The sequence below is a fragment of the Mobula hypostoma genome, chromosome 4 (assembly GCF_963921235.1).
Source record: "Mobula hypostoma chromosome 4, sMobHyp1.1, whole genome shotgun sequence".
NCBI classification, from domain to species: domain Eukaryota; kingdom Metazoa; phylum Chordata; class Chondrichthyes; order Myliobatiformes; family Myliobatidae; genus Mobula; species Mobula hypostoma.
Genome location: NC_086100.1, coordinates 147,676,422 through 147,820,600, shown reverse-complemented (window position 1 = coordinate 147,820,600; position 144,179 = coordinate 147,676,422). Strand labels below are relative to the sequence as shown.

The 144,179-nt window shown below is 41.2% G+C and overlaps 1 protein-coding gene across 2 annotated transcripts; it reads left to right on the top strand.

The window, feature by feature from the left end:
* The first annotated feature begins 41,647 nt into the window (after positions 1-41,647).
* LOC134345657 (TBC1 domain family member 14-like) lies at positions 41,648-117,658 on the top strand. 2 transcript variants are annotated; one of them, XM_063046675.1, is made up of 14 exons: positions 41,648-41,925; positions 46,591-47,320; positions 70,887-71,010; positions 93,982-94,100; positions 95,801-95,883; positions 98,074-98,191; positions 100,085-100,191; positions 101,467-101,547; positions 102,364-102,458; positions 103,102-103,173; positions 106,297-106,425; positions 108,234-108,343; positions 111,202-111,460; positions 115,685-117,658. In XM_063046675.1, the coding sequence occupies exons 1-14, from the start codon at positions 41,766-41,768 to the stop codon at positions 115,748-115,750; spliced, it is 2,253 nt and encodes a 750-aa protein (XP_062902745.1). In that variant the 5' UTR covers positions 41,648-41,765; the 3' UTR covers positions 115,751-117,658. The 2 variants fall into 2 exon arrangements, with proteins under 2 accessions (XP_062902745.1, XP_062902747.1); XM_063046677.1 differs by lacking the exons at positions 41,648-41,925; positions 46,591-47,320; positions 70,887-71,010 and adding an exon at positions 80,857-81,369.
* Positions 117,659-144,179: the final 26,521 nt, after the last annotated feature.

Below are 144,179 nucleotides of genomic sequence, written 5' to 3'. Positions count from 1 at the left end.
ATTCCTTCTTTCTTATTTTGATATAATTTATGTAAAATTTATGTTTCTCTTGTGAATGTTGTGTCTCTGATACTATGTGCCTGTGATAGTGCTGCAAGTAATTTTTTCATTGCATCTACCTACATGTACTTGTATGACAATAAACTCAACTTTGACATTTACAGTTACAGATAAAGTGCAGTGCAAGGAGATAGATAAGGCGCAAGCACCATAACAAGGTAGATGGAAAGGTCAGGAATTCATCTTTATATCAAGAGGTCTTACAGCAGCTGGATAGAAGCTATCCTTGAGTCAGGTGGTTTGGTGCATTGTTCAAGTTTTTGTATCTACTGGCCTAAGGAAGAGGAGAGAAGAGAGAATGACTCCAGTGGGAGGCAGTGACTAATTGCTAGTTATTTCCTAATGAACAGATCTCAGTATAGTGGTTACTTAAAAACCAAAACCTCTGGGAGACAGGAGTTCACACTGTACAACACTTCCAAGTAACTCAGTTCCAAGTCAAAAAAAAGTATGTTCAATCCTTTATTACATGTGGCGCGTGGCCAAGTGGTTAGGGTGTTGGACTAGCGATCGTGAGTTCGAGCCTCAGCTGGGGCAGCGTGTGTGTCCTTGAGCAAGGCACTTAACCACACAATGCTCCAGTCTACCCTGCTGAGAATGGGTACCGGCAAAAATGCTGGGGGTTAGCCTCGTGATAGACTGGCTTCCTACCTGGGGGTGGGGGGGGGGGGGAGTCTCATACTCTCAGTTGCTTCACGTCACGGAAACTGGCATAAGCACCGGCCTGATGGGCCACAAGGGCTCGTGACAGACTTTTAATCCTTTATTTCAAAACCAGCAAAGATGAACAATCATAGTGATAAAAACTAACAATTAAATTACCATATAGAGAAATAAGAATAATTAGCATTTAAATTAACATAATTAAGCATAATTAGCATAGGCATAAAATAGCATAATAAGCAAAATAAGCATTCATTCCCTGGTTGCCTCTAAATCTCAACAAGATTAAAACCAACTAACTAAAACAAAGCGTGAATATACAACTATACTCATTCACTTCTACTACACCCTTATCCATGTGACAAATTACCCATACTATATGCACAACACAGAATACAATCAGACAGAAAATAGATGCATGGCTCCTATGTTCAGACAGTGAGGATGCATAACCACTCGTCCCTTCCCATCAACACGGGTGTCCCCCTGGGCTCTGTGCTGAGCCCATTGCTGTACAATCTGCTCACACATGATTGCATGGGCCAAATACCCAAGCAAATGTATCATCAAGTTTGCCAATCACTCAACAGTAGTGGGGTTCATCAAATAAGACAGTCTACAGAGAAGAGGTGAAAGAGCTCAAGGCCTGGTACCAGGCAAATAATCTCTACTATAATGTCAACAAGACAAAGGAGATGGTTATCGACTTCAGGAGAACTTGCACCACTCACATCCCCCTTTACTCTGGCGGCACAGCAGTGGAGACTGCAAGCAGTTTCATTCAAACTCCTGGGAGTGCATATCTCACACAACTTTTCACGGTCCCAGAACATATGCTATGAAGTCAAGAAAGCTCACCAATACTTTCTGACGAGGCTGAAGACGGCTGGACTTTGACCCACTTTTCCAGCACCTTTCTATATGTACGTCCTTGATGGTGGGTAGGCTGGTGCTGGTGATGTGTTGGATAGTTTTGACTAACTATTGTAGAGCCTTCCTATCCACTGCAGTCCAGATTCCCTGCCAGGCAGTGAAGCAACTTGTTAGGATGCTCTTTACTGTGCATCTATAGAATGATGTATGTACAGATGAGCCAAGTCCAGTTCTCTTCACACTCCGCAGAAAGTAGAGGCGTTGGTGAGCTTTCCTCATTTTGTAAAGTGCGTTCTGAGGCCATGAGAGGTTGTGTGAGATGTGCACTCCCAGGAGTCTAAAATTACTTGCAGTTTCCACTGCGGTGCTGCTGATGTAACGAGGGGTGTGAGTGGTGTGCATTCTCTTCAAGCCGATAACCATCTCCTTTGTCTTGCTGACATTGAGGAAGAGGTTATTTGCCTGGCACCAGGCCTTGAGCTCTTCTGCCTCCTCTTTGTAGTTCGTCTCATCGCTGATGAGCCCCACCACAGCTGTGTCTTTGGTGAACCTGACAATATGATTATTCAGGTGACTGCCTGTGCAGTCACGTGTCAGCAGATTGTACATCAATGGGCTCAGCAAACAGCCCTGGGGGAACCTACTTTGAGGATGATGGGGAAAGAGGAGCAGTTGTGCATCCTAACTGTCTGAGGTCTGTTGGTTAGGAAGTCCAACACCCAGTTGCATAGTGGTGTATTTGGGATTAAGAGTTCACCTAGGTCTGTGGGAAAATGGTGTTGATGCCAAGATGAAATCCGGAAACAGCACTCGGACGTAAGTGTCCTTGCTTCGCAGGTGAGTCAGGGCCCAGTGCATGACAGAAGCAACAGCATCTGCCATAGAATGCTTCTGTTAGTAAGCATATTGGTGAATGTCCAATGTGCTAGGAATCTACCTATCCTTCCTCACAGTCTCACTACACATTGCATCTACTTTTATATCAAATGCCCCATCCTCATCCTTTCCACTCCATTTCCCACCCCCCTGCCAAATTAGTTGAAACCCTCGCCAAAAGCTTTAGCAAATCTGCCCACAAGGATACTGGTGCCTCTTTAATTCAGATGTAACCCATCCTTTTTGCACAGTTCATACTCTCCCCAGAAGAGATCCCAATGATCCAGAAATCTGAAACCCTGCTTGCTGCACCAATTCCTCAGCTATGCATTCATCTCATTCTTCCCCTCACTGACATGTGGCACAGGCGTCAATCCAAAGATTATTATTCTGGAGGTCCTGATTTTCAGCCTTCTACCTTGTAGCGATCATTTTAAAACAAACCAAAACAGCTGAAAGACGAGGCCAGGAGATCGACACTCGATGATGCACATTTGAATAATGTAGTTCCAAAGTCAAAAAAGGTTTATTCGATCCTTTATTACAAAACCAGCAAAGACGAATAATCTTGTAGTGATAAAAAACTAACAAAACTCTATTAGTGATATAGCGTTCAACTCAGTGAAGTAACAAATATAGTGGTTGACTAATGTATTTAAGTGAATATAGTTATCTAGTTAGCATTCCACTAACATCCCAATTGGTGTAACCGAGCAGTTGAACTAAATTAGTGTTCTAATTAATGTAATTAGCGATAAAATAGTGTATTTAAATGATATCAGAATTAATGTTATATATGTACTTAACTGGTCTAATAACGTTCTAGTTAGCGTAAATAAGCAAACTAGCTAGTGTTCTCAATGGTACCAAATGTACTATTAGCAGTCAACAAAAAAAATACATCATTCTCCATGGCTCAATCCCTCTCCACTTGACTGAATTAAACAACTAATGAAACACAAATGCATAACTATAGACATTTGCTTCTACCACGCCCCAATCCATGTGACAGATGGCTCCTGCATCCCTGAACCTTAATTATTACGCTATAATAATTACAACTATATACTTCTAAAAATAGGAGACATGAAATCTACAAGGGCAAATATCTCAACTTTAATACAAATAATTCTCTTTCTTCTTCCAGTCAAGTCATGTAACAGTCACCTAGGCCAGAGGTTTCTAGCACTTAACCCAGAACAGAATGATCTTTGCCACCACTCTCTGTCAAGTCAGTAAATCAAGTCAAAGTCATGAAGCTTCACGAGCTATAGCTCCTCAGACCTCTGTCTCCTTGGTTATAGGCCTGTTTAGACAGCTGGTCTTGGTCTTGATGCATACATGCCACACAAACCCTCTTCTGTCTGGAAATAACTCTTCCAATGATCCATGAGTTTTGAGGCACTGTGTCATCAACTGTAAGCACATTTCCTGTGTGGAAATGGCATTTTATACCTGACCATTTCTGATGTTACTGGATGTGGTAAGTACTCCTTGACCCAACGTTTCCAAAACAAGTTTGGCATGTATTTGACATGCTTCCATCTACGATGAGCACAAAATCTTCCTTTTGGAACTTCCCTGATGGTAAGGATGGTGAAGTCTTCAGAAGCAACAAATGGCTGGGTGTTTGCACTTCCAAATCATTGGGATCGGAGGATGATTTAGTAATTGCACACCCATTGATAACAGACTCTACTTCATGTGAAAACCCTCTTTATCATGATTTAGTATCTTCATGATGGAATTGAGCACCTTTCACATTCACCTGACCAATCTCTCCCATGTTCCTCATGATGTGAATTAACCGAGGTTTAAAAATCTACCTGTGAAATCTCTACAAGATCTTTTTAAAAATTCAATGTCTTTGCTTGGCCCTCAGGTAATCTCAGCTTTTGAGACAATCTGGTTCTTCACTTTGTACCATAATGTCTGATGGTCTCTTAGGCGAGTTGCCACAGAATTAGAAATGACTGGGTCTGGCTGCTTTTTCAGTGACTCCTAAATTTCATTCATGGATGTCAAATTGGACTGAATATTTGGAAATTCATCCACAAATGTCATATAATTATCCAATTGTGACTACTTCCTCAGTCTCAACTCTTCTCATATCCAGTACATGCAACTCAGCTTTAACACCATCTAAGTCACATTTACAGTTAAGCATTTGCTGTGCAAAACATATGGGTTTCTGGAATAGCTGGAATTTTGTTGATTCTTCTCAAAGTTTCCTCTGAAGCAAATTCAAATGAGTGCCACCTCAAGAATGGGGCCTGTTATCTACTAATGTAAGGCTTCCCACATTATCCTCAATTCTTTCAAGCTGGTTTCATGGGCAACGATATCTCTCGGAATTTTCTGAGCTTTTTGTGGTATCTGCAAGGCATCTGTGTGATCTGTCAGATATAAAGTTAATTCCTTAACCAGTTGTCCAAAGGATTCCTGCAGGTACTACATTTGCTGTTCATTTTCTTGGAACATTTGTAAACACTGCTCAAGAAAATCTGCTTTCTCACAGCCTAGTGATTGAGCTCTTCATATTGAGCACTGAATACCTGTAGCTTTTCACCCATGAGCTCAACCAAAATTCCACCATTAATCAATGTTTGGTCTAGTTCCCGGTTCTGTGTTTAGTTATCTGCAGGATGGTTTAGCAAAGGCTCAAGGGCATTTTTAACAGCTTTGGTGTTGTCTAAGTTGAGTTCTGTTCATTTGGACTATTAAATATTTAGTTGGCATGTGTCTTTGCTGTTTGGATGTTAACAGCGGTAGCAAAGGATGGTTTCCAATTATAGGACACCGCCAGCACTTGATGAGAGCAAGCTGGAAAAATGAAATTAGAATATGGACGTGTTATGGAACTGGAGAAAATGAAGCAAGCCTTGGCTGTTGCATTGTTGCTTTTGGGAACAGTGAGAGGGACCGCGATGGGAGTTTTGATGGAAGATTTGAACAAAGACGGTGGTATGAATACGCTAATAAATACACTTGACTCTGTTTTTTTGAAGGAAGAAAAGGATCAGTTTTATGAGTCATATTCAGACTTTGACAATATTTACAGAGACAATTCTAAAAATATGGTGATTATATTATTGATTTTGAACAAAAGCACAGTCACATGTGTAAATACAAAATGGAACTTCCTGACCCTGTATTAGCTTTTAAATTGTTGGAAACTGTGTGTCTAGACATAAAGCACAGACAACTAGCGTTAACTGCATGTACAGAATTTACATTTGCATCTATGAAATCAGCACTGAAGAAAACTTTTGGAGAAAAGGCCACTAAAATAACAGCTGGAATTAGCTTGAGTCAGGAAATGGCATACTTCACTGAGCAGAAACACAAGTATAACAAGTGTAGATCCCAGATTGGCACAAACCCAATAAACAAGCATGGTAGGAGAACAAAATGTGCAGTATGTCAAAGTGTTTACCACTGGGCAACAAACTGTCTGCACAGAACCGAACAAGTTAGGCTAACTGAAGAAAATAACAAATCTAAAGATGTAGAAGAGTGCCAGATCACATTGTTTGCAAAGGAATCACTTACTGATGCAGAGACATTTTGATGCTAGAATCGCTAGGATTTGCTATTATTATTACAGTGTGTGGAGAGAAATGGCTTGAAAGCTGTGTCGGTGAACTAAACAGGAATGAAGTGCAGAAACTGGTGAACACAGATGTTCCTAGTAATAAAGCATTCAAAATTTGGAGACGGAAAGATTATACCTTTCAACAAAAGAGTGAAAATTCCCGCAAAAATAGGGCAGACAAAATGTTACATTTAAACAGAGATGGTACCAGTGAACTTTCTATTACTCTTGAGTAAAACTTCTCTAAAGAAAGCAGAAGCAGTACTGCATATGGAGAATGACCAAGCAATGATGTTTCAACAGCCAGTGTCTCTTGAGTTCATCAGCTCTGGACATTACTGTGTGAACATTCTAGATAAAGACATTACTAATAATCAATGTGAGAATGAATTACTAACTGTCACACAACACATGACCATAGATGAGAAATGCAAAATGTTGCTCAAACTTCACAAGCATTTTGGACATGCTTCAACTGATAGACTTCAGAAACTGCTCAGGAGTTCAGGAAACAAAGATGCAGATTATTTTTCCATTCTAAAGCAGATAATTGACAGAGGTGAGATATGCCTAAAGTCTGGAAAGCCCAAGCCCAAGCCTGTAGTTGGTCTGGCACTAGCATCTGAATACAATGAAACAGTAGTCTTAGACCTACGTGAACTGGAGCAAGGAGTGTGGTATCTCTGCATCATTGATGAGTTCACATGTTTCAGTGCTGGTAGCACCAGAAATACAAAGAGACCCTCAGGAATAGTAAAAAACTTCATCCATTCCTGGATAAGTGTATATGGCCCACCTCATATAGTATTCAGTGATAATGGTGATGAATTTAATAATGATAAATTCAGAGATATGGCAGAGAACTTTAACATTGAAATAAAGACACACATCCAGTATTCGCCGTACGGTAGTCATCAATGACCCGGGCGGGTGGAAGAGGTTCAGCAGGAGGGCACAAAGGGCTGACAGACACGGGCTTCAGTTGGGAGATGTGGAACATGGGATGAATGTGCATGGATCTGGGCAGTCCGAGTTTGACCACCGAGGGGTTGATGATGCTCTCAACTTTGAATGGTTCGAGGTAACGAGGGGCGAGTTTCTTGGGTTCATTCTTTATGGGGATGTCTTTTGAAGAGAGCCAAACCTTCTGACCAGGCCGGTAGTTGGGTGCAGGAATTCGATGGCGATCAGCCATCCTCCAGTTGCAGTCAGCTGAATGGAGCAGGGCTGCGCGTGCATCCTTCCAGACCTTGCGGCCCCAGCGGAGATGGGCATGAACTGAAGGCACAGCAATGTCGTCTTCATGGGCAGGAAACAGAGGGGGTTGATAACTGAGGGAGCATTCGATGGGAGACATTCCGGTGGCGGTGCTGACCAGGGAGTTGTGGGCGTACTCCACCCAGGTGAGATGGGTGCTGCAGGATGACGGGTTGTTGGCGGATATGCAGCGCAGTGCTGCTTCCAAATCCTGGTTTGCTCATTCTGTTTGACCACTAGTCTGTGGATGGAAACCAGAAGAAAGACTAACTGAGGCTCCAGGGACTTGACAGAAGGATCTCCAGACTTGAGAGATGAATTGGGGGCCCCGGTCGGAAACAATGTCAGAGGGCATTCCATGAAGGCAGAAGACGTGATGGACAAGAAGGTCGGCTGTTTCACGGGGCTGTAGGGAGTTTGGGAAGGGCTATGAAGTACACGGCTTTGGAGAAATGGTCCACCACGGTGAGTACAGCAGTGTTATCATGTGAAGGGAGTAGCCCAGTAGCAAAATCCAGAGCAATGTGGGACCAAGGGCGGCCAGGGACAGGTAGAAGACGAAGCAACCCAGCAGGAGGCGGATGGGAGGCTCTTCCGCGGGCACACACAGAACAGGCAGAGACAAAGGAATGAGTATCAGCGTCCATGGAGGGCCACCAGAAATGTCACTTCAGAAGGAACAGAGTTCAATCGATTCCGGGATGGCAGGCGAAACGAGAGGTATGCCCCCACTGGAGAACCTGAGACCGGACAGAGTCAGGCACGAAGAGGCGATTGGCGGGGGCGGGGGGGTCCATTGCCTGGGTTAGGTTGAGTTTGTTGAGCCTCTTTGGCTATGGATTCGACCTCCCAAGTGAGGGCAGCCACAACATAGGATGGTCTCGGGGTTGGGAAGGCCCTCCTTGGAGACGTATTGACGAGAGAAAGCATCTGGCTTCCCGTTCTTGGAACCAGACGATAAGTGAGGGTGAATTTGAAATGGTCAAAAAATAATGCCCAATGGGCTTGGCGGGAATTAAGGTATTTAGCGGTTTGGATGTATGCCAGGTTCTTATGGTCCGCCCAGACGATGAATGGATGTTCAGTTCCCTCCAGCCAGTGCCTGCACTCCTCCAAGGCGAGTTTGACAGCCAGCAACTCCCAGTTCCCAACATCGTAGTTCCGTTCAGCGGGGGATAGACGGCGAGAGAAGGCGGCGCAGGGATGGAGCTTTTGGTCTGGGATGGAACATTGGGAGAAGACCGCTTCCACCCCAGAGTGGGAGGCGTCGACTTCCACAATGAATTGGCGAGAGAGGTCAGGTTGGACGAGGATGGGAGTGGAGGTGAAACACCTCTTCAGCTCCGAGAAGGCTGAGTCCACTTCAGGGGTCCAGCGAAAAGGGGTTGCAGGAGATGTGAGCTGAGTAAGGGGCGCTGCCACCTGGCTGTAATCCCTGATGAAGTGACGGTAGAAGTTTGCGAACCCCAGAAATCGCTGGAGTTGTTTGAACGTCATGGGTTTTGTCCACTCTACCACCGCCCGGCTCTTTTCAGGATCCGCCCTCACTTGCCCGATCTCAATGATGTACCCCAGGAAACTGACAGAACAGGCATGGAACTCGCACTTCTCTGCCTTAACGAATAGCTTGTTCTCCAAAAGCCTCTGAAGAACCTGACGGACATGGTGGGTGTGCTCCTGAAGACTATGGGAGAAGATTAGGATGTCGTCCAAATAAACAAAAACGAAACAATTAATAAGGTCCCTAAGGGTGTCATTTACCAGGGCTTGGAAGACGGCAGGGGCATTGGTGAGACCGAATGGCGATACCAGATATTCAAAATGACCGAGGGGGTGTTAAAAGCTGTTTTCCATTCATCTCCCTCCCTTATCCTGACCAGGTGACTGGCATTCTGCAGGTCCAGCTTAGAGAAAATTGTGGCTCCGTGAAGGGGTTCGAAAGCAGAGTTGATAAGGCGCAGGGGATACTTATTCTTTATGGTGATGCTGTTCAGGCCACGGTAGTCAATGCAGGGGCACAGTGAGCCGTCTTTCTTCCCAACAAAGAAGAAACCTGCGCCTATAAGGGAAGATGAGAGTCAGATAATGCCAGCTGCGAGACAGTCATTTAGGTAAGCCTCCATTGCTTCCCTTTCTGGTCGGGACAGGTCGTACAGCCGACTGGTGGGTAATGAGGCTCCGGGGAGAAGGCCAATTGTGCAACCGTAAGGGTGATGTGGAGGCAGGGAAAGAGCCCGTTGCTTGCTAAACACTTCTCCCAGATCGTGATACTCTACTGGAACCTTGGATAAGTTGGGGGGGGTTCAGAGGCGGATGAGTTCACGGTGACCTCCACTGGGGAAAGGGCTGATTGTAGACGAGTGGAATGGCAGAACGAATTCCAGCTGACTATCTTCCTGGTGGACCAGCTGATGTGGAGGTTATGACGGCTTAACCAGGGGTAACCAAGAACTATAGGGGCTTGAGGAGAGGAAATTAAATGGAATCATACCTGTTCCCAATGGTTTCTGGAGAGAAGGAGAGGCAGGGGTTCTGTGCAGTGTATGACTAGGGCCAGTAGTCTACCATCCAGTGCCCGGGCTTCCATGGGGGGTACTCAATGGCTCACGAGGAATTCCAGCTTGGAAGGCTAAGTTTTCATCCAAAAAGTTTTCCTCTGCGCCGGAGTCCACTAGTGCTAACAGAGGCAGCGACTGTTGGTTGTAATACAAAGTGGCTTGAAGCTGCGTCCGGGGTCGGAGTACAGAAGGGAATGTTGTCTGACTCACCAGGGTCCTCCCTGCTACTGGTGAGCCTTCCCTTTTTGGCCGAAGGGGGCAGGTGGCAAAGAAGTGACCAGACTGGCTGCAATATAGACATTCACCCGCTCTCAATCTCCAGAGTTCTTCAGCAGGAGAAAGGTGGTTCCATCCCAGCTGCATGGGTTCCTCTCCTGGGGCGGTGGAAATGACAGGGCTGGGAGCTACTCGGGGTGCAGGAGGAGGAGAGAGGCTTGTTCTGGTGAGAGACGGTAATGAGTGCCGAGGAGTGGCCAAAGATGGTGGACGACCAGTTCTGTCTCTATGCGTTCTCAGAGGCGATTGTCCAGCCTGGTGGCTAGGGAGATCAGGGAATCCAGGCTGTCGGTGTCGTCTCTTGCCGCCAACTCATCTTCCACCATGTCGCTGAGACCATTCTGAAATATCCCTTGGAGTGCCTCATCGTTCCACCCCAAGATGGCCGATAACGTCAGGAACTCCACGGAATATTTGGCAACACTGCGTGAGCCCAGGCAGAGAGTGCCTAGATGCTTGGTGGTGTCTTTACCATGAACGGGGTGGTTAAAGAGCTTTCTTATTTCTGCAATAAAGGTGGCGAAGGAAGAGCAGATATCCGGTTGGTTATCCCAAACAGCTGTGGCCCACGCTAATGTACTTCCCCCGCAACAACCCCATGATATAAGCAACCTTTGACTTATCCGTGGAGTACGTGGATGACTGCTGATCGAACACCAAGGAGCACTGAAGAAGGAAGGCCTGGCACTTCTCCAAATCCCCAGCGTAGTGCTCCGGTTCAGGTACGTGAGGCTGTCTTGGCGGGGGTGTTGCTGACACGTAGGGGGGGTGCCGCTACAGGCTGCCTGGGCTGGTTAGACAGGGTTCCAGGAGTGGGTTGAGTAAAATGAGTGGATACATGGTCCACCTGGTCACCAATCTGCGTGACGTGAGTAGACAGGGAATGGAGGTTCTCCATGACCTCCCAGAGAAGTTGGTCGGGCTGTCCCACGAGGAAATCCTGGCTGGCGAGGGCTTATTAGAAACATAGAAACATAGAAAATAGGTGCAGGAGTAGGCCATTCGGCCCTTCGAGCCTGCACCGCCATTTATTATGATCATGGCTGATCATCCAACTCAGAACCCAGCCTTCCCTCCATACCCCCTGACCCCTGTAGCCACAAGGGCCATATCTAACTTCCTTTTAAACATAGCTAATGAACTGGCCTCAACAGTTTGCTGTGGCAGAGAATTCCACAGATTCACCACTCTCTGTGTGAAGAAGTTTTTCCTAACCTCGGTCCTAAAAGGCTTCCCCTCTATCCTCAAACTGTGACCCCTCGTTCTAGACCTCCCCAACATCGGGAACAATCTTCCTGCATCTAGCCTGTCCAATCCCTTTAGGATCTTATACGTTTCAATCAGATCCCCCCTCAATCTTCTAAATTCCAACGAGTACAAGCCCAGTTCATCCAGTCTTTCTTCATATGAAAGACCTGCCATCCCAGGAATCAATCTGGTGAACCTTCTTTGTACTCCCTCTATGGCAAAGATGTCTTTCCTCAGATTAGGGGACCAAAACTGCACACAATACTCCAGGTGTGGTCTCACCAAGGCCTTGTACAACTGCAGTAGTACCTCCCTGCTCCTGTACTCGAATCCTCTCGCTATAAATGCCAGCATACCGTTCGCCTTTTTCACCGCCTGCTGTACCTGCATGCCCACTTTCAATGACTGGTGTATAATGACACCCAGGTCTCGTTGCACCTCCCCTTTTCCTAATCGGCCACCATTCAGATAATAATCTGTTTTCCTATTTTTGCCACCAAAGTGGATAACTTCACATTTATCCACATTAAATTGCATCTGCCATGAGTTTGCCCACTCACCCAACCTATCCAAGTCACCCTGCATCCTCTTAGCATCCTCCTCACTGCTAACACTGCCACCCAGCTTCGTGTCATCCGCAAACTTGGAGATGCTGCATTTAATTCCCTCATCCAAGTCATTAATATATATTGTAAACAACTGGGGTCCCAGCACTGAGCCTTGCGGTACCCCACTAGTCACCGCCTGCCATTCCGAAAAGGTCCCGTTTATTCCCACTCTTTGCTTCCTGTCTGCTAACCAATTCTCCACCCACACCAATACCTTACCCCCAATACCGTGTGCTTTAAGTTTGCACACTAATCTCCTATGTGGGACCTTGTCAAAAGCCTTTTGAAAATCCAAATATACCACATCCACTGGTTCTCCCCTATCCACTCTACTAGTTACATCCTCAAAAAATTCTATGAGATTCGTCAGACATGATTTTCCTTTCACAAATCCATGCTGACTTTGTCCGATCATTTCACCGCTTTCCAAATGTGCTGTTATCACATCCTTGATAACTGACTCCAGCAGTTTCCCCACCACCGACGTTAGGCTAACCGGCCTATAATTCCCCGGTTTCTCTCTCCCTCCTTTTTTAAAAAGTGGGGTTACATTAGCCACCCTCCAATCCTCAGGAACTAGTCCAGAATCTAACGAGTTTTGAAAAATTATCACTAATGCATCCACTATTTCTTGGGCCACTTCCTTAAGCACTCTGGGATGCAGACCATCTGGCCCTGGGGATTTATCTGCCTTCAATCCCTTCAATTTACCTAACACCACTTCCCTACTAACATGTATTTCGCTCAGTTCCTCCATCTCACTGGACCCTCTGTCCCTTACTATTTCTGGAAGATTATTTATGTCCTCCTTAGTGAAGACAGAACCAAAGTAATTATTCAATTGGTCTGCCATGTCCTTGCTCCCCATAATCAATTCACCTGTTTCTGTTTGCAGGGGACCTACATTTGTCTTTATCAGTCTTTTCCTTTTTACATATCTATAAAAGCTTTTACAGTCCGTTTTTATGTTCTCTGCCAGTTTTCTCTCATAATCTTTTTTCCCCTTCCTAATTAAGCCCTTTGTCCTCCTCTGCTGAACTCTGAATTTCTCCCAGTCCTCAGGTGAGCCACTTTCTCTGGCTAATTTGTATGCTACTTCTTTGGAATTGATGCTATCCCTAATTTCTCTTGTCAGCCACGGGTGCACTACCTTCCTTGATTTATTCTTTTGCCAAACTGGGATGAACAATTGTTGTAGTTCATCCATGCAACCTTTAAATGCCTGCCATTGCATATCCAAGGGTATTGAAGGGTATTCGTGTCCGCTGGGTCCATGGTGGCCAGATACTTCTATTGCAACGAACAAAGCAAACCCAAATGCAGGACACAGGCATGGAAATTGAGTTAGGATGCAGATGCGGGCATGAGCGTTGAACGGCAAACAGGAAGGAGTACAGGAAAGCAGGAGGCAGGCAGAACTTATCGTGACATGGAGCGTAGAAGGGTAAAAGGCAGACAAAACTTTTCTTAGCATGGAGAGACAGAGTTATCCAGGTAAACCTCGGTGCTGAAGTAAAACTTAGAATACTTATCTTGACACGGAGAGACTGAGTTTCACAGGTAAATCTCAGTACTGAAGCAAAGCTTAGAACACAGAATCCTAAGTGGCCGGGAAACGTTAATTACCACACTGGCAAAACCAATGATCTGGCAACTAGTGGGTGCAAAGCCGGGGTCCTTATGCTGCAGGTCATGATGAAAACCAGGTGTGCCGCCATCAAAGGAAATTAGGAGAAAATGGGAATTAACGGCCGGAACTGTGGCACAATCAAAGGGAATTAGGAGAAAATGGGGAATTAACGGTTGGGACCATGACAGAAAAGACTCACAAATACGTGCATCAGAGTCTCTCCGGCTACTTCTCTCAGTGATATGTCAAAAGCATTGGCAACCCCATTGCATGGACATAAAATTCACATTCTTACAGGGAATGGAGCTGTTACATGACATTTACACTAAACCCCTGCCTGAAGCTAGAATCCATGGAACACTGTAGAAACTCAGAAAGTGTGTGTATGGTCTAACAGATGCATCACTCTACTGGTATATAAAGGTCAAGGAAATAATGTTGAAAACAGGTGGAAAGATGTCACAAGTGGATCCAGCTGTTTTTTACTGGCAAGATTCAGGATATCATGTGATTGGTATACTTAGCTGTCACGTAGCTGACTTCATATGAAAAGGCTCACAAATCTTTGCCACAACAGTCATCTCCAGCTAAAGTCAGCCTTCCAGATTGGGTGTGAGGAGCATGACACTGATACTGCTATGTAGGGATAGATATCTTTGCCGTTGACGGAACAGTACAACTGCACCAAAAAAGCCACATCAGGAATCTTTAGACAATCCACATGGAATCCTCACGTGCCACACAACAGATGTACCCCTCGGAGAAGCTGAAGCTGAACAACAGGTCAAAGACAGGTCAGATTCTATGGGTGGCAAGGCAGAGCAGACCTGACATCAAGTTTGATGCCCGAACTTGGCATCCAGCACAAAAAATACCACAATACAAATTTTACATGAAGCAAACAAGATAGTGCACAGAATTCAGTGTGAAAAAGTTATCTTGAAGTTTCAACAGCTTGGAAAAGATAGCTCACTGAGGCTTGGTGTCTTCAGTGATGCCTCACTTGGAAATCTTCCTGATGGAGGTGCTCAAGGAGGGCATTTTATTGTACTGATGGGAGAAGAGGGAAAATTTTCCCCTCTCTACTGGCAATGACAAAGGATCCAAAGAGTTGTATGGAGTTCACTGGCAGGAGAAACCCTTGCAATGTCTGAAGGTATTGACAATGCTGTTTTTCTGGTCACATTCTATTCTGAGTTTTTCCATGGTGACTCAAAGAAAAACAGTCTACAAATAACTTGTGTCACAGACAGCTACTCTTTGGTTGATGCCATCAAATCCACCAAGTCAGTTATAGAGAAGAGGCTTTGTCTGGAGATAGGCAGCATCAAAGAACTATTCCAACAACAGAAAATTCATCACGTGCTGTGGTCAACTACAAAGGAACAACTAGCTGACTGACTCACAAAGAAGGGAGCTCCAGCTTCTGCGCTGTTAAAAGCACTTAGTGAAGGCATTTGATACCTTAAAAATTGTATTAACATCAAGGGTCAGAACTAATTCTCATATCTTAATGGACATTGAATTTCTTTAAATAATTTTTTAAATATATACATAAAAATAAGATAGGAGATTGTTGAGTTCTGTTCATTTGGACTATTTAAGTATTTAGTAGGCATGCGAACTTTCCCCGCTATGTGCATGCAGGCCAGAGGAAAAAGGGGGGATCGTGGGGTGAAAAGGTGGCCGCCCTCAAGGATTGAACTGAGACGTTGAAAGTAAAGTTGTTTAAACAAAAGAAAAATGTGTCTTTGTTGTTTGGGCATTAACAGTCTGAAACATTTTCTACAGTTTTCAACTTCTCCTCCAGATTATGAAACCCCTTTTTACCAGCTGTTTCTAATGATGTGGCTCGTTAGCCCCTCGCTAACAGCCACTGGACTCAGCAGTGTGAAAACCACCTTTCCCAGGCTCCGTACGTCCAGGGTCGATATGACTTGGGTCCCACCAAACCCAGGAAGTTGGAATGACTCGCCCACCTGAACCCTGGTCTGTGTGAATACTGTGTTATTATTGCTCCTATGCAATCGCCAGTCGGCAAGAAATAACAGACCATACACAGCATACAGTTATGAAAGAAGTATATTTATGAATGTTAACTTAGCCAAACCATTATTAAAAAAAGAAAGATAAAAAAGAAAAAAACAAAAAGGCCCATCATAATTTAAAACAGTACAGAGGTTGGAGCTCAAATTGTCCAAAATCTGATGTGTCCAATGTATTCATGGCACCAACTTCAATTCACTGATCACTGGTAACTCCATCAAATCGCGCATTCCTGTCGGATCGAATCCTACATCTGGTTCTCTCGAGCTTCTTCTTTCTCCATTTCCTGCCGAAAAGACCTCGACCCACCCCAGTGTGCGTCACAATAACGTCTCCACCCAGCGTTCCCTAGAACCTTCTCCCAATTCTACCATCCTGATTGGATGACACGGCATTCCTAAGCTGAACATCACAACCCCTTATCTTTAATGGTAACCTAAACACTACCAGCAGAACATATTGCTTCTACAGAAAACCATTAACTGAAATACCCTACAATATTAGCAGTAAAATCCTAACCAGGGTATTACAATTATTTAACCAATTGTTTTCCAAGTCATAGAAATGAAGCAATAAAGTTAAGTACTTTCTTTCAATCCGATCTCGGAGCCTCTTGTAGTTCTCTAAAACAGCATGAAGGTCCCTATTCATCAAGTCCTCATCGGCAGGTAACATTCTCTTAACAATGGTGTTTATATTATCTTTCAGTATCTTAACTCGCACTTCCTTTTGCACCACTTCTTCCTTTGCTCGGTTTATTTCCTCCAGAGCATTCTCCAATTCCCCCAGTAATCCTCTTCTGCATGTATTATCCATTCTGTGAGTCAAAAGCTGCCTTTAGCACAAATCGATACAAGGTCATGATAGAAAGACACCATTTCTTCCTCAGAGAACACTGACACAAGGCAGTCACCAATATAGAAGATGCAAAACCTTATCCAACATCTCATGGCTAAGCTGTGGTTCATTGTCTTCTGCGCATTTCCTAAGAGTGAAGTTGGCACAACTTAAGAACATAAACAGGAGCAGAAGTAGTCCATCCGGCCCATCTAGCCTGCTCTGCGATTCAATGAGATCATGGTTGATCTGACCATGGACTCATCTCCACCTAACTGCCTTTTCCCCATAACCTGGCAAAAAAATCCTCCTCCTCCCCTCTTCTTCTAGTCCCACTCTGGCCCCTTACCTCTTCTCACCTGCCTATCACCTTCCACTGGTTCCCTTCTTCTTCCCCTTCTCTTATTTTCCACTCTCCTCTCCTCTCAGATCTCTTCTACTCCAGCCCTTTACCATTCCTACTCAGCTGGCTTCATCTATCACCTTCTAACTATCTCCCATCCCCTTCCCCAATCTTTCTATTCTGTTGCCTTCCCCTCTTCCTTTCCAGCCCTGAAGAAGGGACTTGGCCCAAATGTCAACTGTTTTTGATTTGCATAGATGCTGCCTGACCTGCTGAGTTCCTCCAGCATTTTTTGTGTTGCTATGGATAGGAGTAATTTTTTTTCTGTAGAAGGAGTATCAAAAGCAATAGGGCACAGAGGTGAGGTGAGAAGAAGCAGTTTTAAGGACCTGAGAGGAAAGTTTTCTTACACAGAGAGTGGTTGATATCTGGAAGTAACTGCCAGAGGATGTGATGGAATCAGATACAATCACTGTGTTAAAGAGACATTTAGACATGCACAAGGGTAGGAGAGGGATTGAAGGATGCCAATCTAATGCAGGCAAAATACTGTATATACTTGGTGACGAAGTTGTCCATTCTAAAGTCCACCATATCTTGGCTGAGGTCACCATCAGACCACCAGAGAAACCTCAGCAGATCTGCATCTTCTGCTGGTACTTTACTGTGATGAAACGTTAATTCAATATCTGCCATGATCACCACTAGTTTTGTTCTGAAACTGGTTAAGACTCCAATCAGTGAGCTGTAAGATCCGGTCCCTGTTAAAGCAGAGTGTTAAGTGATATTCCCTGAAAAGTCACTCCATCGTCACAACACGGTTTCCCTTTTCTGGGGTGGTAAACACCATGATGTGGAATATATCAGACTTCCCATTGCTGCACTCCTGATCTTCTGCTGGCACACTTTCAGCATAACCTTTGGAGATGACGTCCTTCATGAAAACTGTGTAGTCAGTGTGAAATGACAAATCATTCTTTAACCTGTTCCTTAATTTTAGAGCATGCTGTTCAGCAATCTTCCTATTATTTGGCATGTTAACCTCCTCCTTTCTCAAAGGTAAACTAATCTGGTAGTGGCCATCTCTGTGACTGCATTCAGAGAAGACTGCCTTAAACTGCAGCTGTCAAAGCTCATCCAAGTTCAAAACTGAGATCCTGCTAACTGTCAGCTCTGGCTCTGCACCGTCTCACCCATCGCCATTTTCTCCTTTCAGTGATCCACTCACAGCCCAACCCAACATTGTTCTAATTGCATAGAATCCATCATTAACACTGCAATGGCTCCAATATTTTAGGCACATTTGTCCCTATAGCCAGCTCAGTTTCTAAATCAATCTCTGGCAAATGAACATGTTTGAGGTGAGACCATCCCTGGAGATCCCTCTATCGTGGAATGTCCCCTTTGTGGAAAGGCATACTTTACTGCGTATAGATGTTAGGTAGATCACAATAGTTTGCACAATCTAAGCCAGCTACTTCCAATCCCAAAACAGTGTAGCTACCTACGACCTTCTCTTAACCCACAGTGCATAAGAGAATACGTGTCCTTTTTCCTGTGAGGTTGAGCTTGTTCATGAAGCCCACCGTACAGACACTGCTGTACTTCCGTGATCTAGGAAAGCATAAGTAACCACTGTCTTGTTACCCTTCTTGGACTTCACTTGTACTGGAACTATGGGGAATTTACAACCATAATCACCTGTCCCTGTAAGGCTATGGCACTACTCACGGCTGTTCCTGATTCTTTCACGATTTGTTTTGATTCAGCACCCTTTTTGTTAGAGTGAATATGAAGTATGCATGGGTTCTTGTCACTGTATACCTCACATGAAAGATGCTTCCTTCAATCCTCGCTGATGTGTCCTGTACATAAACAGCCAAAGCCGACACCATTTCTGTTAAGAAGGCAACCTTCTCACTATGAGCCCTTTTCTCTAGCTGAGAAAGTCCAATGCATGTTCGCCCTCACAGAACAAACACTTTTAGCTGATAAGACCATTTCCCTGCCATGAGTTCCAGGTTCAGTTCTCACAGTGGCCACAGCAGTGGCAAGGCTGCTTCCTTTAACCTTAGAACAAAATTGAGACTTGGTTTTATTTCCACCTTTGCTTATTGCTGGTGACATAGCATCCTGTATATTCCCAAACACTGGGTGCGTAGCAATCTTTACTTGCCTTTCAATAAAATCAGTAAAAGTAATCTTATGGTTGTGCAGTTCACAGATCACCATTCTCCATTTATCCCCAAGAGGGCAATTTATTTATAACAATCGACATATTGTCATGAAGAAATTGCATGTCCAGCCCACGCATGTACCGCATTTCTTCCATGACATTACGACAGCCTCTAAGAAAAAGGCTGTGATATTGAAGAGCTTTCATGTCTTCAGATTTGATAGGTACCTGTGACAGATTGTGTCTGCCACAAGTAATTTCTTCTCCCCATCCTCCACCCCCCCCCCCGCCCAGTAGACCCGTATTCTCATTCTCCCTGTTTAGCAGTGGTATGCCAGGTGCACATGCCAGGCTAATGTGCAGCAGGGCCACTTTTGTTTGTACTTGCACACTCCAGGACTGTCCTGTTTGTTGTTGCATCCAGTTTCAGGGAGGGGTGTCTTACCCGCTCTATCACAGTACCCTAGAAAAAGCCTTTTGCATGTAGGGGGATGCAATTTTCTGTTCCTAACCAAAATGTTCCTGTAGTAAAGCCTTAGCTTTTAGATGTCCTTTCTTAGGGTCAACATGCTGGCAATTTCTGACAAGTTTGCTTGGGTGACCTCTAATGTACTGTTCAAAGAGATAGAAGCAGTCACTATAGCTGTCAGTCTTGCTTTCAAAAGCCCTCATGATGAATGATACTGCAACATGTCTCCATTGAATATTTGAATCTCTTCTGTCTGTATCTTGTTTTACAGTGGTTGGCATCCAGCTTAATGGTACATTACCGCCAAATTTGAATCTCTTTCTTAGGCAAAGATGAAATGTGTTCCTGTTGTACCAATAAGGTTGTTATTTCACTTTGCTTCCTCTTTATATCAATAGTACTGTCTTGACATCTATCATCTGAAGAAAGAATGTTCCCCTGCAGTAAGTGAATGTCCACATAAGTACTTTGAGCTGTTGGAGATGACATAGGTTAAGAATGCCTCAATAATGCAGGCTGGGTAACCACCCTGAACTTCATATTCCACAGGCACTTGAGGAACAAAGAAATCACCATTGAGATTGGGTGTTTTTGTTTTTCCTTGTGCCTTTTCAATATGGGAACTCACACCATAGGACTGTCCTGCTGGAGCACTTTGAGTATTCACTACACTTGAAGCCCTTAGCACATTAACTTCGGCCACATGTATAGCAATTTCTTCCTCTAACTTAAACTGTTTCTTCCTTTGCCGTAGCCATTACAAGAGGAAAATGATGCAGAGGAGGTAGTAGATACAGAAGGATTTCTTCCTGCAACAGAACCTCAAGTGCTGACGTTAGACATATTTCATTCAGTTTCACATCATCATGTGGGTCACCTGCTCTATATGTAGTCAAAACTTGCCATTGAAAAACAATATCTGATGGAAGCTGAGACACATATTCACTTGTTACTGCAACATGACCTTCAATGGAATGTGCTTGGTTCAATCATTGTTTCACATTCCCTATGAATGTACTACAATAGCTACGGTATCAATATCTGAAAAACACCTATTTTGTCTTTCCTGCTCAAGCTTGGGAGGTAATAAGATTAGCATATGACGTTGCTTAGCAACAGCTTCACAGATATTAATAAATCCTCAAGACAAGATTGCACTGTGAGGCATTTTCTTTAATTTTCGTAATACCATTTATTGATAGCATTAAACCTTTAATTTTGTTCACATTGTTTCATATTCCTTTGGAAGACTTTTGACTGAATTGACCTTAGCTTTAGCTTTAATTTCTCTTTTGCGAGTTCCAACTGCAGAGTCATTGGTGCCAATTCCATGCTTCGATACACTTATGTTACTTTATCTGGTGGTGCAACTCGCAAATAACTCTTTGTTTGCCAACAGCACTAGTGATATTCAATTCAATAAACATAGTCAACAAACTGTCAATGCATCTACAGTGCCCAAACCAGACCGAACAAACAGCCTTCAATTCAAATATTGGCAACCAGAATATTTCAGTGCTTCAATAAAAGAAAGCGATGAACCCTTAAACAAACATCACATGATTGAGCAATTCAAAACTGTGTTCAAACCACAAACACACACCATGACCAACAAAATGGTCGTTTTCTTGCTGCAAGCTGCTCAGTGTTGTGATTCTAATTTCATCATGAGGTCCGAGGCAATACTTTGCCGTAGACTGGTGTTCGTTTGGTACAACTAATTTTTGTTGACAAAATATAGTGTTTACTTTAAAACAAACCAAAACCGTGGAGAGACCGAGCCAGGAGATCAACACTGTATGACGTGCTTTGAAAAAACAAAGTTCCAAAGCCAAAAAGAGGCCATTCCTAGCATTGAACTAACATGTTTAAGCAAAGTTAGTGATCTAATTAGCCTTCCAATTAGCATAACTAAGTGGTCAAACTAAATTAGCATTCCAATTAACATAATTAATAATCCAATAGTATATTTAAATGATATCAGAAGTAAAATTCTGCAGGTATGTAAGCGGTTTAATAATGATCCAATTAAGGTAATTAAACAAGCAAATTGATTTGGTGCTCTCAATGGTACTAAGTGTTCTAATAGCAGTCAATAAAAAAATATATAATTGTCTGTAACTCAATCACTCTCCACTAGACTGAACTAAACAACTAATGAAATAAGAATACATAACTATACTCATTGCTTCTAACACACCCCAACCCATGTGACAGAAAATAGATATATGGCTCCAAAGAACAGAAAATAGATACATGGCTCCTACGTATTTTCTCTTCAGTGCCTCATCCTTTTCCTACCTATGTCGTTGGTACCAATATGTACTATGACTTCCAGCTGTTCATCTTTAGAACGTTGTGGACCCGATCCAAGACATCCCTGACCATGGCACCTGGGAGGCAACATATCATCCAGGTATCTCTTTCACATCTGCAGAATATCCTCTATGCTCTTCTAACTATGGAATCTCCCTATCACGAGAGCACTCCTCTTCTCCCCTCTTGCCTTCTGAGACACAGAGCCAGACTCAGTACCAGAGATACAGTTGCTGCGGCTTCTCCCAGTCGGTCATCCCTCCCAACAGTAACAAAAGTGGTACGCTTGTTATTGAGGGGAACAGCCCCAAGGATACTTTGTAATGGCTGCCTATTTCCTTTCCCTCTCCTGACAATTATCCAGTTACCTGCTTCCTGCAACTTAGAAGTGTCTACTTCCTATAGCGTCTATCTATCACCTCCTCATTCTCCCATATGAGCCATAGGTCATCCAGCTGCAGCTCCAGTTCCTTAACATGGTCTCTAAGGTGCTGCAGCTCAATGCACTTCATGCAGATGTAGGTATCAAGGAGACTGGAGCTCTCCCCGAGTTCCCATATCTCACACGAAGAAACATACCACTAAACAAAAAAGATCTAGTCTAGATTTCCCAACCATTCTCCTCTATTGTAAATTAAATGTTTGAATGGTTGCCTCCCGTGCCTGAACATTTTAATATGATGGAACTGGACAGCAGCCTTGGACATGGCATTCACCGGAAACTCACTCACATGGACTTATACCACATGCCTCCCAATGTAGAGTGGTTCTTTCTACTTTGATGAACCGTGCAAAAACTACTTCGGACCCGGAGAGTCTCCCCAAGAAAATAAGACAATTACACTTGATGTTCTGACAGAATGGCCACAAGGTGAAGGAACTCAATCGAATCCTTAAAATGGCCAATGGAAGAACCAAGAAACCTAACAACAAGAAGGAACCTGTCATTACCACCAGTCTTCCCAATATTTCCACAGTTTCTGGAAGGATCACCAGGATCCTGAAAAAATACTGGATGAATACCATCCACAAACCCATAAGGAAGCTCAAATCACAGCTTATCTGGGTCAAAGATGACTTGGGACTTGGGTCGGCTGGCGTTTACAGGATTCCCTGTGAATATGGAGCAGTGTATATCAGCAGACAGGATGCATAGTGGAAACCTGTATCAAGGAGCACAGGACGTGTTTCTGGTTGGGTTACCCAGAGAAATTGGCGTTAGCAGAATATTATATTTGAAATGGCCATAGGATTGACTTCCATGGCATAAAACTACTGTGTCTTGCCAATGGCTTTTGGGACCACCTGGTAAAGGAAGCCATTGAAATAAAACTAGAAGAAAAGAATTTTAGACAAAGATGAAGGTCCGCTCTAAGTAAGAACTGGACTTCGATTGTAAACAAGATGGGAGAGCAGAAACCTGACTGGATGAGATCTAACCAATGAGGATGGATGGACTATGGGGGTCGAAATACCACTGGACTAGGCTATGTCCAGGCTTCATCCCTGATGAAGATAGTGGAGTTTGTCATCCAAATGTTGGTTATAATCAATACCTGTACCCATCTGGAAGCCCGAGATGAGCTTAGGCATTAAACATACCACTAACTTTGGATCCATTCTCAACACACTATCTATGTTCTAATGGAAAAAGAAAGAGAAACAAACAATTTGCTAGAAACTTATTTAGAGACTCTGCCTGTTCTCGCCAAAGCCTGTTGAGTCAAATGTCAGGTGTACCAAGATATAGTGAAAAGCTAGTTTGCATACTGTTCATACAGATCAAGCCATAACATAGTGCATTCAGGTAAAACAAGATAAATCAATAATGCAGAATAAAATGTAAAAGCCACAGAGAAAGTGTGGTACAGATAAACAATAAAGTGCAAAATCATAACAAGGTAGATTGTGAGGTCAAGAGTCTATCCTATTGTAAAAGAAGTCCTTTTATTAGTCTGACTCAAGGATAGAAGCTGTTCTTGAGTCTGGTGGTACATGTTTTCAGGCTTTTGTATCTTCTGCTGGATTAGAGAGGAGAGAAGAGAAAATGTCCAGGTTGCTGGGGTTTTTGATTATGCTGGCTGCATTACTGAGGCAACAGGAACTATAAACAGAGTCTAAAAAAGGGAACCTAGTTTACACGACGTGCTGAGCTGAATCCACAACTCTCTGCAGTTTCTTGCGATCACACATAGAGCAACTGTACCAAGCTTTTATGCATGCAAATAGGAAACTTCCTATGGTGCATCAATAAAGATTGGTAAGGGTCAAAGGGGACATGCCAAAATTCTTTTGCCTCCTGAGAAAGTAGAAACACTGGTGAACCTTCTTGGTGTCTATGTGATTTGGCCAGGTCAAGCTATTGGTGATGTTAACAGCTAGGAACTTGAAGCTCTCAACCCTTTCAACCTCAATACCATTTATGTAGACAGGGCATGTGCACCACCCTCCCCCTTTACTGAAGTCAATGACCAGCTTTTTGTTTTGTTAATACTGAGAGGATGGTTGTCATGACACCATGTCACTAAAGTCTCTATTTCCTTCCTGTACACCATGATTGTTTGAGATATAGCCCACTATGGTGACATCATCTGCAACTTGTAGATGGGGTTAAAATGGAATCTGGCCACGCAATCATGAGTGTTCAGGGAGTAGAGTAGGGGGCTGAGGGCACAACCTTGTAGAGCACCAGCTATCTAGAATAATCATGCCAGAGGTGTTGCTAACAATTCCTTCTGTTGGTCAGAAAGGCAAGAATTCAGCTGCAAAGGGAGGCGTTGACTTCCAGGGTCTGGAGTTTGGTGATGAGGAATTATAGTGTTGAAGGCAGAGCTGTGTCCCATAAATTGTCTGACGTAGGTGTCTTTACAATGCAGATGCTCCAGAGATGAATGTAGGGCCAGAGAGTAGCAGCAGTACTCTCAATGGATATAATTAAATATTCCTGTTTCAGACTGATACAACTGCTTCCACAATCAGTACTGTCAACAAAGGTGTCTTACTGCGTTTAAACAATCTATCGCTGATTAAAGCAGACAGAAACAACACCAATTGTGGTCGGAACTGCCCACGTAGGACACCTCAGAGGAAGCACGGGTATAGAGCGGGGTTACAAGTGTGTTTAAGGAAACGGGGTTTTAAACTCCCGATACTGACTATCTTGCTGGTGAACATGTGGTCTCTGGTGAACAAAATTGATGATCTCAGAGCTAGGGTGCTGAATCAGAGAGACATTAGGATCGCGTGTATCCTTTGTTTCACGGAATCCTGGTTAACCCCTTCCCTACTGGATGCAGCAATTCAGATCGACGGGTTTACTATACACTGTCAGGATAGATCTATAGAGACTCTGAAAATCAGAGGTGGAGGAGTATGCCTCATGATCAACTCTTCTTGGTGCACAAATATACTGTCCCAGTTCTGCTCACCAGACCTGGAATATCTAGCAATTAAGTGCCATCCTTTTTACCTACCATGAGAGTTTTCTGGGGTCATTTTGGTAGCAGTTCACATTCCACCTCAGGTCAATGTCAATCAGGCTTTAGATGATCTGAGCAATGGGATCAACATGCACGAAACAACACACCCTAACACCTTCACCATCACCATCGTTTTGGGAGATTTTAACCAGGCCAGTCTGAAAAAAATCACTAAACAATTACCATCAACAGATCACTTGCAATACCAGAGGAAACAACACACTGGACCATTGCTACACCACCATCAAGAATGCCTACCCTGCCATTCCACGCCCTCACTTCGGGAAGTCTGATCACCTGGCTGTGCTTCTACTCCCTGAGTATAAGCAGCGACTGGAGACCGCAGCACCAGTAGTAAGGAACACAAAGGTATGGACAAGGAAGCACAGGAGCACCTACAGGACTGCTTTGAATCGGTGGACTGGACTGTATTCAGGGATTCATCTTCAAACCTGGATCAGTACGCTGCAGTTGTTACCGACTTCATTAAAACCTGTGTGGAGGAGAGTGTGCCTACAAAGACTTACTGTATATTCCCAAACCAAAAGTTGTGGATGAACCAGGAGGTACGTCGTCTACTGAAGGCTAGATCTGCGGCATTCAAGTCTGGTGACCCAGGCCTGTACCAGAAAACCAGGAATAATTTGCGGAGGGCTATTTCAAGGGCAAAGAGACAAATTTGAACAAGGTTGGAGGCGACATTGGATGCACGGCAACTCTGGCAGGGCCTGCACGACATTACTTCCTACAAAGCGTAACTCAGTAGCATGAATGGCAGTGACGCTTCACTAACAGATGAACTCAACGCCTTCTATGCCCGCTTTAAAGATCCCTGCTGCACCTGATGATCCTGTGATCTCTGTCTCAGAGGCTGATGTTAGGCTGTCTTTAAAGACAGTAAACCCTCGAAAGGCAGAATGTCCTGATAGAGTACCTGGTAAGGTTCTGAAAACCTGTGCCAACCAACTAACGGGAGGATTCAAGGACATTTTCAACCTCTCACTGCTAAGGGCAGAATTTCTCACTTGCTTCAAAAAGGCAACAATTATACCATTGCATAAGAAGAATAATGTGGGCAACCTTAATGACTATTGCCTGGTAGCACTCACATTGACAGTGATGATTTACAGGTGTCCCCCGCTTTTTGAACGTCCTCTTTACGAAACCTCACTGTTACGAAAGACCTACATTAGTACCCTGTTTTCACTTTCAGAAGGTGTTTTCACTGTTACGAAGAAAGGCTGCACGTGATAAAAGGCAGCGCACACCCCGAGCAGTCGCTCTGCCCCGGATTCGGAACGGCATTGCTTAAACACGTTGCATTGAGCAGCCGTTAGCAAGATGAGTTCTAAGGTGTCAGAAAAGCCTGAAAGAATAAGGGTGTTACACTTAGTGTAAAACTAGACATAATTAAGCATTTCGATTGTGGTGGACAAAGCAAGGACAAAGTGAGTTTGGCTTGTGGAAGGTGACGAAGATGATGTTGAGGTTTTGGCATCCCATGACCAAGAACTGATAGATGAAGAGCTGATGCAATTGGAAGAGGAAAGGATAACAATCGAAACCAAATGCAACCGAATGCAGAAAGTGAAGCAACTGCGTGAGATTTTCGCTGCAATGATAAAGTACAACTTTAATTTTGAAAGGGTACGTAGGTTTAGGGGATATTTGCAGGATGGTTTGAGTGCTTACAAACAACTGTATGATAGAAAAGTGCGCCAGGCTCAGCAGTCAAGCAAGCCTTCCATATCAGCCACAGCAGACGACGAACCTCGACCTTCGACATCAAGGCAGGCAGTCATAGGAGAAGATGAGCTGCCTGCCCTAATTGACGATGAGATGACACCCCCATGTCCCACCACCCCAACACCCGGGCTCCAGACAGATACTGTACTGATTCGCAAAGAATGCAGCGGTAGCCGGGAAGCACACAGCACATCTTTAAGAAAAAAGCCGAAATAAATATGCTAATTAATTAGGTGCTGCCTAGCACGTAATTGTTGGCCCAGATCAGAGGCAATGCAATCGGCAATCGCCTCTGATCTGCGCTGACATTTACTTGCCGGGCAGCACCTAATTAATTAGCATGTTTATTTCGGCTTTTCTTTTAACGATGTGCTGTGTGCCTCCCTGCTACCGTTGCATTTTTTGCGGCAATGTATCGGGTCGGCGGACCGGATGGTGGGGGCCACTGCATCACCCAGCCTGCAACGACTCAGTCTAACACACCATCATCAGTGTGCTCCACGCTGTTTTCCCAATTCCGGTAAGTGATACTACTCTGTACATACATTATTTCTACTTTATATAGGCTGTGTATTTTTACCTGTTATTTGGTAGATTTGGCAGCTTCATAGTTTAAAGGTTACTGGAGAGCGCATTTATGCCAACAGCGCTTGCGTGAGATTTTCTGTCAAGAGCGCTTGTGTGAGATTTTCACTACGGAGATCTGTGCAGGCAATCGTTGAAGAGAAGTATTTCTACTTTATATAGGCTGTGTATTTATCATATCATTCCTGCTTTTACTATATGTTACTGTTATTTTAGGTTTTATGTGTTATTTGGCATGATTTGGTAGGTTATTTTTAGGTCTGCGAACGCTCACAAAATTTTTCCATATAAATAAATGGTAATTGCTTCTTTGCTTTACGACGTTTCGGCTTACGAACCGTTTCATAGGAATGCTGTACCTTCGGATGGTGGGAGAAACCTGCACAAATGGAAAGACGATCGAGAATGCTCTACTCTCTATATAACCATGACTGGGTGGCTAGGCATTGCTCAAGTACCATCTATAAATTTGCTGATGATTGACCCATTGTTGATAGAATCTCAGATGGAGACGAGAGGGTGTACAGGAGTGAGATATGCCAACTAGTGAAGTGCTGCCACAGCAACAACCTGGCACTCAACGTCAGTAAGACGAAAGAGATGATTATAGACTTCCGGAAGGGGAAGACGAAAGAACACATACCAATCCTCAAAGAGGGATCAGAAGTGGAGAGAGTAAGCAGTTTCAAGTTCCTGGGTGTCAAGACCTCCGAGGATCTAACCTGGTCCCAACATATCGATGCAGGTATAAAGAAGGCAAGACAGCGGCTATACTTCATTAGGAGTTTGAAGAGATTTGGCATGTCAACAAATAAGCTCAAAAACTTCTATAGATGTACTGTGGAGAGCATTCTGACAGGCTGCATCACTGTCTGTTATGGGGTGGGGGTAGGGCTACTGCACAGGACTGAAAGAATCTGCAGAGGATTGTAAATCTAGTCAGCTCCATCTTGGGTACTAGCCTCCAAAGTACTCAGGACATCTTCAAGGAGTGGTGTCTCAGAAAGGCAGCGTCCATTATTAATGACCTCCAGCACCCAGGGCATGCCCTTTTCTCACTTTTACCATCAGGTAGGAGGTACAGAAGCCTGAAGGCACACATTCAGCAATTCAGGAACAGCTTCTTCCCCTCTGCCATCTGATTCCTAAATGGACATTGAACCTTTGGACACTAACTCACTTTTTTAAAAATATACAATATTCCTGTTTTTTGCATGTTTTTAAAATGTATTAAATATACGTATACTGTAATTGATTTACTTGTTTGTTTATTATTTTTCTTCTCTTCTTGTCTATGTATCGCATTGAACTGCTGCTGCTAAGTTAACAAATTTCACGCCACGTGCCGGTGATAGTAAACCTGATTCTGACTCTGAGACCCCATCCACCTGTTTCATGGGAGGCAAATTGCAGCGGGTTGAGATTGGAAGGTTTGAGTTGATGCATGTCATGACCGCCTCTCGAAACACGACATGATGGTAGATGAAAGGGCCACTGGGTGGTAGTCGTTAAGGCATGCTATCTTGTTTTTCTTGGATAACACTGGTCCTCTTAGCACAGGAGGATACCATGGTCTGAAGCAGGGAAAGGTTAAAAATGCTTGCAAATAACCCTTCCAGTTAATCAGCAAAGGATTTCAGGAACCCACCAGGCATCCTAGCTTAATGCTTTCCATGAGTTCACCCTCTAGAAGACAGATTTTACACCCAAAAGGGTCATTGTATATTCAGGTGCACTGCAGACTGTCAGGTGGGTGCTGACATACACATTCCCTTTTGTTCAAAATGTGCACAGAATGTGTTAGGATAGGATTGCAAGCACATAGGATACATATTGGGCAGAGTTCACTGCTCCCAGCAGCTTCTTATGTTCCTGCATATTTAAATTTAAGTATCAGACCATAATTACTACACTTGTTTAATGACATGCTGAACCTTCAACGAAACGTGAAGATTCTGGCGTTCCTTCCTTATATTGCTTCAGTGTATTGGGCCCAAGCTAAATTAACCAATATGTTAACACCCATGAGTTTAACACTGTATTTTGTAATCTGAACTGCCTCAATGTACATGTTTTGGAATGATCTTTATGGATGGTGTGCAAAACAAAGTTTTCACTGTATCGCTATACATGTGATGAGAATAAACCAATTACCAACATTCTGCTTGGAGATGCTCAGTTTGGGTGCTGCCAAGATCAGTAAATTTTTGACCATCAAGACCATGGTCAAACAAGGATCAAAAAAAGTTTAATTCCAGAGGCAATCTTGCAGAGACTAACTTTGACATTAAGCTCTATTTTACAGACAGTAAACTGAAGTCATTCAGAATTAAGAGGATGGTACCTCACTGGCCCAGGCAGGACAAGGTGTCTGGCGAAAGTCCATCATCACAGTAATAGGATATTGCTCCAAGTGCTCCAACAATCTTTAGTTCCTTCAGTAATGACCTTCCCTCAATCATAACATCAGAAGTGAGGATATTTGTTGACTCTGTTCAGTCCTGTCTGCATCTCCTATGATAATGAAGTGAATACGTACTGATAGGTGGTAAGTAACATTCATGCCACTAGTGTACATGATTATAAAAAAGTCATCCCCCTTGGAAGTTTTCATATTTTATTGTTTTACAACCCTGAATCACAGTGGATTTAATTTGGCTTTTTTTGACATCGATAAACAGAAAAAAGCTCTTTTGTGTCAAAGTGAAAACAGATCTTTACAAAGTGATCTAAATTAATTACAAATATAAAACACAAAATAATTGATAGCATAAGTGTTCACCCCCTTCAAGTCAGTATTTAGTATACGTACTTTTGGCAGCAATTACAGCCTTAAGTCTGTGTGGATAGGTCTCTATCAATTTTGCACATCCAGACACTGCAATTTTCTCCCATTCTTCTATACAAAAATGTTCAGACTCTGTCAGATTGCACGGGGATCATGAGTGAACAGCCTTTTTCAAGTCCAGCCACAAATTCTCAATTGGATTGAGGTCTGGACTCTGACTTGGCCACTCCAAAACATTAACTTTGTTGTTTTTAAGCTACGCCTGTGTAGCATTGGCTTTATGCTTGGGATCCTTGTCTTGCTGGAAAGCTAATCTTCTCCCAAGTCACAGTTCTCTTGCAGACTGTATCAGGTTTTCCTCCTGGACTTCCTTGTATTCTGCTGCATTAATTTTACCCTCTACCTTCACAAGCCTTCCAGGGCCTGCTGCAGTGAAGCATCCTCACAGTATGATGCTGCCACCACCATGCTTCATGGTAGGGATGGTATGTTTTTGATGATGTGCAGTGATTGGCTTACACTAAACATAGTGTTTAATCTGATGGCCAAAAAGCTTAATTTTGGTTTCATCAGACCATAGAACCTTCTTCCAGCTGTCGTCAGAGTTTCCCACATGCCTTCTGGCAAACTCTAGCTGAGAGTTAATGTGAGTTTTTTCAACAGTGGCTTTCTCTTTGTTACTCTCCCATAAAGCTGAGACTGGTGAAACACCCAGGCCACAGTTGTATGCACAGTCTCTCCCGTCTCAGCCACTGAAGCTTGTAACTCCTCCAGGGTTGTCATAGGTCTCTTGGTGGCCTCCCACACCCTTCCCCTTCTTGCACAGTCACTCAGGTTTTGAGGACAGCCTGCTCTAGGCAGATTTACAGCTGTGTCATATTCTTTCCATTTTTTGATGATTGACTTAACTGTACTCCAAGGGATATTCAGTAATGGCAATTTTCTTGTGCTTTTCATCTCCTGACTTGTGCTTTTCAATAACCTTTTTGTGGAGTTGCTTGGCGTGTTCTTTTGTCTTCATGATGTAATTTTTTCCACGATACTGACTCACCAGCATTTGGATCTTCCAAATACAGGTGTATTTTTACTACAATCAATTGAAACACCTTGACTGCACATGGTGATCTCCATATAACAAATTCTTTGATTTCTGAAACCAAATGGCTACACCAGTGATGATTTTGTGTGTCATATTAAAGGGGGAGAGGGAGAACACTTATGCAATCAATTAATTTGTGTTCTATATTTGTAATTAATTTAGATCACTTTGTAGATATCTGTTTTCACTTTGACAGGACAAAGTCTTTTTCTGTTGATCAGTGTCAAAAATAAAGCCAACTTAAATCCACCGTGATTCAGTGTTGTAAAACAATAAAACATCAAAACTTTTTGTTGGCACTGTGGCAGGTGCTGACCAGGTCTAACCACCTACCCTCAACATTCATAGCATTCTGTCTGTAGAAATGTGACTTAAATGTCTCATGCCAAGCATTCTTTCTCAATTTTTACCCTTTTCACCTTTCTTTCCTTAACTGTCTTTGATGCAGAGGCATCCGTCCATTTTGCACTACTGTAACTTCAAGTCCATGTAGAGATAATAACAATGTAAAAATACTACTTTCATATGTTATAATTTCTGTGAATTGGCGTATCAGTGATCTTATTACTTGAACTAATTTTAGTGTCACTTCTTGAAATTCTTCCGAGAACCTCTCTGTATCTTTTCTAATTAAATCTCTGAGAAATGTCACCATTTTCAATGAATAAAGAAGGAACTTACTCAGAGACTGAATGGCCCCTCAAATACTGGATCCCTGCCACATCTGATTCTTTACAAAGTCTTTAGCTGATGACACAACGTCCAGCTAGATAAACCATTTTTCTAAAAAGGCATTCCTTTATCTACCCCTACTTCACACTCACTGCACCTTAGAAGAAATATTTCAAAATATTTTGTTATCATTTTGTATTGCTTCTTCCATCTTCTCTCTAAAATTCATGGCTATATATTCATCAGGAATGACTTCTATTCTCAGCAACTTTTTGTTACCAACTTGCATATTTTCCTTTTGAAGACTTCTGGCATGGGTAAAGGCAGACATTTTGAGCAGAACCTTCCAAAGGGTCCATAGAAAGACACTGAACATAATGGCTATTCATCTAAAATCATGTGCCAAAATTCCTTTCAATTTTCTAAAATCATAGAAATGTAGGTATGTAACATCTTCCAACACTGGCAGGGCTGATGGTCTATTTTTAATAGATTTACTCAAGCCTTTAGCAATGAAGCATAAATACAATGATTTCTTTATCTTAAAGATGATGAACATTGAATTGATACAAGCAGTCAATGTTGCTGCTGAAAGTCGAATATTTTGTTTCATTTGGTTATCCCACATTTATTTCAGATTATCTGTTGAAACCACAGACACACACCAAGCTGTATGCAGCACCAGATCAGCTGAAAAACACTGGCTCAAGCATTCATGAAACCTGATTAAGTAGTCAATTTCTATCACCAAGCATGTGAAGATATCACTAAATGGAATTTCCTTATTCTGTGGTGGAAAACCTTTAATTGAGGTTGAAACATTATAATTTAATTGTTACAGTTGTGGCAGTGATATTTTTGTTGTTCTCTCTAGCCTATTCTATGAGTTAAACTTGTGTACGCTCAAAACTATCCTTTTGGTTGGTGGCGGGGTGGTCAATTTGCCAATGTTCCAATGAGACATGAAATTTGGTGACTGACCATGTACTTCTTTTCCTTGAATACAATTATGGCTGAGAGCTCTTTATTTTAATTTAAAACTCCAACAGCCATAAATAATTGAAATTGGAGCTTCCTCTTTAACCCCCTAAGTTTCACACTACCCTTCCGCTGCTAGCTGAACAAACAATGCTCAGTCCACTTCCTCCCTTCTGTTTGGGGAAGCTGCAATTGCAATTATCTAATCAGTTGCTTGTTGCAGTTTTCAAGTCATAATGTCACAATTCAGCATTACTTTCAAGCTGGTCAAACACAATTTCCATTATTACACCGGTGTTCACTTTAGTTCAATCAAGTTTTAACTAGAAACACAGTCTGAAAGGAACTATACATTTGCAATGGAGTAGATTGTAGGTGAAGAAATAAAAACCTTAAAAATTCCCCGGTGCTTGTTCTCCATTCAAACACACAGCTCCCATTGATCTATTTTTTTGTTTGTTTGCTTAGCAAAATGCTTTTTGAAGGCTTTTTTTTCATATCTCCCAATTCATTAAGACTATTTGGAACCTATTTTTAACATGTTGGGAAGCAGTTCGTGCTTTATGAATACATCTACAGAAGCCATAGTGGTGTAAACAAATCAAAATAAAAATCCTAAAGATACTTGAAATGATGTGAGAATATGGTGCTGAGGTAGAGGGTCAGCCGTGATATACTGAATTGTCGAGTGGCTTTTGGTGGCAAATATTCTACACCTACTCATATTCATTTCAGTAACCTCTCCCCCCAACCCTTTTCCCTCTCCTCCTGATTTACCCAATTTCTTCCTGCAGCCTCGGGAAAGCAGCTAATACAATCAAACACCCCCAGATACCGGACATTCTCTCTTCTCCTTTTTCCCATCAAGTAGGAGATACAAGAGGCTGAAAGTATGCACCATCAGGCTCAAGGACAGCTTGTATCCTGCTGTTAGAAAATTGTTGAATGGTCCCCTACAACGATAAGATGAATTCTTGGGCTCACAACCCACCTAACTGTGGCCTTGCACATTATTGACTGCCTGCACTGCACTTTCTCTGTTACTGTTAAACTTTATTCTATATTGTGTTATTGCTTTTCTCTTGCAGAACAGGCCCTTCAAACTGTGCTGTTCAGCAACCCCCATTCAACTCGAGCCTAATCATGGGACAATTTAGAATGACCGATTAACCTACCAACCAACTTGCCTTTAGATTATGGGAGGAAACTGGAGCACCCAGAGGAAGCCCACGTGGTCATGGGGAGAGCATATCAACCTCTTACAGCCAGCGGCAGGAATTGAACCCCGGTCACAAGTGCTGTAAAGCATTGTGCTAATCACTTTGCTGCCATGCTGCGCCTCCCCCCCTCACCCCACAATGACTGATGTGATTACAAAGGATATACTTGTGATAGGAATGTAACAAAAGGACACCAGATTCATTCCTAGGATGGGAAAATTGCCCTATGAAGGTGAATTAAGCAGACCAGCCTTCGGTACTTTGAAGAAAGTGAGTTGATCTCATTGAAGTATACTTAATTCTGATTGAACATGACAGGTATCTGGAACTAGATATTGCCATCTGACATTAGGACTAGATAAAATTCCTTCATCCAGGGGGCAAAGAATCTTTGGTATTCTCTTCCCAAGACAGCTTGAGAGATTCAAGATGGAAATCAACAGATTTTATGGGCATCGAAGCTTGTGCAGGAAAGTAAAGCATGATCTTACTGGATGGTGATGCACAAGTGGCTGAAAATTCTACACCTTCTATTTCCAATGTTCTCAATTAATTTTAAAAAATGTTTGCCTCAGAAATAGAAGCCCCAATGATCAATTCTCTACAAAGAAGACAATGTTGTCAGCAGATGAGCACAAGATACTAATGAGTAGGATTTTCTCAGCTTTACGAGTGAACAGTGAAGAATTAAGCTTTCCCTGATAGCTTTAAATTCTACTGGCAATGACATGTGCTGTACACCATGGAATGTTATTAAACAAAAAACAAAAACACACTGCAGATATTGGAAATCTGAAAGAAAAACAAGAAATACTGGAAATTTCCAGCATCTGTAGGGAGAAGTAGAATGCTTCTAATCAATGACTTCATCAAAATTAAGAAATATTAATGGAGTGTATTAAGGAATTAATAATATTTGAGTAATATCCTAAATATACATACTGTTTGATAAAGCATTCTTTGTTTGTTTATATAATTCATTATGGGTTATATTTAAAAAGAACGTGACTGGCCTATGTCATTATGCCATCACATCATATATGAATGCCTCATTAAAAAAAAGGAAAGAAAAACTATGTAGACAAGTATCCTGGCTCCTTTATTTTTCTTTCAAATAGTCTCTGGAGTTACAAAACATAACAGTGGCAATGACCAAGTTTTAAAACAAACCCAAGCTGACGACCTGTTGAAGCACAGGTTTTTTTTTTCCGAAGGGAGAGCGACGTTCAAGTTAAATAAAAGGCAGAAAACAGGTGAAGTTAACAAGCAATGAGTATGGCCACAGTTTCATAAACAGTGAGTACAGGGAGATAATAATAATAAATAAAAAAAGCAGAAATAGCTTGCTTCATCAGAAAGACAGATGCATTTGATTGCACAACAGATAACTGGCTAATGTATGCTGAATGAATTGAGATGTATTTGAAGCAAATGAGTGCAATGGGTGGAAAAGCATAAAGTTTGCTTAGAAGTTTAACTGCTCCAAACAAACCGCTGAAATGAGCTTGCTGAACTGTGAACATAATGCAGGAACATTTAGAACTAAAACTGTCGTTGACTGCAGAATTCTTTAGGTTTCACAAGTGGAATCAAAAAGAAGGGGAGTCCATTTTAGCTTATGTGGCTGAACTGAAGAAATTGTCTGAGCATTATCAGTTCTGTGATAGGCTTAATGACATACTGAAAGTTGGTTTAGTTCATTGAATCTTACAAGAAAGCATTCAGAAACGGCTCCAAACTGAAGTGCAACTCACATTTAAAAGAGCAATTGAAATCACTGTATAAATGGAAACAGCAGCCAGGGATGAAACTGAGCTGCAGTCAGGATTGAAAGGTAGCATAAACAAAATCGCAATGTCTAAACAGGAACCTGCCTGGCCAAACAAATTGTGTTACTGTTGCGGCATGGGATCACATACACCAGACTAATGCAGGTTTGAAGGTGAAACTTGCAAAAAGTAGGATATATATTAAGAGAATGTCAGGCAGACAAAAATAAATGGACTGCACCAGGAGGAGATAAAGATAAAAAGTTAATTTGTCAATTCAAAAAAAATCACTCATTTGCTAACTGTTGATGAAAAATCTGATAATGATAAGTGTGATATAGAACTGGTTAGACTTGAGATTTACTATGTGAAGACCAACAAGAGACAAGCAATATGGCTTACACCAGAAGTGAACGGCAAATTAATTTAAATGGAATTGGATATTGGTTTGAAAGGCATATCAAAGATAATAAAGTGAAACCTGTAGATATCCAACTAAGAACTGGAGAAAAGATAACTCGTGGGAATGACACTCATAACAGTGAAATACAACAACCAACAAGCTAGATTGGGCTTGTATGTGGTAAAAACAGGAGGGCTAGCATTGTGGGACCATGACTGGCTGAGACAACTACAACTTGATTGGAGATCCATCCACTAGTTGGATACCACATCCCCTGCAATAGAGTCATCTGAATGATGCCACAGCAGTGTTCGAGGATGGCACTGGAAAACTCAAACATATTAAGGGTAAGATAGTGTTAAATAGTGGCACACCCAAGTTTTCTAAAACCTGTTTGCTTCCTTATACCAACCATGATAAAAACAGCCAGTAAACTAGATTGCATAGGGACTGAAGGAATTCTTACTAAGGTTGAGTGAAGCCCATTAGCAATGCTAGTGGTCCCAGGAGCCATGAAGAATGGGTCTTAATGATCTGTGGTGATTTAAGGGCACAAATCACCATCAACCCCGTACTGAATGTAGATCAATACCCTCTATCCAGGATCAAGGATAGCTTTGCAAACCTTTCCAGAGGGTAACATTTCAGCAAAGTGGACTTGCCTACAAACAGATGGAAATGGAAGAAGAGTCCGAAGTCCATAAAAACTCACAAAGTGCAAATTATTGTCTTTTTTTTTTGAGTAGCATCAGCACCTGCACTCTGGCAGAAAGTTATGAACCAGGTGCTGCAAGGCTGTCCAAGCACACTGTGTTACCTAGGTGGCATCATTGTTACCAGTGAGGATGATAAGGAACATCTCCAAAACCACAGGACAATATTCTGAAGTGTTGGAAGAGCTGCATGTGGGTCATCTGGGTGTGGTCAAAATGAAAGTGCTGACTCGAAGCTTTGGCTAGTAGCCTGGGATAGATTAGCAGATTGAGCAGCTTGCCTTGTACTATACAAGATGCCAATACACCTCTCCATCCCTGAGGATTGCCTGCATTGACCTGGCAGAGGATTCATGTAGATTTTGCCAGACCATTCAAACGTGAAAGTTCAAAGTAAGTTTATATCAAAGAATATATATGAAAACATATACAACCCTGAGATTCATTGTCTTGCGGTATACTCAATAAATCCATATTATAGAATCAATGAAAGACTACACCAATTTGGGCTTCAACCAGTGTGCAAAAGACAACAAACTGTACAAATACAAAAAATAAGAAATAATAATAACAGATAAATAAACAATAAATATTGAGAACATGAGATGAAGAGTCCTTGAAAGTGAATCCTAGATTGTGGGAACATTACAATGATGGGCCAAGTGAAATTGAGTGAAGTTATTCCCTTTGGTTGAAGAGCCTGATGGTTGAGGGGTAATAATTGTTCCTGAACCTGGTGGCGTGAATCCCGAGGCTGATGCGCCTTCTTCCTGATGGCAGCAGTGAGAAGAGAGCATGTTCTAGGCGGTAGGGGTCTCTGATGATGGATGCCATTTTCCTGTGACAACGTTTCGGGTAGGTATGCTCAATGATGGGGAGGGCTTCTGAAATTTTCTTAAACCCACTCTCAGACAGAGATGTAGGACGAACAACTGAGACAATCTGAGGGTTCCTCAAAGAAGGATATTCAATGTTTCACTCCTGGACGAGCAGTCCTGGTGAGGGACTACAAAGATGATCAGAAGTGGGTACTCGGAAAGATGAAGGACAGAACTGGACCATTGCTCTACACAGTAGAGATTGTGTCTAATATCACTGGAGATCAGTTGAGGACAGCAGTCATTTGTCAGAAGCACATCCTGCTGTCCTAGAGTCAAATCCTCCAGCCACGATGAAGGAGGTCCTAGAACCTGAGATTGTTTCACAGCAGCAAGTCTCACTTGCCAAGCAGTGTGACCCACCTCCTTGTCAGGAAAGAGTCATCCCACAAGAGTAAGAAGTCATCCACAACAATTAAATCTTTAGGCCTGAATGGGACAATTTAACATTTACTATGCTGTAGATGTCTATATACTTGTATACAGTATACAGTTTATAAGATGACTAGAGAGCAATATGTTACATATTTGAGGAGATGCATTCTATATTGAGTTGGAGTTTATAGCTAAAAAGGGAGATGTGTAGTTTATTTAATATTTGAGTAATATTATAAATATAGTGCTTGATTAAGCATCATACACAAAATGCTGGAGGAACTCAGCAGGTCCGGCAGCATCTATGGAAAAGAGTAAACAATTGACATTTCGGGCTGAGATCCTTCATCAGGTCTGGAGAAAAAAAAGATGAGAAGTTATTGTAAGAAGGTGGCGGGGGGTGGGGGTTAGGAAGAAATACAAGGTAACAGGTGATAGGTGAAACCTAGGAGAGGTGGAGTGAAGAATTGGGAAGTCAGTTGGTGAAAGAGATAAAGGGCTGGAAAAGGGGAAGGGAGGAAGGACCAGAGGGAGGTGATGGGCAGGTAAAGGTAAGGAGATAAGGTGAGAGAGGAAATGGGAATGGGGAATGCTGAAGGAGTCAGGGGTGGGGGGCATCACCAAATGTTAGACAAATCAACGTTCATGAGATCAGGTTGGAGGCTACTCATACAAAATAGAAGGTGTTGCTCCTCCATCCTGAGTGTGGCCTCATTGTGGCAGTATAGGAGGACATGGACTGACATATTGGAATGGGGATGGGAAGTAGAATTAAAATGGGTAGCCACTGGGAAATCATTCAATGTCGTAAAAACAAAGGAGTAGGTTGTGGACTACAGGAGGAATGGAGACAGGCTAACCCTATCGACATCAATGGACCTGGGGTTGAGAGGGTGAACAGCTTTAAGTTCCTCAGCATACACAACACTGGGGATCTCATGTGATCTGTAGATACTGGCTGTGTGGTGAAAAAAGCACAACAGCGCCTCTTTCACCTCAGACGGTTAAAAAAGTTTGGCATGAGACCCCATATCCTAAGGGCTTTCTACAAGGGCACAATTGAGAGCATCCTGACTGGCTGCATCACTGCCTGGTATGGGAACTGTACTTTCTTCAGTCATAGGTCTCCATAGAGAGCGGTGCGGACAGCCCAGTGCATCTGTAGATGTGAACTTTCCATTATCCAGGAAATTTACAGGGACAGGTGTGTAAAAAGGCCCGCAGGATCAATGGGGACCTGAGTCATCCCAACCACAAACTGTTATAGCTGCTGCCATCTGAGAAGTGGTACCGCAGCATAAAAGCCAGGGCCAACAGGCTCCAGGATGGCTTCACCTGCCAGATCATCAGACTGATTAATTCATGCTAACACAACTGTATTTCTATGTTACATTGACTGTACTGTTGTACATAGTATTTATTACAAATTACTATAAATTACACATTTAGATGGCGACGTAACGTAAAGATTTTTACTCCTCACGTATGTGAAGGATGTAAGAAATAAAACAATTCCATTCAATTCAAGTTTTCTGGTGCTCAGCGAAATGGTCTTTCAATCTACGTCAGGTCTTACCAATGTACAAGAGGCCACACTGGGAACACCGAATACAGTAGATGACCCCAAAAGACTCACAGGTGAAGTGCTGCCTCACCTGGAAGGACTGTTTGGGGCCATGAATGTTGGTGAGGGAGGAGGTGCAGGGGCAGGTGTGGCACATGTTCCGCTGCAAGGATAAGTGCCAGGAGGAAGAGCAGTGGGGAGGGACGAATGGACAAGGGAGTTGCATAGGAAGCAGCCCCTGTGGAAAGCAGAAAGTGGGGGTGGGGGCTGAGGGAAAAATGTGCTTGGTGGTGGGATCCCATTGTAGACGGCAGAATTTACAGAGAATTATGTGCTGGATGCGGAGTCTGGTGGGGTGGTAGGGTAGGACAAGAGGAACCCTATCCCTGGTGGGGTGGCAGGAGGATGTGGGTGAGGGCAGCATTGATGGTAGAGGAAGGGAAGCCCCTTTCTTTGATGGAGGACATTTCCTTAGTTATGGAATAAAAAGCTTCATCCTGAGAGCAGATGTGGTGGAGAAGGAGGAATTGAGAGAAGGTTATGGCATTTTCACAAATAAGAAGGTAGGAAGAAGCATAGTCCAGGTAGCAGTGAAAATCAGTGGGTTTATAAATGACATCAGTCGATAAGCTGTCTCCAGAGACAGACAGATCGAGAAAGGAGAGGGTGGGGTCAGAAATGGCCCAGGTAAGTTTGAGATCAGGGTGAAAGCATTCTTTGTTTACATAATTCATTCTGGGTTATATGCAAGAAGTATGTGAATGGCGTACGTCATTACAGCACCATGTCATATGTGAGTGCTTCACTAAACAAAAACAAAACAAATACTAAATAGATAAATTTCCCAGTTCCCCTGTTTTTCTTTCAATTAGTTTTTGGAGTTACAAAACTTAACTGTTAGATATCAAAGATTTGACAGAGGAGGGAAAGAGATGGATAGATGAAGATCTGGATAAACTGCGTGACACAGATGGTGTTTGTGCTCGCTGACAGGTCAAAGTCAAAAGTCAAACTCGAATTCATTGTCATATGCACATTTACAATGAGCAGCATCACAGGCACACAGCACCAAATACATGAAAATGGCCATAGTGTTGCTATCCTGAGTTAGTGATTATAGTTGTGCAGGCTGGATCTAGAATCGTATGATTTAAGGGAAGTAGCTGTTTCTGAACCTGGTGGTATGGAATATCAGCCCCATGGTAGCTACATGCAGATGGCACGGTCCGGATCATGTCTGTTTGAAGGAGAAGTAATTAGAAAGGGATAGATGATGACTGAGATACAAAACACTGGTGTACCTGGAAACTTGAAACAACAGCGAATACTGGAACTATTCACTAGCAAGGCTACAGCTGTGACGAGTGAAAATGCTGAGTTAACTATCGGTTACCTCTGATAACAAACTGGCAATGTTTGGTAGCTTACATTACTCAACATTGTCCAAATTGACGTCATGAGCAGCTCCTTGCCCTGACGGGTACCAAGGGCACATGCGCAGAGCTCTCCACTTGACGCTCTCGGTTGCTTTGGTCTGAAAGGATTGATCAAGCTGGACTGATCGTGCTTTATGTGACATCATTATATTTCAAAATGGCGGCGCTGAAGCTGCGATACTTCCGCAATATGGTTCGGGGCTGAGCGCCGGCCGCCGGACCGCAGCTGATGGAACGTCGCTCCCAGGCCCAAGCTAAAGCCGACGAAGTCAGAGATGGGGCCGCGCCACCTGTAGTTCAACTAAATGGCGAGCAGAGCGATGCGCACGGTTCCGTTCAGGGTCCGTCCCCCTCCCAGAGGGTCCGCGTCCTCGCCAGGGCCAGAGCCGGTGAGTCCGGAGTCGTTGGTTGGGGAGGGAGCCGCCCGGCCTTCGTCTTTTGGTCGATGGTGCTGTACAGGCTATGTGCGCACCGTTCACACCTTCTGCCGCTGGTCGGCGCCGCCCCATAGCTCCTACTTTCCAACCCCCTTCCCGGAGTCAACTTATCTTCTCCTGTTCTCTCCCCCCCCCCCCCAACCCAAGCCTCCCTCAGGGGTGACTTTCTTTCCCTCTCCTCTCCCCGGAATCTTTCTTTCTCTTTTCACCTTCTTCCCTCCCCATCCAGCACCAAACCATCACCCCAACAGATATGCCTCTTCAGCTGTGTGTAAAGCACTCGGAAACTTTTGTCCGTGGCTGTATCATTCGGGTTAGTGAAGGAAGGGTTAAAACTGATTGGGATAAGAAGTCAGAGGCGAAAGGCAATCTTAAGGAAAGATCTAAGCGTCCTGATGAGGATACAAGGAGGGATTTTAATTATTTTGATATAATTTCTAAGGTGGTGTGGGTGTCACTAACAAGGGCAGTATTTGTTTCTGATCCCTACTTGGCTTGAAGGTGGTGGTGAGGTGCTGCCTTGAACCACTGAAGTCCTTCTGGTGTGGGCACTCCTGCAGAATATTGGGGGTTCCAACACTGTTCGTTAAGTTAGGCATTTTCAAAGGCCCATAACAAATGGCTGTGTGGAAAGAAAGTTGAATAATATTTACAAGTCAGGATAGTGCACAACTTAGAAGAAATCTGCAGCTGATGACATTCCCATGTGTCTATTGCTGTTTGGTCGTTGAAGTTATGAATTTGGAAGGTACAGTTGGAATAACTGGTTAGTGACTTCACTTTGTAAGTGGCATGCACTGCAGATGCAATGCACTGATAGTGGAAGGAATAGTGTTTCGGGTGGTTGAGTGAATTCCAATCAAGTTGGCTGCTTTGTCCTGGAGGGCATCAAGCTGCTTGAATAATGATGGAGCTACACTCGTTAGATAAGTGGCAACTATGTTATTGTGCTGCTGATTTGTGCCTTGTTGAAAGGTTTTGGGGTGTTAGAAGATGAGTCTCTTGCCACAAAATAGATAACCTGCTCTGATCAGCAAAATATTTATATGGCTGGTCTGCTTGTATTCTAATCAGTAGCAAACCACCACTGTGCAGACTGAATGGTGATACCATTGAATGTCGATAGAATTTTTGTAAGCTTTAACTTGAAGGAAGTAAATAAATCACGGGACTAAGTTCCTCATTGCCACAGAAATAGAGGAAGTATTTTGCAATCGAGGCCCACCGGTGGTTGGGGTTGTTCATGAATGTTGTGTCCTAGCTGATACACAAGCCAGAACAGCATGATACAGAGAGCACTCTTTGCCCATGCACAGACTCCCCTGCTCCACATAGTTGCTGAATGCAAAGGAACTGCAGAGACTGAAACACTTTGGCACAAGCTGTGTTGCAGAAGTTCCCAGTCAGCGATGAACTCAACATAGGCAACACGCACAAAATGCTGGTGGAACACAGTAGGTCAGGCAGCATCTATAGGAAGAAGTACAGTCGACGTTTCGGGCCGAGACCCTTCGTCAGGACTAACGGAAAAGAGAGATAGTAAGGGATTTGAAAGGGGGAGGGGGAGACCCGAAATGATAGGAGAAGACAGGAGGGCGAGGGATGAAGCCAAGGGCTGGAAAGTTGATTGGCAAAAGGGATGCAAGGCTGGAGAAGAGAGAGTATCATGGGACGGAAGATCTTGGAAGAAAGAAGGGGGGAGGGGAGCACCAGAGGAAGATGGAGTACAGGCAAGGAGTTATTGTGAGAGGGAAAGAGAGGGAAAAAAAAATAAATTAGGGATGGGGTAAGAAGCAGAGGAGCTACCTGGACTATTCCTCTTCCCTCCCTGTTACTTGTAAAAATGCCATCCCCTTCTCTCAATTCCTCCGTCTCCGCCGCATCTGCTCTCAGAATGAGGCTTTTCATTCCAGGACGAAGGAGATGTCCTTTTTTAAAGAAAAGGGCCTCCTTTCCTCCACCATCAGCTCTGCCCTCAAATGCATCTCTCCCATTTCATGCACATCTGCTCTCACCCCAACCTCCCGTTACTCCACTAGGGATAGGGTTCCTCTTGTCCTCACCTACCACCCCACCAGCCTCCGTGTCCAACATATAATTCTCCATAACTTATGCCATCTCCAATGGGATCCCACTGCCAAGCATATCTTTCCCTCTCCCCACCCCCCACGTTCTGCTTTCCGCAGGGATCGCTCCCTGTGCGACTCCCTTGTCCATTCGTTCCCCCCCCCATCCCTTCCCACTGATCTCCCTCCCGGCACTTATCCTTGTAAGCGGAACAAGTGCTACACCTGTCCTTACACTTCCTTCCTCAGCACCATTCAGGGCCCCAGACAGTCCTTCCAGGTGAGGCGACACTTCAGCTGTGAGTCTGCTGGTGTGATATACTGCGTCTGGTGCTCCCAGTGTGGCCTTCTGTATATTGGTGAGACTGGACACAGATTGGAAGACCACTTCACTGAACACCTACGCTCTGTCCGCCAGAGGAAGCAAGATCTCCCAGTGGCCACACATTTTAATTCCATGTCCCATTCCCATTCCGATACATCAATCCATGGCATCCTCTACTGTCGAGATGAAGCCACAGTTGGAGGAACAACACCTTATATTCCGTCTGGATAGCCTCCAACCTGATGGCGTGAACATTGACTTCTCTAACTTCCGTTAATGCCCCTCCTCCCCTTCTTACCCTATCCTACTTTACTTATTTATTTATTTATTTCTCTTTCCTTCTCACAATAACTCCTTGCCTGTCCTCCACCTTCCTCTGGTGCTCCCCTCCCCCTTTCTTTCTTCCAAGATATTCCGTCCCATGATACTCTCCCTTCTCCAGCCTTGTATCCCTTTTGCCAATCAACTTTCCAGCTCTTGGCTTCATCCCTCTCCCTCCTGTCTTCTCCTATCATTTCGGGTCTCCCCTTCCCACTGTCAAATCTCTTACTATCTCTTTTTTCTGTTAGTCCTGACGAAGGGTCTCGACCCAAAACGTCGACTGTACTTCTTCCTGTAGATGCTACTTGGCCTACTGCATTCCACCAGCATTTTGTGTGTGTTGCTTGAATTTCCAGCATCTGCAGACTTTCATGTGTTTGCGAACTCAACATAGGACTGCCTTAGGGACTTCAGCTCCAGATTTTTCCTTCGGTGGGGGAGGGGGGGGTTTGCTTTGAGGTATAGCTACAAGTAGTAGAGGTTTGAGATGAGAGTTTTTCTTCTCTGCTTTGCAATCAAAATCTTTAATATTGTACAGGTAAAGTTCAGAGTGGCAAAAAAAGTTTAGTTCTTTAAAGTAAAATGAATTCAAATACTGGGTCAACAGAAGGGCAAAAGTTGATGCTCTGACTTTTCAGTGCTTCTGATGAACAGAAGTTCGTTATATTTGGCATCAAACTGTGTGGTTGATTCTTTAAAAAATGCTTTTAGTAGATAATAATGTTCAGTGTCGGGGTATAGAACATTGACTGGCAAATCGGATCCAAGGTTTCTTATTGGCTTTGGTTTAACTGGGCACACTGGTATCCATCAGGTGTGATCTTTTTAAATTTATTGATTCAGAATTGCTTGTGAGCAGTGATCCGCTGTTGTTCTTCATTTACCTATGCACAAATTCAATAATCATTTTTAGTAGATTCCTTATGTCAACGTGTTTTCAAGATTGTTTGACCCTTAATAGTGAAGCCTTATGTGATGGTAGAACCTTGTGTTCTTGAATGTTGTTAGCTGAGCATAAACTTCAATATTACAGCATAATAAAATTCATTTAAACACGCGCAATGTTGAGAGACACTTCAAAACCTTTAAGCATGCCAGAACAATTTTAATGGTGTAAGCCAACTAAAGCTTGCCTTTGTCCCTTGTAGCCAACTCTATCCATCTATAGAAATGGCAATGCGATTATCAGTTGCAGCACAGTCTGAGTGAAATTTGCAGCTTAGTTGCTGGCCACAAATTTGCTCTGCTGTTGTACTCCACAAGGAGCTTCTGGTATTTTTCATTGACTACAAGCAACTGACAGCAGCTTTTGAGGGATCCATGTTTGCATGTTAATCTCCAAGCTACTGCCAGTTAGATAAGTAAATAAACTTAGTTATCTGGGACAGGTGACATTTTGAGTTTTAAAATTTCTACACTGATCTTTGTCATCCCTTAAAGTTTGATTATTTTGTACCAAGATGACTGTAGTGAGATATTTCCTCCTTGTGTAACATAATCTTGTTTTGATCATGTCTAATAATGGTGTCTCATTAGTCTGGGTTAATATGCTTTGCTTGTGTTTTTTTTCTCCTGATAAAACATTTTAGTAACTTTATAAACCATCTGTGCTTAATATTGTTAGTCATCATTGGACTCCCATACTGAACTACAAAAGATAATTAGAAATGCTCTCAGTTTTGGCTCCAAGCCAGGGCAAATTTATTTTCTGAAAGTATAAGGTTGACTCCATTTAACAGTTTGACTTAATGGTTTTCTTATCATTCTTGTGCTTTTTCAATTTGGTCTGAAAACCTGTTTTTACAATCCTGGTTTTTCTATGTTTAATGTTTTTTATCATAGCTTTTAGTCCTCAGATTTTTGTTTTGTGGCCAAAATTCAATGTTATTTTTACTTTTTTTTAAGGTACATACAGCAGCACACCTAAGATATTGGAGGACAAAGTTTGGACCGACTTCACAACTCCTGCTGGACAGTGTGTTGGAAATTCTGAAGTTGTGAATTTTCAAAACTGTGAAGTAAAAACAAGGTGGTCTTTGTCTGTTCCAACATATAAGCACAATTTGCACTGTTCTAGGTATGAAGACAGTAATAGCCTTAATTCTGAGGACTCGGGTATTCCTACACTAGAAGTTGGAAATCCAGAACCCATCCATTGTGGTGTGTTAAATGTCAGAACGAACAACGTTGATCCATCCCAGTGTGCTGGATTTTCAAATGACAAACTCGGACAAGGTTCAGGTAGTCTCCCACCTGGCATGTGCTCACCAGCTATACGACTGGAAAATGACAACGCAATACGAAAATCCTCCACATTCCCTCGTTCTGGTTATGACAATGTGAAGCTCTACAGTCCATCTGCTAGAGGAGTAAACAAAGCTGATGAGATATCTGTAAGCAGTATTTCAAGCCTGAGCACAGAACTCTCCACAACCCTGTCTGTTAGCAATGAGGATATATTAGATAGTCTGGTGACCAGTGATTCGAGTGCAATTGTAACTCTGGAAACTGATGAGGCACAGTTCACTGACATCAGTCTAAATTCTTCCAGAGACACATACTTCCAAGCAGACAGTTCATCGGAACAAGAGACCAAATACAAAAGGTTGGGTACCCTTGCCAGCTTTTTTGCCAGGTATAATATAATTTTTAAAACATTTCTCTTCTATTAGAGAGTGAGTGGTGTGAATGTTTCTAATTTGTGTTCGCATGGTGGTTGTATTCTTGGGCCACTGCATTCTGTTTAGTGACTTGTTAAAATGGTAAAATTGAAAGTGCAATATGAAAATCCTTGCAGCATTTGCCACAAGGCAAATTAATGGCACAAATAAAGAGTAATGATCTAGTTATCATTATGGAAACAAGGCTGAATGGTGACCACAGCTGGGACCTAAATATTCATGAGAATTTGACATTTGGGAAGATCAGGAAAAATCAAGGTGCTTCTGTTTTGATGAAGGAGGTCAGTGCAGTGATAAGAAATGATCTTAGTTTGGTAGATCATTACATGGAATTAAAATTAATTTGGATTTGCAGAAAATAAAGGGTGCAAGTCAATTACAGGCCTCCATAATTGTATTATTAGCTTAGTAACTAGATATAAAAACAATGGATGACCTCAAGACGGAATATGTTAAATTAATTGTAATAAGATAATGGGAATGGTCATTGAATGTAGATGAGCTGATTATCTGATCAATATATCATTGAGGATAAGGCTATTTTAAAGTTTATTTTGTGTAGTGAGGTGGTGTTAATTAATGAGCTGACATGAATGTAATGGACTGAATGTCCTTTTTCTGTGGTGTCATAATTCTGATTTTTATCTCATTGTTCAGTGCCCTTTATGAAAGGCTTTCCATATCAAATACGTCATTAAGATAAAAATGGGTGCATCTTAATCTGAAACTGCTGTTCTAAATGTAAACAGTAAACTATGAATGTGTGCGTAGTAAGTTGGTCAGAATAGGTTTGGGTGATTCATTGATCGACATGATGGTGGTGAGGCAGTGGCTAACAATGAATGTAGTATTGCAATAGTTTTTCATTCCTTTCTGGCATAAAAAACTAAAATAAGAGCAACCCATCGGTGGCTAATAAAATAAAGTGAATGATGTATTGCTGCCTAAAGCCTGATGGTTGAGAAGTTAAATTCCACAAAAAGACTTGGAGATTGAGGGCAAATATGGTATATCGCAATGAGATTGCAAGCAACACAATCAGACTGTAAAAGCTTCTACACTTCGGCAAGATTAGTAAAAACAAATTTAAGTCTCTTGCAGTCAAAAGTAGGAGAATTTATAACGAAACCGAAATAGCAGATCATTTAGAAAAATATATTCTTTCCTGACAGAAGGCAATATGAATAATTCCATGGAAATGGAAAGGAACCAAGAGCCTGATGAAAAGGAGGAATTGAAGTAAATTATTATTCATCAAAAAAGGTGCTAAGAAAATTAATGGGACAAAAAACTAATAAATACCCAGGGTCTGGTAATCTGCATCACAGAGCACTGAAAGAGATGGTCATGGAAATGGTGGATTGTAGCGGTGTGCTACACACAGCACTAGAATAACAACACGTAGTGGGTGAGTTGAAGTTGCGATAAAAGAGATTTATTCAAACTTTGCGGCCTCCTTTAAAGCCTTCCCATTCCCGCCCTCCTGGGGCGGGACTGCTGTGGGGAATGCATATTCTCAGACCCTTTCTGCGCGCGGGATTTTCCCCCTGCTGGTGAAGATGGCCTGGTGCCCTTTCTGGGGCCGGCCCTCTGCCTGCGCGCGCTGTTGTGAGCTGGTTCGTGGGTGCTAGAAAGTGGGTGGCCACATAACTCCCCCCCCCCCCCCAAGAACCGGTGATACATTCCCCAATGTCCACAGTCTGGATCGGCCTATCGGCCTCTGTTTGGGAGGTCTGCCCCTGCGCCGCGGTGCCTGAGCCTGGACCGGCTGCGCCAAGTCCACATGGGCCGGTTTGAGTCGGTCCACTGTGAAAATCTCCTCTCTCCCCCCAATGTCCAGCACGAACGTGGACCCGTTGTTCCTGATCACCTTAAATGACCCCTCATAGGGCTGCTGTAGCGGTGCCCGGTGTCCGCCCCGTTGTACAAAAAGTACAATTCTGCAGGTCTTTGGGTACGCAGGTCGGGCTCTGTCCATGCTGTGAAGTGGGTATGGGGGCCAGGTTACCGAGCCTCTCATGTAGTCTGTCCAGGACTGCTGCAGGTTCTTCCTCTTGCCCCCTTGGGGCCAGTATGAGCTCTCCTGGGACGACCAGGGGTGCGCCGTACACCAGCTCGGCTGACGAGGTGTGCAGATCCTCTTTGGGCGCTGTACGGATTCCGAGCAGGACCCAGGGAGTTCGTTCACCCAGTTAGGCCCTTCCAGGCGGGCCATGAGGGCCGACTTCAGGTGATGGTGGAAACACTCCACTAGTCCGTTGGACTGTGGGTGGTAGGCAGTTGTGTGATGTAGCTGTGTTCCTAACAGGCTGGCCATAGCTGACCACGGGCTGGAGGTGAACTGGGCGCCTCTGTTGGAGGTAATGTGGGCTGGTATCCCGAAGTGTGCTACCCAGGTTGCAATCAGTGCTCGGGCGCAGGATTCGGAGGTGGTGTCGGTGAGCGGGACCGCCTCTGTCCATCTGGTGAACCGGTCTATCATAGTTAGGAGGTACCGCGCTCCTCGTGACACTGCCAGGGGCCCCACGATATCCATATGAATGTGGTCAAACCTCCGGTGGGTGGGTTTGAACTTCTGCGTCGGAGCCTTGATGTGCGACTGTACCTTGGCCGTTTGGCACTGCATGCACGTTTTGGCCCATTCACTGACCTGTTTACGCAGTCCATGCCACACGAACCTGTTGGCGACCAGCCGGACGGTTGTCCTGATGGAGGGGTGCGCTAAGTTGTGAATAGAGTTGAAAACGCACTGCCGCCAGGCTGCCGGGACGATGGGGCAAGGTTGGCCGGTAGCTACATCACACAGTAGGGTCCTCTCACCTGGGCCTACGGGGAGGTCTTGGAGCTGTAAACCGGAGACTGCAGTCCTGTAACTGGGGATCTCAGCGTCTGCCTGCTGTGCCTCTGCCAGCGCTGCATAGTGTACCCCCGGGACGGGGCCTGTATAGTAGGTCTGGATAGTGCGTCCGCCCCGACGTTGTCCTTTCCCGAGACATGCCGGATGTTCGTCGTGTACTCGGAGATGTAGGACAGATGTCACTGCTGGCGGGACGACTAGGGGTCGGACACCTTAGTGAATGCAAAGGTAAGCGGTTTGTGGTCCGTGAACGCGGTGAAGGGCCTACCTTCTAAGAAGTAACTGAAATGCCGGATTGCCAAGTATAGTGCCAATAGCTCCCGGTCGAGAGCACTATATTTGAGTTCGGATGGTCGTAGGTGTTTGCTGAAGAACGCCAGGGGTTGCCAGCGACCCTCGATGAGTTGTTCCAGCACTCCACTGACTGCTGTGTTGGATGCGTCCACCGTGAGGGCAGTAGGAACGTCCGTTCTGGAATGCACGTGCATCGCGGCGTTTGCCAAGGCTTCTTTGCTTTTAACGAAAGCGGCTGCGGCCTCTTCATCCCAGGTAATGTCTTTGCCGTTACCCGACATCAGGGTGAACAGGGGGCGCATGATTCGGGCTGCTGAGGGGAGGAAACGGTGGTAGAAATTCACCATATCCACGAATTCCTGCAGGCCTTTGGTTGTGTTGGGTCAGGGGAAGTGGCGGACCGCGTCTACCTTGGCGGGCAGAGGGGTTGCCCCGTCTTTAGTAATCCTGTGGCCCAGGAAGTTGATGGTGTCGAGTTCGAACTGGCATTTGGCTGGGTTGATTGTAAGGCCGAATTCGCTCACTCGGGTATAGAGTTAATGGAGGTGGGACAGATGCTCCTGACGACTACTGCTGGCTATGAGGATGTCGTCCAAATAGATGAATGCAAAGCCCAGGTCGCGTCCCACTGCGTCCATTAGCCGCTGGAACGTCTGTGCGGCATTCTTTAGGCCGAGCGGCATTTGGAGGAATTCGAAAAGGCCGAACAGGGTGATGAGTGCTGGTTTGGGGATGTCGTCCGCATGTACCGGGATTTGATGGTATCCCCGGACGAGGTCTACCTTGGAAAAGATCCTTGCGCCATGTAGGTTCGCTGCAAAGTCTTGAATGTGCGGCACAGGGTAGCGGTCTGGCGTAGTACCCTTGTTCAGCCTGCGGTAGTTGCCGCATGGTCTCCAGCCCCCCATTGCCTTGGGCACCATGTGCAGGGGGGAGGTCCATGGGCTGTCGGACCGTCGTATGATCCCCAATTCCTCCATCTTCTTGAACTCCTCCTTCGCCAGTCGGAGCTTGTCCGGGGGGAGCCTTCGAGCATGGGCGTGGAGGGGTGGTCCCTGGTTCGGGATGTGGTGCTGTACTCCATGTCTGGGCATGGCTACCGTGAACTGCGGTGTCAGAACTGATGGGAAATCCGCCAGGACCCTGGTGAATTCGTCGTCGGACAGCGTAATGGAGTCCAGGTGTGGGGCTGGCAACTTGGCTTCACCCAGGGAGAATGTTTGAAAAGTCTTGGCGTGGACTAGTCGCTTCCCTTGCAGGTCGACCAGCAGGCTGTGGGCTCGCAGAAAATCTGCCCCCAGGAGTGGTTGGGCCACGGTGGCCAGTGTGAAGTCCCACGTGAACTGGCTGGAGCTGAACTGTAGCGGCACCGTGCGGGTGCCGTAGGTCCGTATTGTGCTGCCATTTGCGGCCCTCAGGGTGGGTCCCAGTTCTCTGGTGCGGGTGTCGTAACCCGTTGAAGGTAAAATGCTGATCTCTGCTCCGGTGTCGACCAAAAAGCGGCGTCCCGACTGCTTGTCCCAGACGTACAGGAGGCTGTCCTGATGGCCAGCCGCCGTAGCCATCAACGGCGGCTGGTCCTGGTGTTTCCTGGAATTTGCAGGGCGGTCTACAGCGGCAGGCTTCTGTGCCCCACCACTGGTGGTAGAAGCACCATTGGTCGTTGGGCTCCTCACTCCCGTCGCCGGGTTTTGTAGGCTCTGCTGCCGGGCCTGGTCTGGTCTGTCGTTGGGCACGCGGCTCGGTGATCTGTGCGACGGATGCCCCTCTCTCCTTCTTGACATTCCACAGCACATCTGCCCAGGCCGCCACCTCCCAGGGGTCGCTGAAATCTGCGTCGGACAACAACAGGCATATGTCCTCGGGCAGTTGCTCTAGGAACGCCTGCTCGAACATGAGGCAGGGTTTGTGTCCTTCAGCCAGGGCCAGCATTTCGTTCATTAATGCCAATGGCGGCCTGTCTCGCAAACCATCCAGGTGCAGTAAGGGGGCATGCTCGTTCGCGCCGTGAGAGTCCGACAGTCCTTATGAGCAGGGCTTTGAATGTTGTGTATTTGCCATCCTTCGGGGGCGACTGTGCAAACTCCTCAACTTGTGCAGCTGTCTCCTGGTCGAGGGAGCTCACCACGTAGTAGTAACGAGTGGAATCGGAGGTTATCTGCTGAATGTGGAATTGGGCTTCTGCTTGTTCGAACCATAGGTGGCGTCGCAACGTCCAGAAGCTTGGCAGTTTTAAGGAAACTGCATGAACAGATGTGGCGTCGGTCATCTCTGGTCCAAATATCATTTGGGCCGTCGGGGTCACCAATTGTAGCAGCATGCTACACACAGCGCTAGAATAACGACGCGTAGTCGGTGAGTTGGAGTTGCGATAAAAGAGATTTATTCAAACTTCGTGGCCTCCTTTAAAGCCTTTCCGTTCCCGCCCTCCCCGGGTGGGACTGCTGTGTGGAATGCATATTCGCAGGCCCTTTCCACTGGCGGGATTTTCCCCCTGCTGGTGAAGATGGCCTGAGCCGGTTCGTGTGTGCTGGAAAGTGGGTCGCCACAGGATGCATTTTGTCATCTTTCATTATGTTGTGAGTTTATTCCTGCAGATTGGAGAATAGTAAATGTAATTCTATTTAAACAAAGGAAAGACTGTGAAGCATAGACAGGTTTGCCTACATCAGGGGTAGGCAACCTACAGCCCGCAAGCAAATATTGGGATACTATGCTTATCCAGCCCACGAGTGATTTTTTTCCTTATTCTGAGTGTTTCACGTGACCATACTGATGGACATCTTGTTTCACTGGCCCCAGGTTCTGTTTTGTTCTAAACCAAACACTGGTATATACGAATGACGGGAAGACAGACTACCTTATTAATATGTATTAGATACTCTCTGTGCACACACAGGTTTTCAGATGGGATCGTTCAAATTTGTAAACAGAAACAGCATCACTGTGTTTTAACAAGAAATCCACATTAAATATCCAGATATTTACATGTGCTATGATACTTGTTGAATAACTCGTGTTTTGAAATAAAATTGAAGAAAAAAATTCCAATGGCAATGAATGCAAAACACAGGAAGGTAGACACTGAGTGCCGAAATTTCCAAGACACTTGGACACTAGATTACTTCTTCATCGAGCAAGCTGGGAAACCAGTTTGTTTCATTTGCCTAGAAAATGTTGCTGTGAAGAAGGTGGCAAATATCAGGCGACATTACGAGGCCCGCTATAGAAAGCTGCAATTGTGGGAGTACCAGCTCCAAAAAGGAAATTGTACACATTTTCCCACTTTTCAAAAAAGTAAAGCACAAGATCCAGGCCTTTTTGTGAATATGGTCCAAGAATTGAGAAAAGTGTTTTCATCTCGTTTTGCTGATTTTCGCTTGCGTGCAAATGAGTTCAAGCTGTTTGCTGCTCCATTTGATGTGGAAGTGGACACTGCATCAGAAATTTTTCAAATGGAATTGATTGAGATGCAGTGTGACGATATATTGAGATCAAAATTTCATTCTGAAGATGTCAGTACTTGACTTCTATAGAAAATATATTCAACCATTTGGGAAGTATCCTAACTTAGAGGGCCATGCAAAAAAGATGGCATCATTGTTTGGCAGCACTTATCTGTGTGAGCAATTATTTTCAAAAATGAAGCACACCAAGAACCATTTGAGAACAAGATTGACTGATGCCCATCTGGATAATGTCTTTGCTCTTGGCAACAGGTCTGACTCCCAATATTGAGAAGCTTTCAAGTAACAAACAGCATCAAGTTTCACATTGATTTATCAACTGTTTGCATTAAAATTTTCTTCTTTATTATACTTAATTTACCACCATTCAATGCATCATGTTCATACGTTTTATGTTTAAAATTCATTGTGTCCTTTTAATAGATTCAAAAGATGCCTTGATTAAAATAAATTGCCACTAAACTGAGTTCTTTGATTACTAATTGGCATCCTTGGTTAAGCACAAATGATCTCTAGCATGTGTTATTCATTCATTTCAGGCAAAACATAACTAGATGTATTTAAATGGATAATTCCCATATTTCAAGTTTTTATGGCATTTATCTGGCCATTAATACATCCGGCCCACAGAGGCAAAAAGATTGCCGACCCCTGGCCTACATCAATGGCAGGGAAATACAAGAGTTAGATGAGAAGAAATTTGTTCACTCAGATGATTAAGCTGTGAAGGCCAGTTGGCACAATCTTTTTAAAGTGATGGATGTCTGAATACAATGTATCAAGAAGTATAAGGAGAAATTGTGAATGTTCAGAAAGGGGTTCAACCTCAATCAAAGCGTAGTGAGTCGAATGATGTATTCCTGTTTCTCTGAAAGAATAGCTGCTGTATGGTAAAGCTGCATGGCACTCGGAGCAAACGGGGCATTTAGATAATTGAATGAATTGCCAGCAGACTCCAGTGCTCAAATATTGCTGCGGGTCTGTCCATTCATCTAACTGTTGAGAGTACTTTGTTACACTTCTGATGCTTTGTAGCTGCTGGAGAATTGAGAGGAGACTTAATAGTTAATATGACTTTGCTTTAGCAACTTTAATTATTTGTATCCAGGACATTTGTGAGGGAGATACAATGACTGCAGTATGATATGCTTGGGACTCTCTGTGAGGATTAATGACATACTTGGGATTCCTTGTGAGGATGAATAACTTTACTTTGAAGCTCAATTCTTCAACAGATCTTCATTTTTGAACTTGTATTGGAAAGAAGTTCATTGCAACTGAAGGTGGTAGGGCTGAGAGTGTTGCCCTGATGACCATCCTCACCATTGTCCTGACATTGAAACGTTTGATCTCTGACAATTGTGAATAAAATCTTGTCATTTGTGGGGCATTTTACCCAGATATTATTCACTTTAGACATGTTGTGCAACATTCTGTCAAATATTCTCTGGATCTCAAAGACTGACATTTAGCTCAAGGTTAATTACTTTCACTTAGCCCCTGTGTTCATTTTGTACATTCGCATTTAGAACAAGGCCATAACAGTGACGACAGTGGACTTGTCCTAGTGGAACTCAACTGTTCACTTGACAAGGTTATTATTAAATAAATGTTACTTGATTGTGTTAATCTCTCTCCAGTAGTGTTTTGATAATGAGTTGATTAAGCATACGTTAACCGATGGGGTTGAATTTTCTGTTCTTTCCGGACAGTGGAGTGGCTTTGATGGTGTATTTTTGATTTTTAACATGCTTCGTAGCTCTGTACATCATAAAGTGAAGTTTACAAGGAATTAGTTTGGATTATCATTGAGAATGCAAACAATAGTGACAGTAGGTCATGTGGGCCTGGAGGTGAATCTATACAGTCATTGTGTTACCCTTGGGATCAAATTGTATTTCTTTTTAGGCAACAATATTGCACATTTTGTATAACTCTTATTTAACTGAATTGACATATCGCCGTCGTGCAAGCTTGGTATGTTTGTTAGACTAACTTGTTTTGTTATTTTCGAGTCATATTTCACAGAATTTGGGCACCGCACATGCCTATTTTGTACTGAGATAACAGCTCTTCCTGTAAATATAGCAAATGTAAATATAGTAATATTTAGATCTGAAGTATATCTGTTGGATGTTCGTAAAGTAGTGCTTGTAACTATTTCTCTAGATTTTCCTACCTTCCTACTCTAGGTTCTACAACAAATTTCTTTATTTCATTTAAGTTAAATTTAAAGCTGTAGTCCATTTTTTTTTTGTTTTAATCTCTTGATTTCTACAGTACAATCCCAGACAAAAGCATGGCTTACTTTTGCCACATACTATTTCTTATTATGGTGCTTATGCAACATGTAATTGTTAGATATAGTGCTTTCTAACTCCAGAGAGAGATGGCAGAATTGTTTGTTCACTTGAAATTTGTGGCAGGAATGGTGTTTGTGCTGCTTCTGCACATTATCGTTCTCAATCATCTTCTACTTCATTGGATCACTTTGATTTAAACCAAAATCTTGTAAAATAAAGGTATCTATAGTCATCTAATTCAAATTAAACATTAGTTGGCCACAGAATTATGAAACATTGGTTAGGGTCAGCCTAAAGAAAATTAGATCTGCTATAAAGATAATGAATATGAAAATTGTAGCAATTATGAAAGTAATGAAAAAAATATTTACATGAAAAGCCAGAGAACTGTACTCTGCTAATGTATTCACTTGTTTAAACTTGTAGGCACATATCCAAGGAGATTTTGTGTGGTTTCTCAGTGTTCAATTCTGAGAATTCCTCGATATTGTTGATAGCCTGTTTTGTGAACAAAATTCATCGTGTTTTGTTTGTGAAGTTGCCTAGATAGCGAGACAAAACCAATAAATAATATCAGATGCTTTTTAAAAACAATCCACCTACTGCATAAGTGACTTCTACAAAATAGCTGATTGATTTTGATGCTCATTCAGATTTTCTACACTCAGTAAATTTATTAGGTACACCTAAACACCTTGTTAATGCAAATATCTAATCAGCCAATCGTATGACAGCAACTCAGTGTTAAAAAAGCATGCAGATGAGGTCAAGAGGTTCATTTGTTATTTAGATCAAACATCAGAATGGGGAAGAAATGTGGTCTATGTGACTTTGACAGTGGAATGATTTTTGGTGCCAGATGGGATGGTCGGAATTTCAAAGAAACTGCTGACTTCCTGGGATTTTCACACACAATAGTCTCTAGAATTTAGAGTATGATGTGAAAAACAGAAAACATTCGGTCAGTGTCAGTTCTGTGACCAAAAACACCTTGTTAATGAGAGAGGTCAGAGCAGACTGGTTTGAGCCAACAAGGCAGCAATAACTCATAATCTTGGGATACAGTGTTGTGCAGAAGAGCATCTCTAAACGCACAACATGTCCAACCTTGAAGTGGATGGGCTACAGCAACAGACTACCACACAGGATTCCACTCCTATACCTTAAAAAAAAAAGTAGTCACTGAGTGTACGTCTTCCTGAATGGTTTAAATTTCAACAGTGCAGCTATTGGAGAAGAACTATGTGAAATATTAAATTTATAACATGAAATTATTAAATATATATCCTGTTTCCCTCTCAACAAAGCCCCATCAAAGGAGGTGTTCAACAAAGTTAAGCCAACACGACTTACTGAATTAAAATACTGAAATGGTCTTTCAACTACTATTGTAGAGGCTTCATTAGTGTAATAACTGTAAGAGTTTTGAGAAAACTCCCTGCATCACAGTAGATTTGTGGCTTGACAACATGTGCATAGCTGGTGGGTAAATGTGAGTGAGTACTGAATACCTTCAGGAAAGTTTTATCTTTCATCTTTGAAACTTTCTGCATCATTCTCTTTGTGCATTATTTAACATTGTGCCATATAGCATTATTTTTATAGACCTTTCTTTCAGAAAGCCATCAAAGTCAAATTTGAGAATTATTTGTACTTGGTGTCAAGCTAAGTGTGTTTGATTAGAATCAGAATTAGGTTTATTGTTACCAGCATGGGTTGTGAAATTTTGTTAACTCAGCAGCAGCAGTTCTATGCAATACATAAGATAGAAGAAAAAGAAATTGAGTAGATAAAAAAATCGTGCAGAAACAGAAATAATGTATATTAAAAAAATGAGATAGAGTTCACAAATTCAATGTCCATTTCGGGATCAGCTGGCAGAGGGGAAGAAGCTATTTCTGAATCGCTGATGTATGACTTCAAGCTTCTGTACCTTCTACCTGATGATAACAGTGAGCAAAGAGCACGCTGTGGGTGCTGGATGTTCTTAATAATGGACACTGTCTTTCTGAGACACTGCTCCCTGAAGATGTCCTGAGTACTTAGTAGGCTAGTACCCAAGATGGAGCTGGCTATATTTATGACCCTCTGCAGCTTCTTTCGGTCCTGCGCAGTAGCTTCCCCCCCCCCCGCCCCCCATCCCAGACAGTGATGTAGCCTGTCAGAATGCTCTCCACAGTGCATCTATAGAAGTTTTTGACTGTTTTTGTTGACATAGCAAATATCTTCAAATTCCTAATGAAGTATAGTCGCTGCCTTGCCTTCTTTATAGCTGCATCAATATGTTGGGACCAGGTTAGGTCCTCAGATTGTGAAACTGCTCCCTCTCTCCACTTTGGATCCCTCTGAGGATTGGTATGTGTTCCTTTGTCTTACCCTTCCTGAAGTCCACAATCAGCCCTTTTGTATTACTGACATTGACCGCAAGGTTGTTGTTGCAACACCACTCCACTAGTTGGCATATCTCGCTCCTGTACGCGCTCTCGTCTCCATCTGAGATCCTACCAGCAATGGTTGTTTCATCAACAAATTTGTAGATGGTATTTGAGCTATGCCTAGCCACACAGTCATGGGTATAGAGAGAGTAGAGCAGTGGGCTAAGCACACACCTTTGAGGTGCACAGAGTTGATTGTCAGCGAGGAGGAGGTGTTATTACCAATCCGCACAGATTGTGGTCTTCTGGTGGGGAAGTTGAGGATCCAATTGCAGAGGGAGGTACAGCGCCCCAGGTTCTGCAACTTCTCAATCAGGATTGTGGGAATTAAGATGTTTAATACTGAGCTATAGTTGATGAACAGCATTCTGACATGGATGTTTGTATTGTCTAGGTGGTCTAAGGCCGTGTGAAGAGCCATCAAGATTGCGTTTGCCGTTGATCTGTTATGGCGATAGGCAAATTGCAGTCGGTCCGGGTCCTTGCTGAGGCAGGAGTTCAGTCTAGTCATGACCAACCTCGCAAAGCATTTCATCACTGTAGATGTGAGTGCTACAGGGCGATAGTCATTAGGGCAGCTTACATTATTCTTCTTGAGCACTGGTGTAATTGTTGCTCTTTTGAAGCAAGTGGGAATTTATAACCGTAGTAGTCAGAGATTGAAAATATCCTTGAATACTCCTTCCAGTTAGTTAGCACAAGTTTTCAGAGCCTTACCAGGTGGTGCGTCGGAATCTTCCACCTTGCGAGGGTTCACCATCTTTGAAGGTGGCCCAACATTGGCCTCCGAGACAGAGATCACAGGGTCACCAGGTGCAGCAGTTTCTTCTTACTTTTGTAAACAATATGCATAATAAAAATAATCCCAGAACTTTGTTTCAGTCTATGTGGAGCAAGAAGATAGCCAGAGGAAAAAGTGGATGCCTGAATGAATTAGGAGTAATCTATATGTGGATCTAGGTGATGGTACCTAGATGTATATTTCTAGTCAGTATTCACAAAGAAGAAGCATATGATGAGTTCAGGGAAGGATACATAGATAATCTGGAGTGGGTCAGTATTAACAAGGCTTTGAATGTCATGGGACGTGTAAGAGTTTTTTGGGGCCAGTTGAAATCTATCCTACATTGCCATGGAAAGCAAGGGAGAAGATAACTGGGGCCCTGATAGATTTTCTGCATGTTTGTTTACCATGGGTGATGTACCAGAAGATTGGAAGTTAGCAGTTGTTATTCCTATATTTTTAAAAACCAGGAAACTGCAGGTTGGTATGTCTTGGGTAAGAAGTTGGGAAACTAATGGAGAATATCCTAAAAATAGGATTTGTGTACAGTTGGAAAGTCCGGAAATGACCTGGAATAGGCACCATGACCTTTGGGGAAATCCTGCTTCTATTAAGGATATGACTAGGAAGACTGGTGGCAGGATGGTAGACACTCTGTGTGGACTTCAGTAAGGCATCTGAGAAGGTTGCATGTAGTAGGCTAGCCCACAATGTTAAGGTGCATGGGATCAAAGGTGAACCAGCTGATTGGATTCAAAATTGATTTGATAGAAGGTAGGTGGAAGAACACCTTTTTGATTGGAAGTTTGTGACCAGTGGTGGATTGATCCTGTGACCTTTGTTGTCTGTGATGTATGTTAATGACTTGGATGTGAATGTCAGAGGCATGATAATGCTGGTGGTATTCTGGATAGCAAGGAAAGTTGTTTCATTTTATAGCAGGATACAGGTCAGATGGAAAGCTGGGCTAATTGTTTGCAGATAGAATTTAAAGTGCAAGACGCAACACTTAAAATGCTGGAGGAACTCAGCAGGTCAGGCAGCATATGTGAAAATGAATAAATCTGTGAAAACATTTTGGGCTGAGACCGTTCACCAGGTCTGGAAAGAAAGGGGAGGACACCAGAATAAAAGTTGGGGGGGGGGTGCGAGGAGAACAATGACAAGCTAAGAAGGTGATAAAGTCAGGAGTCGAAGGAATCTGATAGGAGAGGAGAGTGGACAATGGGAGAAAGGGAAGAAAGAGAAATCGATGTTCATGCCATCAGGTTGGAAGCTACCTAGATGGAATATGAGGTGTTGCTCTTCCACCCTGAGAGTGTCCTAATTGTGGCACAAGAGGAAGGCATGGGCGGATATGTCAGAATGGGTGTGGGATTGGAGTGATCCCTGCAGAAAGCAGAGAGTGCAATATGCATTTTGGGAAGGTAAATAGGGAAAAGACATGTTCAGCAAATGACATTGCACTGTGGAATGTTGATGAATCCATGGTCTTTGTGGCTCTAATACGTAGTTCCCTGAAAGTGGTGACAGTATAGATCGGGTGGTGTAGAAGACATATATAGCATGTTTGCCTTCATACATCTTGGCAAAGAATATAAAAGTTAGGGATTATGTTGCAACTTTACAAAGTACTAGTTAGACTATTCGAATTATTGTGGACATTTCTGGTTGCCAGATGGTAGGAAAAGTGTGGTTCCATTGGATAGAGTGAGTAGGAGATTCATCAGATTGTTGCTTGGATGAGAGATCTTTTATTATAGAGAGAGATTTGATTGGATAAACGAGGTTTTTCCTGAAACAAAGGAGGCTGAGGCATGACTTGATACAGGTGCACAGATATAGATGGTCAGATTCTTTTCTCCCATGGAAGATCCATCTAAAGTGAGAGTGCAGGTTTAGGGTGAAAGGAAGGAGTTTGAGGGGATCCAAGGGAACTTTTTACACAGTGGTTGATACCTGAAACTCGTTGCCAGAGGATGTATTGGAATTCGATACAATCACTATATTTAATCAACAATTAGACACTTCAATGAGCAAGGCATAGAAAAATACATAAATAATCAGTTCACTTAAATAGCTTATCTGCTATTAAAAATGTAACTTGTACCTTAATTCAAAGTTAGAATTAAATCCCTCAAATATTGCTGAAATATTTTTTGACATAAAGAAACATTAAACCGCCACAAGATGGTGCAGAAGTACCTCCAGGTGGCTCACTGACATTTTAAGAGGCCTGATGCAGAGTTAAAATATGGCCCAACTATAGCCAATCCAAAAGAGTCTCACATGTAAGTATTTTAAATTATTTTCTATGCAATAATCACTGCAGTAAAAATAGTAATGCAGACTTACTATTGATCTGTATGAGGATGAAATACTAATATTGATTGAGGATAGAGGCACATACAGTGTACTGGACAAACAATCCAAATCTTTATGAAAGTACTGTGATCAGATCTAGCCAATGCTGGCTAGGCTAAACTTGTAAAGTTTATCAGATAAATATCGAACCCAAATCTGGTGCATTCAGGCTTCAGTGGGTTCAATTTGGAACAGACGAGAGTACAGATGCTGGAATCTGGAGCAACAGGAACCCAGCAGGTTCAGTGGTATTGGTGGGGGCTGGGGTACAGTGGATCGTAGACATTTTGGGTTGAAGTGTTGACGATTATCTCCCTCACCAGACAGCTGCTGCTTAAACTGTTGAGTTCCTCCAGCAGATTTTGTTGTGGTTTGATTGTCCCTGTTTCCTTCAACATTTTTTTTCTGAACTTTCTCTTTTAACTGCACAATATATAATCAAAATCCTGAATAGTGAGCTTGTGTGCTACGAATGAAAACTGATTTAAATTATTAAATTTTTGTTTTCTGCCAGCCATTTCTTTCAGATAATTTTGAGTAACTTGCCTTTCTGATAGCCTTGGGGGTATTCATAATTACTGATGATCAACCTCTATTCTAACATTATACATCATTCAAAAAAATAAATTTAACAGTTACTAGTAGTTTTTAAATGTGTGGATAAAATTGAGGATGTCTTTGCTTTGACTGAGGAACTGCATATTTAAAGAATATGGAAACTAGTTAAGCAACACACATCAAAGTTGCTGGTGAATGCAGCAGGCCAGGCAGCATTTCTAAGAAGAGATACAGTCGACATTTCGGGCTGAGACCCTTCGTCAGGACTAACTGAAAGAAGAGCTAGTAAGAGATTTGAAAGTGGGAGGGGGAGCAGGAGATCCAAAATGATAGAAGACAGGAGGGGGAGGGGGAGGGAATACAACACCTTATATTCCGTCTGGGTAGCCTCCAACCTGATGGCATGAACATTGATTTCTCTAACTTCCGCTAATGCCCTGGCCTGCTGCGTTCACCAGCAACTTTGATGTGTGTTGCTTGAATTTCCAGCATCTGCGGAATTCCTCGTGTTTGCGTTGGAAACTAGTTAAGAAGACCTGTTGGAGAACGACAACTTTCTTTGCATTGGGACCTTCATCTAAAACAAGATGGCATGTTATTAATAGATCATTTTTTTATTTGATTTAGGATTAAATAAGCTTCTTCATAAGTCTTGGGAATATTTGAACAGGTGGTATGAAACAGAATTTCCAGTAATTTTAAATGAAATCTCAACATCTCATATTCCCTCTGGGTGGCCTTCAAGCTGATGGCATAAACATCGATTTCTCTAACTTCTGATAATTTTCCTCCTTCTGTTCTTGCTTTTTCCAGTTCCCATTTTGCTTTCCTTCTCTCACCCCTTCTCTTCTCACCTGCCCATCACTTCCCTCCCCCTTCCTTTACTTAAATGGTCCTCCCCTATCGGACTCCTTCATCCTAGTCTTCTTCCACTTATCACATCCCAACTTCTCAATTCAACCACCGCCCCCCCCCCACCTGGCTTCACGTATCACCTGCCAGCTTGTACTCCTTCCCCACTTCCTACCTTCTTTTTCTGAATTCTTCCCTCTTTCCAGGTCTTGGCCCAAAATGTTGACTCTTTATTCCCCTCCATAGAAGCTGCCTGAGTTCCTCAGTATTTTGTGTATGCTGCTCATTCTTTTAGAGGGATAGCTAGTGGTTCTGCTGCTCCCAACCTAAAGCTTGGGATCACTTAATTCTTTTTGGTTGAAGTAATTTGAATATTGCATTAGACATAGAATAAAAAATAGAAGCAGGGCATTCAGTCTGTTGGGATTTGTCCAAAACTGAATTAATGGGTGTAACCTGAATTGTCTACTTTACCATTTCATTTTTCTGTCATCATTAATATTTTGTGGTATTGGTTTTTTATCACATGGAAAAAGTGTGAGAGACTTAGTTTTGTACGCATCCTTACAGATTATTTAAAACTTAACTACATCAAGATGGTACTAAGGAAAAGCTGAATATAGTGTTATAATACAAAGAAAGTGGAGTCAGGTAGACAATAAGGTGCAAAGGGCCATAATGAGGTAAATTGTGAGGATGAGTTCATCTTTGAAGTGCAAGAGGTCAACGTAGAGTCCTAACAGTGGAATGGAAGCTGTCCTTGAGTCTGGTGCTGTGCATTTTCAAGCTTTTCCTTTTCCTGCATGATGGGGGGGGGGGAGTGGGCAGAGAATGTCCAGGGCAGGAGGGTATTTTGGTTATGGTTGCTTTTCTGAGGCAGCAAGATGTGTAGAAATCCATGGAGGCCAGGCTAGTGTTCGTAATGGACTGACCCGTGTTCAAGGCTGTCTGCAATTTCTTACAGTCTTGGGCAGAGTAGTTGTCCTACTTTGGTGCAACGGGATAGGATGCTTTCAATCTATAAATATTGGTGATGGTCAGTGGAGATGCTGAATTTCTGAGCTTTAGTGTGATTTCTGTAGTGTGATTTCTACACCATAGTCATTATGGCATAGTGTCTACCTCATTAGGCCAGCTCAAGCTGTTGGTGATATTTACACCTGAACTTGAAGCTCTCAAGCACCATTGATAAATATGGGATAACATTAAGACTGCCTAAGCTTTTCTTCATTCACTAAACATTGAAATGAATTTCACAGCCTCAAGTCTTTATGAAGTCTTTCTTGCCCTTTGGTTTTAGTGATAACATTTAGTTAAGGTGGTGGTGTAGTGGTGAATTAATTGGGTTAATAAGCCTTGACTCTATACCTGCTGCTTTCCTTTCCTTCCTCTATCTGTGCATTCATCGAACTATTGGGGATTATTAATGTTTTTCTTTTTTCTCTCTCTCCTGTATTTGTCTTGTGCATTTTAGTTTGTACTTTTTCAGCATATAATTTGAGAATTTAAGCTCCCTTCTTGACCACTGTTGCAATTTAAGTTTGGTTCATAATTTGGAATTTTGTAGAGAAGGTTGAAGGTATTAAGTGGAATTGACTTTATTACTTCCATTCTTCATATACATGAGGAGTCTCTGTCTGAATACGCAATGTGCAATTTATAGAAATTTATAATAAATAGTATGTGCAACAGGACAGTCAATATGACATGAGAATACAGTTGCATCAGCATGAATTAAGTAGTCATTACCTTGTGGAAGAAGCTGTCCCTGAGCCTGTCGGCCCTGGCTTTTATGCTGCAGTACCGTTTCCCAGATGGTAGCAACTGGAACAGTTTGTGGTTGGGGTGACTCGGGGCCCCAGTGATCCTTCAGGCCCTTTTTACACACCTGTCTTTGTAGATGTCCTGAATAGTGGGAAGTTCACATCTACAGATGCACTGGGCTGTCCACACTACACTCTGCAGAGTCCTGCAATTGAGGGAAGTACAGTTCCCATACCAGGCAGTGATGCAGCCAGTCAGGATGCTCTCAATTGTGCCCCTCTTGAAAGTTCACAGAATTTGAGGGCCCATACCAAACTTCTTCAACCGTCTGAGGTGAAAGAGGCGTTGCTGTGCCTTTTTCACCACACAGCCAGTACGTACAGACCACGTGAGATCCTCAGTGATGTTTATGCTGAGGAATTTGAAGCTGTTCACCCTCTCAACTCCAGATCCATTGATGTCGTACATTTATTCTTGTGTGTCAGATTTTTGTGTTTGAATCTTGTGATCATGACTTGACATTCTGGACCCTTAAACTATATTCACAATGTAATAATCTTAATTCCCATTTAGAAATAAAATGTATTTAAAATCTGCTGGAGCCCGGGGTTCAATTCCAGCACCATCTGTAAGGAATTTGTATATTTTCCCCAAGACAGTGTGTGTTTCTTCCCGCAGTCCAAAGATGTATCAGTTAGTAGGTTAATTGGTTATTGTACATTGTCCTGTGATTAGGCTAGTGTGAAATAGGTGATTTGCTGGGCAATGTGGCTCATTGGCCAGAGGGCCTGTTCCACACCATATCTCTAAATAAAAATAAATAAAATAAAATGCTTCTGTTGAGTAAGCAGAATTGTTGGAAGAAAAATTAACTATTCAAATCATCTCTGCAGTATCACTTAAGAATTGTTTATGTATAAATATGCTTAAAATAAATGTACTGTAATACCGTTATCAGAAACAGAAAACAAAGATGGAATTATAGTAACTCCATCAGAATTGATACAGCAACCCACAGTTTGTTAGACAATTTTCAGTACTGCTGTATGGCAGTGTGATCAGAACATTGACATGCCTTTATGAATGGGCCACTGTTCACTCTAGTAAATAAAATGACCTGCTTATGTGCCTTTAGATTAGCTGCCTTTTAGTTGACAGCACTTGTTGTTTGTAAAACTGTAGTGTTAAGATAGAGTTCTTGCAGGAAATTAATTTAATATGCAGCTTCCTTCTCTGAAAGTGCATGGTTTGTGTTGGCAGCTGTTATTAAGCTTGGCTTTTATTGCTAGCTTTTACATTTAGGCATTGGTAAATCCAGTCTCCTCGATTTAGAGAATTGATACATCCTAGAAAGCCTCCAGTCTCCCAGTATTTGAGATTTATGGTAAAGAACTAATGATAATTTTAGAATTTTAGCTTGTAATTTAATAATTGTGAATTGCTTTTACTCTTTTAAAAAAAAAAATTGTGTGAAGATTTGACTGCAATCCGTCCCTCCTTGAGCTTGTCCACTGTACTATTACTGTTTGCTGGCAAGGCAAGATGTAGATGATTACTTCAGGTCTAACTGTCCCGTGTTTAATATTTTTGACCAGGAATATTTTGTAAATGCATAGTGCACGTTTCCCCATTAAATTCTGATAGAAGAACCAGTGGGATTTTTGTTGGTCAGGAAATATTAACTGAGAATGCATATATTGTAGTTGAACTGCTTCAACCTAATTTTCTTCTATCTGCCGTTCCATTGCTGGGAAGATCTTAAAATATGTTAAGGCAGTCTTGGAGTAAAATTGAGATACATTTTTAAGCTTTAAAGGCACATTTAAGTTGTTTAATTGGACAGGGGAATCTTTCACAGATAGGATTGAAATAAATAATTGGATAGTATTAAATGCTAACTTCATTCAATTTGGAACTTTATGTCCAGTTATGTTGTACATGACTGAATACTGTTTTCATACTCACTATGGGGCTTTTCATAAAAGCTAGAAGTAAATTATAAATTGTATTTCCTGAAGGTTTTTAATAAAATTATATTCAGTGATTCCTGGGCTGAAATCTGCTGCTTTGAATCTAAGTCTGTTATTGGTTTGTTTCACACAGATGGTTTTATAATGTCATGTGACATTGTGCCTACACTCAAAATATAGTTTGTATTTCCTCCTGTTGAAACATAGTTGAAGGGATTATAAGGATATACTTTTAACTTACAAATATTGCAGTTTGAAATTTGTTCTTAATTTGAATGAGCCAATTGAATGCAACAGAAAATTAGAATATACTGTATGGCAGTGAGGAGCACTGTGGGGGAGAAGAGATATTTTGACTGCAGTCATGTGCAAAGATCTTTGACTGAGGCATAATATGGAGGTCTACATCCAATGACTGTTCAAAGAAGAATGTGGGCATTTCTCTCGTCTTGTATTGCAGTGATAATAAAGTTGAAATTATCAACATTCATTAACATTATCATTAGTTTGTGCAATTCACAGAATTTGGGAGATCTTATTTCATGCTTAGAACAATATTTTAGGAGGCTGCTCTGCCCATCTGGTCCAGCAGGCTGTTAAGGTACCAATCCTATTAAATTAATTCCTGTCACCCTCATTTCTCAGAATCCTCGCAACTCGCGCACAAGTCCATTCTTTTTTTTTTCTGCCTATAGCCAACACTACTGGGTAACTTACCAGCATGTCTTTATGAGATCTAGTTGCAGTGTAAACTCCACACAAGAATAGAATTGAACCCTTCTCCCTGGAGGTAGCAGGTGGCAACGTTAATTGCTGCACCAACATGTCACATGAATACAAAAATCCCAAATCTCTTCAGTGCTCATCGCATACAGACTGCACTGTTGCTAACATTCTCCACTGTGGCCAAGGGAAATTTAGCTGAATTGATCTGCATTTATGCATAGCTTCCTCTTCCAAATATGCTGGAAATCTTTTTAATTGCTTGACGTCTATATCAACTTTAGTGCCATATTAAACTGTCATGACTGGTCAGCAAACATTTCGGACGTAAAACTCAATACTCACATTTTATCATTTTAGAATAAGGCATGATATTTGAAAACATTAATGTTTTAGTCTGTATATTTAACAGATTTTCCAATCCAAAAAACATTGTGTCATGTTTAAAACCTCAGTTTCCTTGGGTGCTGTGTGTACTCAAAAATACGGTTGATTAGCCGACTGGGTGAGTTTGCCCATCAGAAGTACTTTTTGAACTTGTACCAAGCCGTGTTTATTGTCTCACAAGGCTGAGGGCAGTAGGTAGTTGTGTGGTATAGAAACAGGCCTTTGACCCTATTGTCTATGTTGACCATGATGCCTGCCTGTACTAATCTCACTTGTCTGCATAAATTTAATAGTCCTTTGTGACCTGATCATCAAGTTTGTGTCCAGGGCCCCTTATTGCCACTGTTCTTGTTTCCACCATCATCTTTGGCCGTTCATTCCAGATACCTCTACCCCACAGAACTTCTGAGCTTTCTCCCTCACTCCTTAATCCAATGCCTTCTAGATTTAGAACTGGAAAACCATGGGCAACAGACATTTGCTGCCTTCCCTGTCTATATCCCTCTTAATTTTATCAAGTCACTTCTCAACCTTCTTTGCACAGTTGCACTTCCTTGAACCCAATCTATCCATTCTCTCCTGGTAACTCAAGCTCCCCAATCCAGCCAACATCCCTGTGAATTTTTTTTTCTGCAAGCTATATCTTAAATACATCTTTCCAGTCATGGGGCAACCAGATGCATGCACACAGTATTTTGCATAGCTACAACATGACGTACCAGCTCTGTACTTAGTACCTCAACTGGCAAAGGCAAGCATGTCATAAGTGTTCCTCGTCAACCTGTTTACCTGTGTTTTGAGTTTTCAAGATCCGTTTTTCAGATTTGTTTGAAATTTTCTTTTAAGACTGATGAAGTATGCTCTTGTTTCAGCACGAAATGCAAATTCTGGATAATATTTCTCTCAACCAACAGTGTATACTTGTATCTGATCATGTTGTTTGTGACATCTTATTGTGTGCTAATTGTGTGCTACTTTTCTTATATAACAACACCAAAATAAGTTGAATTGAACTCTCATGTGATTCCATAAGTATATAAATGCTAGTTGTAGCTATTATTGAATGTTGGTTTATAGATCTGCTCTTTGTTTTTTTTAAAAAAAAGTACTTCTACATCTCGTATGTACTGCCAAGAATACCTGGTGTCCTGCCTTAGGAAACTATTCTCAAAATAGTTTATAAATATGGCAATAGATTAACAAAACAATACATTTGAGATAACAGTACAAGGTAACAGAGTAATGGATTTGTTTATGGTTTTCATTGGTCAACAGTATAATCCAATGTATTTGTAATTTTAGTTCCTTTATCAATATTTATTTAAAAGCATTCTTTTAATGGTGGAATGATTCAAGATATGAGATAATGTTCCTGTTTCCATTGATTTTTCTAGTGGTAATCTACATCATTGTTCGAGTAATTGGCATGCACTGATAGTCATCAAATCACATTCACAAAGTTTTCTAGTAAAGAACAGAAAATTTCACTACAATGTGAAGCTATTTCAATCAAAATTAAGTATAACTCAGTATCATCCTCTGTTCTCTGAATTGGTATCTGCTAAAATAAGCATGATTTTTTGACAGATGAAAAATGTTGCAAATTGTGCCAAAGATAGTATAAACTACTTCATGCACCCATTTAAAAGTAGAAACATTTGTAATGAATTAAAGCATGTTGGGCACGTGGCCAAGTGGTTAAGGCGTTCGTCTAGTGATCTGAAGGTGGCTAGTTCAAGCCTCAGCTGTGGCAGCGTGTTTGTGTCCTTGAGCAAGGCACTTAACCACACATTGCACATTCCAATCTGCGCCTTATAAGGCATGAAAATGCCTGACGCAGGCCTCTCATGGTCTGAGTCGACATTCCCCACCCCCTCCCCCTCAAAGCATGCGACGTTGGAATCTATTTCATTTTCTAGACTGCTGGTAATGGTGGTTGATGATGTATGCACATTCCATGCATAAATAATCTGTTATAAACTATTGAATTGTTATTTCTGAGTCTGAATCTTTTGGTAAGTCTGTTCTGACCAGAAAGTAGATATAGTTGATAAAAGCAAACTGGACTGATCTACTAAAGTAAATTAGACACTGCCAAGAGTAACAGATGTCAAATGTAAGCAGTTGGAGTCTCTTTTCATGCAGTTTGATTTCTCTTCAATGAATACAAATAGTTGGTAAATGAAAATTTTACTAAAAAAAACCTCAAAATACTGGAAATACTCAGCAGATCAGACATCAGTGGAGCAGTGTTTTTAGCATCATTGACCTGAATGATTAACTCTATTCCTCTCTCTGATTGCTGCCTGGTTTGTTTTATTTAATTTCTTTATTGCAAATCCTGCTTGATGTAATATGTTATAATTTTAATCAGTTTTCTCTCTATGATATTAAATAAACCACGGTATAGTTCAACCATGTTCTGGTTTTTGATTTCAGATTTTCAGCACCAGGAACTTACTTGATTTTTTTGTACTTTGTGAATGCTAAGCAATTGCCTCGGTGGTGTTCCATAAGCAGGAGGGCCATATTTTTAATATGCAGAGCTTCTGAATGGTATGATGTTAATGGGATTTTTATCCTCTGTGGCAGGCGTTCCCAACCTTTTTTATGCCACAGATGCCTATCATCAACCAAGGGGTCGGTGGACTCCAGGTTGGGAACCCTTGCTCTATGGAGTAGTAATTCTCACACAGTATGCTCGACACACTTTAGAAATAGGGAAAATTCCAGTTAATAGCTGTTTGGTTTTACTTTTTCAGGAATCTGTTTGCGAAGAAACTCAAAGATTCCGTACCATTAGAGCAGAATGCTCCAAGCTGGAAATTATTTGGGAGAATGCCTGCCAAGGAAAGCCCTCTTAAAGATTCTAAGAAGATTCAGCAGGTATTGGTGATATTCAGAATTATTATCCATGCCCTGGTTTTGAAAATAAATTGTATGACATAAATCACAAACATGAGAAAATCTGCAAAGCTACACACACAAAATGCTGGAGGAACTCAGCAGGGCAGGGAGCATCTATAGAGTTGTGATGAAGGGTCTTGGCCAGAAAAGTTGATTGTTTACTCTTTTCCATAGCCTGGCCTGCTGAAGTTCTCCAGCATTTTATGTGTGTTGCTTTGTATGATATAAATATTCCTTTTGGTCTCAGTTTTTCCATGTTTATCACTTGCAGAAAAATCATTATGGTTGAAATGTATGTGGACCTGTTATTTGTGATAATTGCCTGGGATTTTAATGAAGGAAGTAAAAATTTCCCTGTTTTCCAGGATATATTAAGTAATTATTAAAAGGTGGTGAGAGTTATTTATAGCACAAATGGATACTGCATTGTTTCTTCTTTAGGATGAAATCTGATTTAATGTGGTGCTATTTTAACATAAAGAATTTTGTTCTGCCTAAGAATTAATGAATTGACTTTATTTCTTGCATCCTTCACATGAGGAGTAATAATCTTTACGTCTCCATCTAAATGTGCAATCATAGTAATTTATAATAATTTATAATAGAACAGTCAATGTAATATAGCGTACACTCAAATCACCGTGAGTTCATCAGTCTGATGGCCTGGTGGAAGAAGCTGTCCTGGAGCCTGTTGGCCCTGGATTTTATGCTGCGGTACCACTTCCCAGATGGTAGCAGCTGGAATAGATTGTGGTTGGGATGGTTTGGGTCCCCAGTGATCCTAAGGGCCCTTTTTACACACCTGTCATTGTAAATGTCGTGAATCATGGGAAGTTCACAACTGCAGATGCGCTGGGCTGTCCGCACCACTCTGTAGAGTCCTGTGATTAAGGGAGGTACAGTTTCCATACTAGGCATTGATGCAGCCAGTCACAGTGCTGTCAATTGTGCCCCTGCAGAAAGTTCATAGGATTTGGGGGCCCATACCAAACTTCTTCACCGTCTGAGGTGAAAGAGGTGCTGTTGTGCCTTTTTCACCACACAGCTGGTGTCTACAGACCACGTGAAGTTCTCGGTGATGTGGATGCCGAGGAACTTGAAACTGTTTACCCTCTCAACCCCAGATCCATTGATGTCAATAGGGGTTAGCCCATCTGCATTCCTCCTGTAATCCACAACCAGCTCCTTAGTTTTTGTGACATTGAGGGAGAGATTGTTTTCTTGTCACCACTGTATCAGAGAGATGACTTTTTCCCTGTAGGCCACATGGTTATTGTTTGAGATAAGGCCAATTAATCTAGTGTCGTTGGCATATTTAATTAGCAGATTGGAGTTGTGGGTGGCGATACAGTGATGGGTGTACAGGGAGTAAAAGAGGGGTTGACATTTGATGTAGGGTTGACATTTTGGAGTGAAAACAAAGAAACCCGAGTGTTGCATGAATTTAACTGAAGTCATTATTGTGCTGTGAATTCTCAGTATGGCTCTCTGATAACCACCATTAACAAACTGTAACCTTTTCATAACCTTTTCATTTATTGAAAAAGCAATTATACAGGTAACAAAGTCTTTCTAGATTGATTCTTGTTTACAGAAAATATTCCAAGTTCCTAGAGGACAATTTTGCTGGTTATATTTTGCTGTGGACTTCATGCAACACAGTTCATTCCTAGGTAATAAAGGTGTGGAAACTTGAGGTATAATATTTTATTTTGCTGTTCCTATATCAACCACTGCAAAATAGTGAATTCCATCTTAATAGTGGTAAATCTAGCTCATCATTAGGATGAAAATATTTTATATTGAAACAGTATCTATATTGTGCTTTGAAATTATGCATGCTGAATTGCTTCACTGAGTTGGAGAAATTCAGGTATGAGGAAGTAAACTGCATGCAGTCTGTTTGTATTACTGGTGAAATTGGGAGCTTAACATGAAATCAAATTAATGTTGTGCAGGGATATTATGGTTCAAGGAAAAGAGGCACTAGAAATCTAGTGTCAGATATTCCACTGCCCTGATAGAATTACAGTGCCTGTAAAAAGTATTCACCCTCCTTGGAAGTTTTCATGTTTTATTATTTTACAATATTGAATCACAGTGGATTCAATTTAGCTTTTTTTTTGACACTGATCCACAGGAAAATACTCTTTCATGTCAAAGTGAAAGCAAATCTCCACAAAGTGATCTAAATTAATTGCAAATATAAAACACAACACAATTGCATAAATATTCACCACCCTCATGTCAGTAGTTAATAGATGTACCTTTGGCAGCAATTACAGCTTTGAGTCTGTGTGAATAGGTCTCCATCAGCTCAGCACATCTGGACACTGCAACTTTCCCCCATTCTTCTTTTCAAGACTGCTCACGCTCTGTAGGATTGCATGAGGATCATGAGTGAACAGGTCTTTTCAAGACCAGCACAAATTCTTAATTGGATTGAGGTCTGGACTCTGATTTGGCCATTCCAGGACGTTAACTGGTTGGGCACAGGAGTACATTCAGCCAGAGACTCATTCTACCGAGATGCAACACAAAGCGTCACAGGAAGTCATTTCTGCCTGTAGCCATCAAACTTTACAACTCCTCCCTTGGAGGGTCGGACACCCTGAGCCAATAGGCTGGTCCTGGACTTATTTCCTGGCATAATCTACATATTACTATTTAACTATTTATGATTTTATTATTACTATTTAATTATTTATGGTGCAACTGTAATGAAAACCAATTCCCCCAGGATCAATAAAGTATGACTATGACTAACTTTGTTTTTAAGCCATTCTTATGTATCTTTGGCTTTATGTTTGGGGAGATTGTTTTGCTGGAAAACCTATCTTCTCCCAAGTCGCAGTTGTCTTGCAGACTGCATCAGGTTTTCCTCCAGGATTTCCATGTATTTTGCTGCATTCATTTTGCCCTCCTACCTTCACAAATCTTCCAGGGGCTGATGCAGTGAAGCAGCATGATGTAGCCACTGCCATACTTCATGGTGGGGATGGTGTGGTTTTGATGATGTGCAACGGCACTTCACCTGTGAGTCTGTTAGGGTCATCAACTGCATCTGGTGCTCCCAGTGTGGCCTCCTGTATGTCGGTGAGATTTGACATAGATTGGGAGACTGCTTCACTGAGCACCTATGCTCCGTCTGCCAGAGAAAGCGGGATCTGCCAGTGGCCGTTCATTTTAATTCCACTTCCCATTCCCATTCCGATATGTCCATCCATGGCCTCCTCTACTGCTGCGATAAGGCCACACTCAAGTTGGAGAAGCAACAACTTGTATTCCATCTGGGTAGCTTCCAACCTGATGGCACGAACATCAGTTTCTCGAACTTCTGGTAATGCCTCCCCCCTCACCATTCCCCCCCTCACCATTCCCCCCTCTCACCTTATCTCCTTACCTGCCCCGTATGAAAAGCTTCTAATTTTGCTTTTTTAATCTTGCTGCTATTTATTTTTCTAGTTGCACATCTAAGAACTTCTAGTTTTAGAATTAACTTTTCAGTATTTAATTATACAAATATTTGATTTAAAAATTGATATGCTCTTTTTTTGAATGTTATTTTAGTCTCTTCCAGAGTCTCAACAGAAATCATACTAAATCTAGCCAAAAATGTATGTAAAACCCTCTTTCCTTTATGCCATGCACCTCAATCCCACACTCAGCCAATCAGATAGAGGCTGTTGTCAAAGATTCTTTACCACATGATTAAGGGGTTGGATGGTGTTGGTGGAGTTCAGTATGTCATGGATTTTTACAAAATGAGTTGAAAGTAACGTGAAGGAATAATCTGTATCTATAGTCATCAACTCCAAAGTTTGCACGGCAGAATTGTGAAGGAAATGTGAGGCATGAAATTATTTTCCAAAAGAGAATATGAATGAATAACTTGGAATGTAGACCACTTGTGTACAAGTCTCTTGAGTAGGCAGCCGTCGATCCCAGGGGATCATGGGTTTGCGTTTCTGCATGACTGTGTCCTCTCCAAGGCGCAAGCCTGGGCGGGAAGCTGTTGCCTATGCAGCAGATTCCTTCTCTTCACGTCACTGATGTAGTCTAAGGGAAGGGCAAGCGCCGATTCAGCATGGCACCAGTGTCGTTGCAGTGGTTGTCAGAGCGAAATTGTAAAGAGCATCAAACTGCCTTTGGGACTCCAGCTCTGTATTTCTTCCTCTGAGTTTACTCCCGAAGCCTTTCCTATGGGTTGGTAGGGCCGCAAAGCAGCATAGGTTAAAGACCAGAGTTTTCCTTCTCCTAGGCGGGCTGCCATCCAAGGTTGATGAGCCCCACCTGCCTGAATAATATTAAGTCTCAACTGTATTATTGAATGAAGTTACTGATACTTGGAACACTATGGACTACAGTATTTGCATGTCCTATGGATTTGTTGGTAGGAAATGTTAAACCAAGGTTGAAGATGGAAGAGAAGCTTAATGAGTTTTAGGGTAATTTCTATAGCCTATCCTTGGGGAAGGTAGTAAAGTGGATTCACAGGTTGAATGGTGTATACGTACAATATTTGGTAAGGTGTGGGGGGGGAATATTTTGAATAAAATTTGGTTGAATGATGCAAAAAAAATCAGTTACAATTGTCAATGGGTTTAAAAATTCAGGTTGCTTCAATGTACAGTGGATTCCAGTTAATTATGCCATCATTTAATTGGGACAGCTCAGAAAGAACAAAATCTAATCAAGAAAATAGCCGGGGTTCACTTAGTTATTTAGGGTACTATGCCAGTTAATTGGACAGAAGACTATGGCTGAATACTTTCTAACTAGTGTCAGTCTCATGCACTTGTGTGGCTAGCTTAGAGCGAACAGTTTTAAAATAGCATCAATTGCATGTATTTGTCTATTTACCTTTCAGAGACACAACAAATGATTTACAAAGTACCTTATAGTGATCTGTATAAAATTTGATTTGGTTTCCACAACTTATTTTTATTTTTGGGAAAAGTTTGAGAGACCTGAAACCCGGTGGAGTACCTGGTAAGGCTCTGAGAACTTGTGCTAACTAACTAGTGGGCGTATTCAAGGACATTTTCAACCTCTTATTGTTCCCATTTGCTTCAAAAAGGCAACAATTCTACCAGTGCCTAAGAAGAATAATGTGAGCTGCCTTAATGACTATTGCCCAGTAGCACTTACGTCTAATGTGATGAAATGCTTTGAGAGGCTGGTCATAACTAGACTCAACTTCTGCCTCAGCAAGGACCTGGACCCATTGCAATTTGTCTATTGCTACAATAACCATATAACAACTACAGCACGGAAACAGGCCATCTCAGCCCTTCTAGTCCATGCCGAACACTTACTCTCACCGAGTCCCACCAACCTGCACTCAGCCCATAACCCTCCATTCCTTTCCTGTCCATATAGCTATCCAATTTTACTTTAAAAGACAATGTCAAATCTGCCTCAACCACTTCTGCTGGAAGCTCGTTTCACACAGCTACCACTCCCTGAGTAAAGAAGTTCCCCCTCATGTTACTCCTAAACTTCTGCCCCCTAACTCTCAACTCATGTTCTCTTGTTTGAATCTCCCCTACTCTCAATGGAAAAAGCCTATCTGCGTCAACTCTATTCCCCCTCATAATTTTAAACACCTCTATTAAGTCCCCCCTCAACCCTCTACGTTCCAAAGAATAAAGACTCAACTTGTTCAACCTTTCTCTGTAACTTGGGTGCTGAAACCCAGGTAACATTCTAATAAATCTTCTCTGTACTCTCTCTATTTTGTTGACATCTTTCCTATAATTCGATGACCAGAACTGTACACAATACTCCAAATTTGGCCTCACCAATTTCTTGTACAATTTTAACATTACATCCCAATTCCTATACTCAATGCTCTGATTTATAAAGGCCAGCATACCAAAAGCTTTCTTCACCACCCTATCCACATGAGATTCCACCTTCAGGGAACTATGCACCATTATTCCTAGATCCCTCTGTTCTACTGCATTCTTCAGTGCCCTACCATTTACCATGTATGTGCTATTTTGATTAGTCCTACCAAAATGTAGCACCTCACATTTATCAGCATTAAACTCCATCTGCCATCTTTCAGCCCACTCTTCTAACTGGCCTAAATCTCTCTGCAAAACCTACTTCATATTCCACAATGCCACCTCAGTATCATCTGCATACTTACTATTTACCCTTGTCAACTTTCCTAGTAACCTCTTCAAAAAATTCAATAAGATTTGTCAAACATGACTTTCCACGCACAAATCCATGTTGACTGTTCCTAATCGGACCCTGTCTATCCAGATGATTACGTATGCCATCTCTAAGAATACTTTCCATCAACTTACCCACCACTGACATCAAACTCACAGGCCAATAATTGCCAGGTTTACTCTTAGAACCCTTAGAAGCAAGGTCGCATTGTGTATTCCAGAAACCAGCTAATGCCGGCTGGTTTAGCGAGCAGAGCGGCGGACAGCCCTGCTGAAATCCGGAGGAAAACACACAGAGGATGCAGAGGGGGATCACAAAGCCGAGGAACGAGGACTGGGTCGAGACAACAGAGACTTATGGAGAAGAGGAGTTCAGTGGGTAATACTGTTCTGGCTGACCGGAAGTGCACTGAGAGCAGTAAGCGTAAAGGAGTTGGGTGCTTACTGATCTGGTTAACAACAGATGGTGCAATCCGGGGCATATTATGATTGAGGAACGTGTTTGCAGACTGGATATTGAACTTTTTACTGTTGGACTTCGGCCACATTCCACAGTGATACAATACTTGGCGGCACGGGAGGTCATTCCTGCCTGTGGCCATTGAACGTGCAGCTCCTCCTGTGGAGGGTCAGACACCCTGAGCCAATAGACTGGTCCTGGATTTATTTTCCATCTGGCATAGTTTGCATTTCGTTGTTTGATTGTTGATGGTTTTTGTATTGCTATATTTACGCTCTATTCTTGGTTGGTATGGCTGTAACGAAACCAAATTTCCCTCGGGATTAATAAAGTATATCTATCTATCTATTTTAAACAATGGAACAACATGAGCAATACGCCAATCCTCTGGCACCATTCCCGTTTCTAATGACATTTGAATTATTTCTGTCAGAGCCCCTGCTATTTCTACACTAACTTCCCTCAAGGTCCAAGGGAATATCCTGTCAGGACCCGGAGACTTACTCACTTTTATATTCCTTAAAACCGCCAGTACTTCCTCTTCTTTAATCATCATAGTTTCCATGACTTCCCTACCTTACACAATTCAATATCCTTCTCCTTAGTGAATACTGAAGAAAAGAAATTGTTCAAAATCTCCCCCATCTCTTTTGGTTCCACATATAGCTGTCCACTCTGATTCTCTAAGGGACCAATTTTATCCCTCACTATCCTTTTGCTGTAGAACTGTATAACTGAATATAACTGCAGAAACCCTTTAGATTTATTTTCACCTTACTTGCCAAAGCAACCTCACATCTTCTTTTAGCTTTTCTAATTTCTTTCTTAAGATTCTTTTTACATTCTTTATATTCCTCGAGCACCTCATGTTCTCCATGCTGCCTATATTTATTGTAGATATCTCTCTTTTTCTGAACCAAGTTTCCAATGTCCCTTGAAAATCATGGCTCTCTCAAACTTTTAACCTTTCCTTTCAGCCGAACAGGAACATAAAGATTCTGTACCCTCAAAATTTCACCTTTAAATGACCTCCATTTCTCTATTACGTCCTTCCCATAGAACAAATTGTCCCAATCCACTCCTTCTAAATCCTTTCGCATCTCCTCAAAGTTAGCCTTTCTCCAATCAAAAATCTCAACCCTGGGTCCAGACCTATCCTTCTCCATAATTATACTGAAACTAATGGCATTGTGATCACTGGACCCGAAGTGCTCCCCAGCACATACCTCCTAACAGGAGATCCAACACTGCCCCTTCTCTAGTTGGTACCTCTATGTATTGCTACAAAAAACTATCCTGCACATATTTTACAAACTCCAAACCATCCAGCACTTTTACAGTATGGGCTTCCCAGTCTATGTGTGGAAAATTAAAATCTCCCACAATCACAACCTTGTGCTTACTACAAATATCTGCTATCTCCTTACAAATTTTCTCCTCCACTTCTCGCTCATTAGGTGATCTATAATACAGCCCTATAAGTGTTCCTACACCTTTCCCATTCCTCAATTCCACCCAAATAGCCTCCCTAGACGAGCCCTCTAATCTATCCTGCCAGAGCACCGCTGTAATATTTTCTCTGACAAGCAATGCAACACCTCCCCCTCTTGTCCCTCCGATTCTGTCACACCTGATGGGTCAATGACAGACACAATCTCAGTGGCTGTTCACACAGCCTTAGACCACCTGGACAATACAACACCTATGTCAGGATGCTGTTCATCAACTATAGCCCAGCATTTAACACCATCATTCTCACAACCCTGATTGAGAAATTGTGGAACCTGGGCTTCTGTCCCTCCCTCTGCAATTGGATCCTCAACTTCCTAACCGTAAGCCACAATCTGTGTGGATTGGTGATAATATCTCCTCCTCACTGATGACCAACACTGGTGCATCTCACGGGTGTGTCCTTCGCTCACTGCTCTACTCCCTATATACCTATGACTGTGTGGCCAGGCATAGTTCAAATACCATCTATAAATTTGCTGATGATACAACCATTGTTGGTAGAATCTCAGATGGAGACGAGTGAGCATACAGGAGCGAGATATGCCAACTGGTGGAGTGATGTTGTAGCAACAACCTTGCACTCAACGTCAGTAAGATGAAAGAGCTGATTGTGGATTTCAGGAAGGGTAAGACAAAGGAACATGTACCAGTCCTCAGAGGGATCAGAAGTGGAGAGAGTGAGTAGTTTCAAATTCCTGCGTGTCAAGGTCTCTGAGGACCTAATCTGGTCCCAACATATTGATGCAGCTATAAAGAAGGCAAGACAGTGACCATACCTCATTAGGAGTTTGAAGAGATTTGCTTTGTCAACAATAACATTCAAAAACTTCTATAGATGTACCATGGAGAGCATTCAGACAGGCTGCATCTCTGTTTAGTATTGGGGGGGGGTGCTACTGCACAGGACCAAAAGAAGCTGCAGAGGATCGTAAATTTAGCCAGCTCCATCTTGGTTACTAGCCTATTAAGTACCCAGGACATCAAGGAGTGGTGTCGCAGAAAGGCACCTTCCATTATTAAGGACCTCCAGTATGCAGAGCTTGAATTAAATTGACACATCCTTCGCATAGCTGAGTAAAAATCTTTACATTGCATCTCTATCTAAATGTGCAATGTGCAGTCAGGGTAATTTATAATAAATAGAACAGTCAATGTAACATAGAAATACACTCAAGTCAGCATGAGTTCATCAGTCTGCTGGCCTGGTGGAAGAAGCTATCCCGGAGTCTGTTGGTCCTGGCTTTTATGCTGTGGTATTATGGCTGGGGTGGCTTGGGACCCCGATGATCCTAGAGGCCCTTTTTACACACCCGTCCTTGTAAATGTCCTGAATCACAACTATAGAATTGGGCTGTCCACACCACTCTCTGAAGAGTCCTGCAGTGATGTAGCCAGTCAGGATGCTCTCATTGCACTTTTTCTCATTGCTACCATCAGGTAGGAGGTACAAAATCCTGAAGGCACATACTTGGTGATTCAGAAACAGCTTCTTCCCCTCTGCCATCCAATTCCTAAATGGGCATTGAACTCGTGAACACTACCTCACTTTTTTAATATATATTATTTCTGTTTGTGGACTATTTTTAATCTATTCAATATACTTACACTGTAATTGATTTATGTATTTTTTCTTCTGTAGTATGTATTATGTTGAATTGCTGCTACCAAGTCATGACACATGCCAGTGATAATAAACCTGATTTCTGATTTTTACAATTGTTTATCACAATCTCCAAAAGATTCCTTAACTGGTAATTTGGCTGTTTGTTCAGTAGTTCATATTTTAGCTTCATCCTTTGCTGTGCTGCAGTGCAACCTGAGTAATTGTTTATAAACCTAGGAGGCCATGACTAATTTAATTCGAAACTTGTTCCTGCCCAGCTGCATCAGTGATTTGCTACTAAGGCATAATAGAGGAGTCTGAGAAAACTGATTGGGTGTTTGCACTCTGCAGATGATTAATATGGCTGCAGCCCTTTTCACTGACGGTTGTTAACTGCAGACATCAGTGATATTCTGTATGCAGTAGTAAGGATTTGGAGAGAAGGTCATAACAGATAAATTAGCAAGCCTGACGTACTGTAGTATCCTTTGCAGAAAAAGCAGCTTGAGCTTTAAGATATATAATGAAGTCTTTTCATTCTTGCTGTCCCTTGGATTGTTGTCAGGCCAGCTTTCATGGTAAGAACGCACCTTAAAGCTGTGACATTAAGTTGAATAAATAAGTATTTTCAGATTTGCTTTAAAGTATATAATTATATGTTTGATACCTTGGTATTTTTATTGATGCAGTCTTTTCTTTGTCTGCTTGGCACACAATGTATTTGTGAATTACGCTATAACTAGCACTGTTTTCATGAAGGATCTGTAACCTGTTCTACAATGTTCTTCGTGCTTCCATGGGGAAAGGAATCTTTGTTTTGCACAAAATCTAACGTCACTCAAATTTTGTTGAAATATTATAAGCTGAGGATCATTGTCAAATTTTGCAGGGGTGAATCTTTTTTAATCCAAGTGTTTTCAGCAAGAGACGATGCATTTTCTTTGTATTGAAAGCCAGTCATTATTCAAGTGTACATGTTGATTCGCCGTGTTACTTTGCGTCATATTTTAGTTCAAGTTCAGGAAAAAAAAACTATCTCCACGTTGGAATGATTTAATATTTTTCAGCATTGATTTTAGCAGAGGGTTTGTACAGTATCACCACCAAATAATATATTTTTAAAAATTTCAATGCTTCAGTGAGCATGAGAAATTTGCTGCCTAAAGGGAAAATCAGATAGGTTTAGTAGTTGGGTTGACATTGTTTTTTGCACCATGGAGCAGTATTGTATGAATAAGAAAGTAAAGGGAGATGATATAAAAAGAACCGGGTGGTTTAGTTAAAGTATGTTGATTTGCATACGTTTCGAAACTACATGGTAGAATGGAAATTAGATTACTAAAGTAGATCTCACATGCATTTGTGCTTGACAGGTGAGTGAGTTGATTTATTTACTTGTATGCATTTATCAGTACACATACACCAATAAAGTTATAATAAAAGTACTGAATACTATGCAGCTAAGGGAAAATATCAATGTTACTCAAAAGGGGATCTGGCATGAATATTTCAGTTACATTGACGTGTTAATATTTGGTCAACTGTGATTAAATGCATTTAAGTGACACATGTTTTCATTATAAATGTCTGTATTTTCAGTTGTACTGAGTAGGGTCATTTTCGATTGATTTAATGTTTTGGAACATGTCCTGGATAATATCAGTTATTAGAAAATATTAGTTGTGGTCACTGCGTTTTGTCAAGGGAACGTGACCTCTTGTGACTGATCAAAGTCGGTTGTACTGAAGATTAAATACGACCATAAATCAGTACTGGTGGTTGTCACAAATAAACATCACTATCTTTCGGTTGTTTTGCTATTGCTGAGATAGGAAATATTTGAAAGGAAATGGCCAGTAGTTTGTTCTAGGAACAAGGCTTAAAGAATTGCAATTACTGTGTTTTTACTTCTAATTAGATTATTTTAGATTTGATTATGAGGACACTAGTCCTCGTTTATTGTCCTTTAGAAATTCATGCATTAAGGAATGATACAATATTCCTCCAGAGTGATATCACAAAAAAAATTCAAAGAAAATTCAAAATTCAAGAACATTCAAAGTTCAAAGTAAATTTATTTTCAATGTACATAAATGTCACCATATATTACCCTGAGACTTATTTTGTGAGCATTCATAGAGCAATCTATATGCAACTTTGCGTTTGCATTGGACAGATGCACACAGATGCAACTATTAACATCTTACAGTGTATCTCATTAAATGGCAGAGTGTGTAAATGTATTGTGCAATATGAAACTAATGGAACTGATGGCCTTAGATTCTTATGTTTAAGTAACCCTGTCAGTACAATAATTGTTTCAGTGATCATGGTAGATGGTGGACTACTCTCTCTGCTCAAGATATTTGTTGGCTGTAAAATGATTGGGCACTAATGTTCTTGAATTCTTATCAAGAAGCCTTTTTGTATTCCCAAACTAAATTAATTTGAATCTTTTATCTTTGTTATAGAGTTATCCTTTAACTAGAAACGTAAGAATTGATCATAATGTTAGCAATATGGCACCATTCCGAGAATTTACGCATTTTTACGATTGTAGGCTATTCTTGTGTAAGACTTGAGGCTCACAACCCCATTTACAAAAAAACACGTCTTTGGGAACTCTAGCAAATTGTGCTTGAGTACAATATTTAATTCTCTTCCAGTTTAGCATTTTTTTAGTAAATATTTCAAGATACATCTTCAGATGTAAATTCTGTGCCTTTTTCAAAAAAAAGGAATAATCCATTTCATGCCACATGAATTTACCAGAATTGACCAAGTTGTCAGTTTCATAATTACAGCATTGCTATCTTCAGAATCAGGTTTATTATCACTGAAATTTGTGCAGTAATTGCAATTTAGAAAATTTTAATAAATATTTAAAACAATAAATAGTGCAAAAAATAGTAAGGTAGTGTTCATGGGTTCACTGTGTTCCGAATTCTGATGACGAAGGAGAAGAAGCTGTTTCTAAAAGGTTGCCTGTCTTCAGGCTCCTGCACCACTTCTGTGATGATAAGAATGAGAAGTGGTGGGGGTCTTAATGCCCTCCATTGTACATCTGCAGAAATTTGATGGTGTCTTTGGTGACATACCAAATTTCCTCAAACTAATAAAACATAGCTGCTGGGGTGCCCTATTTTGTATAGTGGACCCAGGATAGAACTGTTTAGAACTGTTGTCACCCAGGTACTTGAAACTGCTCAGTCATTCTTTCCACTGCTGACCCCTTGATGAGGACTGTTGTGTGTTCCCTCGACTTCCCTTTCCTGAAGTCTACAATCAATTCCTTGGTCTTACTGACACTGAGTGCAGGAACATTACAACACCCAGACAACCAGACGATCTACCTGATTCCTATATGCCTCATCCTCACTATCTGAGATTCTGCCGACAACAGTTGTGTCATCTGCAAATTTATAGATTATGTTTGAGTTGTGCCATATAGTCATGGTTGTGGAGAGAGTCAAGCAATGGGCAGAGCACTCATTCTTGAAGTGCACCGGTATTGATTGTCATCGAGGAGAAGATGCTATTTCGATCTGTATTGACTGTAGTCAAAGGATCCACTTTCGGAAGGAGTTACAGAGGGCCAGGTTTTGAAGTTTATTGGTTAGTGCTGAGAGGATTATAGTGATGAATACTGCATTGTAATCAACAAAAAGCAGCTTGAAGTAATCCACATAAAAATTGCTGGTGAACACAGCAGGACAGGGAGCATCTATAGGAAGAGGTACAGTCGGCGTTTCGGGCCGAGACCCTTCGTCAGGACTAACTGAAAGAAGAGCTAGTAAGAGATTTGGAAGTGGGAGGGGGAGGGGGAGATCCAAAATGATAGGAGAAGACAGGAGGGGGAGGGATGGAGCCAAGAGCTGGACAGTTGATTGGCAAAAGGGATATGAGAGGATCATGGGACGGGAGGCTTAGGGAGAAAGGAAGAGGGAGGGGGAAGCCCAGAGGATGGGCAAGGAGTATAGTGAGAGGGACAGAGGGAGAAAAAGGAGAGAGAGAGAAAAAAAAATTAATGATAATAAATAAATAACGGATGGGGTACGAAGGGTAGGTGGGGCATTAACGGAAGTTAGAGAAGTCAGTGTTCATGCCATCAGGTTGGAGGCTACCCAAATGGAATATAAGGTGTTGTTCCTCCAACCTGAGTGTGGCTTCATCTTTACAGTAGAGGAGGCCGTGGATAGACATGTCAGAATGGGAATGGGATGTGGAATTAAAATGTGTGGCCACTGGGAGATCCTGCTTTCTCTGGCGGACAGAGCGTAGGTATTCAGCAAAACGATCTCCCAATCTGCGTCGGGTCTCGCCAATGTATAGAAGGCCGCACCGGGAGCACCGGACGCAGTATATCACCCCAGCCAACTCACAGGTGAAGTGATGCCTCATCTGGAAGGACTGTCTGAGGCCCTGAATGGTGGTGAGGGAGGAAGTGTAAGCATCTTGGTGTAGGTTTTGCTTTTGTCCAGGTGGTCAAAGGCCAAGTGTAGAGTCAGTGAGATTGCATCAGCTGTAGACTTATTGTGGCAGTAGGTCCAGGTTCTTGGAGTTAATTCTAGCCATGACCAACCTCTCGAAACACTTCATCACAGTAGATGAGTGCAACTGGGTGAAAGTAGTTGAGGTAGCTCTCCCTGCACTATTTGGGTATTAATAGGATTGATGTCCTTGGCAAGCAGGTGGGAAACACCGACTGCAGCAGTCAGAGATTAAGCATGTCCTTGAACACTTCCGCCAGTTGGTCAGCACAGGTTTTCAGTGCCCTACCGGGTACAGCATTGGAGCCTGGCACCTTGCAAGGGTTCACCCTCTTGAAGATGTTCTGATGTTGGCCTCTGAGACAGATATAGTGTTGCCAGATACTGCAGAGATTCACATAGATGTAGTTTTATTCTCCCTTTCAAAGCATGTTTAAAAGGTGTTCAGATCATCTGGGAGTGAAGCATCACAGGCATTTATGACAGGTTTTGCCTTGCAGGAAATAATGACCTGCAAATCCTGCCAGAGCTGACGTGCATCTGTTTCTGTTTCCAACTTCACTTGGAATTGCTTTCTCGCTCTTAGAAGCCTTCCATAGGTCACACCCGGACTTATAAAATTGATTCCATTTTCTCACTGCAATCAAACATATTTCTAAGGAGATCGTGTATTTGGTTCCCACTTGGATCTTTTTGGTTCTACTTTCACTCTTCACTTTTGTCATACTTAAGTGTTCATCTTGGCTAATCTACTAATCTCTGTTTAATTGGATTCTATTTAATGAAATGCATCCTTTCTGAATGCTATAAAAAGTAAAGTGGAAGACATTCTGTGCAGTGAATTAATACAACAAATGAATACATTGATTAATAGAAAAGCTGCAGAAAGGCAAGAAATTATAAAACTGTAGCTTAAATAAGAAAATATTGAAAGAAAAGCATTAAATGTTGATTTGTCTATATACAACAAGTCATTGCAACATGATATATACTGTAGATTCTAAAATAGATTGAGAAAATTTCTTGGTTTGCTGCCATTTCAGGGTTTTTTTAAAGGTATGTGTGAACCAGATGGCTGTGTGGTTATTCACTAAGAAATAATAATTAATTCCACTGTAATCAACCCTAGTGGCCACATTGCTCTGAATGCTCGGGTTAAAGATGCAGATTGATCAGCTTTATTTGTCACATTGTATAATACAGTGAAATCTGCCGTTTGTGTCAATGCCCAACACGGTCTTGAGAATTTATTGCAGGCAGTCTGCAAGTGTCACCATGCTTTCAGTGTCAACATAGTATGGCCACAGTTTACTAACTATAATCCGTATATAGAGCATAGAAATAACGTGTATTGTAACCTTTTAATCAAAACGTGGCATTGTATGTGGAGACTGAAAGACTGCTATTGTTGTCATGGTTTAACAGCGGATTCAGATATTCTCCGGATACTGCTGTGTTGCTTTTGTTACCGTGCACACTTATTTTCATTATATTGTATGTCATTTTACTGTAAACGCATGTGTGTGAACATGCGTAAGACAAAGACTGCTTACTGATAGCACGTAGATTCAGGGTAGATTCAATGGCAATCCCAAGATATCTCATATATTCCAAAATCCAAAAAAATCTAAAAACCTTCTGGCCCCAAGCATTTTGGATAAGGAGTACTCAACCTGTACTTGGTAATATTTCTCAATGTGAGTCTGAAAGTCTTCAGATAGCTGGTAACACCTATTTAGTTCGCAATGTTCAATGCCATTGACAGTTCATATAATTTAAACCTTTTGAGTATTACAATAGACATTCAATATACAGTCAGCCCTCGGTATCGGCGGGAGATTGGTTCCAGAACCCCCTGCGGGTACCAAAATCTGTGGATGCTCAAGTCCCTTATATAAGATGGTGTAGTACAGGTCGACCTTCACTAATTCAACTACTTGTAATCCGGCACGTTCAATAATCTGGCACTGATTTCAAATTTTCAGCGCAACTGTAATTTCAAATTTCCTGGGCCACCGTACCAATCTGTTGCACATTGTTTTGGTTGCGCTAGATCTGTTCATGTGTTGGCCCGCTCTTATAAGCACAGACAGGCGATTCCTGCTTGTTTTCCTGCATTTATTAATATCATTTGCTGTTTTTTTGGCCCCAATTATGGCCCCAGTGGGTAAAGGAAATGCACCTCATGCTGAGAAGCGAAAACACCGCACATTATTCATTAAAAATTTTGAATTCTTGAAAAAACTGGACAGTGGTGTATCGGTGAAAAGCTTGTGCGAGTGTTACAACATTGGCTCTTCCACAGTGTACGATATAAAGAAACAGAAAGAGAAACTACATTTTTTTGCTGATAGTGGCTCAAAGAAACAAATGTGCATAAGAAAAACAATGAAAGACGGAAGATGTTCGGAACTAGATAAAGTACTGATAACGTGGTTTAACTTTCGTGTAAGTGAAGGTGTTGAACTATCTGGAGATATGGTGAAGGAACAAGCAAAAGTGTTTCATGAAGAACTAGGACTAGAGTATGAGTGTGACTATAGTGAAGGCTGGCTTCATCGGTTGAAGCAGTGTCATGGCTCACAGTTTCGTGCAGTGTGTGGTGAAAAACGTTCAGCAGACAAGGAAGCAGCAGCAGGGTTTGTTGATGAGTTCGCTAAGTTAGTCTGCGATGAAAAATTAACCCTGGAGCAGGTGTACAATGCTGATGAGACTGCTTTGTATTGGAGATGTACACCAAGAGGAACGCCAGCAACAACAGATGCAGAATTGCCAACAGGGTATAAGGCATTGAAAGATCGTGTGACTTTGCTAGGCTGCTCTAATGTTGCAGGAACCCACAGATGTAAGTTACTGGTCATTGGCAAAAGTTTACGTCCCAGGGCCTTCAAAGGTATGGTGCAGTTTCCTGTTAATTTACCGTGCTAACAAAAATGGATGGATTACAACTAGCATCACACTAGAATGGTTTGAAAATTATTTCATTCCCGAAGCACAAGCTCACTGTGACTCTGTTGGCCTGCAGCACAACTGTAAGAGAATGCTTGTTTTAGACTACTGTTCAGCACACCCGAAAGCAGAACTCCTGGTAAAAAAAACGTTTTCAGTATCTTCCTGCTACCTAACTGTACGTCATTAATTCAACCCCTGGGCAATGGCATATTACGTTCTCTCAAGTCGAAGTATCGTTCCATTTATGAGGCGGCTTTTGAGTGCAGTTAATGCTGGCAGACCGGTAAAGGAATTTATAAAGGATTTTAATATGAAAGAGATGATTTACTGTGTTGCTAATGCTTGGAGGTCTGTAGGGCCATCCACACTGAAGAATGGTTGGCATAGATTATGGCCAGCTTTAATGTTTGAGTCTGCACCTGGTGAAGACAGTGGGAATGACTTTACAGGCTTTAGAGTTTCCAAGGAAAAACAGATTATACGTGATGAGAGCTAACTAATCCTGCTGCCAAGGATCTTGCATCAAGGTTCAATGATGACAGTGTTGAAGAATGGATGAATATAGATGAGGATGAGCCTACTGTTCATCATTATACTGACTCGGAAATTGTGCAGATGGTTGTACATCCAGAGAAGGAAGATATTGGAGGAGAAAGCAGTAATGAAGGTGAGGAAGTTGTAGCAGAGAGACTTTCTATTGACAGGGTAATTAAGTTGAAAGATGAATTGCTGAAAGGATTAGAGCAACAAAGTTTTATAATTGAGCAAGAAATAATGAGTGTTTATATGCTGCAGAATAAGCTAATCAGAGAGAGACCAAAATATACGTAACAGCTTACCTGGGAAGATATGTTCAAAAAATTACTAGAAAAAGTGCGACAGGGGAGCTAATACTTCAAAATCCAGTGCCATCAACTTCTGCTCACCCAGATGTGCTGCCACCAACCAGTTTCAGCACCCGTTCCTGCTGCTTCACTCATTTTTAAAATGAAGATGTTGATGATCCTGACAACCCCACACTTGCAGACATGTAACTTTGCCTGAAGGTGTATTAAAAGTCTCACTTTAGAAGCAAAAGCGTTCAACTTTTCTGTACAAGTTAATTCTGTACATTTACCTGTACCCTTTATTTTATCTGTGCCTGCACAGTATATTACTTTATTAAAATTTCACTTGCTACTCATTTAATATTTCTGTTTCATTATTATCTAACTTATACTGATTTACATGATATTTTACAGGCATGATGAGGCGGTTAGCTATTGCTTAATGTGATCCTTCTGTAATCCGGCATTTTCACGAATCCGGCACCCCTCGGGTCCCAATGGTGCCGGATTAGTGAAGGTCGACCTGTGTTTGCATATAACCTACGCACATCCTGCCGTATACTTTAAATCATCTCTAAATTACTTATAATACGTAATACAATGTAAATGCTATGTAAGTAGTTGTTATACGGTATTGTTCAGGGAATAATGACAAGAAAAAAAAGTCTGTACATGTTCAGTACAGATGTAATCATCGTAGCTCTTTTGGGAACCCTGATGCTGCCTCGGCATCAACCGATGCAGATTCTCCCGTGATCTTTAAGTTCTTGAGGCTGTAGTGCTTTGCATAGCTAGCCAGCCATCCCTTACTAGCCCTAAACTCCCTCCTCTCGCTCACAACACAAGTAGCAAACGAGTGAGATGCAAGGCGAACAATGCTCAAACAATGAGTGCTGGAGAGAGACTGAGGATCTGTGAAATGGTGGGAGGCTACAGCAGCGCATTCCTACACACATCACTTCATTCACGTGGATTCAGCGTAGTGCTTTTTGGAACTTTCTGGAATTTTTTTCAAATATTTTCGATCCGCGGATACCAAGGGCCAACTAGTCTAAAGCTATAATTTGTAGTCATAGTTACAAACCAAGGAGCCATACTTCTCAGCAATTCTTGAAGAATACACAGAAGTACCTCTGCCTTTTAGTCAGTTTTACTGTATTAACTTCTGATTTGTTATTTTGCAGAGTAATCTTTAAATTTCAGTAATAGAAATAACACCATGTTTAAGCCATGACTTAGGATGTAAACACTAAAATATCTTTTCAAATCCTGTTTTCAGATTCAAAATTGCTGATCCCTTAACAATGGTGCAGATTACTGGATCAGAGCTGGTAATGTTTACTGCTGATGAACTCGGTGGTAGAGAGCAATATTTGTACTTACACTTTATCAGTTCCACTCCATATCTCCAAACCAGTATGTCATTTACTATGCTTTGCACTTCTAGCTTGATCCCCGTGATCTTGTCTTGGAGACCGACATCAGATTGTCTCTCAGGGTGGTGAACCCTTGCAAGGCAACAGGCCACGATGGAGTATCTAGTGCGGTTCTGAAAACCTGTACCAACCAGCTGGTGGGTGTGTTCAAAGAAATTTTTAATCTCTCATGACTACAGTTGGATGTTCCCATCTACTTCAAAAGGGCAACAATCTACCAATGCCCAAGAAGAGTAGTGTGAGCTATCTTAACATCTATCGATCAGTAACAGAAGTGCTTTGAGAGGTTGGTTTATGGGTAGAATTAACTCCTATCTCAGCAAGGATCTGGACCCACTGCAATTTGCCTATCGCTACAATAGGTCCACAGCTGATGTGATCTCATTGGCTCTTCACATGGTCGTGAATCACTTGGACAGTGGTAATACTTATGTTAGGGTGCTGCTTATTGACTACAGCTCAGCGTTTAGCGCAATCATTCCTACAGTTCTGATTGAAAAGTGCCAAAGCCTTGTACCTCTCTTTGCAAACGGATCATCAGCTTCCTAACCTGAAGGCCATAGTCTGTGAAGATCGTTAATAATATCTCTACCTCGCTGACAAATGCATCTCAGGGATGTGTGCTTATACTACTGTTCTACTCTCTCTACACCAATGACTGTGTGGCTTGACACAGCTCAAATGGCATCTATAAATTTGCTGATGACACAACTATTGTTGGTAGAATTTCAGATGGTGACGCAAAGGAGAATGGGAATGATAATGTATCAGCTAGTTGAGTGGTGTCACAGCAACAATTTTGTGCTCAATATCAGTAAGACAAAAGAACTGATTGTGGACTTCAGAAAGGGTAAGATGAGGGAACACACTCCTGCCCTTGTAGAGGGGTCAGAAGTGGAAAGGGTGAGCAATTTCAAGTTCCTGGGTCGCATCATCTCTCAGGATCTATCCTGGGCCCAGCATATCGATGCAGCTACAACGGAGGCACAGCAGCAGCTATATTTCATTCAGAGTTTGAGAAAATCTGGTTTAAATGTTCTCACTTCATCTGAGAATTCATTAAGTTAATCACTTTTGGAAATTCAGGTTGATAACTCTATTGCCCTTAACTTTTGTTACCAAATCTTATCTCGTTCTTCAGTTTCGTCTTTTTCTACTTCTGCATTTCATTTCCTGTGACACGTTAAATTACAATAACCAATCTGACCTTGCAACATTTTTATTGTTCCACTGCTGACAAAATTGCCTCATAAGCCTCCTAAGGTGATTTACCATTGCCAATCTCTTGCTTTTTTGTGAATCTGAGAATAACGTTGAAATAAACATGCTCTATTTTAAGACATCACAGAACGATGTTTGGTAGTACAGACTACTGGTCTTTCTGAAACTGTTAAGCATTTTTTTTACATTATAAGCAATTCTGGTGTATGCACCTGTTTTGAAAAATGTTGCCCAACTCCCCCTCACCAAATTCCTCATAGTTTTGGGTTTCTCATTTTCTTTCAGTACAGCACATGAAATCCATGTTGTCTCGGAAATCTCATCCTCCCATTTATTTCACTGTAGTCTAATCTGTTCCACATACCCATCAATATCACTTTGTTTCTCCTAAAACATATCTACACTGCAGTAGCCAGTTAACCCACTATTTAGCATGCCTTTGGCATATGGCAAATATGGGCACGGGGCAGACCCTATGTGATCACAGGGAAAAAGTGTACAAATCATGCACAGCACCAGAGATCAGGATCAAACCCTGACTGTTGAAGCTCCAAAACATCAGCCTTGTGTAATTAATCATTCTGCTGCCAATGAATCAATTATTTGATTTATTAATTTGAGTTGCATTTTGATGTAAATAAACTATTTTGAGGTTCCTTAAGGTTGTCATAGTCGGGGGGCAGAGCAGTGGATGGGTGGGGATAAGCTCCCACTACCTATTAAATGCACTCAATGGCATGTGCCTCAAATGGCCTCTGACTGCCAAGTCCAGCTCCTGGACTTCATGTATGGCTTGGCTATTAACCTGGCGGAACAATTCCTACTAATAAGAGAAGGGTGAAAGGCACCTTAAAACCACTCACTTTGGGCAGATGGGGCTCATCAGCCATGGTTGGCAACCCATCTAGGAGAAGGAAAACAGATCTCAAACCTCTGCTGCCTTACGGCTATACCTACTTCAGACTTCAGGAGTAAACCCCAAGGAAAAATCTGGAGCTGGAGTCCCTAAGGCAGTCCTACATTGAGTTCAACACTGACTGGCAACTCCTTCAATGCCACTGGTGCCAAACTGTTTCAGTTTCTGTCATTCCTTTTGAATTCACCAGCTATGTGGAGAGTGGGAGCCTGCTGCATGGACAACAGCTTGTTCTCCATGTGGTACTGCCCTGGCTTGCGTATCAGCTTTGACATGGACAGCTAGGGTGTACCTTCTGTGGTCGACGTCGATCAATAAAGGGCTGGAAACAATGTTGACTAATTCTGTCTACCACCTAAAATTAACCTATTTTTAAATTGCTCCAAGTTATTTATTAAAAGTGCAAGTTATTTATTAAAAGCAATTCGTCAAACTGCCTAAAATTAACCTATTTTTAAATTGCTCCAAGTTATTTATTAAAAGTGCAAGTTATTTATTAAAAGCAATTCGTCAAACTGCTGTAGAATAGGCAGTCCCATAATTGATGAATTATAGTAAAATCTATTTAAAACACTATTTGCATTGAGAAGAATCACTGAAGCATAATTTAAGCTACATGCAATGTCCCATAATCTTGTGTGTTTAGCCCAAATTCTGCCAAAAGAACTGTACAAGTAGCCGGACTAAATTTATATTAAAAAATTGGGATGTAAATGATGATGCTTTGCCTTTAGAAAATCTAATTTCCCTCTTTAGACTTGCACATCTCACAAAAATATTAGGTAACAGAATTTGATAACAAACTGTATGAGAAGTTTTAATGAAATTTTTAAGCAACATCTTTGAAGTTAAAGATGTGTTTGTATCCTAGAGCTTGAAGGCTTTGCCATAGAGACTCAACCAGTGATGGTGAAGTGAGGTGCAGGGTTGAGCAGGACAGTCTTGTAAAATCTTGAATCTTACTTTACCCATCCAGCTGCTTTCAATTATTTGTGTATGTGCCAGAATTATCTTTTGCCCAGTAGGAATTAATGGCTTGTCGTATGCAATTCCCAGACTTCACCGTGGGGAGTTGGTGGTGGGTATTTTCCTGTCATGTAAACTAAAATAGTTAGAATATGAAGTGGCATTTTTGAGGAGAGAGTTTAGTGAAAGGCTTCTAATGTTTTGAGTGTTGACAGTGGTGTAAATCAAGGATGCAGAAGCCAAAACTGGAGGTCAATCTTCAGTCTTTCTGCTACTTCATCAACATCTGTTTGATTTGAAGCCTGTGTGTATTTCATTATCCGTACAATTTTACAGTTAGTTAGTAGGCTTGGAAATAAAAGTAAATTATCTGTCCTTACAGGAATATGAAGAAGGATCAAGGAGAGCCCAGAAGTCCCCCTCTCCTAATCAATGTGTAAGGAAAAATCTAGACTTTGAACCCCTTTCCACAACAGCACTAATTCTTGAGGACAGGCCAGCGTAAGTATTAAGCACTATTTTCTTATTATTTAACCTTTTTTTTTGTCGCAAACGAGCTTGTACACCCCAAAATACTTGGTTCTCCTGTTGTGCCTCATCTATGCAATAGAAATGAGGTAGAATTAAATTACAAATGATTCATATTTTCTGACTTGATGGTAAATTGCATTTTCTATATACTTCTATTAGCTGATCAATCTGATTTGACATTACTTGAAAACTCTGCGACAAAGGTTATCTGTGAATCTGTTTTTCTACCTCCTCATGGCTATGAGGTGAATGTTAAGTTCCTTGAGATTAAAAGTCAAGTTATCTGTTGTCATTGAAAATTCAGTGCATATTAATATAAAATACTATGGGCCAAGCTCTATTTTGTTATATCGTACATAGTGACTAGAGACAGAATTAGTAAATCTATTTGAGAACAATACAAAACTTTGATTATAGTTGCCAGTATCTGTATGTAGGTGTGGGTGAGTAGCTATGATAGTCCCATGGTTAACCATCCTGGAGTATATTCGCAAGAGATTATAGTTACAAGAATAGATTTGTGTCGTATGAACTACTTAATTTGCAAAAGGCTGTAAGGATATTTGATAAAATATAAATGATGATGGTCTGCATAAAACAGAAGTTGGTTATTGGATGGATCAAGATACAGAAGTCATCGGCATAAAATTAGAACTAAAAATGACATGAGGAAGAACTTTTTTATGTTGTGTTTGGAATCTGATATGTTCTACCTGCAGATGTGGTGGAAATCAATTACATTGTGACCTTAACAAGGGACTTGGATAAATATATTGAAAAGAAAATTGTACAGGACTACACATTTGGATCTTTGAGACTTGGGTGGAGAGAGACAGCAAGGACATGATTTGCCAAATACCCTTTCCCTCTGCTGTAGGTGTATATTGATTCTATAACACAGTTTGTTAGTTTCCAGTGAGGACTCAATGATATCAATAGGTGTGAGCAGGGGAGAAATGCTAACTTTTATGCTAAATAACTTGGGAAAATCATGACTGAGGCTGACACTGAGTCATATAAAACAAGAGAAACTCAGATTGATCCCTAGTGTGTGAAAAATTGATCAATTTTCAACTGGTGATTAAAATCCCATAAATTGTCTCAGTGTGAATAATGCATTTGGAAAGAAGTTCTTGCTAAATTCTTTGAACAACATCAGATATTGAAGAGCAACGCCCACTGGAATGGTTTTAGCCTAAATCTAGAATATCTTCTGTCTAAATTTGTGTAGGATGTGACAGAAAGGCAAGTTGGAGAATGAGTAGCTGTTACAGCCTTAACTAGGAGGAAACTTTTTGTAGACCTAAAGGATTAGGAAAGAGATGATCACTAATTCAAGACCAACTGGAGAAGCTGAGTGTGCACTCTAGGTTGGTATTGCAGCTTGTTATCGAAGAGGGTTGAATGAATTTAAGTGAAATTAAAATAAGCCCAGAACAGAACATTGCTACGTTCAACCAACATCCAAATTGGCATTATTTTGAGAAAATGCTGAGATTATGCTGGAATAGCAGAGCAATTTTTGGTGTACAGTATCCCTAGGGTCTGTTACTTGGCTGAATTAGTCATAGCATTGAACAGTTATTTTGTATATTTTAGACCTGTGAACTCTTGTAGTTTGAGCTGTTGCCAAAGTCAGCAAATTAATAAATGCTTCGATTTCTCCTCAGAAATCTCCCTGCAAAACCAGCCGAAGAAGCTGAAAAGCATAGGCAGCAGTATGCAGAGATGGTGGCTCAAGTGAAAAAACGAGGTTAAATACAACTTGTTGCATTGATATAATGTCAGTAAATGGTATCTTAGTATTGATTTTTTTTGACAATATAGTGCAGCTCTGCTCTTATTAGAGGTTTCTTACCAGTTTTGTTTTCCCTTCCAGTTCCCACCATCTCATCTTACTTACATTTCCCATATGTTTCTTTTCTTTGAAAGTAGAGCTAAGCTGGTTTCAAAAACAAAATAGCGTATAATTTTAATGTACTTAGCCTGATAGGAACCAGAAGATTATTTTCTACCAAATGACAGCAGAAAATAAAGCTGCATAGATAGAAGGAATCAAGCCTATGTCGAATGAACAGTGAGTTAGAGCTGAGGTCAAAATCAGATCAGCTGTAATCTTCAATGAAGGAGCAGGCTCAAGACCATGTGTCTAACTCTGATTTATTTGTTTTTGTTCAGATGTGAGATATGTAGCTGATCATTTTCACAGAAGCACAGAGTTGTGCAGTATAGAAACGGACCCTTTGGCCTATAGTGTCGGTGCTGACCATTACACCTATCTATACTAATCCCACCTGCCAGTATGAATTCCATATCCTTCTACATCCTGTTCATTCAAGTACTTTTCCAGATGTCTTTTAAATATTACTAATTGTGCCTCCTCTTCCACCTCTGGCAGCTTGTCCAAGATAATAACTACTGTGTGGAAAAATTTACACCACCTACTTCTCACCTTAAACCTTTGCCCTCTAATTTTAGTAGCCCCTACCGTGGTAAATGGACTGTGGCTATCTGCCCTCTCTGTGTCTCCCAGAATTTTATATACCCCTCTCATTTCACCTCTGTCTACTTTCCACAAGGGAAAACAGATGCAGTGCATCCATCTCCTGTTATAATTCAAGCGCTCCAATATAGGCCCTCGTGAATCTTTTCTGCACACTCTCTACTTGAATCACAACTTTTCTGCAGAGTGGGAACCAGAACTCCATGTGATATTCCAATATTTTGTACAATTGCCACACGACGTTCCCAACTCTTGTATTCATTTCCTTGAATGATAAAGGCAAGCATGCCATATGTAGTGTTCACCACCTTGTCCACTTTCCTAACTGATATGGCTCCTTTATGGCCTTGGACAAATTCACACTGTCCATTATGCTGTCAATTTTGGTGTCATCTGCAAAATTATTAATCATGTTACCAACATTTCTATCCAAATCATTAATCAAAATGTCAAACAACAGTGGACCCAGCAACAATTCCCAAAGCACATCAGTGGTCACAGATATACAATCTGAAAAACACCCCTTCACCACCACACTCTGCTTCACCAAAGCCGTCTCTATTTCCTGAGGAGACTGAGGTCCTTTAACATCTGCCAGACGATGCTGAGGATGTTCTACGAGTCTGTGGTGGCCAGTGCTATCATGTTTGCTGTTGTGTGCTGGGGTAGCAGACACTAACAGAGTCAACAAACTCGTTCGTAAGGCCAGTGATGTTGTGGGGATGGAACTGGACTCTCTCACGGTGGTGTCTGAAAAGAGGATGCTATCTAAGTTGCATGCCATCTTGGTCAATGTCTCCCATCCACTACATAATGTACTGGGTGGGCACAGGAGTACATTCAGCCAGAGACTCATTCCACCGAGATGCAACACAGAGCGTCATAGGAAGTCATTCCTGCCTGTGGCCATCAAACTTTACAACTCCTCCCTTGGAGGGTCAGACACCCTGAGCCAATAGGCTGGTCCTGGACTTATTTCTTAATTTACTGGCATAATTTACATATTACTATTTAACTATTTATGGTTCTGTTACTATTTATTATTTATGGTGCAACTGTAATGAAAACCAATTTCCCCGGGGATGAATAAAATATGACTATGACTATGACTCTCTGCTGCCTTCACCAAGCCAATTTTTGTATCCAAATCGCTACTTCACTCTAAATCCCATATGATCTAACCTACCATCCAGGATCTGATCAAAGACCTTGTTAAAGTTTGTGTAATGCATACTCAATTTCTGCAGTTAAATATTGTCAACCATAAATATATAATATAGGTGTAGGGCTTTCGTTGACGCTTAAACTCTTGTTGGTAGTGGAGGTTGAATTAAAGAGGAGTGGCAAGATACATAGAGATGCAGTATGGAATATCCTATGATTGTAATGTCTTCAGGTCACAGAAATCCATATTCAACTTGGAGTGTTCTCCTTTTGTAGAACAAAAAGATGCCCAGCGGCGGAGAAAGCTGTTGGAAGACAGGTGTAAACTGGAGGATACCATCGGTAATGCTGTGATGACCTGGAATAATGAAGTCCTACCCAACTGGGAGACTATGTGAGTGAGAGAAACAAATATTTTACATTGTAAGAAAAAGACAATTTTTTTGTGTTTATATTTTTTAAGCTTTTTGCATTGGATTGATATAATATATACTTCGAAGAAAATCCTGTAGTTAGTATTTACTCTCATGTGATATCAGCACTAATTGGATGTGCATTTCCTTTTCCTGAAAATCTCCCCTTTGTAAATGAATTAAGCTGTTATCAGGTACAGTTTAATGGTTGTACTTGGCCAATCTACATGTGTGAATAGAGAAAATGTCATTTGGCTAAGTAAAAGATGCTAAAACGAGTGCAAGTGGCCTTGAACAAACAGGAAAACCTCCTCCATAGCTTGGGCCACCTGGAACAGTGGGTCCCAGTTCAGGGTTACAGAGCAAGAGATTAGGACCTGGATGAGAAGTTTCAGGTGGTTAATCTATGGCTTCTGAGGCTGTGTAGGCTAAGTCACAGAATATATCTAAAGATGAAAGTAAAAATATTGAGGGGCAGGGAGAAGGGTGTGTGTGTGAGTGTGTGTGTGTGTGTGGGGGGGGGTTATGGAGCCACTTTAACCTGGTTGATGCCTTTCGTTAACCTGGTCTGACACCACATGGCTTAATGAACCGGGTGTGCACTGGGACACATCATCAGAAATGCAACCTGGGGTCATTGGGTGTTTCGGGTCTTTAATCATTAGACACCCTCACCCAGGCGACCCAGCCAGGGTTGATCAGGCCCAGCTTGTGTTTATCCCATGGACCAAGGTAATGAGAGGCATGTAATGCTGAGGTTTATGGTAATTTAGACCTCACTACCTGACATCTGTATGCCTGGGATCACATGGATTAAATTAAGTGTTTACTGGAGATTCAGCGTCACTCCACCCTGTGAATGAGTTTAGTGGTGACTTGTTTTCTGTGGACCCAGCTTGGGTTCAACTTACTGGTTTTCCCTCGCCTTGTGGGTATCTCAGCTTTTTTGTTGGCATTTCATGGACTGGGAGAATGAAGAGTGTATCACTGTGAGGTTAGGTTGAGAGTATGTGGGCAGTGGGAGAATCATCCCTCTTGTGCTGCTTAATCTCATCACTTGAGATTCAGTGTCACACAACCCTGCCATTTTGATCTGGCCCACGCCTTCATTAACCAGGTCCAACACTTGCCTTTATTGGATCCTGCTCCTCCTTACACAAGTCATCGGGTTTGTGGGGGTGTGGCCAGGGTTAATTAGGGCATGCCTAGGGTTAGTGGGGGTGCTGTCTTGGACCTTGGAATTAGGTTTGAGGGTAGGGCTGATGGATGTGTATGTGGGGCTGGGAGAGATAAGGTTGTGTAGTGGGTGCGCATGCATGCAGACACGCACCCCTCAGTGGTTTATTCCTGTACCTATTTTCTGTGTTTCTCTATATTCTTGCTTTGTGATAGGCCTAAGCCTTTTTATTTACGATTTAGCAGGCAGTTATTTTTCTCGTCAGCAATTCTACATCAAAACCAGAAAAGTGATATAATATATGTTAGAATGTAAATTAATGATCCTTTAACTTTAGTCTGCATCCTGACAGTCATTCCCTTGGTACTCTCCAGCCTACTCAACCCCACCATCATCTGCAGTTTAAAGCATTTGTTTTCTCACTTTTCCAGCTCATGGATTCTGCCTGACATTAGTTTTTTTTTCTGGCAGTTTCTGTTTTTTGTATGTTCAACTCTGGTGGATTTCCCTGAATTGGTTCACATCCTTGGTCATCTATAGGATTAATTTTTAGCTAAGTGCTATTGATCTAAATTTATTCAAAATTTATCCTTGTGTATTTATTGAATTCATTTAAAATCATTTTTTAAAAATCCTTTATGCTATTTTGTAGTTACCAACTTGAATTATGTATTGTCTGTTTATAAAATAAATGAAGGTGTAATTCTCGTAAAGTCCGTGATCTCTGGTGGCAAGGAATTCCTCCTAGTGTGCGAGGGAAGGTGTGGAGCTTGGCCATAGGCAATGATCTAAACATTACTCACGGTGAGTCTGCATAGTTAATCAGCCTGTAATGGGTTTACTAAATTAGAACTTTCTGCATAAACTGTCTCAAAATTGTTACAAGTACAAGTCAGTAAACTATGTATTGATTTCAAGAGTTTTATTTGCTATAGTTGAAATTGCCTACTGAATGTGATAGAATGAAATAATTCCTGTCCCATGATCCTCTCATATCCCTTTTGCCAATCACCTGTCCAGCTCTTAGCTACATCCCTCCCCCTCCTGTCTTCTCCTATCATTTCGGATCTCCCCCTCCCCCTCCCACTTTCAAATCTCTTACTATCTGTTCTTTCAGTTAGTCCTGACGACGGGTCTCGGCCCGAAATGTCGACTGTACCTCTTCCTATAGATGCTGCCTGGCTTACTGCATTCGCCAGCAATTTTTATGTGTGCTGAATGAAATAGTTGACAAAAGTGAAAGGAGGTGATTTTTTGTTAACCTGATATTTTAGGATCTTGTAGCAAAATCCAAGATTCTTTCCTTTGTTCTCCCCTCCCAAGCATCAGAACAGGCTTTTTCCCCCTCTGTAAATGACATACTTTTTCCCTACTTGTTCCTCTTCTTCAACCTTTCCAATTGTTCATTTAGAATGCATCCACTAAATTATTGCTAGATTATATATATCTTTTTGCTCAGATTAAAAGTTTAGATTTACAAATGGGAAATATTCTATGACTACAGTTTGATAGATTAAAACCTTGAACAATCAACCACTTATGTTGTATTTGCTGTTCTCCTTAACTTTTTAAAAATAAAATTAATTTTTCTTTGCCTTTCTCATTGTAAAATGTATTAGATTTCTCAATTCCCTAATTATGAAATAACAATATTTAAACTATTGTCCTTCACACTTGTAAGCAGAGATCTAGACCAGCATCACTGAGACTACAGTTAAATCCTTAGCACAGTTTCCAAATAGTGAAAATTCTTTGTTGTGAATTTGACTTGTACTGTTTAGATTCTCTGTAAACAATGTTATTTCTCCTCAAAGTCCGTTCAGTTCCTATCATATAACCTGTCAGTTCATATAACTTGACTTTCCTTTTCAGCAAACATCTATTCCTTATGGCAAGATAAGTAATTATGCAGGAACAAACTTGAATTAATTTATAAAATGCTGTATCTTTTTCTTAAGGCACTTTTCTTCATTTTACTTAAAATTGCTACACTAGAACATTTCTCATTTTAAATTTTACTTTCAATTTTAGAATTTCTTTTTGGACAATTTAAACTTTTCAAATAATGTTCTCTTTCAGAGCTTTATGAAATTTGTTTATCCCGAGCTAAAGACAAATGTAGATCTCTCAGTACAGCACACTCCGACATAGACAATGAAGGTATTTGTTTTGAAACTTTATTTTTGTGCTAATGGAGAGGCTTGAATGGACCTGACACCAGTTTACTTTTGCATCAAATAACCTCATTAATGTACCTTTGCATAGTCAATAGCAATTAACACCTGTAAGTTTTGTGGATGGTATTAAAGGCTGCTTTGGGGTTGTCCAAGTTTCCTATGCTTAATGATTGGGAGAAATATTAGGGAAAAAATTACTTGGACTTTACTTGCAGAAAGCGATTATGTGTCTAGTATCTGATACTGATGCAACCAAGATCACTCAAACCTAACTTGATACTGATTGAAATTCTCTTTTTACAAATACAATTTCTTGCCACTATTTCAACCACTTGATATGAGAGAAAGTTGGTCCTTTGTGCCTTATATTTCTCAGACTTTATCAAATTCCCTTTTTGAGGTTTGCTGAATCTTTCCTGTTTGTGGTGGGTGTCTAAGAGAGTGAGTTTATGGCCTATTATTTTGCTCAGATTAGCTGTCCAGTCACAAACATTGCTTGATTTTAAATCTGACCCTTTCAACCCCCTCCCCTTATTTGTTCAAATTAGCTTAATGCAATCCCTTAAGGTCAACAATGTTAAATCATTATTTTATTTCATTTAGAGAAATATGATGGAAAAATCACTATTCTTTTGAAATAGTTGGTACCATGGAGTTATTGAATGGTTTGATGAAAATTAAATTCTTTTGGGTATTGCAGTTGGTCAGATATTTGCTCATTTAAAGTTTTCATTTGGTGCATCTCAAGCTAAACAATTGTTATATTCTACTAAGCAGTGTATGTCTTTATAAATTCCAGATCAAGGGTTATCTGCAGCAGACAGGGAAGCCAGTTTAGAACTCATAAAGTTGGACATTTCGCGTACATTTCCTAACCTTTGCATTTTTCAGCAGGTAAATATGAAACTGAAAGGTTATTTTCTGCAGAATAAGCTAAAGATCATTACTAATCATTGCTATACCTAAACTATTGTAATAACATGTACTGCGATGTTTTAATTAGTTTAACTGTTTAATTTGGTTACATCCCAAGGTTTAGTCATCTCTAACGAATGACTAATATGCAATATTACAGAATATGAATGTAATTTCCTAATTATATGCATCTTTGCAGTAAAGTATGTGATTGAAAGCAACTTGCTGATCATTACGGAATTATGTAAATCTTAAAATTAAATACTGAGCTTTATTATACAACTTGAAATATATTGAATCTTCCAAAGGTGTAGGCTGTCTGATTTTACAGTATTAAATTAAGAAGCTTTAACAATTTTGGCAGTGTTACAAGATCATTAAAAAATGCCATCATTCATGTTTTCTAATACGCAAGTACAATGTTTATTAAAAAAACAAAGCCAGAATTTTTACATGCTTTTGGAGGTTCACTGTAGAAGTGGATAGCTTTCTGCAAGCTAGTGATGTAATAGAAGCCTTCAGTGAAAACGATTTGAAGTGTTTTCTTTATATGAAGATTAAGTACTTTGCAGTGCCACTTAGTTTTCTGATGAAACTCTTGTCTGTCTGTCTTTTCCTGCAGGGAGGGCCTTATTATGATATACTACACAACGTTCTTGGAGCATACACCTGTTACAGGCCTGATGTAGGATACGTAAGTTACCTCCACATACATCTAACGGCAAGCACCTAATATGCCCCTTTTGATTGCAGCTTAAATCCTATCTCAGTAAGGTTTTATTTGCCTGTTTTAATGTATCATATTGTTACATGGTGTATTTTATTTTTAAATATGAAGCTCACAACTGTACTGTAGATACTGGGTTGCAAATGACATTTTGTAAGTGCAAGATGTTTAATTAAATGAAATGCAATGATGAACATTTATTTTTGAAGTTTACGTCTGAAATGGTAAGCTGAGAAAAATCCATGCTACCTCAAGTAGAAGGATGAAGTTGCTTATCCATAATTGCTAACTAGTTTAATCTGAGGCAGTGCAGGAAATGTTTAAAACAGACAGCGTATGTGCAGAGAGGAAAATAAATGTTTCTGGTTGAGTTTTTCTCTGTAATGTTCTAGTACCTGGAATTATGATATTGGTTGCAGGTGGGGCAAGACTGGCAGCTCAATGTTCTAGGGTTCCATTGTTTTAGACATGACAGAGCAGGAGGAATTAGAGGAGGGTGACATTACTAGTCAAGGACAGACTGGAGAACTTGTCTAGTGAGACATTATGGATGGAACCGAGTCATAAGAAAGGTATGACTATGTTAATGGGACTATATTACAGATCACCTAACAGTCCAAGGGATTTAGTGGAACAAATTTGTGTAGAGATCATAGACTTTTGCAAGAAACGTAAGGTTGTGACAGGTGATTTTAACTTTTCACATATTGACTAGAAATCCCATATTGTAGAAGGACTAGATGAGAGAGTTCGTCAAATGTGTTAGGAAAATTTTCTTAATCAATACATAGCATTCCCAATGAGAGAGTGTGCAATACTTGATCTCCTATTAGGGAATGAGTGAGGGCAGGTGACAGACATTTGTGTTGGAGAACACTTTGTATCTAGTGATCACAATGCCAGCCATTAGTTTCAAAGTAAATATGCAAAAAGATAGGTCTGGGTAACAGGTTGAAGTTCTAAATTGGAGAAAGGCGAATTTTGATGGTATCAGAAAGGATCTGGCAAGCATGGATTGGGATAGGCTGTTTTCTGGCAAAAGTGTACTTGGTAAGCGGGAGGCCTTCAAAGGTGAAATTTTGAGAATACGTAAGTTGTATGTGCCTGTCAGATTAAAAGGTAAAGATAACAGGCAGGGAAGCTTGGCTTTCAAGAGATGAGGCCCTGGTTAAGGAAAAAAAAGAGGTGCATAGCAGATGTAGGCAGGAAGGAACAAATGACGTGCTTATGGAGTATAAGAAATGCAAGAGAACCCTAAGAAAGAAACCAGGAGGGCTGAAAGAAGGCATGAGGTTGCCTTAGCAGACAAGGTGAAGGAGAATCCTATGTGATTCTACAGATGTGTTAAGAGCAAAAGGATTGCAAGGGACAAAATTGATCTGAGAGCTCAGAATGGTAATCCATGCGTAGAGTCGGGGGGCGGGGGGAGAGATCTTAAGGGCATCAGGAGCAGAATTGGGCCATTTGGCCCATCAAGGCTTCTCAGCCATTCAATCATGGCTGACTTATTTACCCTCATAATCCCATTATCCTGCCTTCTTCCTGCAACCCTTGACTCCCTTACTAATCAAGAACCTATCATCCTCCACTTTGCAGTCGTCTATGGCAAAGAATTTTGTAGCTTCACCAACCCCTGGCTGAAGAGATTCCTCCTCATCTCTATTCTAAAGGAATATCCTTCTATTCTGATGCTTTGCCCTTTGGTCCTAGACTATCCCATTATTGGAAACATCCTTTCCATATCCACTCTAGGCCTTTCAATATTTGAAGATTTCATTGAGATCTTTCCTCATTCTTATAAACTCCAGTGAGTACAGACCCAGAACTATCAGACACTCCCCATATATTAACCTTTTCATTCTGGGGTCATTCTCGTAAACACCTGTGGACCCTCTCTAAAGCCACCATATCCTTTTTTAGAAGTGGGCTCAAGACTGCTCTGTGCTCCAAATGTGATCTGATCAATGCCTTCAAAAGCCTCAGCATTACATCCTTGCTCTTGTATTCTACTCTTCTCAAAAGGAATGTGAATATTGCATGTGCCTACAGAGAGGAGAACAGCGGAGAATCATGAGAATATGAGGAGTAGGTAATATTGAAGAGTTGAAAAATTTCCTAATGATTGAAATTCTGAGATGAGAGTTGCTGAAAAATTATGAAAGTCAAGATTACAATTTTAATATTTTGGAGGTGTATCTTCTGTTTGGAACAGCCCAACTCTTATCTGCACACATGCTGTAGCAGTGCACTCTTTACTTATGTAATGAACAGGTACTTTTATTGTGAAAGTGACACTGTGTTACACCATTGTGGAATGCACAGGCAAATAGGTCAATTGTGTTAAATTATTTTAAGTTGCCTTAGCGTTGAGAAATCTAATGTTGACCCAAAGTAAAATTAAAGGTGATCTGCTTCCTGCTAGTGTTGTTGACAAGATTGGAGAAAAACTATCTATATCAATTTTTTGAACAGCCTTAAGATGTTGAATAATTAACAGTAGTATTTCAGTTTAACACACAAAATGCTGGAGGAACTCAGCAGGTCAGGCAGCATCTATGGATGAGAATAAAGACAACATTTTGGGGCAAGACCCTTCATCAGGAGTCAGTAATTCAGTTATCTAAAAATAATAGAATTGGTTTCTTGGCCCTCTTAATTGTTTGTCTTTTTTTTTCTGTCTGAATGTTATTTGTAGTCATGGAGATACAGTATGGAAACAGGTCCTTCAGGCCACCAAGTCCACGTCACTCGTCAGCCAACCACTTACAATAACCCGACGTTAATGCCCTATTTTATATTCTCCCCACATTCCCACTCACCTACTTTTGAGGAAAAAATACAGGTATTAATGAACTTGCCAACCTGCATTTCCTTGGGATATAGGAGGGAAAAGGAGCACCTCGAGGAATCCCAAGACAGTCGCAGGGAGAAGGTGGAAATTTAGTATCAACAGTAACTGAGGTCAGGATTGAACCTGGTGTTTGCTTCTGTGAAGCAACAGCTGTATAAACTGTACCACTATGCCTCTCCTTCACTTGATTAAATTATAGCCACTGATGGATGGTAACTCTAAATTTTATTCCTCAAAAGGTTCAGGGAATGTCTTTCATTGCTGCTGTGCTGATTTTGAACTTGGATACTGCAGATGCCTTCATTGCCTTTGCTAATTTATTGAACAAACCATGTCAAATGGCTTTTTTCCGTGTGGACCACAGCCTTGTGAGTATTTTAGTGTTTTAAACCTACTATTGTAAAAGTTTCTTAGTATGAATCAGTTCTATGAGAAATTGAAAGTTATGCAATTTTTAAATTGTTCAGTTAAAAGACGGGACTATAAGGGTTAAGTTTTATTCCCAGAACAGCTTCCTCCCTACTCGTTATTAATGGAAGAACACGGAGCCAAGAAGCTGATAGGTTTTTATGATGACAAATGTTTGCATTGCAAAGCAGTATTAATGAAATAATGTTTTATATAATTTGATTTTGGGCTGTTTATGCCAGGATAATGGAAAAACTTGGTATGAAATTACAAAACATTTTAACAGCTGGAATTATTGAGTAGTTTGTTTCTTAACTTTTTCTATTAAATCATGGTTTACAGCACAGGGAGGTCCACATTCTATTGAAGAACTGCTGTGTTAAGATGTGTTATGTTTTTCTACAAAGTGGATCAATATGTCAATGTATCTCATTGGGCCATCTCAATAACAGCTTTAAACATTCTTTTTGAATGAGGCGGAGGAGAGTTGGAAAAATATCTTTCTAATTTTGACTGCCTCTAACTTTAGCTCTAATGTTATAACAATAGTTTTTCCAGCCAAACCCCCTATAGTTTAGTATGAACTGAAGATTGAATCAAAAATTCTTTGAATTCACTGGACAAAATTCCTAATATCCAGTTGAGTCTAGAAATTATAATAAAGCTGAAACAATTGGCCTATGCACAGCTTGGAAATGAATTTTAACAGATATAAGTCCTTACCATAAATTTGTGAATTTAATTGTTAATATTGACTTGTTAATTAGTGTTTCATTTCAATTTAAACATGGTTGATTTTTTCCAATTAGACCTTCTGATAGATGACCTGTCAGAGGCCATTAGGCAGTCCATTGGTGGGGTTTTACTTACCCACCTTCAATGCATTGGCTTACTGTTGTGGTGGTGGTGATGCTGATATAACATTATAAGCCCTGTGGCTGCAGGATATTTGCGTGGGTATGTAGACCAGCCTGGGTGAAGTGTGATCCAGCCCAGTAGTTCACAAACCAGGGGCAGATTGCAGGGGTGGGAAAAGGAATGCTGATTATAGCCGACAAAGCTCAAAATTAATTTTAGAATGTGTATAATGCGTGGTCACGTAGTTTTTCTTTCCTGGAACACTGAGTGAAGGAATTTAATTTTTGACAAGATTTCAGAAGATATTTTTAAAAAAGGCATCCGTTAGTCTTGCGAGACCATGGATCTGCGCCTGGAAAGTCTTCACTCTCCAGGGTGCAGACCTGGGCAAGGTTGTATGGAAGACAGGCAGTTCCGCATGCTGCAAGTCTCCCCTCTCCACGACACCAGTGTTGTCGCAGAGGATATTAAAATTTCTATATGGTAATGCAAATGTTTGTACATTTGATCCTGCTACAGATGACACCAATGCTATGTTCACAATGCAGATACTATCCTTTATGTATAGATCAGAAGAATTCTGAAAATTGAAATGATTTAATTAATATAAAACGTTTTCACCTTAAATATAAATATGAATAGTTCCATAATTTTAAAACTAGCCTTTGCGTACAATAGAAAAATTGTTTCCTGTAAGTGGTGGAGATTGCTTTTATGTAAAGAATTTTATTTCAAGTATTTTAAAATGTCTAAGTTAACCGCTAGCAGAGAAAGATTGAGAAACAAGATAATATGAAATTGTATAGTTAAATGTTGCCAAGTGTAATATTCTTTTAAATAGTTCTCATTAATATGATTAAGCATTCATTTTATGAATAACTTAATGCATTCTTTTTACTCCTTCATATAGATATTGAAATATTTTGCAGCGTTTGAGGTGTTCTTTGAAGAAAACCTGCCACGGTTATTCGCACATTTCAAGAAAAACAACCTTACCCCAGATATTTATTTAATTGACTGGTAATAGCTTTTTTTAAAACCATCTGAGAATTTTAATAGGCCACTTTAATTGCAGTTTAAGACTACATAATTCCATTCCTGACTTTTCTTTCACTTTTACATTTTGCTTTTCTTCAGATTGTTATATTTTTGGCTGATTTTTTTTTACTTTATTAATTTGCATATTTTATTCCTGATAGTTTTTCTCAAAATAATGGTGGCTGTTATCATTGATCAGTTTTTTGAAGCTGTAAAGGTATTCCTCACTCTATTTTTCCATTACTGTCAAGACAGAATTTGATGCCCTCCATTGACTCTGCCGCAAAAGCTTCTTCATAATGTACTCTACATTATATTATTTGATTCTCAGTCCCTGGCTTTTTCTTGAATTTTTGCTATGATTCTGCAGAAATTGAATCCCTTGTGACCAGTAAGTGACAGACAGGGGCAGGGATTCCATCAATTTACAAAAAATGCAGCTTAACATGGAGGGTATTTATGTAACCTTGTCATCATAACTAATATATAGTTGAGCTATGACCTTTTCTACACTAGTGTATTGCAAGAGTCATCAATCAACTCTCCTAAACTTCCCAAATGTTGTAACATTGCTTATCTTTAGTACTAAAGTTTCTGTTTTAATCTCTTCTATTCATACACTTGTTAAACATTTTTAAAAAAGGCACTATCAAAGCAAAGAAAAATCACTGGGAAAAATCACTTTGCAAACTTTATACCGCATTGAAGAAGATCATCTAGCAATATTTCACATTATGAAAGTTTTTTGGAGAGATCTTTAGGAAGCATTCAGTGATTTCATGACGTAATCATTACCCAGTTTTAAGAAAAGCATGCACATATATTATCCTTTCAACAATATTAAGCACACTTAATATTGTTGAAAGGTAATAAGTATTATGGTTAAATGTTATAATTTTAGCTATTGTGTTTACAAGTTAGATTGGTAATTGGTTAAGTCTTTCTCAGAATCTGTACTTCCATGGTGGTATGTACCTTCATGTTAAATGAAAATAAAGTGCTAACTTTTTTGAAACTATCGGCTTAAATCTATTGTGCTTCAAGTTCATTATTTTGCACTTAGTGAACTGATTAGTGCCCAAAGGTAAAATTGAATCATTATTTTGAAATTCCTAAATTATTCCTTATTTTCATGTAATGTCAGTATTTCTGATATGGAAACTGTACAGTCAATGCCATTGAAACTTTCTACTTAGGCAGCATAGACAGCTGCATAAACCAGTTAAATCCTAGTCATTTATTTTCCATTGCCATGGGAGTCAGATGTAAAGTTTCTCTACAACCGTGAGTATGGTACCTATTTGGTGAAGGGAATGGGAGTTTTTTTCATTAAGCATTTTGAATTTAAAATGTGGGGATTTTGACCCATATTTAGTCAGATAACTTCATTAAATTGTTTAATAATCACTTAGCTAACATTGCTTACTCATAAGGTTAGAATTATCATGGTTGGCAGTTTAGATTTTCTTTTTTTTTTAGGTTAAGAGAGATTGCTTTTACTTTCACTGTTCTACTTGCATACAAAGTACAGGAAGTTGCTTTAATGCCAACAACCTGTTTAAACTGTGAAGACTCTCCAAACTAAAAGCTAAGTGACTCCTCTTGCCAGTGATTGTGCTGCATCTCCACTGATGGGAGGTGTAATTATGCTGTGATAAACCTGCCCTAGATATTTTCAATGGACATTAGCAAGAAGTATGGAAGAGAGTTGAGAGGAATGTGGATATTGCTAGTGAACTAGTTGCAGTTTTGTACAGATTTTGATAATTTGCATGTGTTTTGTGCATGCCTAGATATTTTAGGAAGTGAAAGTCCAGTCAGGGATAAATTCTGCCTTCACACTTTGAGCACCTTTCACCCTAATCTTAATAATAGTAAATAGATTTCTCTAACCATATCTCTCGTCAAAGGAAAGAAGAAGGCTAATTCCTTCAAGTATTGTGTATCTGTTCCCTTAAAATGTACTAACATTCCACTAATCAAATGAGGAAATGGAAGTTCTACTCTTTATGGGCCTTTGTTCAAGATGTATATTTGGTCATGCGGGAATTTGACAGATTATAGGGAAAGCTGCATCTAGGTTAATTTAATCAAGATTTTGCTGGTAATACATCGGACCAGATTTTGCTGGAATGGGCCAGTTGCCCAGAGTGACCACCCCAAACGAGTGCACGTCTGGTTTGGATGCAGAGGACTGATTTTGTGATCCAGAGCATCAGCTTGACATGAACAGCAGTGCAGGCTGCAGGGACAACTGAAGTCCTAGTCCTAGTCCAAGCCCCCAGAAAATTTGGTGTGCTGTTGTTTTTTTTAACACTACCAAACATTTAATAGCTAACTTTAAATTTAATTAGCTAAAACAAATCAACTATTAAAATTAAAACATTGCACCAGACCAATTTTTTTTCAATGACTTGATCTCTTGCTTTTGCTCTGTACAGCTCTATTATCCCCATTAAAATCAGTGAGGTCTTAGATCCTGCCCAGGTTCTTCACTGTAGTTTTGTTTTTAAAGATCTGCTTATTTTCCCAGCATTGGTGGATGGAGGGAGGATCGCAAAGAGAATCTTGATAGATACTACTCACTTCTGTCATTTAAGTTAGGAGACCAGAAACCCATAAATTAGGATAAATTATCTATACTTGAGTAAGTAATTGATAGCAGTTTGTTCAGAGCCATTGGCATTTGCCATTAAAATCTGAATAGTTGCTCTTCCAATGAGAGGTTTTTTTGAAGAAAGAAACAGGTGTCAGGTGCAATATTTAGTCTTTATTTTGCAGTTACAATTACACATGTAAGTATTTCATAACTGGAATTAATACTGTACATCTTTCTTCAGGATATTCACTCTGTACAGTAAATCCTTCCCTCTGGACCTTGCTTGTCGTGTCTGGGATGTGTTCTGTCGTGATGGGGAGGAATTTCTTTTCCGAACTGCTCTGGGAATCTTAAAGCTTTATGAAGATATTTTGACGCAAATGGATTTTATCCACATGGCACAGTTTCTGACCAAGCTCCCTGAAGAAATGTTGTCAGAGGATCTGTTTGGAGCCATCGCAGCCATTCAGATGCAGAGTAGAAATAAAAAGTGGGCTCAGGTAAGTCCCTATTATCATGAGAGTGATGATGCATTACAATGTATTAATGCAATGTACTTTTCCTCTGAAGGTATTTTAAATTGATTTATTGTAATATACAGTGGGGAAGTGATTTTACAATTCTTTTCTATAGCACTGTTTATGACTCAAATTTAACAGTGCGTTTCTTTAGTGCTTTGTTTCATCTGGTTTAATTTAAACATTAATAGGTATGAAAATTAGCACAAAATACTGCAGATGCTGGTGATCTGAGCTTTTTTTAAAATGCTGTAAATCGAGTCAGGCAGCATCTGCAGAGGGAAAATGGTTAATGTTTCAAATCATTCATCTGTCTTACCTGGGGATAGTTGGGGATAAGATGAAGAGATGTGGAAAGGACATCAAAAGGGAAACAAGTGAAAGCAAACAAAATATAGAGTATAAGACAGGAGCAGAATTAGGTAGTCTGGCCCATCGAGTCTGCTCTGCCATTTCATCATGGCTGTTCCATTTTTCCTCTCAACCCCAATCTCCTGCCTTCTCTCCATATCCCTTCATGCCCTGACCAATCAAGAATCTATCAACCTCTTCCTTAAATATACTTACAGACTTGGCCTGCAAAGCTGCCTGTAGCAACAAATTCCATAGATACACCACTCTGGCTAATGAAACCCCTCCTCATCTCCATTCTTAAAGGACGCCCCTCTGTTCTGAGGCTGGGTGTCCTCTGGTCTTGGACTCTTCCTCCAGAGGAAACATCCTCTTCACATCTACTCTACCAAGGCCTTTCACCATTTGATAGGTTTCTCTTTGAGGGGATTTGAATACAGAAGTAAGGAAGTCTTAAACAAATTTCTATAGATCTGCAGTGGAGAGTATATTGACTGGCTGCATCACAGCCTGGTTTGGAAAAACTAATGCCCTTGAATGAAAAACGCTACAAAATGTAGTGGAGATAGCCCAGTCAATCATGGGTAAAGCACTCCCCAACATTGTGTACATGAAGTGTTGTCACAGGAAAGCAGCATCCATCATTAGGGAGCCCCGTGACCCAGGTCATGCTCTCTTCTCACTGTTGCCATCAGGGAGGAGGTACAGGAGCCTCAGGACTCAAACCACCAGATTCAGGAACCGTTCTTGACCCTCAACCATTAGGCTCTTAAACTAAAAGGGATAACTTCACTCAATTTCACTTGCCGCGTCATTGAATTGTTCCCACAAGCTCTTGACTCATTTTCAAGGTCTCTTTATCTTGTGTTCTCGATTTTGATTGCTTATTTATTATTATTATTATTTCTTTCTTTTTGTATTTGCATAGTTTGTCTTTTACACACTGGTCGAACACCCAAGTTGGTGCAGTCTTTCATTGATTCTATTATGGTTATTGGATTTATTGAGTATGCTTGCAAGAAAATGAATCTCAGGGTTATATGTTGTGACATATGTACATTGTTAATAACTTTGAACTGTGAACTTTGTTACTGTATCAGGCCTTTCTGAGATCACATGGAAAGTTTTGTGAAAAGCTTTGTCTTTTCTAGATGAATATCCATTTCCTGCCGTGAAGAAATTCAGCAAAAAAAAAAATCACAGGGCTTGTTCAATGGATGTCAGGTTCATCATATGAGGAGAGGTTGAGAGGTCTTTTCAAAACATAACTAGATGACTAAATGTATTCAGGGAAGATGTTCTCTGTGGTAGAGTAATCTGGAACCGGCAGCACCTTTTCAGATTAAGGGGTCAGCTGTTTGTTGAGAGGAACTTCCTTCATGCAGAGTGTTGAATGTTTGGCAACCACTTTCCTGGAAGACTGTAGAGACTTGGTCTTTGTGTTCATTCTAAACACGAAATTTTTGACATTAAGGGACTATTGCTGAAAGATGGCACTGAGATAGATGAGTCATGTTGAATGGCATAACACGCTCAGGGGCCAGAGACCTACAGTGGTGCTACGAAGTTTATGAACTCTGTAGAGTTTTCTCTATTTCTGCATAAATATGACCTAAAATGTGAACAGATCTTCACATTAGTCCTTAAACTAAATAAACAGAACCCAATTAGATCACACAAAAAAAAATATACTTGCTCATTTATTTATTGAAAAAATGATCCAATATTATTTGTATTTGTTGGAAAAAGTATGTGAACCTCTTGGGTAATGCCTTCTACAAAAGCTATTTGGAGTCATATGTTCCAGTCAATGAGATGATATTGGAGGCATGGGTTGTAGCTGTGCCCTACTATATTAAAAAAGTACACAAAGTCCATTTACTGACAGAGCCTGCCCTTCTCAAGAAAGATCTGTTTATGTGCTCCATGCTTCGATCAAAACAACGTTCAGGGAACCTTGGAAGACCAATTATAGAGATGCATAAAGCTGGAAAAGGCTACAAAAGCATTTCTAAAGACCTGAGTCTTCATCAGTCCACAGTAAGAGAAATGGTCTGCAAATGGAGGAAACTCAGTACTGTTGCCACTGTCCCTAGAAATGGGCATCCTGCAAAGATCAGACCAAGAGCACAATGTTCAATGCTGAAGGAGGTGAAAAAGAAACCAATGGCAACATAAAAAGACCTACAGAAATCAACGGAACTTGCTAAAGTCTCTGATCACGTGTTCACCATAAGAAAAACACTTTACAAGAATGGTATTCATGAACTGACACAATGGAGGAAACCACTGCTCTCCAAAAAAAATTGATGCACTTCTCAAGTTTGCAAAAGACCACCTGAATGTTCTACGATGCTTCTAGGACAATGTTCTGTGGAAAGATGAGACAAAAGTTGAACTTTTTGGCAGAAATACATATTGCTGTGTTTGGAGGGAAAAGGGTACTGCGCACCAACATCAAAACCTCATCCCAACTGTGAAGCACGATGGAAGGAGCATCATTGTTTGGGGCTGCTTTGCTGCCTCAGGGCCTGGACAGCTTGCAGTCATTGAGGGAACAATGAATTGAAAGTTGTATCAGGACATTTTACAGGAGAATCACCTGAAGGTTAATAGAAGTTGAATATTGCAACAAGACAACGATCCGAAAGACAAGAGTAAATCAACAACAATGGTTTAAAAAGAAGAATTCTTTTGTTTTTGAGTGGCCGAGTCAAAGTATTGACCTTAATTCTATAGAAATGTTGTAGAAGGACCTGAAACAAGCAGTTCATGCAAGGAAGCCCACCAACATCCCAGAGTTGAAGCAGTTTTATAATAAGGAATGGCCTAAAATTCCTGCAAGCCAATATGCAGGATTTATCAACAGTTACTTGAAATGTTTGGCTGAAGGTATTGCTGTGCAAGGGAGTCACACCAATTACTGAAAGCAAAGGTTCACATACTTTTACCAGCAAATACATGTAATATTGGATCATTTTACTCAATAAATAAATGAGCAAGTATAATGCTTTTTGTGTTATTTATTTAATTGGCATTTCTTTATCTAGTTTTAGGACTTGCATGAAGATCTGATCACGTTTGAGGTCATAATTATGCAGAAATAGAGCAAATTCTATAGGGTTCACAAACTTCCTAGTATTTCCCCTCTTTAATCAGCCCATTAAATTAATTAAGGCAACACACACAAAATGCAGCATCCATGGGAAAAAAGTACAGTCAACATTTTGGACTGAGACCTTTCATCAGAACTGGAGGAAAAAAAGATGAGGATTCAGAGAATTCATTAAATGGTTGGAAGGTGGATCACAGGAAAGACTTGTTGGAATTTGGGATTAAAGAATATTGGTGTTGGAAAATGGAATTTTTGCCCTTGAACAGATTTATGTAGATTGCTACTTTTTAAAAGTGGGTTGTATTTGTGGTTTGACTTTGAAGTTAACTAGCTTATCAACATACTTATGGGACTGTAACATATGATAAAATTTTCATTCATTTTGATTGATGTGATAAAATCAAGATCCTGAGAAAGATTTTTTTTTGTGGAAATGAGTCTAATTCCAGTAGCAACATTTAATTGTTTTTTGTATTTCATGGGATATATGTTCTACTGCTCAGTAGTGGTTTTTTTCCCCCTTGCATAATATAGAACTTAACATATTTGGTTACTCCACTTTTGTAATAAATTGGCACGAAATGCCTGTTTTCTCTTAGCAAAATTTTCTCCATTTTTAACAGCAGGCTTCCATATTTCAAATTGCATTATGCCTACCTGTGATGCAACTCTATTATCAAGACTGAATCTTGAGAAATAGTGTTATTTTTGTGTCTAAATAATTTTTTATGCATTTTCAGATTCTCTCAGCATTGCAAAAGGATTCGAGAGAGCTGGATAAAGGAAGTCCTGCTATGAAGCGATGACCTGTGTATTTGAATGTTTGAAGCCATGTTGTAGTAAATTGTGTGTTTGGTTAAAAAAAAATGAAAATAATGACTCAGTTGCAGTGATGGGTTTCTTACTGCGATTTACAACATCGTGTTGTTTGATATGAATGCTGGAGTAAGCCTTAAAAGAATATATTTACATAATTTAAATTGTGGATGCAGCCTTAAGAATTTTGCACAGCCTCATCTCCTATGTATCACAGGCCGTTTGTAAAACCAGTTTTAATCCCAACAGTTGAAAACAAAATATTTATTGTACATCAATATACCATCAGCAACATTCTCAGATATGTCCAATGTGATTTATAAATCTTTCAATTCCAAACAGTGGAATGTTGTCACTAAATGTGGTCGTTTGTCTTTCAGCTTTGACTTCCTTTTGTCATACTAACTTCAATTAAGTGCAGGGAGCATCAAATTTAAACTATAAATCCTGTGTTTCCACCTTGTTTCCAGTTCATTTGATTTACATTTAATAGCTTATTCCATTCAACTTCAGTCCAGTTATTGAATGTTTGTTGCCCTTCCACTGCCTATATTACATCTTATTTTGCATATAATTACAGAATCCCATGCATCCTTGCAGTTGACTTAATTCTGCTGTACTTAAATGGGACAACACAATGGCTGCATCTATTCATCACAAGCTGTTTAGAATCATACCACTATATTTTTTCCATAAGCTGTGTACTTGAAGTAGAGCTGCTGTCATTTTGTTGCTATCCATGCAAATACTGAGGTCACAAAACAATACGATTTTAGCAGCAAAAATAAATTATCTACGGACAACAAAATGTAATACAGTTTCTACTTCATTATAAAATGTTCAGAATAACTCTGGCCTTACTACACTGCAATTAAAAAGGTAACTAAAAGTTGTCATATGTCAATGGGTTAAACACTATTTTTACAGTAAGGAACAATTGATGTGTGCAGACAGAAGATGAAACTGTGTGGTTGTGTACTCAAAAGTGATATATTTCTTGGTATTCTTTAGCTCAGGGCATTTTTCTCTATGAAATTAAATGGCTTCAATGTACCACCAGAAATTTAAAAGACTAAAATATACACTTGCTTTTTAATAGCTGCTTGAATTGTAGGTGGTGATTTCACTTGTATCTTTTGTGACCTTATACTAGCACTTTCATAACAACCTCGTGGAAAAATCAGAATATGGCATAGAAGTTGGGAATTTTGGAGTTTGGTTACAATTAAGGTGACCCATGCTTGTACATTTGTGGCCATTTGTCACATTAAGCTTAACCCCTGGGTAACTTTTCTACCATTGCCGCATCTTAACCATTCAGTCCTGCACCAATTTTTGCATCTCTGTTCTCAGTAGAGGTTATTTGGAGCACTAACAATTTTTGTCTATGTACTTTGTTTCTGTACCTAGCAGTCCACCACCAGCAGACAGAGAGAGCCGATTCAGCATAAGCCATTGTCTCAATGTGCAACTTTGGAGTCGGTTAACAAACACTGAGGTTCTCCAAACAATGAGATATTTGGATAAGATAAAATAATCTTGTGCCGTTCTGAATTCAGCCTGGATTGTTTTGAGCCATTGATACTGGAATTTCTTACTATTGCTGCATGTTGGAGCAAGATACTGAATTGTTGACGTGCAATTTGTTTCACGACGGTTGCTGATTAGCACAGTCCGGTAACAATGTGACTTGATTGAGCTAGCACCAAACATTTAAAATGGATTTTATTTCAAGTTGTTGGGTTAACTTGCTTTTAGGGTTATATGGTTAATTTGTAAAACAGTTCCAGTTGCATTCCCACTTAACCTTAAATTGGGTTTTATGATCAGTTTGTTTTTTTTTTGAGCTATTGAACTTAATTATATTTCTGAAGGAAGAAAAGCTTGAGTTTAATGAGCACAGATGCAATAACTTGCAGGACCAGATGTTTTAACGAGTGAGCTAACTTTTCTTTGGGATAGGGACTGCCCATGCTATCAAAATCTAATTTGTAGACTGTATGATCACTGTGCATGCTTCTAAGTGGATTGATGTACTGTATAATATTCCATTAATCATCATAAGTAGGATAGAATCTGAGTCCCATCTAGGATGAATTATCATTTAAATTTGGGAGTAATGCACATCACTTAATAATTTGAAAGGCAATTTGAATACAGCAAAATATTCCATATTTTACCAATTTAAAATACAACTGAAACAAAATGAAGCATGTAACCTTACAATAGCTGGGAATGCATTTTATTCTGGGACCGTGCAAAATAAACAGTTATGTTAATATCTGTGCATTTGTGTTCTTAAAAAAACTCTGGCCAGTGTTGACCACCTTACAAGATGACTATCTAAATGGATTTTGCAAAAACGAACTATAACTCAGCCCAGTCATTTGCTGTTGACTGCTTTTGGAGATCAAAATATCATATTGAGGCTCTATTAGCAGAGTGATCTATTTGCACTTGTGTATAATATCTGTAACTGGTACTTGTCAACTTTGTCCTCAGTTCTTCTGCGTGTTGTACTCCATCATATAGCGCTTTTTTTGTAGATGTGGTTCATCGTGCAGTGAAGATTTATTTTGGTAGTGTGAAGAATTAAATGCTGCAATAATTGAATATTTGCACAGTTTTGAAAGAATTCATTGTGAAATATCCTCTTCTGGGGTGTAGTAGTTGAAGTGAGGATTCTTTCTTGAATTTGATAAGGTTTGAGGCACTTAGTAACAAACAATGCAATTAATGTGTATATATGTCTCAATTTAGCTATTATTTCATTGTACAGGTTTTAATGTTTAACAGCTATCTGTTTTGACAGATCATTTCGTTGTGACTGAAGTGTGATTTTATTATTTTGTTACTGGATCTTGGCACTGGAAGTTATTTTTCTCACATTTTAAATGTTCTTAATTGTACACCCTGTGGCATATTATTGACACCATTTCAACTCTGTGAAGTGGTGTTTTAAAAAGCACGGCCGCCATTTTAATAATGATACACACCCTATTAATGTTTAGTTTACTTCTATCCTGGGCATAAGTGATTTAAACTGAATAAGGTTACCAGATTATGAAAGAAATTATACTGATGCAGAACATGGATTTTCCTCCAAATGTAAATAAGATGTTTTCCTAAATAAAGATGGATTTAGAGAAGCGTTTTGTCTTGTTTATTAATAGTCCTGATGCCCTTCAGTTGTGATTAAATTCTGGAAACATTTTAAACCAACTATGAGTGATTTCAACACTGAGTGTGTCTTTCTAAATATTAGCGGTTGACATCGAATGTTTTGGTCATGGCTTGAAGGAGAATTTGCCCATTTTGACATTGGAGAAGATGCCATGATATCAGAGTGAAATGCATTCACAGTACATTTTTTCCTCCTGCGACGAATCATGATTGGATTTGTATTGAACTACCTGCTGCAGCATGTAGTAATAGATTCTTAACAGCACAGAAACAGGACCTTTGGCCCAACTTCATGCTGACTCTTAAACACAAAATACTCTGCAAATGCTGGGGTCAAAGTTAGGGCCTCTGCCCCTTCCCTCTTCAGTCCTGACAAAGGGTTCCAGCCCGAAACTTTGACTGATTGTTTCCACAGATGCTGCCTGACCTGCTGAGTTCCTCCAGCCTGTTGTGAGTGTTCCATGCTGACTCTGTTGCCCAGCAACCTAGCTCCATCTGCACACCCATGCTACATAGCCCTCTAAACATGTATCCATGTACTTATCTATTTGTCTTTTAAATGTTGCTAATGTACCTGCCTCGACCACTATTTTTGGCAGTTGGTTGCAAGTATGCACCACCTTTTGCTTTAGGATGCTGCCCTTTATGTCCTGCTTGCTTCTGATTTATTAAAAAAACAATTTGAAACAAATTATCTGTTACTCTTTAATTCCAAAGGCATGTAAAGATTGCAACCTGTGAAAATCCATGAAATTACTACATTGACACTTTGTTTTCTAAGACCAGCAATATATTAAGGGTAGCATGGAACAGTCAATGTGCAAGATTCTTACTCCCACTGAGTTCCTTCTCTTTGGGAATCTGCGTTAGAGGAAATGAATACCTCTTGTCGAGAAAGTCACCTTGATATCAACTTCCATCTGCCGGAGTCATTGCAGAACACTTCCTGTAAGAAGGTTCCGTTGTTTCAACAGCACCTCCACCAGAGCACCCTTGCCAAAAGCTTCTGTACCAGCTTGCCTCATGAGTCTGCCATCCAAATTAACCAAGCTGTATAGCACCTAGGAAACTAACAGAACCATGGATTGTGCTTATAGGAGTTCCAGTTGGTTAAAATTGCACCTCTGCAAAAATGTTTGACCCATTTAACAACTTCCCTTGTGACAAGTAGCAAAAGCTATTTTCATGACCTCAACAAATATGTCTGCACTACCCACTGAAGGCCAACACTGCTATTTTGCTGTCTTCTGCTACATTGTAGAATCTTGTTCTCTGGGGAAAAACTTTCACCATAAATTTCAAAGGAAGAGATTTTTTTCAAAGTGGCTACTATGGTGTGAAACCTGTTTCCTTTGTCAGGGGCTGTCTTGGATGATGCAATTGCATCCAATATCAGATCTTGCTGATGCAAGTGGGAATTATTTGTGTTGCAAATGTTAGGAAATCTCTCTGTGGAACAGAGAATCCGGAATTGTGCAGCGATGCAGGTGGATAAAACAGTTTATTGCTGTCTTATTACTTTTTGGTTTAAAAGCTTTTCAAGTTTAAAATGCCTTTCAAGACATGCATAGGGAAGTATTCAGAGGTGAAGTGCTAGACAGATCATACAGATCTGGGGGGGGGGGGTGCCGGTGGACCTATGGTGAAGCTCATCGAAATGATGATACTTGTGCTTGGCTGGGGAGGACTACATTTCCTGCTGGACAGAATTAAGAGCTTTTTGCAGTTAAAGAAACCGTGTTTCAAAACAGCTGGCTGATTTCCTCCTCCTCCCTCCTCCCCCCCCCCCATGTTACTGCTCCCAATTTCCCAGAGCACCAGCTGCATCATAGTGATAAACAGAACATGGGCATTTTCGCTGCCAGGAAAACAGCTTCTGCGGACAAGAGTCCAGGGAATGATACTCATAGCTAAGTCGCAATATCCTTAAAGGCTGACTTCACTGTTTCTAATTTAAAGGATAATTTCAAAGCTTAAAAGGACAAGTTCTTGGTGCTTCCCACTATACTAACTTATGCCTTGACACTGCAATAGATGGAGGCCACTGCACTTCTAAAGTTTAATATTTTGAAAATAGTCCTGAGAATCATTCGACTGCCATCTTGGCTATTGCACCTGGTGTCCCTCACCCTTGCCCAACACCTTTTTATTTTGGCTTCTTCCCCTTTTTCTGCCCTGATGAAGGGTCTCTGCCCGAAATGTTGACTGTTTACTACTTCCCGTAGATACGGCCTGACCTGCTGAGTTCCTCCAGCATTTTGTAGGTGTTCAATTTTAACTCAAAGTTTATTGTCATCTGACTGCATATTTACATTCAAATGAAACAACATCCCTCCAGACTAATGGGTGCCCACAAAACATCACACACAGCACATCATTCTTTTTAAATCTTTTTAAAATTATTATTATATTCAAAAATAACACTAGTACATCGAAGTAAAACAAGGAAAAGAAACACAGCATATCAAGCAAAATATTGCCACAAATAAGGTAATAAAACATAATTCAAAGTGTATGTAGTGTGCAACACAAATAAACAGTGAAGAATAAAGAGCTTGCTGTCCTCATGATGAGATTTCAATAGTGCCAGGGTATTCATTAGTGTCCCAGCCTGCGGGAAGAAGCCGTTATTTAGTCTAGCAGTCCTCGTCCTGATGCTCCTGTACCTCCTCTCTGACAGCAGTGGGTCAAAGAGATTGAAGAATCCCCAGGATTCTATTCCTGTGGACTATGCATAACCTGAGCAGTTCTTAAGTCAGAAATGATCGTTGAGCCGAGTTGCCCCCTGGCAGGAGGTGCAGACTCTAGGTAAGCCAGGTTTTTGTAACCAGGGAAGGACCTGTACCAATCTTCATTCTATTTGCTGAACTTAACCCCTCATCATTAGCCATTTCTCATTTAATCAATAGTTCCTTTTCTTCTACGTCTAGACAGTTTTAATCCTCTAAATTAGCGAATTGAATATTTTAAATAATTTATATACTTCTCTTGTTTATTTTGAAATAGAGCCCTAGTTGTGTAATGGGATTCTCCATTCAGGATGTCCAAACTCATTACAGAGTGTGAAGTACTTGAATGTTGTTATTTTCAGCATTGGAGTGTAATATCCAATTGTCACATCATAAGCTTCAAATAATAATACCAATTAATGATTCATTTTAATGATATTGATTGAGGAATAAATAGCAGATGCAAATCTTCACAGCAGGATCCTGAGATCTTGCAGAGAGTAAATGGGGGTCTCACAGTAACATCTATATAGCAGAACCTGACAGTATTGACCTACCTCAGAGCAGCTTTGGAGTGTTAGACTAGACTTCTGTGCTCAGGTCTCTGGAATCGGTGCCCCAGAAGCCATGATTACTATTAACCATGTAGGACACATTTTTCCCTATTAGTCTAACCACTTTCAGATCATATTTTGACAGTCGTCTATTTTGTGTTTGCTTCTTTACTTGTACTTGCAGATCAGCTTTACTATCGGTACTTTCTAGCCAATAGGAAATTAGTTCATTGCGAAATATGGTACATCTGTACTGTTGCCCCTGGAATATCTCCAGGGATTCTCCAATAGATGATCAAGCGATCCCCTGGAGAAATGCCATAAGTCTGTGTATGTCAAATGAAGGACACTTAATTCCATCACCTGCAGAAATAACGAGTGGGACAGCCGTAAAGCTAGTCCAGTTTGGAAGGAAATTAGGAGCATTTATTTTTCCCTATTTTTGCAATTTCCAGATATTATTGAGAGCTGAGTTGACTTATGATTTCAATGAATATCAACATATAATTTAGATACACAACCTCCAGTGTTTTCAGATGCAATCTGTTCGATATCCCTGTTGCCACTGGTATTTTCTCCTGCGTGCTGCAATTTCTTCCCACAACCAAACTGATTGGTTAACTGGTTCCTGAAACTACCGGTACCCCTTGTGGCAGTGGGTGACAGTAGAATCAGGGTGGGGGGTTGGGGAGGAATTAACAGATGTGTGAGAAAGAATAGGTTTCAAGGAAGTAAGTGAATACTATTGCTCTGAGAGCCTGTATACACTAACAGGCCATTTGGTTTTTAGCGTTGCCATGAAAAATAAGTTTCCCCCTTTGTCTTATATTAGGTAATGTTATATGTCAATATTGTAATCTTCATAAATGTGTTTTGTTGGCTTGATTTATCCTTAGAGAGGAATGTAATCTTAAAATAGTCTATATTAGGATAACAGAATCATTCGTGAACATCCTTAATCAGGAAGTTGCACTTTGCTCAGTACTGTTTGTGGCCTTTAGAAAAGACTTTGCTCAGAAATAAATCTGTGGAGATAAGAAATAAAATAATCACCGAAGGTGCTATTCAAACTTGTGTTTTACACAAATAACTAATTGTTGTGTCTTTTAAAATATTTATTTTTGTATTAATTGATCTTCCTTTTGAAAAGTCCAACTATCTATTAATACCCAACATGAAAACCAGCCTCTGGTGCTAATTCAAAGGTCGTACACAATAATCAGATCAGTTTATTGAGATAAATTGATAGCTCAATAAACTAAAGAAAAATGTATAATAGTCAATATATTGGATGTAGCCTGTTGCATTTTTGTCAATTTGATGCTTTTTTTTCCAGAGGGGCCACCCCCATTTTAAGTGGAGTGGGCTGTATTTGAAATATTTCCCTTATTCTTACAAACTATTCTGTGGATCAGAGCAGGAAGTGGAAGGGGCACCTACCCAAAAATTTGCTCAATCTCCTACACACCACTGTTATAATGTGTGGTTATTTGAGTTACTATCGCCTTCCTGTCAACTGCTGGAACAAGTCTGGCCATTCTTCTCTGACCTTTCTCATTAACAGTGCATTTTTTCCCCACAGAACTGCCACTCACTAATTTTTTTTTAGTTTCTTGCATCATTCTTTGCAAACTCCTGAGCCTGTTGTGTGTGAAAATCCCAGGAGATCAGCAATTTGGAAATACTCAAACCACCCCCTCTGGCAACAACAGCCATTCCACAGTCAGTCACTTAGATCACATTTCTTCCTCATTCTGATGTTTGGTCTGAAGAAAAACTGAACGTCTTGACCATGTCTACGTGCTTTTTGCATTGACTTGCTACCACATGATTGGCTGGTTAGATACTTGCATTAATGAGCAGGTATACCTAATAAAGTGGCTACTGTGTGCATATATGGTAGGGGAAATTTCAGCAGGAGTGCCTGTTGGTTTTTTTTGCATTTTCAGGTAATGTAAAAGAATATGAACTAATGTTTGTAATAATTGGAATCAAAAATCGCAGCCTCAGGACACCACTTAAGATTTCATCATGGCAGTGTTCTAGCTCCAACTCTCAGATGTTTCATCATCGACCTTCCCGTTCAGAAGCCTGCATGCTTACTGACATTTGCAAAAGTTCCCTTGCATCTGCATCAGGAGGTGCTCAATATTATTCAGGCATAAGCTGAAAAGTGGCGAGTATCATATGCCAATAAATAAACCGGGCAATGAACATCAACAAAACAGAATCCATCTCCCTACCTTTGAATTTCACTGATATCACCCCCAATCCGCAGCATCAATGTCTCAGCCTCCTTCACCTCACAGGAGGGCTTTCGGGTATGGACACTTTCTGTACCTTGGTCACGAGGTGCCAGCAAAGGACACTTTGAGTGTCCAGCTCATTTGGCCAGCCACGCCCTGTAGCACCCAACCCATTATGTGCTGAAGTTTCTTTCATGAGACTAGAACAAGTATTGTTTTGACTATGAGTCCCAGCAAATACAAACATCCCACATAATCCCATAATAAGTACACCACCAGAGGTGAACTATGATTGGATGTATCCAAAGGGTTGGATTTTGTTCCATGTTGATACAATTTGCTGATTTCACTTCTGAGCTTCAGCTATTCAAAACCAGAAAGACTGGTTTTACAACCCATGAAATTGTAAATTAAAGCTTTTGCTTAAAGTTTGATAAGATTATTTTTATATCAGAAACATTAATATCTCAAAAAGTTAATGATAGCATGGGGAAATATTCACTCCAATTATTTTCTGCATATCAAATTAGCTCAAGTTAACTACATAATGATAATATAAGATCAAAATATTACAACATTAGAACAGTCACTGAAATAATTGCGTATTCCTGGTTCATATTGTCAATAATCCTCTAGCATTCAGCTGAGTGCTGGATGTGGGTAAGAATTCAGATCTGCTGCTAAAAATGAGATAGAGCAAGCATTACTGAAGGCCTTGTGTGGTTTTACATAATTTATACCAGAGAGATTCTCTGCAGTAAAGCCTTTTGTTTCTATAAACAAACTAGGAGTTTATCTAATTTCACATCTTGTGAAGCTTGTTATTACTGTGGTTTTGCTGCCTTGATAAGTTTCAAGAGTTGACAATGTGAAGTGGGGGAGGGGTAGTGGTGTCCAGAACACTTAGAATCTCTTCCAGCGGTCCCCTATCTGGACAATACGTGTCTCCATGCAGTGGGGGATGTGTGCTGCAATAGGAGTTTGTGAAGCTATATTACTGATTTAAAAGTAAACATTTATATATATATATATATTCTCAGCAAGTTTCAAAGTAAACTTATTATCGAACCATGCAAATACAAAAAGAAAGGGAAAAGAAATAATAATTTAAAATAAATGAATATTGAGAACGAGTCCTTGAAGCGAGTCCATAGGTTGTGGAAACAGTTCCATGATGAGGTGAGTGAAGTTATCTCCCATGATTCAGGAGCCTGTACCTCCTTTCTGATGGCAGCAGTGAGAAGAGAGCATGGCCTGGATGGTGCGGGTCCCTGATGATCGATTCTGCTTTCCTGTGGCAGTTCTCCATATAGACGTGCTCAATGGGGGGAGGGCTTTTCTCTTGATGGACTGAGCCATATGTACTACTTATTATCAGCATTTCCTTTCAAAGGCATTGAAGGTTCCAGTGATATAACCAGTCAATATACTCTCCACCGCACACCTATAGGGGTCTGTCCTTGGTTTAGATGACAAGATGAATCTTCTCAAACCCCTAAGAAAGTAGAATTGCTGCTGTGCTTTCTTCATAATCTACATCAGCGCCTCTATTTCCTGCGCAGCATGAAGAAAGCTCACCTCTGTCCCAGGATACTGACAGACTTTTACCGCTGTACCATTGAGAGCATACTCACCAACTGCATCTCAGTGTGGTATGGCAATTGTCCCGTATCGGACCGCAAAGCACTCCAGCGTGTGGTGAAAACTGTCCAGTGGATTATCACCACCCAATTGCCCACCATTGAGAACATCTACCATAAACACTGCCTGGGCAGGGTGAAAAGCATTATCAAGGATGCATCTCACCCTAACTGTGGATTTTTTACTCTCCTCCCATCCGGCACTACAGGAGCCTCCGCTCCCGCACCAGCAGGCACAGGAAGTGCTTCTTCCCTGAGGCTGTGACACTGCTGAACCTCTCATCATAGCGCTAAGCAGTATTGTACCCATATTGTACTGTCTCAGTACTTTTATATTTGTGTGCTCTAGCACTTTTTTTATTCGCAGTTATTTTGTAAGTAACACTATTCTTTGCATTTCTGGTCAGATGCTAAATGAATTTCATTGGCTTTGTATCTGTACTCGGCACAATGACAATAAAGTTGAATCTAATCTAATCTAATCTAATAATGGCATTTACATGCTGAACCCAAGACAGATCTCTGAAGTGATAACGATTAATTCAAAGTTGTTGACCCTCTCCGCCTCTGATCCCCTCTGTCATTGCTCATTGAATTAATTGGCCTAAAATATAATTGTGAGTGTGAAAAGTCATTTTCATGGCAGTGGGAGCACACAGAGTGTTCATTCAAACCATTCTTCTATTCCAGTATTTGTCATGCTGTGTCCTAGCAGTAGAAATAATGTTATGTCACAACATTCCCACAGCCACTCTTTGATGGGGGTTCTTCATGTGTGTGTCATTACCCCACTACATTTGGAGACATGATCTGTGTCTATTGCACCTCCACACTATTCTTACCCTGGGCCCATAAGCTCTGCAACATTTTATGATGCTATTGCTTGATGGTCAGTCCGTTAAATGTCTGCTGTTGGGGAAAATATACACCATAAATCTGAAACATGCTAAGACATCCAGGGCCTGGCATTGGCTATAGTCTTCCATTGCTGAAATTGGCATGGAGTCCAGTTTTGTATGGAAACCTCAATCATTTTGCTGGAAAATCACCCTCCGAGCATTGGACCCAAAACCTAATGGGTGAGCTGAATGGTTCAGATTACGAGATAAATGGTTTGCAAATGAAAGGCAATACTTTTCATGCATGTAATTGGAAACTAGTGGTCTGATCTCTGCCTCCGTTTCTTTGCCTTAACACTGGGTGTAGATGGAAATCTCCACCATGGATACAAACTCACATTCCTCTGTTCCATTAACTGGAGCGTTGAAGCTGAAATGCTGTGTCGTACTTGTGGCCTGTCAGTTTTAAGTAAGATTATTGCATTGCGAGAATGTTCTTGGTGTTTCAGTGCTATTTGCTTTTAGCTGTAGAGTGGCACACTGCCAAATGAAGATTTGCATCATCTCAGTGGTACTGTGTAGGAGGGAAGCAGATGCAATGAGTCATGGATATCAATAGAGTCTATTCTTTTTGTCAGTTACATATAGGATCGCAAGTTTCATTTTCTTTCCCATTAAATTACAGTAAAAATATGGCCTTTGTGAACATATACAGTGTTTTGCCTATTCCTCTTACAAAACTTCACAGGGAGAAATAGATCAGGCATATTGTATTTTTATGTTAAGTGTTACATAAGTGTTACATACCTGATACACTTAATTTACAAGGCCTGATCACTGAAAATAAAATAAATTATATAAGAGCACAAAACATTACGTATATTCAGCTCATATGCCACTTGGTGATGTGATACGGTTAAACAACACCACCATCTAGGGGTAAGAAAGGGATATTGAGTGGAATGTTTGTGCCTTAGTTTCTGTTCCTGTTACAAATTTCAAAGTTCAAACTAAATTTATTATCAAAGTACATAATTGTCACCATATACAACCCTGAGATTCGTTTTCTTGCTGGCATACTCAGTAAATATGAGAAGGATGACAGAATCAATGAAAGGCCAGGTCCAAAAGGACAGACAAACAATCAATGTGCAAAAAACAACAAACTCTGCAAGTACTAAATACAAAAAAGAAATAATCATAATAATAAATAAATATCAAGAACGTGAAATGAAACATCCTTGAAAGTGAGTCCATGGGTTGTGGGACCAGTTCAGTGATAGGGTGAGTGGGGTTAACCCCACTGGTTGAAAAGCCTGATGGTTGAGGGGTGTGATGGACCGTGTTATGTTTTGCAACTACAAAACACAAAAGCTAATTGAAAGGAAAACAAGGAATCCAGGACATAACTTGGTACATTTATTTTTACATTTGGTGAGACATGCGCACATGACCTGGTGGCGTGATGACGTATGCCATGCACATACTTTTTTGTGTAACCCATAATGAATTATTTAAACAAAGAATGCTTAATCAACAATATATTTACAATGTTACTCATATATTACTGAAATATTCAATATACAACTCTTTTCCCTGCTTAGCTATAAACTCCAACAACTCAATTAAAGATGCATCTCAACTTGTGTGTGTGTGTGTATATATATACACACATACACACACACACACACACACATGTATGTGCATAAATAGAAAGGTAAATAAATATAAAATGTACATAGAAACATAGAAAATAGGTGCAGGAGTAGGCCATTCGGCCCTTCGAGCCTGCACTGCCATTTATTATGATCATGGCTGTTCATCCAACTCAGAACCCCGCCCCAGCCTTCCCTCCATAACCCCTGATCCCCGTAGCCACAAGGGCCATATCTAACTCCCTCTTAAATATAGCCAATGAACTGGCCTCAACTGTTTCCTGTGGCAGAGAATTCCACAGATTCACCACTCTCTGTGTGAAGAAGTTTTTCCTAATCTCAGTCCTAAAAGGCTTCCCCTTTATCCTCAGACTGTGACCCCTTGTTCTGGACTTCCCCAACATCGGGAACAATCTTTCTGCATCTAGCCTGTCCAAGCCCTTTAGGATCTTATACGTTTCAATCAGATCCCCCCTCAATCTTCTAAATTCCAACGAGTACAAGCTCAGTTCATCCAGTCTTTCTTCATATGAAAGTCCTGCCATCCCAGGAATCAATCTGGTGAACCTTCTTTGTACTCCCTCTACGGCAAGGATGTCTTTCCTCAGATTAGGGGACCAAAACTGCACAATACTCCAGGTGTGGTCTCACCAAGGCCTTGTACAACTGCAGTAGTACCTCCCTGCTCCTGTAGTCGAATCCTCTCGCTATAAATGCCAGCATACCATTCGCCTTTTTCACCGCCTGCTGTACCTGCATGCCCACTTTCAATGACTGGGTCTGAAGATTTAATCACTGGGGAGGATTTCTAAATCTTGTGATATTGTCTTTATTGACAAGGAGTGTCATTCCGCTTGGCAGTCGAGACTTGTGACTGTGAAACAGTCTTGGGTTCTTCAGTCTCCTCCATGGTGGAGTTGACTCTGGGACTGCAGGAAGTGGTTCTGACAGCTCTGGCTGCCTTCCTTCTGGATATGCTGGCATCCCGAACAGTACGTGGCAAGCTTCATGGAAATTGTGGATCATAATGTGTGAGTACCATTTCCTTTAATGCCACCTTGCACTGCATTGCCATTTCTTCCTTATCGGCAATAATGAGTTCAAGGGGTGAAGCACGGACGCCAGGTTTGGCAGGAACCTGTTATAGTAATTGACAAACCCTAAAAAGCACCACAACTGCAACACATCCTTTGACACTGGGGCATCTACCACTTCTTGAATTTTCCCAGCACACTAGTGTAGTCCTTGTGTGTCAATAGTTCAAAGTTCCAGTTTAAAGTAAATTTATTATCAAAGCACATACAATGTATGTCATGATATCAAACCCCGAGATTCATCTTTTTGTGGGCATGCTCAATAAATCCACAGAATAATAACAATAACAGAATCAAAGAAAGACTGCATTAACTTGGGTTTTGCAGAGTGCAAAAGACAAGAAACTGTTCAAGTACAAAAAAAAAGAAATAATGATAATAAAAAAGCAATAAATATCAAGATGAAGAGTCCTTGAAAGTGAATCCATAGGTTATGGGAACAATTCAATGTTGGGATGAGTGAAGTTATCCTCTTTGTTTTAAGAGACTGATATCTGAAGGGTAATAATTGTTCTGAACCTGGTGGTTTTAGACCAGAGGTTCTTGTACCTACTTCTTGATGGCAACAGCAAGAAGACAGCACATCTTGGGTGGTGGGCATCCCTGATGATGAAGACTGCTTTCCTCCAATGATACCCCATGTATATGTGCTCAATAGTGGGGAGGGCTTTAGCTGTGATGGACTGGGTGTATCCATTACTTATTGTAGAATTTCCATTCAAGGGCATTGGTGTTTCCATACCAGGTTGTGAAGCAGCCAGTCAATATACTCTTCACCACATGTCTATAGAAATTTGTCAAAGTTTTAGATGTCATGCCAATCTTTGTAAACACCTAAGGAAGTTTACACTTCCTTCCGTAATTGCACTTATGTGCCGTATCAAGAATAGGTCCTCCAAAATAATAACACTGAGGATTTTAAGGTTGCAGACCCTCTCCACTTCTGATTATCTGATGAGCACTGGCTCATGGCCCTCTAGTTTCCTTCTCCTAAAGTCAATGATCAGGTCCTTGGTCATTGTGTAGAGGTTGTTGTATTGGCATCACTCAGCCAGATTTTCAGCCTCTATTCCATATGCTGATTCATCACCACCTTTCATTCAGCCTATGACAGTGGTGTCGTCAGCAAACTTGAACGTGGCACTGGAGCTTGGATTAGCTACACAGTCATAAGTGTAAAGTGAGTAGAGCAGGGGGCTAAGCACACAGCCTTGTGGTGCTCCTGTGCTGATGGAGATCTGCAAGTGAGGAAATCGAGGATCCAATTGCACAGGAGGTATTGAGGCCAAGGTTTACAAACTTATTGATTAGTTTGGAGAGGGTGATGGTGTTGAGTGCTGAGCTGTAGTCAGTAAAGACCATCCTTTGCTGTTGAGATGTTCCAGTCCTGCGTGAAGAGCCAATTAAATGACATCTGCTATTTACCTGTTGCTTCAATAGGCAAAATAGCAGATTCAAGTTGCTTCTCAGGCTGTAAGTTAAATATAGAACATAGAACATAGAATAGTACAGTACAGTACAGGCCCTTCGGCCCACAATGTTGTGCCGACCCTCAAACCCTGCCTCCCATATAAGCCCCCACCTTAGATTCCTCCATATACCTGTTTAGTAGTCTCTTAAACTTCACTAGTGTATCTGCCTCCACCACTGACTCAGGCAGTGCATTCCACGCACCAACCACTCTCTGAGTAAAAAACCTTCCTCTAATATCCCCCTTGAACTTCCCACCCCTTACCTTAAAGCCATGTCCTCTTGTATTGAGCAGTGGTGCCCTGGGGAAGAGGCGCTGGCTATCCACTCTATCTATTCCTCTACACAACTCCCTTGTCCATTCGTCCCCCCCATCCCTCCCCACTGATCTCCCTCCTGGCACTTATCCGTGTAAGCGGAACAAGTGCTACACATGCCCTTACACTTCCTCCCTTACCACCATTCAGGGCCCCAAACAGTCCTTCCAGGTGAGGCATCACTTCACCTGTGAGTTGACTGGGGTGATATACTGCGTCCGGTGCTCCCGATGTGGCCTTTTATATATTGGTGAGACCCGACCTAGACTGGGAGACCGCTTTGCTGAACATCTACGCTCTGTCCGCCAGAGAAAGCAGGATCTCCCAGTGGCCACTCATTTTAATTCCACATCCCATTCCCATTCTGACATGTCTATCCACGGCCTCCTCTACTGTAAAGATGAAGCCACACTCAGGTTGGAGGAACAACACCTTATATTCCGTCTGGGTAGCCTCCAACCTGATGGCATGAACATTGACTTCTCTAACTTCCGCTAGGCCCCACCTCCCCCTCGTACCCCATCTGTTACTCATTTTTATGCACACATTCTTTCTCTCACTCTCCTTTTTCTCCCTCTGTCCCTCTGAATATACCTCTTGCCCATCCTCTGGGTCACCCCCCCCCGTCTTTCTTCCCGGACCTCCTGTCCCATGATCCTCTCGTATCCCCTTTTGCCTATCACCTGTCCAGCTCTCGGCTCTATCCCTCCCCCTCTTGTCTTCTCCTATCGTTTTGCATCTCCCCCTCCCCCTCCAGCTTTCAAATCCCTTACTCACTCTTCCTTCAGTTAGTCCTGACGAAGGGTCTCGGCCTGAAACGTCGACTGCTCCTCTTCCTATAGATGCTGCTTGGCCTGCTGCATTCACCAGCAACTTTGATGTGTGTTGCTTGAATTTCCAGCATCTGCAGAATTCCTGTTGTTTGTATCTATTCCTCTTATTATCTTGTACACCTCTATCATGTCTCCTCTCATCCTCCTTCTCTCCAAAGAGTAAAGCCCTAGCTCCCTTAATCTCTGATCATAATGCATACTTTCTATGTATGCAGCATCCTGGTAAATCTCCTCTGTACCCTTTCCAATGCTTCCACATCCTTCCTGTAGTGAGGTGACCAGAACTGGACACAGTACTCCAAGTGTGGCCTAACCAGAGTTTTATAGAGCTGCATCATTACATCGCGACTCTTAAACTCTATCCCTCGACTTATGAAAGCTAACACCCCATAAGCTTTCTTAACTACCCTATCCACCTGTGAGGCAACTTTCAGGGATTTGTGGACATGTACCCCAAGATCCCTCTGCTCCTCCACACTACCAAGTATCCTGCCATTTACTTTGTACTCTGCCTTGGAGTTTGTCCTTCCAAAGTGTACCACCTCACACTTCTCCGGGTTGAACTCCATCTGCCACTTCTCAGCCCACTTCTGCATCCTATCAATGTCTCTCTGCAATCTTTGACAATCCTCTACACTATCCGCAACACCACCAACCTTTGTGTCGTCTGCAAACTTGCCAACCCACCCTTCTACCCCCACATCCAGGTCGTTAATAAAAATCACGAAAAGTAGAGGTCCCAGAACAGATCCTTGTGGGACACCACTAGTCACAATCCTCCAATCTGAATGTAGTCCCTCCACCACCACCCTCTGCCTTCTGCAGGCAAGACAATTCTGAATCCACCTGGCCAAATTTCCCTGGATCCCATGCCTTCTAACTTTCTGAATAAGCCTACTGTGTGGAACCTTGTCAAATGTCTTACTAAAATCCATGTAGATCACATCCACTGCATTACCCTCATCTATATGCCTGGTCACCTCCTCAAAGAACTCTATCGGGCTTGTTAGACACGATCTGCCCTTCACAAAGCCATGCTGACTGTCCCTGATCAGACCATGATTCTCTAAATGCCCATAGATCCTATCTCTAAGAATCTTTTCCAACAGCTTTCCCACCACAGACGTAAGACTCACTGGTCTATAATTACCCGGACTATCCCTACTACCTTTTTTGAACAAGGCAACAACATTTGCCTCCCTCCAATCCTCCGGTACCATTCCCGTGGACAACGAGCACATAAAGATCCTAGCCAGAGGCTCAACAATCTCTTCTCTCGCCTCATGGAGCAGCCTGGGGAATATTCCTCACTCTTCCTTCAGTTAGTCCTGACGAAGGGTCTCGGCCTGAAACGTCGACTGCACCTCTTCCTAGAGATGCTGCCTGGCCTGCTGCGTTCACCAGCAACTTTTATGTGTGTTGCTTGAATTTCCAGCATCTGCAGAATTCCTGTTGTTTGGGGAATATTCCATCAGGCCCCTGGGACTTATCTGTCCTAATGTATTTTAACAACTCCAACACCTCCTCTCCCTTAATATCAACATGCTCCAGAACATCAACCTCACTCATATTGTCCTCACCATCATCAAGTTCCCTCTCATTGGTGAATACCGAAGAGAAGTATTCATTGAGGACCTCGCTCACTTCCACAACCTCCAGGCACATCTTCCCACCTTTATGTCTAATCGGTCCTACCTTCACTCCTGTCATCCTTTTTTTCTTCACATAATTGAAGAATGCCTTGGGGTTTTCCTTTACCCTACTTGCCAAGGCCTTCTCATGCCCCCTTCTTGCTCTTCTCAGCCACTTCTTAAGCTCCTTTCTTGCTTCCCTATATTCCTCAATAGACCCATCCGATCCTTGCTTTCTAAACCTCATGTATGCTGCCTTCTTCCACCTGACTAGATTTTCCACCTCACTTGTGACCCATGGTTCCTTCACCCTACCATTCTTTATCTTCCTCACCGGGACAAATTTATCCCTTACATCCCGCAAGAGATCTCTAAACATCGACCACATGTCCATAGTACATTTCCCTGCAAAAACATCACCCCAATTCACACCCGCAAGTTCTAGCCTTATAGCCTCATAATTTGCCTTTCCCCAATTAAAAATGTTCCTGTCCTCTTTGATTCTATCCTTTTCCATGATAATTATAAAGGCCAGGGAGCGGTGGTCACTGTCCCCCAGATGCTCACCCACTGAGAGATCTGTGACCTAACCTGGTTCATTACCTAGTACTAGATCTAGTATGGCATTCCCCCTGGTCGGCCTGTCCACATACTGTGACAGGAATCCATCCTGGACATACTTAACAAACTCTGCCCCATCTAAACCCTCGGAACTAATCAGGTGCCAATCAATATTAGGGAAGGTAAAGTCACCCATGATAACAACCCTGTTATTTTTGCACCTTTCCAAAATCTGCCTCCCAATCTGCTCCTCTGTATCTGCTGCTACCAGGGGGCCTATAGAATACCCCCAGTAGGGTAACTGCTCCCTTCCTGTTCCTGACTTCCACCCATATTGACTCAAAAGAGGATCCTGCTACATTACCCACCCTTTCTGTAGCTGTAATAGTATCCCTGACCAGTAATGCCACCCCTCCTCCCCTTTTTCCGCCCTCTCTATCCCTTTTAAAGCACTGAAATCCTGGAATATTGAGAATCCATTCCTGCCCTGGTGCCAGCCAAGTCTCTGTAATGGCCACTACATCATAATTCCATGTATGTATCCAAGCTCTCAGTTCATCACCTTTGTTCCTGATGCTTCTTGCATTGAGATACACACATTTCAGCCCTTCTACCTTACTGTCTTTACACCATCTATTCTGCTTCTCTTTCCTCAAAGCCTCTCTCTATGTTAGATCTGGCTTTACTTCATGCACTTCTTTCACTGCTCTATCGCTCTGGGTCCCATCCCCCTCGCAAATTAGTTTAAACCCTCCCGAACCACGCTAGCAAACCTACCTGCAAGGATATTTCTCCCCCTCGAGTTCAGGTGCAACCCATCCAATCTGTACAGGTCCCACCTTCCTCAGAAGAGATCCCAATGATCTAAAAATCTAAAACCCTGCTCCCTGCACCAACTCCTCAGCCATGCATTCAACTGCCATCTCCTCCAATTCTTACCATCACTGTCACGTAACACTGGCAGCAATCCTGAGAACGTCACCCTTGAGGTCCTGTTCTTCAGCCTACTGCCTAATTCCCGAAACTCACACTTCAGGACCTCATTCCTCTTCCTGCTTATGTCATTGGTCCCAACATGTATCATGACTTCTGGTTGCTTTCCCTCTCGTACCAGGATGTCGTGCACCCGGTCAGAGACATCCCGGACCCTGGCACCCGGGAGGCAACAAACCATGCGAGTGACCCTCTCACGTCCACAAAATCTCCTGTCTGCTCCCCTGACTATAGAGTCTCCAATGAGGACAGCTCTCCTCTTCTCCGTCCCACCCTTCTGCACCACAGGGTCAGACTCAGTGCCGGAGGCCCTGCCCCCGTGGCTCACACCTGGTTGGTCGTCCCCATCAAGAGTATCCAGGATGGTAAACTTATTATTCAAGGGAATGGCTACAGGGGTGCTCTGCACTACCTGTCTGCTCACCTTCGCTTTCCCCCCTCTGACTGTCACCCAACGACCTGCTTCCGATAGCCTAGGTGTGACTACCTCCCTGTAGCTCTCATCTATGACTGCCTCATTCTCCCTTATGAGTCAAAGGTCATCCAGCTGCTGCTCCAGATTCCTTACATGGTCTTCCAGATCGCCCAGCCATATGCACTTCTGGCAGAAGTGACTCTGCGGGAGAGGGGAGTTCCCCCAAGACTGCCACATCTCACATGAGAGGCACATCACCGTCTCAGGAGACATTGTAAAAACTAACTGCGAGCTAGCTTGTCCTCCGTCTCTTCTTGTCAAAGCCTCAAAGCTCCACTCCTTCACTGGCCCACTCACGCTCTGGCCGCTTTCCACTGGCCGCTTCGCTTGAGCTATCCCTCTATTTATCTGTTTGAGCTTTTCAAAATGCTTGGTCACCTGACCTCGACTGCCCAATCAGCTGCTTTCTGCTGAGTCTGAGCTATTCAAATCTCGATTGTCTAATCAACGGCTTTCTGCTGATCTATTCAAATCTTGATTGACTTGATTGCACAGACCAACTGCCAAAACTGCCAGAATCTCTCGAGTCAAAGCCTCAAAGCTCCACTCCTTCACTGGCCCACTCGCGCTCTGGCCGCTTTCCACTGGCCGCTTCGCTTGAGCTATCCCTCTATTTATCTGTTTGAGCTTTTCAAAATGCTTGGTCACCTGACCTTGACTGCCCAATCAGCTGCTTTCTGCTGAGTCTGAGCTATTCAAATCTCGATTGTCTAATCAACGGCTTTCTGCTGATCTATTCAAATCTTGATTGACTTGATTGCACAGACCAACTGCCAAAACTGCCAGAATCTCTCGAGTCAAAGCCTCAAAACTCCACTCCTTCACTGGCCCACTCACGCTCTGGCCGCTTTCCACTCCAGTTCATATGTATCATCACCAACTTCTCAGACACTTTATCACTGTGGATATGTGCTACTGGATGATAGTCATAGATGGTGTGACCACAGTAAGTGATCCTTGTTTTAAAGAATTCACACTTGCATCGTGCTCTGAGCCCATAATCTTCTAATTTTTTTAACACTGTTTTGAAATTTTGGAGATGTTCCTCATCACCCTTACCAATAACGAATGTGTCATCCAGGTAACACTGAGTGCCTTGGCACCTTTGCAGCACCTGGTCCATAGCGTTCTGCTAGAGTGCAGGTGCTACTCCAGAAATAAGCCTATTATGATGATAAAGCCCTTTGTGAATGTTTATGGAGAGAAACACTTTGGACTCTTCTTCCATTTCTATCTGTAGGCAGATCTCAGTTAAGTCCACTTTGCTGAATTGTTTCCCTCCAGAAATGTTTGCAAAGATATCCTCTATCCTGGGCAGAGGGTATTGATGGTGATTCTAAAATTCATCATAGATCCTGACAGACCCATTCTTCTTGGCTACTGGGACCACTGCCCAAGAGTTCCACTCAACCATGGAAAATCCCGTCAACCTCTATGTGATCTAGCTCACTGGCTACTTTATCATGGATGGTGTAAGAACTGGAAGGCCTCTGCAAAACTTGGGTGCGGCATTTTCACTTAACACCATTTTATCCTTGATAAGTTTCAGTTTCCCAATACCATCCTTAAACACTGCTGTGGCCTTATCCACTCCCTTTCTTAATTAGCTTTCAGTTGACTCCATTGCAGGAGATGTGGATGCAAATTGTGGATGGATCTCCAATCAAGTTATAGTTGTCTGAGTCAATCATGACTCCGCAATGCTGGCCCTCCTGTTTTTTTCAACACACAAGCCCAATGTGGCTTGTTGGTTGTAGTAACTTGCTGTAATAATTGTCATTCACAAAGAAGTTACATTTTCTCCAATATGAGTTCTTAGTTGGATATCTGCAGACTTCAGTTCAGTACCTTCAAAATGCCATTCAAACTCATTTTATCGAATGGCTGAAACAGCTGAGCAAGTGTCCAATTCCATTTTAGTTAATTTGCTATTCACCTCTGGTGTAAGGAATATTGCTTGTCTCATGTTAGTTTTCTCACTATAAATCTCAAGGCTATTTAGTCCTATGTCACTCTCATCATTATCAGCTTTTTCATCAATAGCATGCAGATTAGTGCTTTTTTTGGAACTGCAACTTGAATTTTTATCTTATCTCTTCCCTGTCCTGTCCATCTGTTTTTGTCAGCCCAGACATGCTCGTTGTTGCATTTTCTGCAAGTTTCATTTTTAAACCTGCTTTGGTCTGGTATATGTGAGCCCTTGCAACAACAGTAACACAATTTGATTGATCAGGCCAGGCTCTGACTAGATGTTGCAATTTTGTTCACACTCACTTTCATTCCTGACTGAAATTCATTTGTGTCTCTGCCTGCTGCTTCCATTGATATAGCAATTCCAACTGCCCTTTTAAATGTAAATTGTGCTTTAGTTGGGAGCTGTTTTTGAATGCTTTCCTGTAAGATTCCACAAACTAAACAATCTCTCAGTGCATCATTAATCCCATCTTTGAACTGACAATGCTCAATCTCTTCAATTCAGCGTGTACGCTGAAATGGACTCCCCTTCCATTTGATTCTGCTTATGCAACCTAAAGTGTTCTGTAATCAACAATGGTTTTGGTTCGAAATGCACCAGCATTACTTTCATGATATCAGCAAAGCTCATTTCGGCTGGCTTGGTTGGAACAGTTACACTCCTAAACAAACTATATGCTTTTAAATCCAGTGGACTCAGCAAAATTGGCATTCGCTTCTTATTGGCTATTTAATTTGTTATTTAGCACTGCGCAATTCACTTTGTATACAAAATCCAGTTATCTGTTGTGTAATCAAATGCATCAATCTTTCTGATATAGTTAGCCATTACTGCTCTTTTTATTATTATGGTTATTATCACCTGGCACTCACTGTTTATGAACCTGTGAATTCTTCCATTTTCTCCTTTTGTTTTAGAATCAGAAGTAGGTTTATTATCACTGGCATGTGACGTGAAATTTGTTAACTTAGTAGCAGTAGTTCAATGCAATACATAATATAGAAGAAAAATAATAATAATAATAAATAAGTAACTCTTAATCAGTATATTTTATATAGTATATGAATATTGAATAGATTAAAAGTTGTGCAAAAACAGAAATACTATATATTAAAAAAAAGTGAGGTAGTGTTCAAAGGTTCAATGTCCATTTAGGAATTGGATGGCCGAGGTGAAGAAACTGTTCCTGAATTGCTGAGTGTGTGCTTTCAGGCTTCTGTACCTCCTACCTGATGGTAACAGTGAGAAAAGGGAGTGCCTTGGGTGCTGGACCTCCTTAATAATGGACATTGTCTTTCTGAGACACCGCTCCTTGAAGATGTCCTGGGTACCTTGTAGGCTAGTACCCAAGATGGAGCTGACCAGACTTACAACCCTCTGCAGCTTCTGTCAGTCCTGTGCAGTAGCCCCTGTATAGCAGACAGTGATGCAGCCTGTCAGAATGCTCTCCACGGTACATCTATAGAAATTTTTGAGTTGACATATCAAATCTCTTCAAACTCCTCATAAAGTATAGCTGCTGTCTTGCCTTCTTTATAACTGCATCAATATGTTGGGACCAGGTTAGATCCTCAGAGATTTTGACACCCAGCAACTTGAAACTGCTCACTCTCTCTTACTTCACATCATTCTATGAGGATTGGTATGTGTTCCTTCATCTTACCCTTCCTGAAGTCCATAACCAGCTCTTTCGTCTTACTGACGTTGAGTGCCAGGTTGTTCCTCAGACACCACTCCACTAGTTGGCATATCTCACTCCCGTACGCCCGCTCGTCAGCACCTGAGATTCTACCAACAATGGTTGTATCATCTGCAAATTTATAGATGGTATTTGAGCTATGCCTAGCCACAGTCATGGGTATAGAGAGAGTAGGGCATTCTTGATTATTTTTCCATTTGTAAAGAAAATGTGATGATCCGAAGAAAAATAAAACGTGCTGTGTTTTACTTGTAACTTGACTGTTCCTCACTGCGCTTCTACAGATAGTCATCTTGGGTTTGTTTAAAACAAGGGAGTTGGGACATAATTTATGTATGTTCATTTTTATTTTAAGCAAGGTGCCCGCATATGACATGGTGGTGTGATGATGTATGCCATGCATGTATTTTAACATATAACCTGTAAGGAATTATTTAAACAATAAAGAATGCTTAGTCAAACAAAATATTTACATTATTACTCAAATATTACTGCAGTATTAAATACACAACAGTCTGGGCTTTATGCACTATTTTTATAGGATTTTTCATTCAAGGCAATTGGTGTTTCCTTACCAGGCCATGTTACAACCAGTTAATATACTCTCCATCATACATCAGCAGAAGTTTGTCAAAGTTTTAGCTGTAATTCCAAATCTATGCAAATTTCTAAGGAAGTAGAGGCACTGCCGTGCTTTCTTTGTAATTGTGCTAGTATGCTGGGTCCAAGACTGACCCTCTGAAATAAAAACCGAGAGGAATTTAAACTTGCTGACCCTCTCCACCTCTGATCCCCTGATGAGATTGGCTCATGGACCTCTGGTTTCCTCTTCCTAAAGTCAATAATCAGCGCCTTGTCTTGCTGACATTGAATGGGAGCTTGTTGTTGTGGTATCAATCAGCCAAATCTTCACTCTCTCTCCTATATGCTGATAAGTCACACCTTTGACTCGGCTATTTACAGTGGTATACGTAATCAGCAAACTTAAATATAGCATTGGAGCTGCGCTTATCCTCACGGTCATAGGTATAAAATGAGTAGAGAAGGACGCTAATCACACAGCCTTGTGGTGCACCTGTACTGAGGGAGAACGTTGACGAAATGTTATTGCCAATCCTAACTGATTGGGATCGGCAAGTGAGGAAATTGAGGATCTAATTACACAAAGGGGTGTTGAGGCCTCAGTCTTTAAGCTTATTGTTTAGTTTTGAGAGGATGATAGTATTGAATGCTGAACTGTTGTCAATAAAGAGTATCCTGATGTATGCATCTTTGCTGTTGAGATGTTCCAGGGTTGAGTGAAGAGCCAATGAAATGGCTTCTGCTATGGACACGTTGCTTTGGTGGGCAAATTGGAGTGAATACAAGTCACTTCTCAGGCAGGAGTTGATATGTTCCATCACCAACCTCTCAAAGCACTTCATCACAGTGAGTGTAAGTGTTACTAGGTGATAGTCATTGAGGCAGGTCACCATGTTCTCCTTAGGCACTGGTAGCTGGTTTCCTCAGGCTGCCAAAATGGAAGGTTGAAGGTGCAAGTAATACTTCAGCCAGTTGATTACACATGTCTTCTTCACATCCAGGCTTCCTGTCTGGGCCAGATGCTGAAGAATGCTCTCATGCCAGCCTTAGAGACTGAAATCACCGGGTCGTCGAGGACTGTGGGAGTTCATGAAGGTGTCTCCATGTTCTGTCAGTCAAAGTGAGTACAAAAGGCATTGAGCACATCTAGAATGAAACCTTTTTGTCATTTATGTAGCTGGGTTTTGCTTTGTAGGAAGTGATAGCATTCAAGCCTGCCAAAACCATTGAGTTTCCTTCTGGAATTCAAGTTTGGTCCAGAATTGTCACTTCACATGTGATATGGCTTTCTGGAGGTCATACCTGGATGTCTTGTATTTTCCTGGGTTGCCAGTCCTTAATGCCACTGATCTAGCTCACAGCAAATTGTGGATGTCTTGGTTTATCCAGGATTTCTGACCCGGGAAGACTCAGAAGTGTTTTTTGGGACACACTCACCCTTGAGTGTTTTTATAAAGTCTGTGACAACTACATTGTTTTCACTCAGGTCCTCCGATGAGCCCTTGAACTTGGCCCCATCCCCCAACTCAGAGCAATCGTTAGCTTCTCCCCACCTCCTGTGACCACCTCTTGGTGGTCCTTACCTCTTTCGCCCCTTGCTTTTACGCAGTTAGGAGGACAGCCAGATGGTCAGGTTCCCCAAAATGCAGTCTAAGTCTGGGACGGTCGGCTTTCTTGATGGTAACGTAGTAGTGGTTGAATGTGTTGGGTCCTCTGATGCTGAAGATTATGAGCTGATGGTAACTGGGCAGAGATTTCTTCAATCTAATCTGACTGAAGGCCCCCGTCAAGGATGGGAAAGGGTCAGGGTAGGCTGTTTCTTGTTTCAAAGTTCAAAGCTCAAAGTAAATTTATTTTCAAAGTATGTATTTGTTGCTACATATTACCCCGAAATTTATTTTTAGAACATAGAGCATAGAGCATAGAGCATAGACATCTACAGCACATTACAGGCCCTTCGGCCCACAATGTTGTGCCAACCATGTATCCTACTCTAGAAACTGTCTAAAATTTCCCTACCACATAGCCCTCTATTTTTCTAAGCTCCATGTACCTATCCAAGAGTCTCTTAAAAGACCCTATCGTATCCACCGCTCCCATTGTCACTGGCAGTGCATTCCACACACCCACCACTCTCTGTGTGAAAAACTTACCCCTGACATTCCCTTGGTACCTACTTCTAAGCACCTTAAAACTATGCCCACTCGAGTTAGCCATTTCAGCCCTGGGAAAAAGCCTCTGGCTATCCACACGATCAATGCCTCTCATCATCTTATACACAGCAGATACAATGAAACACAATAGAATCAATGAAAAACTATGCACAAAGAAAAGATAGACAATCAATGTGCAAAAGAAGACAACTGTTCAAATGCACAAAGAAAACAAAATAATAATAATAAATAATATTGAAAACATGAATTGTAGAGTCCTTGAAAATGAGTCCATAGGTTATGGAATCAGTTCAGTGTTGAGGTGAGTGAAGCTGTTCACACTGGTTCAGGAGACTGATGGTTGGAAGGTAATAACAGTTCCTCAAGCTGGTGGGCGCTCAGGACATTGAGTGCTTGATTAACATCTGCCTTTGGCAGTATGTAACTGCAGTCAGGATCATGGCAGTGAACTCCTGGTAAGTAGAACGGGTCAGCATTTAATCATCAGTTTCGAAATCACTAATATATAAAACAGGCATCTTAAACTGTAGGAAAGAAATACAAGTGAATGTGACCCATATCAAACTATCACATGAAGCAGGAAGGTTATTTAATTTGGTTGAAAGATTGGGCAACATGAGAACAAAGATAAGGATGTTTGAGGAGATTAGAATAAATGTGTCCTCCACCAGGCAGTCAATAAATGGAAGATATATTGAACAAAATCATCATGCTGACTGAATATAAAAGAATATAAGATAGCACACAGGAGTGGCTTTGAAGTCTATAGGTAGAGATATCTAATGTCATGAGGTAGTGAAGAGGCTTTCTGTTGCATTTATCTCCACAATGAAACAAATGAAGCGTGAATGACGTAGGATGTCATGTGGGTTAACTGGAAACTTAGAATGTCAGGAAATTGTCATTGGTCATATTTAAGATTATGAAGACATGCAGTCCTCTTTTATTGTCATTTAGTAATGCATGCATTAAGAAATGATACCTTATTTCCTCCGGTATGATATTACAAAACACAGGACAAACCAAGACTGAAAAAAAACTGACAAAACCACATAATTATAACATATAGTTACAAACAGTGTAACAATACCATAAGTTGATGAAGAAGTCCGTGAGCACAGTAAAGTTCAAAGTTTCTCAATGTCCCACATCTCATGCAGACGGGAGAAGGAAGAAAAACTCTCCCTGCCATACCCGACCACAGTCCGACTCTGAGTCATCCGAAAACTTTGAACTCTGATCAGCTCTCTGACACCGAGTACTGAGCGCCATCTCTGTCCGAACGATTCGACCTCCTTCTCGGTTGCCAAAAGCAGGCAAGGCTGGGGATTTTGAGGCCTACCCTCCGAAATATTCACGACCACACAGCAACGACAGCAGCGAATGGGCGTTTCAGCAATTTCTCCAGATGTTCCTCTGTGCTTTCACGTCCATTCTCCATCAAATCAGAATTGTCCACGGCCTCTATTTAACAGATACAATATCATTTTCACCGGAGAGCTGCGCATGCACGGTGCGCCGCCATCTTCTCCTCCCGCCGTCATATCATCAGAGCCCTACCAATAAACCTGTAGGCATCCACAGCCATAAACATATTTTGCCTCTCTGAGCAGTTTATAATGCCATCTTTACATTATTTCAGACCATTCACTCTCCCTCCTCTCCCCACCACCCAAACTCACAAATTTTGTGATCCATTAATACCACAACTGGCAGTATGAGGACACTTCTTGTATTCCCCTCTGGCCTTGTGGCTAATGTAAGATGCA

What these genes read in the sequence shown, in the direction of transcription:
- LOC134345657 (XM_063046675.1), top strand. Translation starts at nt 41,766, where the DNA reads ATGGAACGTCGCTCCCAGGCCCAAGCTAAAGCCGACGAAGTCAGAGAT. An exon ending in CTACCCAACTGGGAGACTAT is followed by an intron (nt 98,192 to 100,084) that starts GTGAGTGAGAGA and finishes AAATAAATGAAG; the next exon opens with GTGTAATTCTCGTAAAGTCC. An exon ending in ACAGGCCTGATGTAGGATAC is followed by an intron (nt 103,174 to 106,296) that starts GTAAGTTACCTC and finishes ATTCCTCAAAAG; the next exon opens with GTTCAGGGAATGTCTTTCAT.